Genomic DNA, 144,179 nt, shown 5'->3' on the forward strand with positions numbered 1-144,179 from the left:
CTGACAGTGAGAAGAAGTGTCATTTATAAGAAAGCTAAACATGACAAGTAATGTAATGTAAATAACTACGGTTGATGTAAAATGGAATTTTGAAAGAAAAATCCTGTGTTCTGACTGGAAGCAGGTATTGATTTATTCCTCTGCTTTCCAGGCTAGTGAATGGAGCGGTTTCCATTAACGGCTGGGACAAGAAAGGCAGAGGCAGCGTGTTCAGCTGGCACACGATTTTAACGGACGCCGAGTGATGGTTTTGGGCTGTAACCCACTAAAATCTGCAGTTTGACTCAAAGCAACACCTCTCGCCACTGGTCCTGTGGATTTGAAAAAAACGTGCAAGTAGCCAAAAATACATGCAAGAGTTTTGCAGTTCAAGTCCTTTAACTGTATTTATCTATTTCATGGTCAAACTTCCAGGGAGCGTAAAATACAAAGTGATACTCACATTTCATCGGCCCGTGAAAAGTAGAGGCTGAACTATCCCAAAACACGTTCAGGCTTTTGGTTACGAGTTCAGAGGACTCACGGCAGATATGCGTAAGGGATACGGGATAAAGCTAAGGACTGCTGGCTCCGGGGTACCTTGGCGTACGCTCAGCGCCCCATCTTTGCGCGCTGCGAGCCACACGGGCGTCTGTGACACCCGGGAACGCTGACGGAGACGCTGCTACTCACGATATTCACTCTGGTCCCCACCGCTGCTACCAGGCTTCCCAGCGGAGGTGCTGCCAAGACCCTCCCATCTTCGGGAGCTCTACAGTTTCCAGAACTGATATTTTAGGGCGAAAAACTGACTATTTCTCCGATCCCTTTAAGGAACAACCACAGAGAGAGAGAAAAAAAAAAGCCAACCGATTTCCACTGCTCTCTAAGCAGAAGTAATCTGTCTGATAAACTGCCATAGCCAAGTGTTAATCGTTTACATAAAACGCTTTGTTCAGAAAGAAAAAGAAGTGTGTAATCCAGTCCCTTATCCATCCCCCCAAGATGTAAAAAAGGCAATGGAGTAAACAGACAAGCACCCACACGTCACAATTTAGGCGTAATTTTAGAATTTGTTCCTTCTCCAAAACAGGCCGAACGTGACTCTTCCCAACGTCCCGAACACTGGGACACGCCAGATTCACGCTCCACATGACGGAGGCTCCAGATGTGGGCGCCGAGGTTGCTGAACCGCCTAAATCTGCGGTTCAGAAGCAAGACTGATACTGCGAGTCGGATTTAGGCTCAGCTCTGGCCAGGAATGTGCAAACTGGCAGGTGACACAGTAACGGTTTGACGGCAGCACATAGCAGAGCTGCCAGGATACGGCGTGGGCTCTGAAGGACGACTGCGACTCTCCCCATAGTGATCAATATAACTGAATGATCGTTCCTGCATATTTGGCCACTGCATAAAAAAGTATTCTAGAAACAACCAAATCAGTAACCAATAAGTTATAATATTTTTTATTCATGTTAGAATTTCTATCAGTGTTTGAACATTAATATTTAGAGAGTTTGTACAATTTCCATTCAAGGTTTAAAATGCGAACCACACTAGATCACAAATGGTAACTAAAACACAGTTCAGAATTATATGAATATTCACACTCTCTTTCTCTCTTAACACTGTTAAACACTTTCTTTTCTGCCAGGGGGTTTACAAGGAAAAGTGTGCACCGTAATCACATCTCAGCAGTGTTCCAAAACATAATGGTATCATCATTACATATAAACTCTTTAAAAATATACTTCTGTCAAAAGACTTGATGACTACTATGTACACTACAAAAATAAATTTTCATATAAATAAATTATATGGCATAATTTTATCTTTGTAACTGAAATGACACAAACCCACGCCTACCAAAATAGGCAGGCAATGAGACCCAGTTTGAATATTTTTTTCCTTTTAACTCCTTACGCTAAAAGCTACGACGAGTCCTTAATGTAAATGTTATATACTCTTTCCTATTTAACATTAGTAAGCACTCTATACAAATAAAAATCCATTAAAAAGTAAAAACATAGATGTAATAGTGTTTCCAATAGAAATAAAATCCCTGCATTTTGTTTGTTATAAACTGGCATGACAAATACTGTAAGAAAACATTCTTATCATACAAAAATATAAATATCACCCACGATTAAAAAAAAAAGTTAAAAAAGAAAAAAAAAGAAAGAAAACAACCCAAAGGAAATGTTGCCAGCCACTGGGTTCTCCCTTTGCCAATGTGACTACCGGAGAAGCAAGCCTACGTGGTGCACGAAGCAGCAGGCGGCTCAGACGCGCGCCCGGGCACGCAGCAAGGGAGGGGGCCGAGGTGGCCGGGAGGCCTGGCGGCGCCTCCTCGCCCGCCCCACCGGCCGCTGCCTCCGAGGAAGAGGAGGGAGCGAGCACGGTGCCGGCGGGAGCCCTGCCGACCCGAGGCGGGAGCGCGCACCTGGCAGCTGAAGGTCGCTGCCAACTGGGACCGTAAGGTTTTATCGCAGAGCTTTTCTGCTCTGAGGCGGCTACGCTGCTCGTGCTGGATCGGAGCCCCTCGTCTTTTTGCCGTTCAGAGTTGTCGCGTTAAGACAGTGACCTGGACCGAGAGGCAGTCGCGACTTTGACCCTCAGCGTGCATCGAAACAGTAGCTTATGCATCGCGGGAACACCGCCAGGCTCCCGCCTGCTCTGAGCACGTTCACATTGGAGATCTGTAAACAAGTGCCTCGTGTCAAAGTGTTTTCAAGTGAGCAAAGAAAAAAAGGCACGAGAATTTGTGCATTCGAGTCACCCTCATGCGCCGGGCTGGGAAGGTCTGCGGGCAGAGAGAGACTCCTGGCAGCCGCTGCAGAAATGCGCTTTACCATCAAAGCATCGGCTGCTGCTGTTCAGGCGTCGTTTTTAAAGAAAAACCCCACTAGCGCTGTGCTTAGAAACAGAGTATTAGCTGTTTTTGTTTGGCTCTGAATACGTATTTGAACATCCACATGCTCTGAAGAACAGCTTGCAGAAGGGCAGGAAAAAGATGGAGGGAGAGAGAGAGAAGGAGAACTTCCAAGTATTTTAAATTAAGGTTCTCCGCTCTTAGGATTTGGTTCCAACAGGAACGTAGAGATTGTATTTTTTCAGGCCCTTCACCTGCAGCAATCCATCTTTAGTTTAAAAACAACAATAATAAAAAAGCTAAATTAGTTTCGCAAAGGGATCCCAGTTTAGCTGTTTTAATTAAAAGTGCCAATGCAGCATGGGAAAAAACAAACAAACAGAGGGGAAAAAAAACACCCCAGGCCTTATGTGTCATTCATTACAGTCCTGGACCCAATAGAAAGTCATTTATATTTAATAAGTGAAAATAGAAGATTTTTATATATTTTTTCATCCTTCCATTTGACTTTTCTCACTCACTATTAACCTCCTTCCTGCCATGAAAATAAGGTGACAGAGGATACTGCTTTGAACGCTGCAAGGACACAGCTGAGCTGTGGCTCACCATCAATTACATTATTCAGCTTATAATGCCACTCATAGTTAACAGTATCGACATCAAAATAAGGCATATGCTTATTGAATTTCTATAACCACCAGCACCTCTCAATATCCAGCACCTTTTGAAGTGAAAAAAGAATGGTTATAGTGTTTGCACTTACCTGGCACCTTTTATGAAAAACATCAAAGCACTTCACAAACAATAATTAAGCCTCACAACTCTCCTGGGAGGTAGGTAAGTATAATTATACCCATTTTACAGATTGAGAAACTGAGGCACAGGGCAGTTAAGTGACTTGACCAAAGTCAAGGTATACCAAGTCATTAACAGAGTGGGAAACTGAACCACAACCCCAAACCCTGACTCCCTGTCTTCTCTTCTCTTTCGCCTTGGCCCTCTGATGGTAGCAGTCTATGGTACGTGTTGGTAGACACCAATGCGGTTTTCACTAGTGCCTACTAACAGGGAAAGCCAGACTTGCACCAGCATCAGGGGGTTTCTAAGCCCACTAAGGGTTACCGTACAGTAAAAGAGATAAACTACAGTACACCGGGAACATACACACACAAGCATGCACAATTCCAGATGCACACATGGATACACACAGCAAAACAAAACCTGCACACAGCTAAACCTATTTAAGCCTCCAAGATTAACGTGCTTTTCTTCATATCTGCTTATTTTAAAAATTTATCACGCATAGCGTGTTTGAAAGTTAACAGTAACATTTCATACTACCACAGGGTTGTGATACGCAAATTTAAAATATTTTAAACAGACATGTACCTTTACAAAAACAAAAATCCTATTACATAAGCAATATTTGCATAGAATTATACAAGTAAATTATACAATATTTAAGCAGCAGCAACTTATGCTGAAATTTAGAACTAGATTAAGCTTAGTTGTGGCACAGAGATCAATGTACAATAAGTACAGAGCACAAACAATATTGTCCCCACTCTAACTGGAGGCAAATGACTCCAGATTATACTACTTTACATTGTTCTTTTGTATTTTACATATGTGTACATCTTTTAAATATTTATAGAAATATTTAACAAAATAATACAATAGGTTACAGTAACAGTGAACTGTTGTCCTGATGCAGCATGTCCTTTTCCACAACTTCAAGCAATTCTCTTCAAGCAGTTCTGGAAATACAGTTTTCCATCTTTGGCCTCTTCTTTGCTTCAGTTATTACCCTTTACAAATAAAAAGAAAAAAACCACAAACATTCACTGCAGTTCAAGAAAAACAAATCAAGCTAATCCAAAACTTTTTTCATGATTCTTGTGGTTAGAGTTAGCAGTCAGGAAATGTGGGCTCTTTTTTCATCTCAGTCATGGACTTCCCAGTAGAGAAATACTGATGCCAATTAAAAAAGCGTAGATGCCTTGATTTCTGAATACCCAGCTTTAGATACTTGCCACAGATTCAATGAAAACCACGGACTCTTCAAGGAGAAAGAAGCTGCATCCGATACGGGGCACAGTTAAGATTCTCCTAGTAGCCTGCCATTCAGCTTGGAAATTCTGAGCCTGAGTACCTCCTTATTCTGAGGATATGACTACTAACCATATTCCTAGACTGTAAGGATAAACGCATTCACATCTATTTGCACTTTGGGATATTTGCAGAGAAGTTTTATAAATCAGAAGGTGATTTTTATCAGGAGTATTAAAAAAATCTCCATCAGAATTTTGTGCATGCGTACGTATGTGTGCGCACATATAGTACAAAGTATTTCTACAACCAAAATAAAATGACTTGGTTTAGTCAAAATAGTGTTGTCACTGAAAAGCAAAGCAGAGAAAGAAAACAGGGACCAAAAGCTCAAGTAAGGATTTAGCACTATTTTTAATACAGTTTTTTCTTCCCCAAAAGATGCAAAAAATAAGTTAAAATGGTGAGAAGCTGCTTTCCCATTACAAGCCCCCAAAAGCTTTAGGGTAAAAACTCAGTCTGTTCCTCTCCTTCAAAGCAATCCCCATAAAATTAATAGAAAATTTTAAAGTAAATAAGAGCTTTATTCCTCCCCAAACATCTTCTAAAGTATCCTGTCTGTTCTGAACAGCGCTACTACCTGCAACTTTCTGTTGCTAGCCCAAAGAGAAACCACGATTTAAGTTTCAAGTCACACAACTTCCTGGGTGAACCAGCAGCATATTATTTCACAGGAAGGTATCAGGTGTCCTGCTAGACCAGCTCTGACCCAGACAAATCTGTGGTGGCCACTGCAGCTGCTCCCAACAAAACAGAGGGCTCAGCCCAGGGATCCCCCCACTCTGGGAGCTCATGGGGCAGGTTGCTGGGGCAGCGCCTCACCCCCAAAGCATGGGGGTCACCCTGCAGCGCAGCCCCATGGTGGGGCCTTCCTGCCTCTCCACTCAGCCCGTCTCCCAGAGGGACTCAGTCTTCTCTATGGACTTCAAATTCTTTCACTGAATTTTATTCAAAGGAGGACAACTCTTGAAGGAGCTGGCAACTTCACCCTCTCCGAGGCAATATGTGACGTTTTAGAAGGTAGCCTGCTTCAGTGAGGGCACAGGATCTGCCGAAAGGAAATGCAGTTGCGCAGCTTGGAACAGGCTACGCAGTGTCCTTGCTGCATTCTCCTCATCCAGCAGACTGGGATTGAAATACAAACGTACCCATTTTGCAAGGCTTTTGGAAGTACTTCATGTTTGTACAGCAGTACAATAAGAAGATATTGTCAAATACTATCTTATCCAACCGAATTTCTAGGGCAAAAACGTCAGCAGATTCCAGATGATCAGGGACTGAGAAGAAAGCCTACCTGAAGGAAAGGCACTTCATCTCATCTTTCCTCTTTCTTTTGATCACACCCTTGCCTGAGACGGACAAAGCTACTGACTACAGGAGACAGACCTACCTTACTCTGAGCTGTTGCCAGGTATCCTTTCTTCACATTCAACATCTTGCAGTTCTATAACTTCTACTTTAGAGTTTCTTCTTTCACACCGCACATTAAAAGGCACGTGGGGGTCCTCAAAGGGCCCGTGGTCAGCTTCATGGTACCCCTCGTAGGACGGGAAGCTCCCTCCCCAAGAGCTGTGGCTGTGCACAGCAGGGTGGACAGCAACAGTCACTGAAGCTGAAGCAGTCACAGTAGTGATAGGCTGGCAGTACGCCGGTCCCGAGGCACCCACGGCACCGAACACGGGGCTTCTCACGTTGTGAGAACGAGCCTTGTGGCCCAAGCGATCCCGATTGCTGGGTCCTGAGTGCCCTTCAGTAGAAATTTCAAAAGCGTCCCGGCGAGGGCGGTAAGGAGGTGGTCGCAGCCCTTCCCTCGCTTCCCGTTTGGGTTGCCTGCCCTGATGCCAGGCCTGCTGGGTGCCGGCCTCTGGGTTTGACTGTAATCTGGGACTTGACTGGTGCCTTGTCTCTGGCTGAACCACCTGAAAGGGAGATGCACGGTTAATGCCTCTGACAAAGCATGGCAAACAATATTATGCTTTTTCATATTTTGTGCCAGGAGTAACATTTGTGATGGTACTGTCCTGGTTCCGAATCTATAAAGGTAGTGTTCTGGAGTCTTAAACCTGCTCATTTCTCCAGATGGTTTCTGTCTGAAGTTGTTACAAGCTAGAAAGCATAACTTCAGATAAACACAGGACTATAGCTGAAAATATATATGCTTCCTACATACTGCTCCATCTTTAAACAAATGAATAGCAAGCAGCTGATCTTAACTGATTCAACAAGCAGAAATGCAGGCATTTGGAAAAGGGTCTACTTCACACAGGGTACACACAAACTACCCCACTAACATCCTGTGTATAGACTGTAGGAATCTGTTTTCTGGATTTCTGTAAAAAGCGTGAAGCACAGCGGCCACATCAGTCAATAAACCGTGACCAACTTCAAATGTGGCTGTGCTTGTACCTATTTTTAGGCCTCTGCTGAACAAAAACAGATCCGCATTGCAGCTCAGCATGCAGCGTCATGGGGGGTAGGAGACAGAGCTTTTTCACTTTCCTTTGAAATCACAGTTACACCAACCCAGCAGCAAGATGCAACATGCCCAAAATTTGGTACAACCCTGAAACTACTTTTTTCTGGGCTCTGTCAATCTTTCTCCCCAACAGTGTGCTGCCAGAGAAGAGGTATGGGGAGGCGGTGACCCACGGGCGCTGCGTGGATGACGCTGAAACTTTTAACCTCTCCCCCATCTCTTTCCGCCAGGTCGCCCAGGACAGCCACCGAGCAGATGGAGATCTCTCTCTTGTGGCTGGTGCCAATATGATAAAAGAGCAATTACACGAGCCAAAGACCTCTGCTTTGGTACCAATATTTTATCCTCAGCTTGATTCTAAAGGAGAGGGTGATGAAAGCCTTCATGCCCCGTCTACGAGTAGTCTAAATTCTAGCTATTTGCATTACAGAGTAACAAAGCACAATCAGCCAGAAACATAAAAGAAATATTGCAGCTTTCCCACAGAAATAGATTTAAACAGAAATTCCCCCTCTTCTTGCCCTCTCTCCAGTCAATACGTGAGCAACTTACGGTGGATCTTGCAAAGACAGGATTCTCAGTGGCTTCCACTATCACTTGATGGACTGGTGCCCCAGGGCCTTGAGCGGCCTCATATTGATGGAGCTCTTCACTGATGCCTGACACGGTGGTTTGAGAGCTGTACTCTGAATCAGAGGAATCTGACCCGTTGTTTGTATGCCCGGGTGGCAGTGCAAACCTTACGATGCTGGAGGGCGGCTCAGGAGATGGCGTGGGTAACCTGTTTCGTCCACTGGCTGGAGAAACCTGATAATGGCAATTACAATTACAAGCGTTAGCATTCGGCAGCGTTCTGTAAATATTACCCTTATAATTACTAGTGCTTAATATAAGTATTCTTCTGCCAAATACACTTTTCTGAGCCATGAGAACTTTAGCACTCGTTTTCTGATCAAGATTTGTATCACACTGAAAAATGTGTGAAAGAAAAGGAGACATGATCTCCATCTGTGGAGGTGTATGGGATTATACATATTCCTCTACGTATCACTGTCTCAGCAAGTGCATGTATGTGGGTGCACACTTGCACTTGTGCTTAAAAATATACAAATAGTTCCTGGGTTTGCCTCCCCCTTCAGCATACATTAAGAGTCATTCCATAAATCATTTCAAATGGGCATGTCTAATTTGGTTCAGTGTCTATTTACAAAGATGGATATGCACATAACTGTAACATACATAATAATAAAATAGGCATATATATACTGTTTGAATAGGCAACAGCCATGTACACTGTTAGATACGTAAGAGATTATGCACTGTTGTCAAAACTGTTTTACTAATGCTAAAACCCCAAAATAATACATCTCAAATATTAGTAGCCCTGTAAATATACCCTGTGTTTTATTTTTATATACACACACATACAGAAACACGCAGCATACCATTACTGCATTACTGCCTTCTAATAAAGCAGAATAAAGACATCCCTACATAACACAATAATCCTAACAACTACAGGGCAGATAATGAACAATCAAATACAAATTTGACAGCTAGGAACCCTTTTTTGCCAGACTTGGGCTTTACACTGCCATGTCCTCAACCTCCAAGGGGAGCCTTCCACCCACCAAGAGCCTTGCTTGAGCCAAGAGGGTGCCACAGGGAGGGGTGCCGGGACTGGGGACCCCTGGGCAGTCCTGTGGCCCTGGTTATCCAGGTGTGGTCTGTGGACCACCACTGGTGCATGTTGGTCCACACAGGCCTCCCTGGTGGTCTGCTGAGTTAAATATTTTGAGGAAAGCAACAGAAGCAGTGGGGTAGGAGAGGAGAAGGTGTGTGTACAAAAGGAACCATCTTTTGCAAAATGCTGGGGAAAAGTCTGGTTTTACAGACTAGTTTGCATATCGTATTCTTCTTTTCAAAGCTTACCTAATCCTACATTTGTGTCTGGGTTGCCAATTGCAGCCTTTAAAACAATACTTACTAAAAACATACTTTAATTAATAAAAGAATATCAAATACATTAAAAATCACATTTAATAAAGATTTAAAATAGAAACAGAGTAATACACTTAAAAATGAAAAAAAATTACAGAGAATTAAAAAAAAAGTTTCTAGAAAAAGGGTTGGCGGGAGAGAATATTATTATTTCTTCTGTTCACCATTAGTTTTACTGACCTCAGGGTATGGTCCAAAGAGCGAAAGAAGAACAGGAAGCAGCACCAGTCCATTGAGAACTCCCAAAATGGTTAAGATTGCCAAAACAGCAAAGAAATACCTGGAGTAGGGTATAAGGGTGGGGAAGAAAGGAGAAGAGCAGCCACAAATATTGTTAGAAATAAGGGATTACCTACTACTGCTAAATATATGAGTATTAAAATAACACATATACTAAAGTCAATCTCAAGTATTACTAACATTGTACTAAATAATTGTATCACTTTCTATATATAGATATAGTTTTTTACCTTTTGGATTAGAGAAGCTACATTCCACAACCCAAACTGTTAGTTGATAAAGGAAAGAGAGAAAATTACGTTTGTTAATTTTCCAGAATCTGGCAGCATGTAATGTTATTTATGAATGTGTTACACAAACACAAAAATATGGAATGTGCAGTGAATGGCTGAACGGATTGAAAGCACAAACACAATGAAAAGGGGCCCCCATTAGTGAAAACCCAGCAGAAGCAAACAAATGAAGTGAAGGGTGTAGAATTTAAACAATTTAGCCTAGAAGGAAAGAAGCCCACTTCTCCCAGCAGCTAATCCACTGTGAAATGCTTCTGCATCTTACAGCCGAATCTCTAATTAAATCTCTAGTGTATCAGGTAAGGCTTTCCTTCGCTGTTCATTAATCACAACTTTCCGCCTCGAGTTCTGCGAGTTCCACTTTTACCAAATAGCTCCAATTGCAACCTTTTTACAACACAGGAACCAGCTTTCCGCAAAGAAAATGCTGCCCATTCTATAGCGAGCTTCAGCATTGTACCGAGTAAGAGCACTCCACAATGGCAGAGCTGCATTGCCGGCTAATCTTTTGTTGAACAATTTAGCATCTCTGAATACTCTTGTTTTGCGTCAGCCAATTCAAACATAAAGGCTCAAGTACTATGGAAGAAGAGGAAAGTGCACAAGTGGTTGTCCTTTCCCACCATCGAGGGCTAAGGTCTGGGATCCTTCATGAATACCAAGGTAAACCTGTCAGTAAAAGGAAAGCCTTGCTAGTTGGTATTCGGCACAGCTGGAGCTCAGACTAAACTTAAGGCTGCGTTGCAACTAATGATTTCGAGGAGCGGGCCTCGGCTAAGTTCCTGACGGAGAAGGGGCAGCAGAAGAACCGAGGGCAAGTTTGCGGCTAATGGCTCTGCTGATTACATTGTCTAGATGGCAGCAAACTTTACGGCCTCCGTGGTTCCCTATCTGATCAAGGATGTCAGCCTCCTGTAAAACTACAAATATCCTGCTAGTGTAAACATTTTCAGATTTCTGATCTGCATTAGCAAAAATCAGGGAACCAATCTACTCCACTAACATAAACCACCAGAACTTTATACTGGGACAGAGATCAACAACAGGCATTAAAACATTTGCATCTCATCCATCTAACACTAGGATAAACAGGAGGATTATAGCTCTGACCACTTGGTGTATACAGTGTCTGTTAATTTACTTAATCTTCCACATCGTTGGACTAATCTATCCCTTTCCGGAAGTTTGGGGTCTTCTTCACCCACTATAGCAATGCTTGGGCTCCAAAAGTTTATTTTATTTTATTTTTTAAACACAGCAAACTAAAGTCAGATTGCGCTAGAAAATGAGAAACTAATGGGCAAAGAAAGTAAAATGACAGAAGTTGAAAAGTTGAAAGGCTCATTTTATATACTAAGAGAACATCCAATCCAAATTTGGAGTGAAGGGTTGCTACAGACATCCATTTGCTATGACCCAAAAATGTCCTTGCCAAAATCCCGCCTGTTAAATAGGAAAGTATCACAGCAAATATACCTCTGTAAATTTGTGCTCAATCTACAGCTAATCTATTAGTAACCTACACATCAAAGTGTCCCATCCCTTACAAGATCGGGTCCTAAAAGAATAATTCCACCTTATTACTTCACCACCAATAAAATAAAATATACTGACCTGAAAAAGAAACACAAATTCTACTTCAGGGCATGCAAAGATATTGTAAAGTATAGTAATAATCCTCATTTAATGTACTTAGGCCTACCTGCAAAGCTCCTACTCCCTGCCTTCTGAAAATCTCTTACATACATAAACAAAAAATCCCGATGAGATTTAGCAGCCACTCTCTCAGTTCCTGCCTCTGACATGTTGCTGTTGTTGTCAAATGGATGTCAGGTAAGCCTGGTCATCTATCCAGCTTGTGTCTACCTAAGTAGTTAAGTTATTTCTCAGAGCATTTTTTTTTGGCCCAGTTTTACCTCCGTTCTCTTTCAGGGCTTTTATTTTTTATTTTTTTAATTGCGTTGCATTGCATTGCATTGCATTGCATTGCGTCGCATCGCAGTTTGCCACAAAGAACCTGTGTTACTTGTGAGATGAGCCGTTTTGCGGAGCTCCGCAGGTTGTTTGGAGTAGAATGGGATCCGTTTCACTGCGCTTCTCACATTCCTCTCAGAAGAAAAACTTGCTCTCCTCTCACACTTGACAAATTCACATTCTTAACTAAATCCGCAAGAAACAGTCTGCCTGTCTGTAGTTCTAAACAGAAGCGCCTTCAGGTCTTTGCTTTACAAAATTTTAATGCTAAGTTCTGTGTTCGAACTTATGGCTCCCTAACTCCCCAAAAGGGCTTTTTTCCTCCCCCATTTATAAACTGTTCATTAAAAAAGCCTCACGGAGATAGCAGAAGGCAGCCCAGAGAGTGTCACTTGCGGCATGTTGGTAGCTCCATGTGGTCTCTCCCTGCAAAAAGCTGTGCGTGTAAGTAAGAAAGACCTTAAGGTTAAAGGTCGATCCAGCCAGTACTGGACAATGCCAGCTGCTTCAAACTGACTTAATTCCAGCATTAGCAAACTTCACTAAAGAGGGCCACTTTTGTTTCCTTCCAGGCTGGGAGTCAGATTTTCCTGGAACAGATTTTAGCGCCAGCAACGGAAGCGCTGCGAAGCCGAGCATGTAACAAGGAGTTAACAAAACAGAGGGAAAGCAGGACCATGATGTAAGCATGCGTGACACACCATGCATAGTAATAAAACGACAGATACACTGAAATGACTAAATATTGAAAGCCTACTTATTTGTATTCTAAAAAGAAAGTCACGGCACACAAATGCTTTACCTGACAATAAAATCAAACTCCGATCCTGCAAGCATTAGCACTCCAAGCAGAGTGGACACGGCTCCATCCAACACTGGCGCAAACATATGTTCCAGTGCAAGGACAGCCCTACGGTTCTTGTCTCCTATGGCTGTTAAAAATGCCTGTAAAACAATGAAATCCATTTCCTTAGACAGATACACACAGCCTTTCAAACAGACTCTCTCATAGTATAAAGAGTTTTTCACCAGTTAATTACTCCAATTTACAGTGTATTAATGTATCCTTAAAGCTGGCTAGGCTTCAAGAACAGGTCTGATGACGCAGTCATATGACATAGCTGCCGCTGAAGCCGCACGACCGGAGTAGCCATTGATTAGAGTCAGAGCCATAGTAATAACTTTGGAAATGATGGCTGGTTGCATCAAGAGGCTCTTCATTTGTTTCCGAGCTTGCTTCTTTCTACCTACAAAGAATTAATTTCATTTACACTCAAAACGAAAACACTTTGGGTGTAAAAATTTTAGGGTTATTCTTGCCACTTTCATGGGGACGTAGCTTCCATCGCTGCCAAACTTTGCTGTAAAAATAGCCAATATTGATTCCGGTTCTCCTATGCACTGGGAACAGACCAAGGACTTGCAGCCCTTGCTCCCACAGGCAGCCGCACGCACAGCAGCATTTATTCGTGCATCAGGTCTTTCTGTTAACTTTACACACAAGCCTCCAAAAATACAGGGCATTTCTGCTCACAGGCTTGATGATCCAGACTATCAGGTATTGTACCCAGTGAGCACCCAACTGAGGAAAGCTGCCAGCGAATTCAACAGCACCAGTATAAAGCAACACTACCAGATTGTGTGCTGCTTTTTTTTTAATGTTTCTATTTCACTCAAGATGCATGTTTTTGCAGCTTTTGCTACATAAAAGCTAGCAGCCCTATGCATAAAATTGCCTTAGGAATGGTGCTTAACACTGTACTACCTGAGCAACACCACAGCTTGTGAAATGCCTGTTTCTCCCTGTTACTCCTTAGTGAACAACCTGTACCAACACTCAAAGCACTGATCCTTATGAATTTGTCTTCTCATTGTCCAACTTGCAGGTTAAAAAGACAAAAACCTGGCTGATGTTTTTCCAGTGATTTATAATGGCTTTCTCTTGGGTGAATTTTCTAGCACCTATTAAGAAATGAGCTCATGCAGCTATCTTGCTCTTGGTCCTGGAATTTAAGTCACTCTTCTCTGGCAGCTTATTTTCACTTATTTGACAAATTTTGGCTGAAATCAGCCAATGCATTAAAAAGTTATTTGGTGGGACAAGCAGACCAAAACTGGGTACATAGACAAGCAGAGTGAGATTCCCAAGCCTCATTTCCACAGGAAGCCAGAACATGTATTATTAATCTTTAGTAGTGGATTAACAGTGGTCCATGGAAAATTAACGTATCCAGGACACATTTTCCATTCCCATATTCACAAATGAATAAAGAATCCCCCCTTTAGAGTAAAGGCAGCTGTCAATGAGACAACTCATGTGAATGGGATCTGTGGGAATCTGATCCACAAACACATTAGCAAGTTATATACACTGCATAACTATCTGTGTGTATTCAAAGAATGCATAATACAATGAGCCCACTGTTAATTCAAAAATTTATTTGCAGGAATTAAAAAAAATGAGGTCACAACTTACAAGTGGCAGCAGAGAGCTGAGCCACGAGTGGATTGTGAATTTGTCTTAAACAAGTTCAATTAACTTCTGTATCAACAGCGTCAGCATTGCATATTTTGTTTCTGCAACACTGGTTTGATTATTTATATTCAGTAAGTTACAAGAACATACTGGTCAGCAGTGCGCCTATCATCTGAGGTCTACTAGGCATTTTTTTTTCCATTTTAAAGCCTACTTTTGAAAGATTTTGACTCCATGCCAACATGAAAAAAATTCAATTTTAAATTTGCTTGGCCATTGAACTTAAGCCATAAATTCAAAAAAAAAAAAAAAAATCTGTAAGTTAGACTGGTTTCTTCCCATTTAGAAAGGAAGCATCTTTTATTTCTTTATTCCAATTTTCTGTTTTAAATTTTAACTTCTAAGAAATTCTTGTGCAGCTGATCTCTGACACTACCCAAGCTATTGTGAGCCTTAGCAAAGAGGTTTACGTCCAAAACTCTAACTATGCGTAGCAATGGGGGGGAAGGGTCACCACTTGAGCCATCCAGCTGCTCTTCTTTAATCCTACCCTACTTTCCCTAATATTTGTCTTTATATTACTCTTTGTATCCTGCCACTTGATGAGCCCCAACTGTGCACCTCATCTGCAACATGCTCCCACTATTTGGCAATCTCCAGTGTGCTACGATCCCCTTTACTTCTCATCTCGTGTTCATTGTCACCAGATCCTCTCAGCAGTCTACAAGTTTTTCCTTTTGAGTATAAAAGGCCCACTAAACCCTCATCCAATTTCTCTCCATCTCTTGCCACCACTTTCCAGCCCCTTCCTTTCACTTCTTTTTGTATTGCTGTGGTACAAACATACTAGAGATTACAGTAGGCTGCAAGCATCCCTTTCCTGAGATGATGATGATGATATATTGATTAGACTCATGCTTTCCTACTTTTTAACACAGTAAAATTCAAATCCATGAAGGAAACGATATCATTAAAATAATGTTCTTCTGAAAAATGGGTTAGAATAATCTTATAGCAAAGTGATTTATGCTGAGTGTGTGGAGAGCTTTCCCTGTATGTAATGTCGAGCAAGTTTTGAGACCTATCACTGCTAAAAACAGATAAAAAGAAAATGTTTTAAAATATGGGTAGCTTTTCATTCATAGTATAAAAACATTTAATTTCTTAAATTCCCCAGTTTCTAAGAAAAGATTTAAGAACTCCAACTTACTGTCAAAATTGCTTAATTGGCACTTTGAGAAAATAGAAAACGGGCCTTTGTCTAAGCTCATCCTTAGGATATGCAAGATGAGCACAACCACTGTCAAATGTGAACACAGAAAAATAGCCCTTTACTCCACTATTTGCCATCAGATACAGTGGGATGAGTTTTGTATATCCTGAGCACCACCTTGCAAGAGAAGCATCATTGCTCCACACTTCTGTGCACCAAGTTGACAAAGCTGTGTGATTTGATGCATGCTAGATTTGGACACCCAAGTCTGACAATGCTGAAAACATTTACATAGGACATTCAAACATTCCCCCCCATCCGTTCTCTGTATAACACTGGAAGACTATTCCTCTAAAGATGACATATTTGAGCTCATTATTAATAGTTGATGGGTTCTGGAAAGAAGGTGGAGATTTTTAGTGTGAAGAATCCAAATCACTCAAATTTTAGTGGTCCAGAGAGATTAAATGACATCTGATTTCAAAAATCTCCCTCCAAAGGCTCCTTTATCAAAGGATACAGAATCTACATACAAGTGGGCACAAACAGCTACATAGCACTGAGAGGCAACAATAGCGAGGCTGCAGATAATGACGGGAAAGTCTGGACTAAAATAAAGGGCATTAAGAGCTCAGCTTTGTCTGGTTTTTTTGTATGGCTCACACAACTAGATACCACATGTTTACACGTGATCTTAATCATAGCCTTCAAGAATCATCATTAAATACTAAAATACTACAATGTGTTCCCTCTTCTTATCTCCTGGGAGACTGACTCCATGGTCAGGAACTATTTCATCAGGGCAACCGTGCTCTACCAGGACACTCCAAACAGCGCACACAACTTTGTGCAAGGTCACTGACTTAGGAGTCTAAGTAAGGATTTGTGATCGTAACATTAGTCATCATTTTACTTTAAAATACTTTGAAAATGCTTCCTAGTTTTACATACCAAAGCAACATGAACAGTGAATTCCACACCAATGCCAACAGAAGCAATCAGGATAACCACAGGCACTGCACTCAGCTTTATTCCAATTAGACCCATCATGCCAAACAGCTCCACAGTCATCAGAGCCAGCACCACCACCTAGATGATTTCAAACAGCTGTTAGTAACTTCTCATACTCTAGATAAATGAAGAGGAAAGATATTTCAAAACAACACGGGGCTATAAAACACATCCTTCAAAGCAGTCTCTCTCACATCCTCAAAGACAAGCCATTTTTCCTTATTTCATTGTGCTGAATGGCAATGACCCTCTAAAGAGCCTGTTTAAATCATTTTCCCAATAACCAGTTAACAGATTAAGCATCAATTTTCTGTCAGTTACAATTTATCAATGTGATCTAAAAAATAATTTATTCTTCCCGCTCCTGGATATCCACTGGGACATAAATTTCCTCTTTTTCACCCGTTTCTCTGACAATCCTTCTAGAAAAACTACCTTTCAAATACCGCATAGGAATTCTTTTTGTAGTACTCCAAATTAAGTGAGGATGACTCCAGAGCAGGTTTAAAACACAGAAGAAAGTGAATGCTATAATCAGCTGCTAAGTCTCAGGTTGCAGAGAGCCTTTTAGCTTTAAAGATACTTGGAGGGATTGACATGGCATATACACAAGCAAACAGTTTAATCTAAGGGAAAAGTTTTATTTTTCTTTCATTTACCTTGTAAAAAAAAAGTGAGGAAAAGGGAGGGAAAGAAATCTGTGGAATCAACTTAAAAGTTTCTAAAGCCAAGCAGGAAAAAAGAAAGACACACTTGTAAAAGTGATGGTGGACTCTGAAAATAAACCCCTTTTCCAAGGGAAAAAAGTATGCACTACAATAAATTATTTTATAAGCTAATGAATCAAGATTAATAACATAAATTGCTTGATTAAGTGCTATGAAAAATATTCTAGACTAAACATTTACCTTTTAACATACCTGTCGTATAAACGTACATTACAAAAACTAGTAACTGTTTCACGCTTTTCTACTTCTGGCATTTTATAAACCATATGATAGTTTATGGAATTTAAACATAGGAACATCATCATTCAATTTAACTTGAATGTTTACTGTGAGGCTTATGGTGTCTTGCAGAAAGTATGGAGGAGTATTCTCTTCAATTTATAATTTTATGGCTCTTTCTCCTCAATAGCCCAGTTACAGCCTTTTCACAGTGTGTAATGTGCAACCACTTCAGTCTTTCCAAGAAGTTCACATTCAGAAATCAGTGGGCAAATTTACGTTAGTCACAAGCAACTGACTTGAAAAATAACATTCTCTGATAAAAGAGGGAGGGCACGACTAAATAGAAATGGCTGCAATATTTAATAAAGCTCCTAATTCTCCTCTGTGTCCTTATTTCTTATGCTAATGTGCATCTGAGCAAGGGCAAAAGTTTACGTGCCTTTATAAGAAACCTTTAAAGCTACAAAAAGGTGGCCAAAGGATTAAGGTTATTAAGGTTTGTACCTTTAGCATGAACCCTACCCCCTCAAGTTGAATAAATATATAATGAATGATGCAATATACATACTCCACCAGAGGCCCAGACATAAACAAAACCTTCCCGACTACAGCAAGAGCTATGCTGAAAGGAATTTGACTTCAACAAAGACCCTTATAATAAACTTACAATGATCCCAGCCGTCCAGGGGTTCAGGAGGAAGAGGGCACACACCAGAAACGTGCAAGCCAAAACCACACTAATGGATAAGAGGAGCCAGTGACGAAGTCCAATATACTGCTCCCAAAACAGAAAAGGGTAACCATTCGGGTAGCTGGCAATCCCCAGGCTGGTGTAGTTATTACAGATAGCTCTCACTTTCTCGATAGCTTCCACAAAGTCAGAAGTTTCACGCAATCCATTGAGGTAGAAAGGAAATTGAGCATATTCTATGGGCTCAGCTGCTGGAACTAGGAAAAAGATAGCAATGTTTAAATGCGTGTTTGGCAAGAAGGAGATACACAGAGAGCACGGTTAACAAAACATTTTGTCCTCCATAGCAAAATGCTTAAAGGCACTGAATTTAAATTTTACATCTTTGAAACAACTAACATGCTAAAAGCTTTCAGTACAGGACACGACTCTATTTTATCATGCAGTGCTATGGGATGAACACATTCTGTATGAAGTCCCCAAAGAGTTTTATGTAATTTAACAACTAGAGATATTTCAATATGTAATAATCTTCATCTGAGCTGTGAGTGCTTTTACTGAATACCTCGTTGAAAGTCCATATCTGCAATATAAAAGAGAAATCTTCTTAAACGTTTTATCCAAATGGTCTTTGGTTTTATGCAGGTGTAGTTGCTTTGAAATCAAAGGTCACTTCCCTGAGATCAATCATGGTCCATTGATATAAAACTAGAGAAAAATGATTTTGAATTGGGCCTGTTGGTTAAGATTTCCACTAAATATTTTTAAAGTTTTTAAGTTAGTTTTAAAGCTAAATAGTTTTTAAAGCTAACATAAATGCATGTTCTGTTATTCAGGCAAAAAGAGGGGGAAAAACTGTATAAACATAATTGTTTACTAAGAAAATACATAACTTTTTATCCTTTAATAATCTGACAAATGTAAACTCTCCATGCTCCTTTTTGAGCGTAATGCTAAGTCTACTGTACCACAAGAAAGAAAAAATAGAAAAGAGAAAAAAGCTTCCACAACAAGCATTTTGTTACTGCCGTTGTGTGTTCCAGACCCTGCAGGGTCATTCAGTTGACTTGCTAAACATGATTTGCCCTATTATAATCTCAACTATAAATTTTCATTAAGACAAGACTTGGCTGACTGCCACAAAGCTCTAGGGTTCGGATACACTGCAGCACAACTAGCTTGCTACCCAATCACATTTCCAAGAGCACCAGTCCTCCCCCACATGCCCTCTCCCCTTCCCCACCGGTGTCCAACTAGAAATCCTCCCAGTAAATCCAAAGCCGAAGAACAGGCATTACTGCTCGGGATGCAAGGTGGTGAATGGCACAGAGTGGGAGGGACGGATGGAGAACACCCACTTACACAGACTGCTCCCCTACCAAAATAACTCTTGCACTGTATCAGAGGGGGTGGCTTATACATATGAGCTAACTTGATAAAAAATCCTTGCGTATTACGAACTGAGGATAAACATGATACAGTCTCAGTGATGAAACTCCAGAATGACGCAGGCAGGAATTTCATGCAATCTCCAGGTTTCTCTCTCATACAGATTAACAGGTCACATTAAAAAAAAGCAATCTCGAGTACAAGCTTTTAGAGTTTTGCTAGAAACTGTTATAAAACTCATTTTTCAACATGAGAAAAGCCTGCAATGGTGCCACATTACGCTGTATTCCACAACAGCATCCGTCTCCTGAGGCTACGGAGCAACACAATATATTGTTCTGTTTATGCCTCGGAGCCCTGCGCAGCATCAACCAACGGAGAGTTGTTACTGGGTTGTAACCCAGTAACTCTAGTTACAACTAGAAGGAAGGAGTGGGGGCACTTATATAAACTGTAAGACATTAGGATGAAATGTTACTTACTTCTCAGCCTTGTTTCTGGCATATAGTCTGCTTTGTCGTGGACCCATTCGGGGCGGTGAGGCCGGATGTTGGCTTGCGAGGCAGCGTAGGCCACAGGGTCATTGCTAACCCAGGCTGTCAGGTAGATGTAGAAAGCATTTGGGTTAATGATTCCATCTGCATCCACCAGACGCTGTTTAGTCAACTGAAAAATGGAAAAATCAGAAGCCTTTTAGAAGGAGTTTTGCTTTTAGGGCCATTGCTGCAAAGCTTACAACAAAAAGCTTGGAGATGTGACATACATACAGGAGGAAAAGAAAAAAGTGTGAACTTCCACTTGAAATGACTTATCAGAAAACTATTGTTTGACAATGAAGAAAAATCTAAACTGCAGTGACAGTGGAAAGTGCTTATTTATAAATAAATATTTATAATAACAACTAAATCAGCAGATGGTTGCAGAATAGACTGAGCAAATTAAATCTGAATTCTGAAAGACTGTCTGCAGCCAAGAGTGAAAAACAACCAAGTTGGAAAAACATATTATAAAAAGGGGAAAAAAACCTGGCAAGAGTCCCTATACACGTCTGTGTGCAGTTAACCTCTGTTGTTAACACTGAAGGAAATGCCACCCAGTAAATGGAGGAGAGCTATAAAAATAAAACAACATCTGTATAAATTTTGCTAACACTTGCCTCCTATGACCTATGTATTCAGAAAATGCCCAGCGCCAAGAAAGCGGACGAGTGCGCTGTGTTCCCTGGGTCACCGTGGGCAAACGCATCTGTGGGGTAAGCAGCAGTGGTGCACCTCGAGGGTTTGGCAGCCACATACTGCACAGCTAGAGCCCTGACAGAGACTCTGTGGATGAAAAGTGTTACCGGGTTTTTTTGTTTTGTTTATTTAAAATTCTGGCTTGGCTCCAGGTCCAGGTCTTTTTAATGAAATGAAAAACAACAGTGACAGCAGTCAAAAAAAAAAAAAAAAAAAAAAAAAAGCTGGATTCCAAGGATCTGGATTCAATTAATCCACAGGATATGCAACAACTGTATGTCTTCAAGCTGTCTTTGGAATTGCCTAGTGCAGCGCTCAGCCCCTGTGGCTGCACCACACTTTTCCCCCTCCCAGGCACAGGAAATTATATCAGTAGCTGTAGCCCAATCACATTTGTTCCAGAGGGTACCTGGTACATATTGCTGAACAAAACCTCACTAAAGGTTTTCTGCTTTGCCTCCCTTCCTTTGCCTAATTCATAGCTGAAGCTTCATTCAGACCTGACAGCATGCTGCATGCTGCCATACAGCAGTGTGTTTTACACACCATAGTAACTTTGAACAATGTACTTCGTAAATCTGTCACCTTTAATGCCAGCAAAATAAGAAAGACAATAACCAGATCTACCGAGAAGCTCATTAGAGAGACTATTTTCTGCCTAAAAGCACAGAGAGTCAATGATGATGCTGGGAGAGGAGAAGCTAGGTTACTGCAAAATTTTTCTTAGAGGTTTAAAATCTAATTCTACCATAAGGAGTAAAAACTGAGCATTTCACCTTCCAATAGGATAATAAAAAGCAGCAAATACAGTCATATTATGCGATAACCTCATGAAAGAAGCTCAGATGTATTTTATTTAGGCAGCTCAACCAACTGCCATGCTCAGTTCTACTACAGTATATCCATATTTAGTAATGGCAACATAAGAACACTACAAAGCATATAATCACTTCAGCCCCCTTCCATTCACTATCACTCATAAACACCTTCCTTAAAAACATGCTTTTGGAATAAATTGATAGGAACTACGAAAGAGTTGCAAATGCTAGATTCAAAGTCACAGCAGAAGGCTGAGTGAAGGTGAACTCAATAAGCAAATTTAATTCAAATCATCAGCGATGCCACTTAGGTTAACGAAGCTAACACTAGCTGCATGTCTGGCCTGGGACCAGGCTCCATCTACCTGTGGATGCAGAGGAGCATCTTTCACACCAATTTCAGAGGAAATAGAGTGTGTATAGGACAGAGGCAGCATTTAACACATGCCAGTCAGTAATGACCACAGACAGGCATCCCCAGAGCTGATTTTGAACACCTTGCAACGCAGGCCAGACTCTGCAGCTCACATATACCTCTAGTGAACCTCGCGGGGCCATGCTGTCAGTATAACTCAGGCATTTCAATTCATCGAGATGAAAAAAAGACACTGGCATGCTCTTCGCATCTCTCCCCACTCCTGATGGATTGTGCATTCCTGCAGAAACCAGGATGGACTCTGATACAATACCTGACTGATGTCAATGGGCTTTGCTCGGTTGCCAGTTTGCACCAAGAGTTTGTAAGCCAGAACAGCATCGTCAGATCCGTTTTTATAATTGTTATAAGTAATTTTCCCAGTTTCCCAGTCGCTGTCAAATGCGTCCTGAAGTCCTGAAGAGTTAAGAGAAGCATGAGGAAGATAAAACATGCAGTTAAGAAACTGATCTTTAAAACAATTTTCAGTAGGAAGAAACAATAATAATGATTCTTTTTAATATAAACTGTGACCTTCCACAGCTGAAGCAGGGAGAAAGCTACGCATCCTCCATTTGGTCTCCTCACCTCACAGTCAGCATGCTGGAAGATAAAATTACCAGTTGCACGTCCAGTACTTCCCCCAGAAAAAGGCAGGAGAAGCAAAAACGTACAAGGGAGGAGAGTCCAGGCTCTTCCCACGTTATGCTGACCAGTAAAGGAGAGCTAGCAAAAGACAAATGCACTGGAATAAAGAGCTTCCTCTCACAGCAAAGGAGACAGTGCAGATGAGATTAGGACTCGCGGGTCCCCTGTCCTTCTCAGAGCCTCTCCTGAGCTGGCATAGCCACATCACTGTCTCAGGACAAGGCTGGATGTGAGAGAGCAACCTAGCACTCTGCTTGTAGATGTATGCAAGGAAGAGTCAAAAATGTCTAAAAGAACGAAGTGTTTTTCCTCAAAAACTACAACTCTAGAATAATCTTGCTCAAAATCTATAGTCGTATTTGCATTTATTACTTCTTTCATATATGTCCTCCCCAAACCAAAGCTGAAGTCTTGCCCTGACATGGATGGTGCAAAACAGAAGGGGTTGAGTTCAGCCCTGATTTAACTCCATTGCCTACTGTGGAGTTAAAACCAGGTGAGAGATTTAGTCCATTACCCAGAAGAGAGACACTCTCCATACAACCCTCCCTCCCTGCCAAATCCTAGCCAGGCACATGAAGCTACAGAAGAGGACATGCGCCACCCATTAACCGTCCTGGGCGAGCGCAGAGCACTGAGGCAGCAGCGGCTATGATATAACCAGAAATTCCACTACAACCGGGGGAAGAAAAAAAACCCCCACACTCCAACTTCCAACTTCAAACAGCGACTCAGCTGCTCGTCGAGCGCAGTGTGAGTGAACACGATTTTGTCAATTTGTTCCATCTGTTCAACTTGTGCAGCTAATACAAGTCGTGGGATCTGCTGCCAGCACGTGTAAAGATCACAGCCAACACCTATTCACTCTCAACTGTTATTTTCCTCTTTGCCACCCTTTAAGGGGGAGGGAATACCTCACAGCGCAAATTTGGATCAGATTTAGCACAGGAAGCCGCAGGCCGGCACAAGGAGGCTCTCTGCGAACAGATGACAAACCGCATGTCCAGGGAAAGGAAGGAAAAGGCCGGGGGGTGCTGGTGCTGCTGCTGCTGCTGCTGCTGGTGGAGGTGCTGGTGGAAATCATCGACCCACCTCACAGCTGCACTGAGGAGCTGTAATGAAAACCATCGCCGCAGAGCTGATAGGTTAGCTACAGCTGTAAGGAGATAAGAGCACTGGAAGAGAAAACATGGCCTGACTGACACTGCCTCAGGGCCCGAGCGCTCATTCCCATGTCTAAACTCTTCCTCCCCCCTACCCCCGGCCGCTGGAAAACTGCCTCCCGCGTCATCCTGACAAAGCCGTACCCCCTCGGAAAGGCAGCAGGTTGGGAACAAAGCAGTGAAATAAGCCTGCCAAACCTGCCACGCGCAGCCCGCCAGCCCCTGCCCACAGAGGGGGCGATTAACGCTAGGTATCCCGACGACCTCGAAGGGACCCTGCAGCCCCCTTGTTTGCTGGGGCCCTCGGCGTGGGGAAAACCGCCGAGGAAGTGCAAAAACACAGATCCGTCTTTCCTGAAGACTGTTTTATTCTGTTTCAGCCTCTTCGAAAACAGCTACGCGAGAGCATTTGCGCTATCCGTAACAGTCACGTAAAAAGTCACTTTGGGAGTTAAGGGGAGGCCGCTGAAGAAGAACGTGGGAAAGCAGGAGAGACCACCAAAGAGCAGCTTAGCTTTTCAGCCGCAATAAAAGCGGCTTTCTTCAGCAAGGGGAGCACACAAGCTGCTATGTGAGACAATATTCAGGGGCAGAACGGCTTCATATCCAGCTCCTGTCTCAGGGCTGAACAGACACACAATACCAAATATATGCATTGCAAACACAAATTGGTAACGTTGCCTGCAAATTATGTTAAAAAAATGGCATGTACATTTTACATTACTATGGTGGGTAGTTACTCAGCTCCCCCCACCCCCAGTGTGTACTCCAGCCCTTACAAGTCTGATCATCCCCCAAATCCAGCTCCCTTTTTTATCTTTATTTCTCAGCTGGCTTAACCACTTTACACTTCAGGTCATTACATTACTGAGCTTGTACACTGCTGAACCTGGAAGACTGGCAAGAATACCAAGAAACCATCATCAGCTGAGCTTCAATTCCAGAGGATTTCAACATTTCAGTAATAAAAATTCCAACAACACTTTGAAATTAATAGCAGAGCTGCTGATTTCCAAGTGAACGGTATTTTTATTATAAATTGTTCACACCAATGACTAACGCATTTAATCTGTTGTAAAAATAACTGAGATTAATGAAATATTTCTGGGCAGAAAGATAAAAGCAATTTGTCCACCCCTTCCTGTGTAAAAGTTACAAAAATGAAGGCAATTTTTTAAAATGTTATGTATGGGACTTCTTTTCATATCAGCAGTGACTTCTGCTGGATAGTTCAGAAGAAAGTGAAATCCTCCAAAGGCATGTGGGATGCTGGAAGAGGGGTGAGGAAGGAATTCCTTCTGACCCATGTGAACAGCTGGCACCACGAAACCGGAGATAAGATTACCCTTTGCAAAACCCAGCCTAATTGCAAGTCATCAGGGAATTCGAGCTACCTCATTTACATTCAGTCACTTACTTACAACAATAATGTTAACATTTCCAGTTTAAATGAATGATTAGTGTTAACTCTCTTCTACTGCATTTTCAGATAACAGAAAATACATTAATAGGATTTGTTATGGAGAAGCAAAATACAAGGCAACCTCTGAGAACAGAGGTGTGCTAGCCTGAAAGCACTCCACTGCAGGCAAACCAGTGGAAACGTGTAGCTAGGACTGAGCATGCTGTCTGGGTAAAAAATGCTTTTGTTCACATGCTACCGCTTCCTTCCAATCCATCGCGTACTCTGCCGGACGAATGCGGAGGTGTCAGAAGGCCATCTTGAGCCATTAATCTCTAGTACTGAATTCCCAGTGAAGTGGTGGGAATTAGCCATGAAGTTCAAATGAAGTTACCCCTACCTTGATTATCCTGCTCTCTCCAGCATGCAAAAATGCACCAACATAACCATTCCTATGCTCACCCAGGATTTTCCCTGGATTCAGCCTAAAACTGTCTCATTTGTAAAATCTGTTTTCACCTTCCCTCCAATCTGCTCCCTCAGTATCAGTCCCAGTTAGCAATGGCCAGAAGTATTACTCTGTTTTCCACTGTCTGCACCTTCACATAATCCCATAATTATGATGAATGTGACAGCTTTTACCATAATAGTTTAGTTCCCCTTATTACATAAATTCCTCGTAATGTTTTAAAACGTAACTTCTTTCTATCGATAAAATATTCATCTCCTTTAGTGTTATAAATTCAGTAGAAAACTGCAAAGATGGTCTTGTGCCTTTACAAACCAGCTGTTTTGTATTAACTGTGTCACTTTGTGGGGAGGTGTCAAGACACAGACCTAAATGCTTAGTATTAATCATAATCATTAATTCTGAACCTGATGGGCAAAAATTACCGATTCTGTCACAGGACTGGAACGAGCACTCCAAACACCACCAGTCACCTTAACGTCTCAGTGTAACTCAGGCTAACAGAGAAACAGAAGGGGCAATGTAATCGTGGGCGGTAAGAAGAGAGCAGGAACACTCCAAAAACACGGGACAAGTGCAGTTGTAGGAGAGCTCCTGCATGTGCACATACATGCTACGCAGGGAAGGAGACGTGCAGGCCCCTGGCATTGGGTGGGGGTTGCATGGACAGTCCTTGGCACAAGGGGAGGATTATAGGCAGGATGGGAGGTGTCTGAAGCAGAAGCACCAGGGGAGGTACGTGGCGGGCCTGCAAGAGGGAAAAGGGGAATGCAAACACCGCTGGGAGGCTCTACGGCCTCAAAAACGCCAGGGGGTCTAAGGGGTCTAATCTCCAGCGTTTCAGTGGGAGAAACCAGCAGCAAAGCAGATCCAAGGCTGCCTCTTCCTGCCTTTATCACTGCAAACTGCACCGCTGAGGGTCAGCACTCATACGTGAAGACACTGAACTCACTCCTACAAAAAACAACCTCTCCTTGAGTCAGCAACTTGCAGATTCCTATCTACTTTACAGCTCTGCATCGGTGCGGGTGGACGGACGGACTGGACCAAACAGCCCACAGCCTGCTGCATTTCTTCCGATTGTATTGGTAAAAATATCCAAAAAAAGAAGAAAAATAAACAAGACACTGAAGTTAAAAGAGAATTTGGAAAAGCCCTGTAGGATGCATGAAGATGCTCGCTTAAAAATCTAGGAAGTGTAGTAAAGTTCCAGTCGAGCGAAACATCTAAGGTATGCTGCATTTTCTTCCTGCCAGTATTGCCTTCTCTTGCAGTTGAATATACTTATGTGAGCAAAATATTTTAAGTAAAACTTCCAGTAAGACGATTGCAATGAATGGATCCAAAATGTTATAAAACTATTTAAAAGAACGAATAACTGAAATCCTGCCTTGCCTGATTTATCAGTGCATTAAATAAACAGGAAACTGGATCATTTTGTTTATTATGCATGTCACTTGGTGGCCTCAGCTTTCCTAATATTGCCCAACATATTTTCAGAAGAAGAAAATCAGCCAAATACTGACAGTTATGTACATGTTTTCTAAGAATCATTGGCTGCATTAGCCATCTGTAAACAGCTAAGGTTAAAATTTACAGTCTCAGTAGGTCAGCACAATTTATTTTTCTGTTGGCAAAAGCTTCCCGGAGATTCTTCCAACAGAAAGACAGAGGTAGGACAGAAGCATTTCTGGGCACAAAGTGTTTCACAACAGAGAACTGCTAAATTTCCTGAGATGAAACACTTATTTATTTGAAATACAAAAAACTTATTTGCCTCAACTTGAATAATTGTAATAGCATGACTTTAATAAGCCCACTTTATCACCAGACTACCTAGAACTTCCCCTCCCCACACCCAGTTATAGTTCAGCACAGATAAAACAGTACCACAGAAAGTGTGAGGATACTTGATAGGAAATCTAGAATGTGTAGTAAGCTCCCAGTCCAATAAAAAGCCTAAGCCACACTGAATTTTCTTCATGCCAGCAGTCCCAGTTAAAGCCAACGGGATCACTCATGTGCTGAAAGTTAAGCCTGTGCCAAAATACATTGCTGGACTGGGGCTTCTCACTTATTGTTCTCAAAACACTCAGCAAACATCTATTTTCCCAAGACATTGGGCCATATTCGGCCATTAATTATAAAGCAGAACTCCCCATTAGCTGCATAGAAATTAATGACATGAGATAGCCTCTCATGAATATAGTCCTTTAAAGCTTCAAAACTGTCTTACTGGGGAGTAAACTTAGCCACAAAGAATCCAAGCAAACTGCTGGGCAAACTGCGAGTTGATGTCAGAGTTTGGATCAGCACCTATGCATTCTCCCTGCTGCTAGCAGGCTTTAACTGTGTGGCTGCATTGGAAGAGGAGAGCATTACTACAGAGAACAAGTGCTTGCTACTGGAGAATTAAAATAAGAAGAGGTCATGCAATTCTCTCTTACCTTGCAGCCAGTCTCGAAAGTAGTGCAGCCACATTTTGGGAAGCTGCTTATCCTCTTCCAACAAAACGTATGTCACGTTGCTGAAACTTTTGTGAAGTTCATAAAGTAAGTGCTGGACATTGGGATAGTCTGCTTTCTGTGTCACTATATACATGTTGTAGAAAGAGAAGTACTTGAACTGTGCAGCAATAAAATCATATTCCCGGGTTTCCCGTGGTACAATGTCTGTGAGATCCAGTCCATCTCTCACCCGGGTAGTTCCATAAAGGCTGAGCCCAAGCAAACTCAGAAAAAGAAAAATAACCACAATCTGCAACAGAAAATGGAAATGCATTTGGTTTTATGTTTCTAAAGAAACTAACAACTCATAATGGCACACTGTAGGACCAGGTTCAAAATTAGCAAGCAACATTATAATTTTAAGCTTTTTTTATTTCTACATACACACACGCACACATACGTAGGTGCGCGCACACACACACTACAGACCCAAAGTATTTTGGGTTATAGTAAAGGGGTGCTAGATTATGGATAGGAAATTTATATGGTAATATAGTTAGAAAGTAGCTTTAGTTTCACAGTTCATGAGCTTATGTTACTGAAAGTCACTGAATCCCCCACACTCGTAACTTACATTTGAAAAGTATGTCACTACAGCAAGATAAAACTTTTAAATTATGAAATTAATTGTAAAATTATGAAGAATTGTTATTCCAAAAGGGTTCTATTTATTCCTTATACTTAATACTATCGTCAGGATAACTCTTCTATTGGGCAAGGAAGAAATCTATTTCTGAAAAACAGGTAAATAGTTTTCTGGTTACCTTAGCTTTTGGTTTTAGCAGGAATGGAGCATAATGCTTTTCTGCAAAAGATGAGAGTGTCCATCTAGTACAGGGTGGCTCAAGGCAATGCATACTGGAGTCTGAGAATTGGGAAAGCAAATCCCTCGTCGAGCTTGTGCTTTCTGGGCTCTGGCAGCTGAGATTATCTTGTGTTACTGTCACTGGCTGCACAGATATTTCTGAGCGAGGCTCTGCTGTGGTGTAGTACACCTGCGTGTGAGGATCGTATTCTGTGCGCAACTGCACTGTAGACTGCATTGTAATCTGAGTTTCATGTGCAAAACTGTGACTGCTGTATGGGGGTGGAGGACTGTAGCAAGTATTATCGCTGTTTTCTGCATATGCTTGAGGCTCAATCTGAATCACTCTAGTGGCACACGGACTGTAAGAGGAGAGAAAAACATCCATTCACACTTAGATAGGTCCTTATTTTAATCAGGCTAGATAGAATAATCTGCTTCTATTCGAGCCTGCTTCTATTACTACTAGATGATTTATGTTAATTAAGCATAATGTTTTGATATGGATTTCCCTCTGCACTTTTAGGAAATATTTCTTAGACATGGTTCAAAGCGAAGGTCTCTGAGAACATACACATTTCTTGTGCCCAAGAAAGAAAGAACAGCATTTGTCTGAAGACACTGGCATCCACCTCACATCGCTCCATTAATTACACACACTAATCAGGCCAATAGCCAAATAATCACACACAGTCTGAATCCACAATAGATGCGCGAGTTTGCATCTACGTGACCATGCTGAGGATTAAACTATTTAGAAGATCAAAATGTAAACACATGACATGCTCAGTTCTTCTGTTTAGAACTATTAAAGTAACTGTTAAATAATATTTGGGCCTTCTGGATAGTATCTCAGGCTTGTGGGAGGCAGGTTGAAATCACTTGCCATACACTGACTGTATGTTTTAAAAATGAAATAAACATATGCAAGGACTAATTCCAAGGAAGGAGAGGCAACATGGAGACAAAATTACAGAAGTATTTCTTTGAAGCATTCCCTTTATTGTAGTCTATTCCAAAGTGTAATAGATACGCAATTTATTTCAAAAAGTTATCAGAAACAAGCCCCTTTCTGTAAATAAAAAACAACAAAGTGGCAACAGAAAACAGTATCAGAGATTTTTCACCAAGTTAACAAATGCTAAATGCAAAAAAGAGGAATTCAGAATATTGCCTACCTAAACAAAGAAAACTCTCATTTAACTGAATTCACTCATATGTACGTGGGCTCAAATTCTGATTCACATGTGGTGCAACTGAAGATGGGGGAATAAATGGAAGGTCCGACTGCTCAGTACTCCTGAGAATCAGGGCTCCAAAAATTCAAGCACATTAAGACCAGCCAGTAAAACTATGGCTCAATAAGAAACAGAAAGCAGGAGTCCTGGCTTGTGATCAATCCCCTGCTCTAACCAACCCCTCAAAAATAAATTTAGGAAAGCACTTTCTCTCTTTGACTTCGAAGTTAAAAAGATCAAACTCGGTCTGCTCCTAAGCAGGTACGAAAGGCTAAGAGGACACAAGGTGCTTTCTCTACATGCTGGTTATGACATGCAAGTGAGAGTGCATGTGTAGAAATGCAGCTTGTCCTCTTCATTACAGGCAAAAGCAAAAACTAAGGTAGAAAACATCCTTGATCTCTAAAGCAGTAGCTCCACTGATGACAGTAGCCTCTTCCTAGCATAACCCTGTCCTCAGAGCTGGCCTAATACAGAGCTGTATTAGGTAAGAGCGTGCATACTACAATTCTCAGCTTATACTGGGGCCGTAGCAGAAACTTCACCAAGTACTATCCTGCAGTGGTATTGAGCATCCTGAATTCCCCACAGTCCTATGAAAAACTGGGCTAAAGGGAGGTCATTTTTATAGTCTACATATTATTTTTATGTATTTAAGTTTCAATGCTTAAAAAGCATAAAAATGAACACATAGTGATTAATTATACTTAAGGCTTCTGGGTATCCCAAGTTATTTACAGTCTTCCATAAGAGACTGGAATCAGGACTTCCAAGCTTACCCAGTACCAGCACTGGATACCTTGCAGTATGCTGTAAAACTCTGAGAAAACTTACAGACATTACTAGAGCACGGATGTCACACATGCTTCCAGAAAGTTGTCTTCCAATGGTTAAAATGAATATGCATATGAATGAAGGGAAATGGGTGTGTAAGAGAGCCAAGTTTGAACTTTTCCCCTCAGTCAGGCACAACATAAGGTAGCCAGTGTATTTCAGTCTCTAGCAATAAAACCATGACACTAACATACTGACCCTGTTGCCATCTTGCTGCAATGAAGACCTCCCACGCCTGAGAAGAGGTGGTAGCACTACTGGTGACCACAAAAATGAGGTACCTCATATACTGCAATTCTATCACACATTCTTACCTTGTAAAACAGCAGAATATATCCAACCTCCTGTCTTCCCGACGATAAAGGTCCATACTCAGGATAGCAGGAAAAATCAGCAGAACCATAGCAAAGTTGAATACCACCACAACTGCTGCCTAGAAATCAACCAGAAGAAGATAAGTCATTACTAAGCTTCACTTAGGGCATCAGCTTTACCAAGCCTAAAACCTCCTTTTAATTCTCATCTACCAACCCATTTATCATGTTGAGTCATCAGACACTGTCAAACTGCTTCCTGAAGAAAGTGGGAGGTATATTTCTATATTCCAGTTTCATTATGGTAGGCCTATTGTAGTTGATTAATTTCTTCTAATATTAAACTTCATATTATTTTAATACCTCTATACCTATAGATGTGGTGGCACCAAGATTTTTTAAGTGGAAAAGACAGTCAATAAATTACATTTTTGTATGAGATCATGCCCTACTGGAGAGTCTCACAGTACAAAAAGATGGAAGCAAAAATCAAACTTGGAACTAGGAGTTAAGTTCTCATGTTTAAGGGATCTGATGTAAATTAAGCACCACAGTAACATTAAAGGACATCATTAAGTCAATAATGAAATAAATGTTTAATTCAATTTTAATGAAACTGCTCCGTTTACCAAAATAGCTATGCATTTGCTGTACTTAAAGGCCAGCTAAAAAGAATAACATTTTAGGACTATCTGTTGCACACTCCTGCTTGTGCTAACTTGACAAATGAGCCAGTCTAACAAAATGAGTCTTAAATTGGAACAAGAGTACTGAAGTTAATTTGTAAAGTGAATATTACTTAAAGAAAAACAACAGCCCTCCCTTTCAAATGATAACCCCTTCCGACACAAAGATTTCCAGAGAATCTCCATAAATGTATGCCATGGTGCAGTATCCATCATCATTGTTAACAGCATTTATTTGTAGTGCGGAGTAGGTAGGAGCGCTAACCATCACAAAGGGAAAATTTGGGCACAGGTGGGGTTGGAAGAGAGTAGTAGAGACAAAGGATAAAGTCAACCAGGATTTTTTTTTAACCAAAAATAAAGCAACTGAAAAAAAATGGTTGTGCCATTAACAGGTTAAAAAAAACCCCTGAAACCCTTACATTTTACCCATTATTTACCTACTACATATTATAATAGCCATAGGAATCTCTATCATAGCCCAGTTTCAGGCTGAGGAAAGTATATAAACTATATCCTCCACCTATATCTCAGGTAAGCACCACTTGGGTTAAGACAATCAAAAAAGGACTAAAATTGGGTTACATAAATTAAGTGTCTGATGTAAATACGTCTTCTTTTTTTTCCAAATATAACTTAATGGCTGCTTTTGACGTTGAACATCAGCCCTCAAAATTGGCAACTCAGAAGGCAAGCCATCCAAAATTAACGTTTTAAAAATACTTGATTTACATGACCCTAAACAGTGCAATTTTGATTTTTTGTCTCTTATCTGAAAATCAAAGTAGTAACCTACTGAATGATTTTAAGGATTTTGAACCTATTAACAATAATAAAAGACTAGTTATTGTTTTTATTTTTCTGAGAATGCCAAAATCAGTTACATAAATATTTTGTAGTTATTTCAATCATATTATCATACATATATTGTATGCAGAAGTGGTTCTCTTTTGTTGTCTCCAGCCTGCTTAAAGAAAGATTTTGGTCCTGATGATTAGTTGGAGACATAACCATTAAAACAGAGTTTATCTAGTGTTTAAAGCCTAATTAGCATTTAACCATCACTTTAATCTTTGAGAGAAAAGATCCAATGACCATTTCATGATTTATAAATATCCACACAGAAAGGTATGTAAGGTCAGAGCCAAGACTTCAAAATTAAGTGATTTCCTTTTGATCGTCTCTAGAATGGATTGAATCTGTCAGGAAAACAAATGGCTGCTGTTGCAAGCAAGGTGTTTGCAGGACCTAGTTCACACAACTGCTCTATTTATTGCTGCCAAATCAGTGAAAGCTGAATCACCCATAAAACATGAGTAATTAGCTGTGTCTAACCAAAAGCTCCTACCAAGGATCAGCTAAGGACTGTTGAGATTTGGAAAAAATCAGTTGAAGCCTGGTCCAAGAATTCATATTCTTCCCAGCATGCCTGAAAAACTAACTGAAGTCCTCTACTTCTGCTCACTTTCATAAACACCTCCTGCCTTATCGGTTCTCTTTGTAGAGGCCAACAACCTGGAATCCCAAATGCTGCTAAACCTGAGAACTAATACTTAAGTGCATGGCAGAGAAGCCATTAAAGTTAGTTGCATTCACATCTGATTTCTGAAGAAGAATTTATAAAGAAGAGTGTTAGGAACTATCCTAGCAACACCTAGTAAATGCACTTATTAACATAGCATCTCTTTTTAAAACATCTAGATCTTCCATCGTGCCATACTGGTGTTGATGTACTGACCCAACAAGTCAAACATTTCTTAAAAATCCTCACTATCCAAACTTGTGTTTTAACGGATTGCTACAGCTTAACATCACACTTCCTACATACTATACATTTTTCTCTCTCTCACTCCCCTCCCTTATCCCAGCATTTCAAGGACATGTCACTCCTCAGCTGTCATAGTTAAATAAATAAAATATTGCTCTTATATCCATTCCAATTTGTCGTCTCATCAAAAAAATCCCAATGAACAGACAATGTGCAGCATGCCTCCCTGAGATCTCAGTTCCTGCTTTACCTCCTGGCTCCAGGGGTAGCTGGCAGCCAGTGAGACAGGGGAAGGAGAAGTAGGCCGAGATTCAGATTAGCAAGGAGAGAAGGAAGCAAGTGAGTCTCTGAACTGACTCCTCAGCCACCACTTCCCCTCCCGATACTATGTGGAAGTCTGGCGGCTGTGAATGGGAACTTATGAAAGACTGTGATCTTTATCTTGGTAACATCCACAATCTGCAACGATCACATTGATTGGAAAAGCACAAACAGAAGCCTGTGGCAGCAGAGCTCCTAGCACACAGGCAATCTGGTAGCAGCAGCCGAGTGGAAAGCATGCTGAGGATTTTTGGGAACAGGCGGGGCGTCTGCTTTCACCCTTTCAGAAAGGAACGGTCAAATGGGAGAGGAAAGGGCCTCAGGCCTTCTCCTTGAAAAATCAACAAAGGTAAGATTAGTCCAAGAAGGGGAAAAAACACGGGGCCTGCTCTAGGGTGTGAAATGAAGGCGTTCACTGAAATGAGAACATCAGAGCAAAGTCGGAAAATGCCACGAAGCAGACAAAATTTTGGTCACTTTCTGAGAAGCATCCTTTAATAAAGCACAGCCTAAAAATGTTACTGCTGCTGCTGCTGCAACTGTTAAGCGAAACAGAAGAATGGCAGTCTGTGCTGGAGGCGGCGAGGGAGAGGCGAGCCAGGCTGGCAGGCTGGGGCCCTGCCGAAGGTATGCGCTGCTATTTGCCATTCCTGGCAGCCCACCCAGGGAGAATGGGTGTGCTGTATAGCCAGAGGTGATGAACAGGCGAGGAGGTCTGTCAGGGAAACTTCCACCCTGCTGCTGCCTATCTGCAGCTCCCTCCTGACAGCACACAGACTCAGATTTCCACCCCCTCCTTCTCCTTAGGCTCTAATTTTGCTTGTTAAATTCTCATGTCAGGAGCAGAGAAAGTGAAAAGGCTTGGGTAAGAGGAGGGGGACAAACTGCTTCAGTGCAGTAAGATAATGAACAAGCTTAAAAACTTACATTCTTTCTCTCCACAAACCCACCACCACCACCTGGTAATGCACTTTTATATTTAGGAAAAAGCTTGTCATCCGTACTGTGAGGAAAAAAATATTACTGCTAAGACTTATTGGGCAAAGTTCCACCCTTATTCATTAGTGAATCCATACCGCTCTTCTGCTGCTAGAGGAGGAAACTCCTGGTGTAAACAAGAAGAGTTAGGTGAATTTTTCTGAAGCTGTGTCTCTTCTCTTTCCAGAGAAGAATATATTCCATCGGGGGTCTGAATATTCTGTCTGCAGGACTTATACTCTGCCATGCCTTCTTCATTTATCCTCAAAACAAAGTGCTGTATTTAAGACATCCCTACAGCAAACTTCAAAAACCTTCAGGGGATTTCTTCAATATCCCCCTCTCCAGATTTTAAGAAATGCAACGCATCTGAAAACTCAGGACCTACTCTTTCAAAGTCCCGAGCACTCCCTTGCAGGTGATTCTTGTGACTGAGTACATGGGATGCATTCGGCATCTCAAAGCCTAAACCCCCCTCAAATAAGAGGCTGATAAGATCAACAAGTGATGAGGAAAAAACTGCTGACAGCTAAAAAGCTAAAACAGTCCTTATCCCCATAAAGGAATTAATTTTAAAAATCTCACTTTAAAAATCACTGATTTCCTTTTCTTTAACTCAGCAAGAGCTAACCCACTTTGTTGGGCTAACTCTATCAAACTCCTGAGACAGCAGCAAACTTGCACTGTTTAAATTCCATGAAGTAAATGAACAACTCAGGTATCAAAGAACTGCATTAGCTGACAGTTGGGAAAGAAGAAAGCACTGATACGCAAAACAGGTTTTAACTAAAAGTTGGGCTTCCACATGCAGGGCTAGTCAGGAAGCCATTTATTTTCCCTCAGCAGCTGCGTTATTTTAAAGATACTGGGCCTCAAAAGTTATGGAAACTTTGACAGTTATCTTGCGAGGTCTTAAGAAAAGTGAATGAAGAGCAAAATAAGGTCAAGAGCAATCCTTTTTTTTAGCCCATGTGTTAAAAATTCACTATCTAGATAAGAAGAAGTCAGCATCCGTGAAAAGTAAACTGCAGTATTTCATCGCTTTCTAAATTTTGCTAGGAAGCTCAAAGACAGCAAGGAGTTCTTGTTTAAACAAGCCTGAGTAAGGAGGAGAAGGAGGAAGAAGACTGTAAATAAAGAAATCCATATAGAAATACAGACCACCCACCAAAATCTGCCACGGTTAGCCGATTTTGAATGCTATGATTAAATGCTTCACCTGATTTTGATTATACCTGGTGAAGCTAGACAAAGCAAGTAATAGATGATCCTTTCTAGCAATAACGGCTGTCATTTTAGTGGTTCCTAACTTATATACACGTATTGCTCTAGTACCAACAAATCCTCAGAACAGGTCCCCAGTTGCCCTTTTTACATGTTTTTTCAGTTCTTATATACAGGGTTTACTATGTGCAAGCAAAAACAGGTTACAGATGCATGTGAGAAAAGACTGAGCAATTCAAAGGTTAATTTCTGGACACTAACGTTCCTACCCTACACAGATTCCATATTAATCACTGCCTTAAAAAAGACTTTGATCATGATGTTATTCTGAATAATATCAACATGTTTATACATGGCTATGCTGAAATCTCATCAGAAACTTTCTGTGTTTGTCATTTCGTTTTTTGAAAGCACCATGCATTTGACAACACAGGCTTCCTTTTCCGAACTTCTGTTGACCGAGTTCATAGCAAGTCATAAGAGATGGCAGCAGTTCAAAAAGTAAAGGCTTTAGGAAAAAGTAAATTTAATTTATAGTCAAATTACTATGACAGTTATAGCTGTTGTCTCCACAGATGTTCCAAATGCAACCTACCATGTTCTTATATGAAAAGTGAGAACGGAGACAGGCTGAGCAAAATCTGATCAGAGAAGAAAGAATTCATTTTGGTGGTTCACAGTTGAGCAGAGTGATTAGGACAGAGTGACCCATCTCTATCGGGTCCTTCTTAGGTGAGATGCATCTAGGCTGAAGCAGTGTCTACAAGGCACAGTCACTCCAAAACCAGACAAGAGAAAAATGGGACTTCTGATTCCTAGTGAAAATCTCCAGTATCCTTTTTGCTCCTTAAGGAACATGTTGGATGTTTGAATTTAGGCCACAGAATTAGACGACATAAATCACTTCTTCCAAAATTAGGAGGGTTAGACTAAAAATATTTCACACACTCAAACTGGTCTTTGGCTTAATATAAAACAATTCACTGTCATATTCCCCGTAAGAAGAGAAATCTGTGTTTTGGCAAGGCAGCAGAACTAAATACTGCTAAGCATCCAGGATGAAAGCTCTGGTTTTAGATGCCACAGATAACTCAACTGACAACTATGCAGCAAATCAATGTTGCCTTTATTTTCCTTCACTCTCTCTATTACTTACTACCAAATTGCCTTTTGAGAAGAAAATCGTAAACAAGTTATTAATGTTTATTGGTCATTTAGCTGCAATCATCAATGTTCTACCATTTTACAGCTTAATGCAGGCATGCTTAAATCTCTGAAAACAGCAATAATTGCCACAGGTATTAAGAAAAATTGCAGCCCTTGCTTCCTCTGGGTAGGTCAAGGGCTCAAGGAGAATGAAAAATGACTGGAGAGCCAGGCTATAACAGAAGAAAAATGACTACTGAAAAAGTGCAGTTTTCCTGCTCTGCACCAAGGTCAGACACTGCTATAAATTGTTTGCGAGTTAAAGCTGTGTCAGAGGAGAACATCCCAAAGCTTTCTTCCAAGAGCCCTTGCTTTTAAAAGAAGCTTTCTTCAGCATCCTTCAACATTGCATCTTCCTGAAGGTATATTATCACAGACAAATATGAGAAGACAGTAAGAGAGAGAGAGAGAGAGCGAGCGCGCGATACATTGTTCAGCACATAAAATTCACATTTTCTCTCAAAACGGTTAGAACATAAAATTCTCGATGAAGTTTTCTCCAACAGTTTGCTAAATTTACTTTCAGAATAAGGCAGTACAAACTGCTGCAGTAATAATTAACGTGGCAAGCGCATTCTCACTGCTGTCATTGCACTTTGGTTGTGGTTTGTAACAGCAGCAAATTGGACAAACCTCAATGAAAGCAATGAATTTCTACTCAGGAAATGCAATGGTATTATAAACTAGAATACAGTCTGTTGCTGTTGACTGTCTTAAGAATTCAAATCTTGCTGGTAACTTGTTTTTGCTTAGTTGCATACTTCTTGGTTTTTGCACTCAACCCACTGGGATGAGGCAGGACATTCACCCACCAAAAGGATGTGAGAGACTCAATGTGTGAGAAACAGGAGGAGCAGAATCAAGGGGAAAAAGCAGTTGTTATCATCCAGAACTACAGTAAACAGTGATCACATACCGGTTCAGTGAACTGCAAAAGGACTCAACACGGACTTTAACACTACCACTAATAGTTATCATTGGCCTCCCATGATGAGATCGTCTGTAAGAGCTAACAAAACAGCATATAAACTTACTTGGAGTGAAAATGCTCGTAAAGCAGGAATAGGGATTAAGGCAGCCATAAAGAAAGCAGTAACATTGCTGATAGATGTAAGGGCTACACTTGCTCCTGTTCGCTTCAAACATTCACCTGTTCTGTCCTGCAAAACAAATGGTGTATCTTAAAAGTCAAGTGAATAAGGTGATGTCCCCCAAATGAAGGGGTCATCCTAGATATAACATGGTAACAGTGTTATATTAATTAATAACTATTACAAGGAACTTGTGAATACAAGCATGTATTTGAAAGAATCTGACAATAAACAACCTACTAAGTACAGCATCCAGGAGAAAAGCAGATGACACATGAAGCGCTAACATTTTTGAAGGTACAAGGTATTACAGAAGGTATTATCAAAGCTGACTCTAGCTTCAAAAGTCAAAGCTACATGAATACTAACGTTAGATACTAAGTACATCTGTTAAGTAGGATGTATTTCATATCAGAGCAGTTACTTTGCGTTCTCATCATTTTTCAGACAAAGTAAGCATGCATTAACAGCATAGACACATAACGTATCTACATGTCTTGAAGTATGCAACAACAACGACAAAAGGCAAGGATTAAACACACAAAAAGAGAGAAACAAACACATACACACAGGACCACTTCCCAACCCAGTAGGCTATTTTGAAGCATATGGAGGTTATTGTAGAATGCGTTTGTAGTGCCTGCATGCTGAACGAGCTGAAAAGAGTACATCAAAGACACTGCTTGTACAAAACAAAATGGGCAAATACACATTGCTTTTAAATGATTTGTACTTTGGATATGAAACTTTGGACTGAGAACAAAAAGGTCAATAAAGGAAAAGATCATAAAAGTGAGGAGATTTCATATTTCATAACATGAAGATGCTGTGCTTTGGAATGTCATGGTCAATTATAAATAAGAGGAAAGAGAAACAGGGAAAAATATATAAAATATCACACTTTTAAGGTTATAACACACAAACAAAGGTAACAGTGAATGCAAGTAAAAATGTTTCTTCTCCAAGATGACCTCCTCCTCTTCCTTTTCACCTTAAGTTTTTTGTGTTCTTCTGTTAAAAATATTTTATCATTTTCATGTCAGACTTCTGTATTTCCGTTTGCTCCAAAATTTACATTGACCTTCTTTGAAGTCTTGGGCACACACGGAATTTGCATTATGTAAATAAGCTATTATATCACAGTTCTAAACTCAATTTCTGAAATAAAATAAATCTAGGACACTACTACATAGCAATGAATGTTCCAAAATATTCTAGGATCGCATATACTGCATTCATCATCACATTAAAAAAAACCAAACAAACAAAAAAACCCACACATCCCCAAAACACCCTACTAATCAATTCTAGGTACAATATATTTTCCTGCATGAAGCTTTTTCTTTTGTTTTCCCCCAACTCCCCATTTTGTCATTACCTCAAATGGAATTCTCTTATTCTGCCCTGTTTCACTAAATGCATGTGCTAGAAGGAAAACATCATCTACGCCAACTCCAAGAGCAAGAAAAGGCAAAACCTTGGGGGAAAAAACAAACAAAAGAACAAGAAAGTTAATACTTCCATGATCTACCATGCAGCTAGCCATTAGATGGCTAATTAAAATAACTTTCACACTACATTTGAACTCAAATCCAAGAGTAAAATGAAAATCAAAAGGATGCAATACAGCTCTTTCGTTTTGAAACACTGTTGAAGAACCTGGGGTAGACTACATATGGGCACAAAACCTCCCTAAAAATAATTCAAGGCTTGGGCAGGCAAAGAATACTACAGAATATTTCAAATTATGTTCAAAATACTTGCAGAATTCAAACATCCTGATATATTCAGATATAAGGACAAAACCTGCAGCAGCTTATGCACAAATGGACGCCTGTACTCACACTGCGACACAGAAACAAATATCCCAGAATCTACCTAATGAAACAAACTGCAGGATATCTGCCCTTTCTTTCTAATATCATAGGGTAGCACTATCTCTTGATTTCTAAACAGTACAGTCTATGAGATAGAAGGCAAAGTGAAAAATCTAAAAATCAATACACTTTCGCAGCTTTTGTTTTTCCTCAAAAATTGATTCAGATGTGTTCATTTACTAACAAAATACTTGTAATTTAGCAGCAGACTTGTGGCTCCTTGATACCTGAGTGGTGGCAGCATTAAAGGAAATTCCAATCAACGAGCACAGGCCCAATCCTGCAGCCACTGAGAGTGCAACCAACAAGACTCCTGCCAGCCCCACGGCACCCTGAGACTTGGCACAGTCCCACCGTAGCATTGTTAAACAGGCATAGGCAAGCTGAAAGCAGAGTAGGGAAGAAAAAAAAAAAACCAGAGACATAAGCAAAACATTAGAATGGATCTTTCTCTAACAGCTATATCCCCCCAAGAATGCACACAGCTTACAAGCATTTCTAAACATAGACACATTAGAGATGTTACACAGAAAAATAGGTGACAACTCTGAGGCCAGTGTTTACAAACTGCCAATTTTAAGTATTCTGAAAATGTTCTGGACCACTAACCGGTAACAATAAAGAAGCTGTTTAAGCTTGCTATACTGCCAGAGACAATTAAATAAACAAAACATATTTTATTACCATTAGCAAGTAGCCACTAGCTACTCTGATAACACTGACATCAGAAAATGACTTTAGGATGTCATCCAGGGTAGTTGTAGTAAAGGAAAGCACCTTCTGAGTAGAGTTTTGTGCAACACTTTGATGAACAACCTACGAAAAGAATAAATAGCGTGACTTAACAAACAAACAAAAAAGCACACTGTCTTCCACAGTATACATTTGAAATCAACTACTTATGCCTTAAGTGTTCCTGTTAAGACACACACCCTACACAAGGGATTTCACTGATGCTGCATGAAACAAGTATTTTTGGTAGTTATTCTCTGCAAGCTACTGATTATCCAAGCAGAATTTGCATCCTTCGGGAAAGGCCAAAGCACTTACAGCTCATTCAAAACATTTCATTTAAATCCTGAAACATAAGGAGGTTTCTCCCTTCCATAACTCTGCCGCTGATTTGCTGTTGTACGAGTTTTGTCTTTAATCCAAGGCCAGAGCGCTCGTCAGGGCGCTCCTCTTTCCCCCGCTGCCCGGCGGTTTCACAGAGGTCAGCAGCAGCGCGGCAGAGGTCAGGGCTCGGGACACAAAGGCCAGGCACTGTCACATGGCCTCCCCGCCGGGACTGCCGCTGCGAGAGGAGTCGATGGCGAGCTAATGTTTTCCAGACACCTTCAGAGTAATCACCCCAACCAAATGCTTTTCAATTCAGTCTAGCTCTTCAGTTCCTTTTAAGTCTCAGGAAAGCAAAAAAGTTCTAGCCAGCAAAGAGCAAAACCTTCCTGGCTTCTCATGTGTGAATAAGCCTGCACCTTCTTAATTAAACAGGGAAGAAATCAGCCTTTTTAAACAGCCTGCTGCAGCTGAAACCAAGAGACAACCACTCACAGCTCTAGTTTAAGCATCCTTCCTGAAGAAATACTGTAAAGTCACGACAGAAGGCACTGGATCTCAGTAAGACTTTATGGTATGATATCTAGGGTTTTTTTCAATTTTACCTCAACATACATCCTCTGCCAGGCTTCCAGAATTGCTGCTGCCTTATCCTCGTTCCAGTTGATGTGTGAAACGTATTCATACCCCTTGAAGTGCTCGTACATTTGCTTCGGAGTCATTAACTGAAACATGGTTTGCAAAGCCTGGGCACTGTTGTAGGGAGAGAAGGAGGAGGAGGAAGAGGCAGAAAATACACATTTTCAGGAAGTGATTTTCAATTGCATAAAGTCCCAAATGAAAGCCTAATAGAAGCTTGCATGAATTTCTGATTTTATAGGGCACATGCTCACATTAAAATTGAACAGAGTATTTATTCTACTATGTATCTGGAGCAGCTGTACTGGTACATACAGTATTGAGGCTAAATCTGATTTCACTGAAGTTAATGAGAGTTTTGCCATTATTTTCAACAGTTTCAGGAACAGAGAATGTAACCCTACAAATCAGTTATAAAGATGATAATTAATAGACATGTTACTATGAGGAGGACACAGGACTAATCATTTCTATGAGATGTTGTAAGTGCAGTAACTTGTTGGCAATTTGCCATTTGAAGACCTTGGTCTTTTTCATCCCTTGGAGAGAAATGCTAGACTAAACTTCTAATACTTGACAAGCAGCAAGGAATACTCGAAAGGTAATAATTATTCATCCTAAATTTCAATAGTAGGCAACTGTATCCAACAGTTTTAGAATCTCAGGGAACTATTTCGTTCTTCATCAATATATTCTTTGGGTACATGCCAGAAGACACTTCAGTGACTTTTTTCAGGATAAATCAAAATTTGTAGGAAAATAAGCTTCAAAATTTAGTGCCAATGAAAAAAAAAACTTCAGAGTTAATATCAAAATGTCTGGTAAAAAATATATTTATTAACTATGCAAACATGATACTACTATTAGTTTAATATAGATTTGGATTCTACTTATACATCTGTTTAATGAATTTGTGTGTCCTATGTTTTTCAGAACAATTCTGTTTCAAAGGGGTCCCCCCGTCAAAGTCCAGTGTTCCATGACTCCTTCAAGAAGTCTGAAACAAAGGGTTTTGTTTCAACAGTCAAAATGGTATTCAAGTTACAGTGACAAAGAACAGACTTTTCTCGGTATTGATCCTAAACAAACAGTTCAATGGAGATATTGGAATTCTGAGAAAAGTCAAGTGAGCGGGCACGTTACCCAAGTTATTTTTTCCCCTCCTTTCCTTTGATCATATCTCAAAACATGATCAAAGTTGTTCCATGCTTTAAACACTGTTCAATGCTTTATACATACATTCTGAACACAAAACTGCCACGGAAAAATTTTCTTTCTGAGCAATGTACACTATCATTCTTTGGTTAAAAGCAGGCAGCAGTAAATTTAAACGACTGCCTAATCACACTTCTAAATTCTGTCCTTATCAGGGATGTTCTCCTAGACCAGGGTTCATAACATGCATCATTCACAGATTCTGAAAGGCAATTGATTTTGCATGATCCCCCACACCTCCCCAAATACCCAAAGAAAAGCTTTAAAGTTTTCTTTAAGCATTTGCTTGCTTACCTCACAAGTTTACCAGAACTGTTCTTGATTGTACCACCTATAATCAACTCCTCCTGCCAATGCATGTATTTTCTTGACAGTCCGTAGCATCCACCACTCAAAACAAGGGCCACATCAAGAGGCTACAATAAAGTTATGAAGAAGCAATTCGTCAGCTGCCCAACCTCAAACAAATTCATATCCTAAATGAACACCTAGTGTACTGGAATAACTGATATTAAAGATAGCCTAGGAAGTCTATGAGAAGAAATGCGTTCAACAAATGGAATAGCCAAACCAGCCCAATACTCATTCACCAGAGAGCAGCTTTTCCAAAGCCTAGCGTGACTGAGAAAGGGGTGTATCAAGTTGGGGCTCACAGCTTCCAATTCTTCACAAAGGCTGGCAAAACTGGCCCTACATGAGGGAAGCCTTGCTGCATGGCGTCAGCGTACAAAAGCGGCCGTATTCCAGGAGTGGCTGCGTCCCCCTGAGGCATGTTGCCTGCTGAAATGGTGTGTCACCACATTGCCACACCTAGTCAGTAGCTGAGAACTGTAACCTCACTTCAAACATGTAGGATTAAGTATTGCATCACAGACTGAGGGAATACTAGTGACTCTGGGATAATGGTAGATAATAGCAGCAGAGTAATGAAATCGCTGAAAAATATGAAACATATATTGCTTGGAACGAAACTAACATCTTCTCTCCCCACATACACAGCCTCCCTTGGAAAGATCTACGCAAGGATAAGCAAACTTACTTTGGTGGAATTTTTGTTAGGAGCCGTGATTGGGCAATCGGGATCAGCAGGATTCAGGCAAGGTCGATCCATATAACCATGACCAACCTCTGCTTTATTCAGCATTTCTTCCCAGCTCTCCACTTGGTAGTTTATTTTCTTTAACTCTTCCAAGAATTCTAAGGGGTCAAAGTTGATCCACTGCAAAGGAGGTTTCCCTCTGTAAAGGGAATCAGGAGAAAGTGACAAAGAAAATGACAAAATAAGTACTGGAACAAACAATTTCTAATTCATATCCACACAAACGACTGACTTGTTTTCTGTTACATGCTAAACTCCTTCTGGTGAGGTTGTTTCATAAAATGAAATGTATGTTTTAATTATATTCACGTATGTATACTTTTCTTGCAGCCCCATTAATTTCAACACAAACACTCAGTAATTACAGACCAAGTTACTCTATGAAAGGGAATATTCACATGTTAAAAATACTTCCATTTACAAACAAAGTAAAACAAACCATCAAGCACCTAAATAACAAAAAAGCAGCCAACTGCTGCTTCAAAGAATTTGGGGGGAGGGGAGAGAGACAGAAGAGAGGGAGCTGAGGAAAGAAAGCCTTTCACATAGTATCAGATTACCTCTTGCTAGTCTAATAATCATCTTGCAAATGTAATCAATCAATATAGCTGATCTTTGTTTATCTATAACAATACCGTGCGCCTTCAAACGCTTTGGCAGCTCGACTATCAGCCATCAAGCTTTCCTGCTACCACGGCTGTCACCACTATCACATCTCCCACCCCCCACTTTTGAATTTGTGATGTTGACAGCCCAGAAAGGCTTTTGGCTGCCTTATTCTGTGGCTCAAACCACACTGTATCTGCTTAACCAGGCTTAAGTCATTATTCCGAATCTCCCAACCAGAAAACACAAACCCCCTTATTTCCCCATCTAAAACTGTACACTAAAGGTTAGGAGATGGCCATTGCAAATTGCTTTTACAGAGACATGCAAACCAGGACAGAAACAATAACTCAAATGCTAACTCTAGCATAATTAACGGAAAATCCCTGCACAGATTAACAATTAACTCTTTGAAGGATCCAGTGCATATAATATCACACTTGTAAATTGTGAGAAACCGCCTATAAAAGATACTATATTTGGTTTCTTTAATGATCTCATAAACAAAGGATTTTTTTTAATTCTTTAGGAACACTTGAGATTTTACCCAAGACAGCTACATTTTCTTAGAACTAAAATGACTTCCCAGCCAACCAATGCTTTGTAGTTTATGAAAATAAATTTTTGTTTTTATTTTCAAAAGGCAAAAAATTTTAAAAGCTTGATTTCAGAAATTATATTTTCTTTTGCATGCCAACAGAATGAGAAAAGTAACAACACAGGACTTCAACTGATGCCTACAAATCATCTTTTAGAAACAGAATATCTTTGTACAATTTTTAAAAAAAGATGCATATTTTCTGAAGTGACACATTTTTTTTTTTTGGTTAAACCAGAATCTGAATAAACAATGGGAACACAACTCAAAAACATGCATAGTTTTACAATTAAAACCAGTCACACTAGAAAGTTATAAAAACAGCACACTTACAACAAATAGGCAGTTCCTGACTGTAGCTTTGCTCCCTCCCAGAAGCAGTCCAAAGGAGTGATAATTAAACAAGGATAAAGATATTCTATAATCTGTCAAAATCAGAAAAGGGTGAAAAAACCCCACAAAGTTAGACTAGAACATAATCAAACAGTACAAGCTGAACCATGAGCACATAAAATGCTTATACCCAAATGCCTGTTACGCCTACCTGGTCCATGTAACCTGCTTCTGTGATGAGTTCTCCTGATTTGTAACATAAGTGTTCCAATTTCCATTGTCTGTAATAAATATAAAGAACAACAAATATTTTTTTCTTCACAAGTACTGAAAAGGTATTTTTAAAATGTAACATGCATGTAAAATGGCAATTCATATACACAAGCTGACCTCAAGTAGCGAATTACTGAGAAAGGCAAGTTTTATTCAGTGTAGGTATACCACATCTCACAAAGGCAAGGGCCTTTCTTTCACTAGTTATAGGCTAGAAATATTTGTTTCAGTTATGATAAACAGTCTCTGTAGAACTTATTAAAAATAATGGAGCTACTTTTGGATTATCAGGCTACTCAACACAGTTAAAAGGGACAGAAATCTGGCTATATACGAGACCACCTGTGACTTAAGATATCACTCAAGGACACGAGAGAGAGGTCAGCTTCAGGCTCAGAGGGCTACAATACTCCTAGCCCTAACTCATGAACGCAGGAGAAAAGAAACGGTTAGGATTTCTGCCTTCTTTGTTCAGCTGTATTATAGCTACCACTGCTGTGGCTTCTGGTGCCACAGACAAAGCTGGGGAGAAGACAGTTGGAGCCATGGCCCTAGTTCACCTAGGCATCAGCTGGATGTGCTGCAAGCCAGTGGACTTTACGCCTCCCAGACTGCATCCCTAGGCACATTTCCACCCTGCAAGGAGCAATCTTGGAGGAACCACTTCTTAGGCAGAGATCCCACTAGCCCAAAACTGAGTTAAGACACATCTTCAATACATGTATTGTTGGACAACTCTTAACTCCTGCTCTCTGGAAAACTCCCAACCCTTCAGCTTTGGCACACTGACACTCTGAAGGCCAACTCTGACATGACTGCCTATGCTATTAAATAGCCCAGTTTATCCTACCCACTACCATTCCTGACCCTTTTGCCTTTCTCTTTATACTCACACTACTGAAAGGACAGTAACTAGTGTTCACAGCCATTGCATGCCTCCGGCAGGTATGAGCAAGTGAATTCAACTACAATATGGAAGGTTTCTGACTGCTACGAAGCCCATCAAGAAGGTCCTATGTTTAACAGCACAGTTATAGCTCCTTTACCAAGAAAAAAGGTGGATACTGTAGCACTGATCACAGGGGTACATTTTTAGAATCTCATCCAACACCTCTTACACCATTTAAGGTCACTGCTATCTCACCACGCTTTCAAGCATCAGTAACCAGTGACATTCAAATCAAAACAGAGACTCAAAAGGAAAGGCTCTGAAGTGCTACCCATTTACAAACACCTGCAAAGAAGCACGGGTCCATTTCCCAGTCATTACAGAAGACCAAGTAAAGCTTTGCTTTTCCCCTTACCTGTTGTACATATAAACGTGTACTCTGCTGGCCTGAAGTGCGGAGTCAAGGTGCTGTCGGAGTGCTTCTGTTGTTAATACATTAGCACCGTCTTCCTGTGGAGTCTGAATCATGAGCTGGGGGTTAAACATGGCCTCTTCTCCAATCTTCTGCCGTGTGTAGTTTAACTCCCGACTCACTCGTCCACCAACTGATGAATAAATATTAACAGCTTTGTATTAGCCAATAACAAGTTATTCTGAATTTACATGATCAGCACCCTCCAGTCAGAAAAACTTTACCATGCACATGGAATAATCCACCTCAAACTGATTACAGTGCAACTCTAAAATATCAAATTTGTTTTAGTAACACTGTGAGGGGGGGAAAAAAAATCCTGTTCCTCATTAAAAAACACCATTGTCCCAACTGCACTAGAACACTGACGTGTAAATTGGAGCCCCTTACACACATGGTTTTTCCACGTTATAACCAATATTCCATATGTAAAAATGAAAAAAAAAATTGAGAAACCTTTTCCTTGCAGACCAGACCAAATATTCCTATGTTACAATTTCTTACACTTGTATAAACAGTCTGGTCCAATAGCACATTTCAAGATAAATGGCTTCAATTTACACTCTTCTCCTAAATAATTTGGCAAAGGCAGAAGGGGAATGTTTCTCTTCATTTTAAAAAAAGGGAGGAGGGAAAGAATAAGAGAGCACGTGTACTTCTCTGAACCTTAGGTAAAATGAAAAATATTAAGTTCATATAAAGAGGTGCAGTTTTGAGCATAGCAGAACGGACCATTTGCAGTCAAACAATTTGCCCCAGTGGTCTGGTATCTACATAACATGGTGTGATGCAGCTGGTAATTCATACTCAACATTTGTTTCTAAATATTATTCTCTGTATCAAAATATTTTTTTTTTTTTTTTTAAAGGCAGGAGACTGCAAAGCAGGCAGGCTCTAGAGGGAGCCATATGCAATTTGCCTTGCCAAAGAAAGTTACATAAGAATGGAAAATTATCTTGCAGCTTACAAAAAAGCATTCAGCTAGAGTTCATATACTCTCCACAACCTCCCCTCTAGTCTCTCTAGCAAATGCACGTGGGAGGAGGTTCAACTAATTCAGTCCATTAGCTGAATCAAGACCATATCCAGACGAGGAGGACGAGACCACCACCAACAAATTGTTTCCATCCCTCACAATTTATTACCTTTATTGCTCTGCTAAGTCCAAGCCTAGAGACCTGGTCTAATTTGTTATGTTTTCGTCAATTCTAGTCACCTTGGCACCGGCGATCTGAATTACTGCCAAAGTTTAGAAGTTCTGTGACAGTGTGAACGGAAGTTGGACATGCACATCTATCTCTTCTTAGGCCTCCCAACTGAAGACTGATCTGCAACTAGTGAGTTGGCAGTGTGGCAGACGATGTTCTCAAGTCTGTGAACAGGCCTGGGACATACTTTTTCAGTTAGCTGCACCCTCAGTTCACCTGTAATCCCACTGGGGATGACGGGACCACCAGGCAAGAAGCTGGGCCCCAGCATGGGTTAAGCTGTCAGAAACAGGTTCTCAACAATTAAGTCATATATTTATTCTGTCATGAAACATCTCTTAATATCTAGCTGAAGAATTCTTTGAAGAAACAGGTATTTCCACAACACACTCCAACCATTTTCTCAGCTCATCACATGTATTATTACCTCCTTCACATCCTGTAACAGTGACCAGGTGACAATGACAAAAAATAAAAAGCAAAGTACAAATTCCACACCTGGATTCCCCTTATTACAATGACGAGATATATAATCACTGAGACTGTGTATGCATCATAACAAAAAAGCTAATGTTGAGTTATATCAAGCATTAATCCCCCACCAGACACAACTCCATGATACATTTTGCTTCACCTTACAGGGGCGTGGCGGGGAGTATATGCATCCTAACCTATAGGTCCTGGAGCAAAACCTGCCTTTGCAGTCCTCTACACGACAAGTACCTCCGAACACAAAGTGCCTCCCTGCCTCTGGTTTCAATGCCACCCAAGACAACAAAGCCCCAATTTGATCAGGACCATGCAGTCCACAGAAACACCTCTTCCTGGCACTGTAGTATCCTCCTTTCCGTTCGCACTTTACTTCTGCATCTAACCAGGACTTAAATGGAGAGTGCAAACCTGGAGCGCGACGAAGGAGGCATTCCCATCTCTGCTGCAAGTGACCAACTGTTTACTATCAACAGAAACAATTGCGTCCTAATCAAGCTCTTGTCAAACTATATTAACATCACTGAACAAGGCAGATTTAGCTAATCAAAACTGCATCGCACAAGTCAGTCATCGGAGGAGATGCTGCTTTTTCCCCTTTTACATTCAAAACAGGAATACCAAAAACATCCACGGAAGTGGGCACATGTTCCAGATCTCAACAATAGAGCTGCTGCGCATTTCCCTTAAGGCATTACGCCACTTCATTATTTCTCTGATGGGTCTGCTATGTACAGTTCTTCTGCCAAAAACAGTAAAGATAACTCCATAGGCTAAACTTAGATACTTTATATAACATAACACTCACATACAAAAAATTATAAACTTAGATTGCAGAGGAAAGTTCTGACTGACTGCCAAGGACAGATTATGTGAAAACATATGGATGGACCAGAAGCAAGTGGATACATCAGTGGCCTTTCAATATATCACAAGCAATAAAAAGCAAGAAGGAAGACAAAAAAATTACAGAAAGCTTCTACCAATTGTATGTTTTCACTTCTTTTAACTCAAAGTTTACAAAAATCACTGGAGGCCGCCATCCGCAAGGGTCTTAAGCCTCCACAGTCGGCTGCATAAGCACTTTTATGAGACAGGCACTCTTGCTGTGCTTTTATTTATTTATTTATTTTAAGGTGTCCACAACTGGTGCCAAAAGCTAGGGAGAGACCACTAAATACATCACTGAAATAAACGTACCTGAAGCCTCACTCTGTACTGAAGATAAGCAATACCATGCTCAACACACGCACGCGCCACAGAATGTCGTTCCTTACACTTCTAAGAAAAACAGTATGTATATATTACATCCAACAGAAGATGTCCACACTGCAGGGCAACTGATGCAATGGAAACTATGACCAGCCAAAGAGATGGTCTTTTGTGGTTCTCCTTTCTGGACTTTGCTTTTGTATTTTTGAAGACAACAGTATTTCACACTTAAAACGCTACTGACTTTTAAACTGTATGTACAGCACAGAGTACCAGTACTTCCCATTGCCCTCCGCACTGAAGACAGACAGAGCTACTCCACAGCAACATCCTGGTGACAGAGTCCACACAACGCTCCCCCTTTCTGATCTGTCAAAAGCCACTTGATGGCATCCTAGCCCTTTATTACATGATTCCTTATGATTTCGTGCCTAGCTAGCCAAGTTGGTGGCACTCCTGCCCACAAGCCAGAACGCTTATTTAAATAGCAGATCAGTATATGGGCTCATGGCCAGTGGTAACAGAACGCAGCAGTCGGTACACTGCCCTTTTAGTGGTGTCATCAGATTCTGGGTGGCTGTCTATGGAAACAAGATACTATGTCCTCTGTAAAATTATGCTAACAAGAGTAAAAAAGAAAAAAAAAATCAAGCCAAAGTAATAACATCAGTGTCCTGGCACCATTCCTCACTTAATATATCAGTTTCTAATGCTCAAGAATGTGTGTGAAGGCTCGTGTTCAACATAAGACAGTTTTACTGCCAGCATCTTTGTTGCGGAGTATTAGTCCTTGTTAAAAGCCCCTGAGTGGCTTTTCCAGGGAAGAGGGAAGTCCTTTTTCTCCCCAGCGCAGGACAACCACAGTTCCCCTCTCAGGTCTTTGCCAGCACACAGGAGAGCCGACCTGAGCCGGTGGGTCTCCTGGGCCATTAAACACATCGCTGCGCCTCCTGGACTTCCCTCCTGGCTGAAATGGAAGCTGGCTAACGTACTAAATCTTCTGCCCTTCTCAAGGGCCTGCAGAGAGCATTTAATTGCCAACGCAGACACCTGGTTGCTAAGAACTATCTGAGGACCAGCACGTCTCCCTCCCCCACGTGCCATGAGCAGCTGTCAGGTGGTAACGAGTTCTAGTCATCCTTAACTCGAGGCAGACCTGAACCCGTGACCTAAAGGTGAAAGGCTATATATCCTGTTACCGCGCACTTGTGTCTCAGTCCCAGCGTCTCAGTCATCACACGATAAAATGCTTTGGTGCATCTTAAGTGAGAAGCAATCAGAAAACTAAAACTGCTCGCCACCGCTACGCTGGTGCGCCTTCCGCAATGACAAAAGTGTGACACTCGACTGGTTTTCATGGGCGCAATTTCTGACTCTCAGATTTCTGCTGATTTACTAACAATTTTGAAGTTATTGGGTCATTCTGTTCATATACGCATTTCTACCTCAAAAGTCACTCTTATCCATATAAACGTTCTCAAAATTAGCATGCAAATATTTGTATGCTATTACATTAACGTGCTTATAAAGAACTGAGGAACCTGCTACTAGAAACTGCAGTCCCTTCTGTACAGAATATTTTTAGCAATAAGTTTGACCTCTGCTACACTAGCAGATTTTGATCCCAAATCAGGCAGTGAATGACAGCCAAAAACCACTGCTTGTTAATTTGCTGTCCAGTTGTTCAAAAGGCATGAAGTATTTCTTTTTCCGGATATCTTACAATGTTCCATTTCAAATTACTGGAATTGCAGCATATAGCCTCAGGTTTTGTTATTTCTTCGGATATGAACACTACCTTTATTAACCATTCAATAGCTACCTTGTATGTGACTGCACTACAAATAGCTCACTACAGAACAAGCCCTCCCTAAAAAAAGAACATTCCTGAGAGCTTTTATTCCACTTGGAATAAAAATGTTTCTCTACTAAGCGGAGGACAGACCTTGAGGAATCAAAGCCAAGCTTCCAGAAGGACCTACTGGTTTTGGAGCTTCAGTTTTTGTATGACCAGTCTGAGGTGCCAGAACACAGCAAAGTTTTCAGGAGAACCTCCCTCCTAAAGACTATGTTTCCATTTGAGCACTTGAGGATGAATAAATAAATAAATAAAATCAACAAGCATTCTCCCCCCCCCCCTTTTTTTTTTTTGGAAAGACAGTACATTTTCTATTTTTACAGTATTGCAAATATGTATCATTAGAGCAGTCTGGTTCAACACTTTGATGCTGACAGCTCAAAGCACTGAAATCATACCTCTAATAGTCATGGACACCTCACACTTTGCGTTTTCTTTCCACCTTTCCAAAAGATACCTTTCTGATAAATCGGACAGGCAGATCAGCCCCTCGCAATGCTTCCATTACTGCTTGAGCAATACCCAGTAACGACATCTACAACCTGCGATAGGTGTTATCACTGGAATGGGACTAGAGAGGAATTATCCTCCATGACTTGGTAACCACATAAAAGCAAAGATGAGAAACATACCCCAATACGGCTGCCTGAGACTTGACCTTTTCTAACCAATCCAAAAAGCAGCAGTGTGCAGAGGAAGACAAACACAACCCGGACTTGCAAGGAGACCACGCAGCTTCTTGTATGCCACACCACCTGCAGCACCCCATGGGGCAGAGTGCTGGTGGGGAAGCCCCAGGCTCCTCGCCTCCTCTCCAACACCCTCTTCCTGCTGGGCCCGCAACCAGAAGAGGTTCCCCTTTCTCTGTTCCTCTCCACAGCCTCCCATACAGTGCATCTCCCTCTCAACTCTGACTGCTCTTAAAGGCTTTGCTTCTACTCGTCTTCCTCACTTAGTTTCTCTCTGTGCTGTTCCCAGGTCATTTCTACTGCATGTGTATATTGGTGTTTCTCAAAACAGAACGAAACCAACTTCAGTCCATTACAGTGGTATGTGGATAAGGCATCCAGCTGCAATGTCAGCTCCCCATCCTAAGTGTGCACTAGGACTAGAAAAATGTCACCTGTCACATAGCAGAAGGCAGTATCTAAGGACACCAATGGCAATTTCCATTGTTTCTCCCAAGGAGCGCACACTTCATGGCAACAAAACATAGCAGCCAAGTACTAATCATACAGGATTGAAGCCACATAAGAAGAAATTGAGATACAAGAGCTGGAAGTCCTCTGGCAGGGATGAAGATTACCCTGCCTCTTACCGGGCACGGGAAAATAATGGCCTTTTGATTTAAAGCTTCCCATCGCTGTCATGGGAGTTCTGGCTTTGGGTTCTCTTGGATGTCTGAGCTCGTGTGTGCTGCTCATCATGCTCTCTGTCAGCAACAGATACTGTTTTTCCACACACAGCCAACGGGTCCTGACTCTTCCTAACGGGAGGAGGTAGGACAGCACCTTCCTTACAATTATTTGAAACAATGGACTGACTCTCTAGGACAGACCGGCAGAGTACAGAGTAAAACTGTTAGCCTGGAAGACTTGCAAAACACTTTTTGATTGAAATGTAAGGTTATTCAGTATAAGAAATGGGACTGGCTGGCGTATCTATTTCTTAAAGCTTTTAAAATGCTGTTACTTGGAGAGTCATCAGAGCTGTTTTGGGGTTACATGGTCAGTCTCTGATTTTGTTAACCATTGATTGTAAGACTCTATCATGTATATTTTGACTTTCTAACAGTGCTAAGGATAGATCTCTGAAGTCCTTCGGGGTTATATTATAATAAAAATTTTGCTACCTGCATTGATTTTTCTGCTCATTTATTTCATTGTGCAAAATAAAGACTTAATAGGGTGCATCTTAAATGGAGCTATCAACAAAAAAAAGTCAGGAATGATGCACTATAGGAGTCAGAACATAATAGTATGCAATCAGTGTTTTAAAGAGATTACATGGTCATCCAAAGGGCTGTGCAACAGCTCAACAAAAAATGATAATTTTTATCATGCAATTAAACATAATTTATGCTAGCACTGGACTCAGGATAGTCAGAAATTTCATGCTGCATTTAGGTTCCCTTGCATGGCGTTTACTCCTCTAAATACACGCACCCACATTTGTTGCCATTACACGTGAGCTATACAACCACGGCTGCCCAGGTTAAGGGAGCCTGCACTCCGCCATGCCCTTCCCAGCACCCAAACGGACACCGTACGCCTCCCTCCCGCCACGATACGGTCCAACAAGACACAATAACCTGCCTACAATATCATCACATCCCAATGTGGGGATTTAACCACCTCCAATCTCTCTTTAGCCCTACTGGCTTCTTGAAAAACCTAGAAGCAATGTGACCACCTCGACCATTTCTGTCACGCTGACAATTAGATAACTTCAGGCTTTTTTTTTTTTTTAAATGCAAAAAACCCCAACCCAACAACAATGACCATTTCCTACAAATACAATAAAGCTACAGAAAACACCAAAGCACTTCAAAAGGCTTTTTATTTTCCAACCTATCACATAAGTTACACTCCTCACACACACTAGGGATGACTCCAGTGTTGCTGTTACAGATTTCATTAATGCTAACATGGTTATGGATAGCAAAAATAAAGTCACACGTCGGAGACCAGTTTTCATCCTGTCATAGTTCGACAAAGTTCAGGGCAGCGACAAGGACGCAAGCTGTCTGCAGACCCAGGAAGACAGCCCAACAACAGCTGCCTCGGCTCACGCCAGGAAACGTTCTTTGCACCTTTAAGAGCTAAAAATGTTTTTTTTTCTTTAAAAAAAATCAAATAAAAGCTGGTTTTAGGTGTACACCAGCGTTTTGCCTGTAGGCAAAAAAACTGTATTTCTGGTGAGGTAGAACAGACTGCTAAAAAAATGATGAATTTTTTGATGCACTTCTTCCTTGATGTCTCTCTGGCCTGAGAAATCAGAACCAAGTGCATAAAAAGAAAGCAGTACAAAGTGGGGAAAAAATACAAGCACCATTAAAATTGTACAAGAATATACAAAAAAATTCAAAACTTGTACATGTAATTCAAACTTTCCAATTAAATATAAAATTCAGTAGCTGCTTACTGAGCTGGGACACATGTCCTTGGTAACAGGATATGAGCTGTTCACCTCTGGGTCACTGGTTCTAATCCAGCCAGGAACAATAGTGACCACAAGTTGTTTACCATCTGACAGCTGTTTGGTAGCTTATGTGAAATGAGTTGGTGGTCTCAGTCCATTTCCTAGTGGGCAGGTGTCCATATTATAGAAAGCCACCGTCACAATTGCTATCCTTGTTGACCATTTCAACAAAGAGACTGAGGGATGAATAGATATGGAGAGTGAACGATCCTTTCTTCCAAAGAGGTGGTCCCTTCAGGTCAGAGCTGAGGCACAGTTTTTGGTGGAGGAGCCTAACTATAGAATTTTCTGGGTGAAGCATCAAAGAAATAAAGGACTTGAGACTCCGCTTCTTCCTAGAAATCAGGGAGAAGACCTATAGCAAGAGCACACTGTTGTAACACTCCAGCAGTTCATGGTCCTACGCCAATTTACACCAGCTGAGGAGCAAAGCCGAAATTTTTACTTTTCAATAATTTAAGAAAACATTCATGTATTCTTAATAACAGGCCAAACCCCTCAATCATACTCAAAATGACCGAGGCTTCCAGGAGTTCTGCTGAGAAGAGTATGTAAAGGGCTTCAAGGTCTAAACCTAATGATTTTAAAACAGCTGAATATAATTGTTTTAAGTTACTTTAACTTGACTAAGAGCTTCTGCGGGGTAATATGTTAAAAACAATTTGCTGTGTTGTTCCACAGCAGTCAGCTTTCCTCTAGACCTAACTTTTCATTTAACCTCTCAGTGCCCTTTCCTCAAATATGTAATTGTTTTCCTGTGTGGTTAAAAGCAGCATTTTTAAGTCTTTTCATCTGTGCTCCTGGGATAGCACAAGTTTAATCTGTACATGGAGTAGCACAAAATTTGAATATACTTTTTTTAAAGGAACAGAAAACAGTCAAGATGAAGTTCTTCATCCAGAACCTTTTAGGGGATGCCATTTCCTAAACCGTGCTTTTAGGAGACAGCAAAACTAACATATAGAAAAATGAAAGGAATGAACATGTTATGAAACAGGGTACAATTTCTTTCAAGTATTCCCTACCAGCTGCTTGCTGTACCATCTGTTGTTGCCTAAGCAGCTTCCTTCTGAATGGCTTTGCACTGAAGCAGAACTGCTCTCACTGTTGGACACAATCAGGTCAGGTCAGCACTCCCCCAGCACCGAACCTGCTGCCTGTCACAGCTCCCCCCATCTCGATATTTCTTACTGGCCACCAGCTCCCAAGACAGTGCTGCATCTGTCAGGAGGCCCATTTTTCATAGTTTGCTCACTATTCACACCAAGAAGTAAAGAGCACATTCAACTTTGCGCAGGATGCACTCAGAGATTCCTGTCAGATACACTGAGAGTGTGACCATATGGCCGAGTTTGTTCTAAAACACAAAGGACTGGGAAAGAAAGTTAAACAAATGAACAAACCGACCCCACAAAACAGTCTTTACTTTCTGCTTGCAGCTAGCTTGACCGTTCAGACAGTTTTGCTCTGCTACAAATCTCCCCGCGTTGCAGAAACAGTCTATTCTCCCTTTAAATGCAGAACTCTAAGCTGGAGGAAGAGGAGCAGATGTGCTGCCGGGGTAGCGGTGGAGAGCGCACGCAAGCTACCGTCGACTTTAACAACCCGAGTTCCCCGCCATCGCAGAGACTGCCCGAAGCCCCCGCGAGACCAGGCGAGGGCTGGCAGCGCGGCGCTCCGCCGGTGCCTTCGGCCCGCTGCATAACATTAACCCCGGCTCCCTCGCCGGCCTTCGGCGGAGCTGCCCGGGCCCCGCTCGCGGCCCTCTTCTCCCCATTGTGCGGCCCAGCTGCCTTTCATTGGCTTCCCGCTTGAGGCCGCATGGGGCAGAACACAATGGACGGCCCCGGCTTCACACGCGGGCTCCCCCAGCCCGCGAGGAGCATCACGCTGCACTGATTTATTTCCAGCACTGTTCCTTCTCGCTGCATCTGTGCAGGGAAACACACATCACTGGGAGCCACTTTCATGATTTTGTTGCGATCAGGATTAGCTGGATTAGAGGTTGATTCATAAGGACCCCCTGCGGCTGTGAGGAAGTTTCATCACAAGGTCAGTGTGGTGTGAACTATATTCTGTCAACACCACTACTCCTTATAGCCGACTACAAAAAAAAAATACAAAAGAAGAAAGTGGCAAATGTGAAATATATGAATGAACAGTTTACGGCAACAAAGAGATTTACAGATTTCCCCATCAGCTGTTGAAAAAGATGTGTACACTTCAACGCTGTGCTCCTTTAAAACAAGAAACCTGTATTAGTCATTTTTAATTTATAAAGAATTTAGTGGTTTAGGAGGTGGGAGGAACCTGGGGAATAAGTGTAGCAACCCACACACAAAACCACAGAGGAACTTTTGGCACTTATTCTAAAACCAGTCGTGCAGCTTGAAGATTGTTGCACTGTTGAGATTTTATTACATACAACACTGTCACCTTCAAGACTTTTTAATTCCTAGCCCCCTATGTGCAATAAGGAACAGAGACGCAGAAAAAGAAATTGTGGGTCGGAACGCCGCAAGGAGAAGCTGAACTCAAGTTTGTTTGTTTTTGCTCCGCAGAGCACAATTACCAAACTCTTACCTTTCCCCTCAAAGAGTCCCCTCCCCCAGCCATAACGGCACAGCTCGGAGACAGCAACACATTTGCAGGCTGCGTGATGCAAAACAAAATGTAGAGTGAAAGAGGGGGACTTTTGTTTTGTGTGCGTGTGTGTAGTTTGAGGGGGTTCTTCTCCCCTTTCCAACAGCAGCCCCTCTTGCACAGAACCGGGCTGTTCAATCAAAGCCTTATCTGTTATATTTCTGTCTGTCTTTCTCTTCTGTTTAGCGCATTCACCAACAAGAGAAAAGGGGGTAAAGCAATGGAGGCTTTGACCTGCAGCTGTAACACAATACTTTCGCACAGCCCTGTCGACCCCTGACATAAATTTTACACCGCAGCTGGCATTTACACACTTAACATTACCATATGTATAGCCTACTCTGTGCTAATTATGCTAATCACCTGTCTAACTCTCTGCTGCGAAAAATGGTTGTATTTAGCAGTCCACTGCCTACCAATACAGCTTACTGTGTGGCTGAAATGTACATTCAGACGGCCCTGAATGGCAAGATTTTTCCACGTTGCTGGCTTCATTCAGACCACAGAAAAATTTATTCAAGTCAACTGGTTTCGGTCCGCAACAAAAAAGTTACGAGAAAAAAGTGAGTGTGTTCCTGCCCTAACATTCTAAGTCTGCTTGCAAGCAAAATGATAAATCAATTGGTGTGGGAAACAAAAAGGGAGAAAGATTTCTTTTGCAAGCCATGTGAAACTGTAGCCTATTTAAAAAAAAAAGAAAAAAAGAAAAAAAAGAAAAAAAAAGGTCATCCTATTTCCCCAAATCTCTAGAAAGAGCAGTTAATAGATGTTTAGGCCTGATCGCAATTCTCTCAAGTTGCTAGCTTTTATCTACAGTCATAATAAACACGTTTCAGTTTTGTTTCTCCATCTTAATAACTGGCACTAGAATATCATATTTTCTATTATTTGCTTCTTAAAGAGCATCAGTTTCTAAACAGCACTGGCTTCTTTTATGAGTATAACTTCCCCTCAAAAAGTCTGCAGAATAAGACTGGTGTAAATGAAATCAGAATCAGGCTCAAGTGGACAATAAAGACAAACGCACAAGAAACAGCATCCAGGAAAACAGGTCCTTTTAGTAAACCATGTACTTTTCTGCCATTATAGAAAAGGTAACTTACAAAGAAGAATTTAAAGCTGCAATAGGTGGGGTTTATTATATTACCATAGTGCCAGTGGGAAGAGAGAGGTTAAAAGAGTTCCTGAAGCTTATTTATCTTATGGCTGTCTCACAGAGGAGGCTACACTGAGATCTGCATTTGGATTACATTCCTGCAGCTATTTAAACACAGTTTATCACGTACAAATAACTTTCTATAACCCCTTTCCCCTCTGCACACACCTAAGGAAGCTATAGCAACTCAGAGATTTGTCAGATAACCCAAACGTAAATCTGATTACTGCCTTACCCTCGGCAATTTCCTTTTAGGTCAGATTTGTGGAATCTCCTTTCAACTACTTGATATAAATGACACGTTCGTATACAAAACAGAAAGATGTGTAAATAAACCTGCTACATCCACTACTGCCTCTGACAAAGATAAGCACATTGGAAGGTAATTCATTCTCGACAAACACCAAAAGATGTTTAATTAAAGCAAGAACAGCTCTGCAATGTTTATATCCAGAAGGTGCAGTAACACACCCAGTTTTTCCATTACACAGTGTGAGGTCAAGGAGAGCCGAGAGCCCCATGCCTCTGCCGTCCTACTTCCCATCCTTTGTCCACTCCGCTTCCACGTGCGTGGGATCGCTGCTCACAGCAAGGTAGAGTGAAAAGTTTTGCCCGTCAGTAACGGCCTTTGCTTTTCTCTAGTATTTTATATATTACATCCTTGTTTGACTAAATTAAGCAGCCTCTGCCAAGCCACATCTTGCTCTCTAGCATCTCAGTTTCAGTTATTACTATCTGCCAGTCCAAAGCACTAATTTATCTCTGCTTTTTCAGCTCCAAAATACTGGCTGGGCAGCCAAAAATACAAATAACACTACAACTACTGTGCTTATTTCAGAGCGCGTGGATTTCCCCCCACCTTTCCCCCCCTCTTTTTTTTTCCTGTTCCCCCCCCCCCCTTTTTTTTCCTCTCTCTTTTTAAATAGGAGATGGACCACCCTGCTCTCATGGCACAGAACACTATTTACATTGCAATACTTGACTGTGTAATACATCTGGCATTTTTGGGCAGGATTCCTGAGCTAGGGGCCAGAAGCCCTTAAGCAATGATTTAAGGGGGGGGAAAAAAATCAAACAAGTTGACTTAACAGTGCTCATTTCTAGTTTGTTGCACTTAGCTTTCGGTTACTGACTGAAAAGCAGAAACGTATCAGACTGGTAAACAAGAGAAGGCTGTTTCTTTTAATTTATCTTACTGTTAATAAATTAAGACCATACTCCAGTTCAAGGGCTCAGTTCCAACTTCAAGTATATGGGTGTTCAACACTGCACATGTGTCTTAAAATATCAGCTTTTTCTTGCACATGAGCAATATACAGATGTTTCAAATATACAATGATGACTTGTATATTTGAAGCTGGAATGAAGTTCTGTACAATTCTCTAAAGGAGCAGCACCTTTGCAGAAGGAGTCAGGTTATGGTTTTCCTCATTCCCTTACCTCTTATATATTTTGCTCAAGGACTGAAATAACTAAATTTTCACAAAACCAAGCAGAAGTTAAAGCCAAGACATTCATTCTAAAAACCAAAATTAAAATCGTCCACACATCAAAATGTATATATGGTCAGCAGTTTCTATAAAGGGCTTTCTACCTCAGAAAACTACTACTTCTGCCAAATTCAAGATGTTTACAGCAACTGAGGTGATGCTGAATAAAAATAACAGAAAAATAATAGCAAGTAAATTGTATTTATGGATATTAAAACTTCCTGCTAAAGAAAAAACTAAGTTTACACAGCTAAAAAGAAAAATATATATTTTAAAATTCTGAATTCAGCATTATTCCTTGCAATTCTACTCCACCTATTTCTAGTAAAACCCTGCCACGCACAATGGGCCAACGTTATTCCAAATCGACATCACTGGATGAACATCAAGGATGAACACAGCTTATTCTATCTGGCATTCATCCTATTTAGCATATTTTAAGTGGAATAATAAAATAGCATAGATCACACAAAACAGGAGCAAAATATTTTCCCATTCTCCTTCTTGATCCATGGGCAGAGAAATAAAGCAGCTATTTTACTATGCATTTTCAGCGCAAAGACATCATACTTCATCTCACTGGGTTCTCTCTTGTGAGGCACCATCTCAGCAATGTGCTCCCCCAGTAAAGCATCAACAATACAAACTTACGTAGTTGTCTATCAGTAATAGCGAAAGCCATGCATCTTTCTGAACTCTGACAGGAGACCACACTGCTTACTGCACAAAGCCGTTAAGGAGTTTTACCGGTTTCTTCTGGTTTTCCCAGATAGTTACTCACAAACACACATGGGGAAAGACGCCCTGCACAGCATAAGCCTGGAGAGATTAGAGAACCAAAGAGAACTGAGGATGTATTAAAGACAAATATGGAAGATTAAGAAAAATATATACACCACTGCCATCACACAGGGTAGACATAAAAAAATAATGAGCTGCTCAGTAGGAATCCACACTTCAGCTCCTGCTGCACTCCCAAAAGAGCAGCCAGGACCACGTACATCCTCACCTTTGTCTATAGGGGGAAAAAAACACTATGCAAAGTTCAGTCTTCCAGGCTTTACTCTATATGCATAAGGAAAAAGCTTGACAAGGAACAGTACTGCAATGTCTATAACCAAAACAGTACTTTAACCAATCAGAATATTCTTACATAGCTAGCTGTGGGGCAGAAAACTTTACAAGCACCATTTTACCTGAGCACTCTCAGGCTGAAGAGCATAATTCACTGTTATGTTAACAGGAGTCGTGCATGAAAGTCCATGAGTGTCAAGATGAGAACATATTCCATTAGGCACCAGAAGGAAAGCAACTGCAGACACATTAAAACTAGGATCCTAGTGGACGCAGCTCTAACAGGTCATAGGGAGGTCAGCTTTGAAGGAGAAATCCAAATGAAATATAAACATGGCATTGTGGAAACCAGACAAATCTCCCATAGCTTTGTCCAGCCAGCACTAATCTAGGCATCAGCTGTGGTGCATAATCTAAACAAAGGGATCAGTCGGTTCTTACATCTGGAAGCTGTCATATTTTGGAGCCTCCTAACAGTTATGTGTAACTGAAACATCCACTTGCGTGTAATACTCTTTAAATTTGTTGAGTGGTCCAGAACCATTATGTGCCTACACTGTGTAATATTACTACTTTCTGGGGAGCCTCCACAAATACTATTTAATAACAAGGCTTGGACCATCTCTTCCCATGGGAAAAATCAATCATGAAAATAGATGGAGACAGGGTGAGGAGTCAGTTTTCCTTAATGCACTTTCTGTTGAAAGCAATTTTGAGTGGCCATTGCTTTTAGAGTTCACCCTCATCTGAGCCCGGTGTCTTCCGGGGAATAATGAGAAAGGAAGGCTTGTTCTATTAGAAAAGAAAAAATCCACTTAACAGGTAACAGGAGACAGTAACAGACCTCAGACCACTCACCAGCACCTTTACAGGGCACCACAACTCCAGCAGGAGCCATACATACTGCTGAACGGACCTCACCTACATTGCCTCTGTACCTGCTCAGCAGCAGCGGCATAGGAGGACCAACAGGAAATTAATGTGGCTTTCCACTGTACTATTTCACTCCTGGATTTCTACACAGAAATCTCCAAGCTCTCCAGCACTACAAAAATGCCCCCTCACTGTGTTCACGAGCAGCAAAATCCCCAGGGTGCAGGAATTCTCTCAAAGCTCAGAAGAAGAGGGGAACGGTGCAGCCGAGGCAGCTTCCTCTCTCAAATATATACGTGCCAACAGAAAAGAAAAACAGACCCTTCCAAGCAAGGATCTGTGGGGCCCATTCTGGCACAGACACTAGCCACAGCACGTTAAGCTTGGAGAAAAACACCAAATTACCTGAAGTTCCAGAAAATTAAACTTTTCTGAATTGAAAAGCAAACAGGAGTCACACTACTGTGCATTTAGAGCATAGGAGGGGTGCCAGTTCTGCAGAACAAGGCCTTCCTCTTGCCATTCCCAAAGCAGGTACAGGAGGGGGGCACCTGCCATGGATTGCCGGGCGTGCTTTTGTACAAATGCTGGGCAAAGGCCTGGCTACACCAAAGTCATTCCTAGTCCTGCCACTGTCATCCACGACTTCAGAATTTCACCTTTTACCTTCTCAATGACCAAAGAACAGTCATGTGCAATACCTTCATTGTGTTAAAACCCTTAAAGATGAAAAAGGAATCTTAAATACTTCTATTTTTCTTTTTAAGTATGAGCTTTTCAACAATGAGTATCAACCTTGACCCAAGCAGGCTGTATCTAAATAGAGATGGTGGCTTGTTCTCCATTCTCGTTTAACCCTTGGCTTCTCTGAAAAGACTTTTGCGAAAAATTAATTCTTCTAATAATTTTAGTAATGTGGACACCTGTCAAGATGGAAACTGACACAGACCCCCAATAACTCTGAATTTAATAGCTGGCCTTTGAAAGAAGGCTAGTATGTGTCCATATAATGAAAATCCGTTGCACCTCTTTTCTTAACATATTTTAATATACGGAATGAGAGGGAGTTCAACTCCACTGGAACATAACATTCATCGTCCTGATCCTTTATCCAGCTTAAGTATTAGAATTTGACGGTAATCTTCAAAATAGAAGCATGGACTGAAACACTCTTCCATTTTGATCAATTACCTTCAAAAAGACTCTAAACTTTGAAAATCTATTGCCTGGATTTCCACTCTTTGGCTGTCATATGGGAACACCACTGCTGCTTTCCCATTTGAGAGACAACACAGCAAGCCACAATTTATTCAAACAAAATAGCAGACTTGGAAGTTTTCCAGATAAAAAACTTTTCAATGAACCATTATATACATGTTGAGGGATACAACACAGTATTGGAGAGAATTCAGAGGTAAGTAAGCTCTTACGTCACCTGATCCCTACAAATCTAATGGATTTGGTGTCACCTACCACGTGCAATCCAACTACATCAACTTCAATATTTATTAAAAGCTGTGTTATAACCAGCAGCTAGCCATTTACCAAACAGACAAATAGAGTAAACGATCAAAAGAGCTTTTTGTGTTCCTTTGGAGCTAAATCCCACTTCACCCCTCTGCCGCACGGACAGGGCCAGTAATCACAAAACGTGATCAGAGACACAGGCTTTGCTAGATCCCCCAGACTGCCCCACAGCCTACTGACGTGCCACCTCCAACTCACCAGCAGAGTAACTTCTGTTCTTCCGCCATCTGCTCTGCGTCACTGTAGCGATGCAAAGGCAAGCACATCTAAAAACACTACTATTCCACTACTGTGAGCAAACTAGGGGGAAGGGTGCAGAGAGAACTGAATTATTACCAACTGGGTCAATTCCCACTAACTGTATTCAAACAAAACATGCTACTTTAGCCCGCTCACATAAATTCATCCCCTTGAAACAATAAATCCACAAAGATCTGTTCCACTACCTTTTTCTCCCTGTTGTTCCTCCAAAGAATACTAGCGTAAAGTTAACTGACAGCATTAGGCAGAACTTGCAAGTAACTTTCTCCTCCGCCTGCACTTGATCTTGCAGTTACGCAAACTCAGAATCCATGGAAATAACACTGGTTCCTGAAGCACCAGCACACTTTCTGCATCTTCATCTCATTCTTATGTTGCACAGGTAGATTAATATATTTTAAGACAGGCTATATATATATATACAACAGTAGGGGCACTGCATTTCTGCTCCTTTAGAGCAAAAGGAAACAATACTACAGGCAGCTCAAATCTTCCCTTAGAAGCTGTTTCTGTCTTACATGCTCAATGCTAATTCACTCACAATTAGAATACACTTATTTTGTTCCAAGCACCAAAACTGAACTTACGTTGTTACTGAGACATTTTCCTCTCCTCCAGTCTGTCCTATCCCTATCCGTATCACCCACCTTCTTGCTTCCAGCTGGCTTAAAGAAGGGGCTCTGCATATTAGACCTTGGTTAGCTCTGTGAAAGAGGCTGGCATCAGAAACAGTTATTTTCCTTAAAGCAGGAAAGATTCAACTGAGCTATAGCTGGTGCAAAAACTGCAGAAAGCCAAAAAGGAAGGAAGGAGCAATGTGATCTTTAACCTCTTAAATAAAGAAAAAGGAAGAACAAAGAAAGTCAGGGGAAAAAAAAACAAGACAATGGTGACATGAAATGAAGTATCAAGGAACAAGACTGGAGTATCTCTACCTTTATGATCTGCTCCAGTCAATGCGCTCAAGTAGTCACATTTCAGGTTCCACGTAACAGAATCCTCTCTGGAGCCATAAAATCATTTTCTTTTGCAGACTCTACAGAGTCTGCAAATTTACATGTGTGACTGCTGCTCAAATATCATGTTCTTTTAGTGCTGACCAGAGTGGCAGTGGAGAACACTACCAGTTACAGACACGACTTCTTTTCCATGCAGTGTACTTCATAGTTATGAATGGATGTTTCTGAAACCACGCGTGCGCCCAACAAAACTCAGTCACAGAGGAAATCAGTGCAAGGCCCTGTTTGCTCTCTCAGTGGTGTATGATGGGTAAAGATGCTAAACAGACTCTGTGACTCCAGCATGCATGGACACCCCCCAAAAGCAGATCCAGAGCCACACAGTTTTAGTTGAAAACAGAACTCCCATTAAAATGCCAGTCCAGAATTTGTTTGCCCAAGAAACTAAAATGAGCATCCCACACTAGCAAGGTATGCAGAGCTGACAGCCCCGATGACGGGCTGACAGGAGACACATGAGAGTCCTGGTCACCAAAGGCGCTAGAATCAGACTTTGAGAGAGGAGCACTTGGGAAGCAGATTAAGAGCATCAGCTGTGGGAAACACAGTAATAACTGAAGTACTCTGAACAGCAGCCAGAGCAGGACTGGGTTTAAAAAAAAGCTCCTCTACAACACTTAGTGCCAAGAAACGATTTCGGAGGAACGCCACTTTGGTATCAGTAGGCTCACAGTAGGCCAAGTGTGTTGGCACAAGTTGTGAAGGAAGAAGACTACTACAAGAAAATTGAAAGAATGAAGCTTTGGAGATCTGCTTTTCTTTTTCTTGCTTGGAAAGTTTGCCTACCAGGTGGGTTTCTGAACTTCTTATGTAAATACTTCAGCCATAATAGCTTCAGGCCCAGACTACTAATCATTTATCTTGGAATGTGGATGGTCTTAAAACTCATTCAAACTTCACTTGGCTATTTTTAATTAATTGTGTTATGGTTTTAGAGCGATCGTTTACTTCTAGCGAACTTCAGTGCTGTATTATGTTCTATGCTCCATGGTATTCAGAAATACACCATATAAAACCGGTCTCCTTATATAAATACTGACAATTTATTCAGCCGTAATCATTGTAAAAAGCTTTAGTAGCAAAGCAAAACTCATTTTATTGCAACTGTTACTTGAAAGACATTACAAGTTATTTACCATATTTGGCCAATATGGCTTAGTCCATTCAAACTCTTAAACAAAATATAAAGGTAAAATAAGAGATTTAACTAAATTATAATTAAATGGTGCAATTCAGTCACTGCTTAAAGAAAGTTTGATCTAAAGGGTTCCTTGGTATAACAGCTTTCACAGTGTATACTTTAAATAGTAAGCTTACGAGTTAGGTATATACATGCACAGAAAAACAAAAGTTTGGTCACTGCTTTCTAGTCATGCATAGGAGGAACAGCATTTTCCACACCACCTCTTTCTATGCCATCTCAAATTCTGACTATGCACCTCTTCTGCCTATACTTTAGCCAAGGAAGTATGCAACTGCTATATAGGTTTAACACCCCTGTTCACAACCAGAACATTTATATAGTTTCCACAGAGAAAATACCAATGAGCAAGCCCTTTTGTGCTGATGGTCATATAGTGCTTGTCTGAGAAGACCAGAAATTGATTTAAATTAAATTCAGAGTATTTTCTTTCATCTTAATTTGCTAACCCTGTTCTGCACACTAGAAACAAAGGGGTTTCAAAATGCAGAGTTTTAATATTGACATTATTTAACTTCTGTTACGAAAACTAAACTCAATGAATGTGAAATTAGGTCAACTCTGACAACCAACTGCATTATGAGTTAATCTTGGCCATGAGAACTCCAAGGCCTGTTTCATCTAGGCTTTATACTAGGAACTTCCCCTCTGCCTCCATGAAGCAATAGTGACATGAGAAAAGGTTGAAGCCATAACTGACCTAAACAGCTATTTGGCAAATCATATTTTTCCTTGAGAAATGTATTTTTACTGCTGGGCCACTCACACACGAGTTGCCAGCACATTAATCAGGCAGTTTCTTTGGATTAAACTGTCTGGAAAAGCAGGTGGCATAAGGTGGGAGCACCCTTCCTGGTAAGGTGGCATAAGACAAGACCACCCACCCAGTGATATCAGGGTAATAAACCTCAGGAAAGAGTGCCGGATGAGACTGCAATCAAATATGGTTTATCAAACAAACAAAAAAAGGCAGAGGCAAAATAGTAAGAGCAAAAATTGACAAAAAAATTGCTGCAAGGGAACCTCACAAAGAATTAAGAAAAAAAAGTGAAAGAAAAAAAGATAGTTACTAATACAAACAATTGTGAGTAAAGCATATGGCTAATGACAGGCAGTTTCTGACTGCCTATCTCTGGCTATGGATGGGCTCCCACAGTCCTTGCTCTTTCTCTGGTCTGTGGGAGCCCTTCTCCCTGTATTTAGGTCCCGGGAACGCACGTACCAAGAAAGCCCAGCTAGTAACACATCGTCTTCCAAAGCAGAAAAACCAACGCTCACTAAATGCCCCGTGAACCTCATCCTGACCCCAGTATGGCTGGCATCCGCCAGAATGAAATCCGGTCCTAGGTGCTACAGCCCATCCACAGGGCAAGACAGACCACATCCACCATACGTGCGCGCACACACACGTACTAGCAGGGCGCACTTAGGCAGCTCTCCGTTAACTTCCACAAACCCCACTGCAAGCTACGCCAGACTCGCGTCAACCAAGGCAGCCTGCCTTTACAGCGACACAGCCGAAGGGGGAAACCTGACGCTGCGCAAACGTCGCTGCCCCGCGGCCCCCTCCGAGCGGCGCCCGGCGCCAGGGGACCCCCCGGCGGCGCCCCGCGGCCCCCCGGGCACCGGCACCTCTCCGTCACCCGCCCGCCGCGGACACCAACGGCCGCCTCGGGGGGCGGTGCCCCCCAACGGCCGCGCCGGGCTCCGCTTCACCGCGCTCGCTCTCGTTCCCTTTTTTTGGTTTTTTTCTCCTCTCTCTTTTCTCCATCTTTTTTCCCCCTTTTTACACTGAGACAAACGTCTCCCCCCACAGCTGAACGCTGTCCAAAAAAACAGGACCACACACAGCCGCCCGCCCCGCTCCTCGCCGCCCGCCCCCTCCCCCCGCCGCGGCCGCGCGCACTCCCAAAATGGCGGAGGGGGGGGGCCCGCCGCGCCGCGCCGCCCGCCGCCTCCTCCCGCCGGAGAAACACCGCTACCGGCACCGCTGCCGCCGGCGGGCACAGCCCGCAGGGGGGCAGCGCGAGGCAGCCGGGACCGACAGGGCCGGGCAGCGCCGCCGCGGCCGCGCTTCCCCCGACCCCCCCCGCAGGCGGGGAGGTGGTAGCTGCCGGGCGCCCCGCCCCAACGTACACACGGCGGCCGTTGCGGCTCGCCGGCGGCGCCCGGGCCGGGAGAGGCGCCTGGGGGCCCACGAGCCCCGCGTACACCGCCCGCTGCTGCTGCTGCTGCCGCCGTCGGGGCCGGGGCCGGCCCGCGCTTACCTTCTACCCACAGCTCCTCCACGTTGGTCTCCAGGTTGGCTGCCCGTAATCCCACAGCGAAAGCCCCGAAAATGAGGAGTCCGACCACCAGGAACTTCCCGCAGTTCCGCTGAATGTAGCAGCCCAGGTTAAACAACAGTCTCTGAAACTTCGCCCGCAGCCACAGCGGCGCTCTCCTCCCCGTCGCTCTCCCCTGCAAGGCAAGCAGAGGTTAGCCGCCGCCGGGGAGCGCCGCCGCGCTCGCTCCTTGCGGGGCCGGGGCGGGGGGGGGGAAGAGCCTCCCCCCTCCAGAAAAAACCCAGATCAGCAGCACACACAGCCGGGGGTCACGCACAAACGCCTGGGGGCTGAGGGCCCCCGGCAGCAAGCCGCGGGGGTCTGGGCGCCCCGAGGAGGAGGAGGAGCCCCCTGCCCTGTCCCCGTCCGGCCTCTCGGAGGGCTAAAGCGGGGGGGAGGAAGGAGGGAAAGCCCCTCGGCGGCGGTGCGTTGCCCCGTCTGCCAGCGCCGATCGCGGTGCACGTGGTGCGCAGCGCTGCGGGCCGCCGCAACTCGCTCCCGTAGAGGCTGGAGACGCTGTACGAGCCGCGCTAGGGAGCATCGCAGCCATGTGTAAGTCACGGCAGTATTTGTGAACGGAAGAGGGCAGCCACATGGGGGTTTTTTCTCCCCCTGTTTTTGCTTTTGGCCTTTCCCCGCCTCACAAAGCCCAGAAATCCGCTCCCCGCAACGCGGCGGTGCCCGCGCAGCGGCCAGGCGCCCCCGCCGCGCCGAAGGTGGCCGCTTGTTCACGGCCTTCGCTTCTCCCCCGGCCGCTGCGGGCTCGCCCTGCGCGGGGCCACCCCGGCCCCTCTCCGCGAGGGGCGCCGCGCTTTCGGCACGGCGGCGGCGGGGAGCTCCACAAAAGCGCCGCTTCTGCCAAGAAAGCGGCCGCCCGCTGTCGCCCCTTCCCCGCGCGGAGAGCGGCGCCGCGGGGCTCTATGCGGGCGCGCAGGGGAGAGCGGCGGCGGCGGCCCCGCTCCGCCGCAGCAAAGAGGAGTCGCAGACGTCCCTCTCTTTTTTTTCCCAGCGTTTTATTGGTGGCCGCTTCGCTCCCATCTCCTCCTTCCACCCCCGCGAGAAAACACACCGCCCCCCGCCCCCGCCGGAGCGGCAATAACAGTAGTAACAGCGCGGGTCTGCGAGGGGAGGAAAGAGATAAATAAAAAAGAAGGGAAGGAGGAAGGGGGGGAGGAGGAGGGGGAGTGAGGGCACCTTTGCGATCTGCTCCAGGGCGAAAGCCGCGTCGCAGTAGCTCGGCCGCTGCAGATACTCCCGGTCGGGCGCCGCGGCGCGCCGCTCCCCGCCGCTCCGTCTCCGCCTCCCGCCGCTCCTCGCCGCCCGGCCGGGGTGGCCGCCGCCGCCGCCGCCCGCGCCGCCGCCGGCCTCCGGCTCCGCGGCGCTAGCGGGCGAGGCCATGTTGCCGCCGCCGGCGGGCCGGGGCCGCGGCCGCGGCGGGGCGCGGGGGGCGCCGGGGGCCGGCGGCGCGGCGGGCCGCGGGCTGGGGCCGGGACTGCCGCGGGGGCCGGGGCTGCGGCGGCGCGGCCGGCTCACGCGGGGCGCGGGGCGGCGGCGGCAGCGGCGGCCGCTCGGGCCGGGGGTCGCCCCGCGCCGCGCATTGCCACATCGCGCGCGGACCCCGCGGAGCCGCCGGCCGCTCCCCGCACCCAGCGCGGGCCCGGGCCGCGGGGGGGGGCGCGCGGGCCGCGGGCGAAACCGGCCCGCCGCCGCCGCCACCCCCCCGCCTGCCGCCGCCGCGCTCCGCTCGCCGCCCGCCCGAGTCGCCTGCTGCGGCCGCCGCTGCCCGCGGGGAGCGGCGGCGCCGGTGTGCGCGGCGGCGCTCAGCGGCGGCGGCGCGGCGGCGGCTGCTGCTGCTGCTGGTGGTGCTGCGCCGCGCGGCCGCGCCGCACCATCCTGCCTCAGCGCCGAGGTGCTGCCCGCGGGCCGCGGCGGCGGCGGCGCCCCGCGCTCTGCCCCGCGGCGGCGGCGGCGGCGGCGGCGGGCGGGCGGCTGCCTGTCGCTCTCCCCCGGCGTGTGCGCGGCAGCAGCGAGCTGCAGCCCCTCGGCTCCGGAGATGAGATGAAGAAGAAAAAAGGGACTCTCTCCATTTGGATAAAGAGGAGGAGGGGTGGAAGGGGGGGGAGTGAGAGAGGAGAGAGAGCGAGCGAGCGAGAGGGAGGAAAAAAAAAGAGCGGAGGGCCCGCCCCCGGGGCTGTCAGATGGCCCGGCTCTGCGCGCCGCCATTGGCTCGGCGCGGGCAGAAATTACTCAGCAAACATGACTATTATTAGCTGCTTAGCAACAGCTCACCAAAGTAGAGAGACCACCCAGGCAGGCAACCCTTGTGTGTGCATCTCCAGCTTCAGGGGGAGCCTTAAAGAGATCCAGCCTCCTTTGCATGCAATACTTCCATTAAGGAATGCCTCCCCCCTCCTCGCCGCCGCTTTCTTTTCAAGAAAGCTTTTTTCTCCCCCCCTTCTTCCGAGATGCTTTCGGACAAATGCACGCGCAGAACTTTCTCGCGATCGGCGTACGGAAATACATATTTTTTCCTGTTAGAAAAGAGAGGGAAACGGGGGGAAAGGAGCATTAAGCGATTTCTAAAGCCCTTAAAAGAAAATCCTTTTAGCGGCACCTTGGCCTCAAGCTGCAACAAATACTGGGAGGTCCAAGCTGAATTCCCAGGCTTGCAGAAATAATGACAGGGTGGTGGATACCGCGGTGGAAAGTGCCAGATTTCTCTCTCTCTCTCTCTCTCTTTCTTTTTTAACTAAAGAGGAGCCTTAGTTCCTTGCGAGAAAACCACTCCGTCCACTTAGAAAAACACAATGAAAACTTAACACTGGAGGGGTTTAAAGCCGCGCAGTAGCTAGCCTGTTTCAACTTAGGGCTCATTCTTTAGCTGAAACCCGAGGAAAGCCAGTTTTAATATGTTTTTAGTGCAGAAATTCACGAAACGCAGCCTGCCCGGCCGCGCCGAGCGCTCCACAGACCATACGTGAGCGCTGACTTTTTTGGCACCGCTCCCCCCGCCTCTGTTCATTGAGAACCAGCCATTAATCGCCGCCGTTGCAGCTGCGCGCACCGCCCCGCCGCGGCTCCCCGCGCACGGTGTGTGTTCATTAAAAAAAAGGGGGAAAAATTAAAAAAAGGCGGCGGCAGAGGCGGACCGCAGCGTGCGAGCGGGCCCGAGGCGGTCTCTGCCCGGTGCCGGCTCCCCTCCCGGTCCGGCGGCACCGGCGAGGTTTCCCCCAGGCCGGCGGCTGCGCGCCGCAGCGCGGGCGCGGAGGCTGCGCCGATGGAAACCGCGTAGCGGCAGCCGGGGGGGCTGCAGGGCAACCGTTTCTCCCCGCCGCGTCCCCGTGTCCCGTGCGGGCCAGGCCCCGCGCCCCTCGCGGGAAGGCTGCTGCGAGCCGCGGACCGCGGCGAAAGAAGCCGGGAGAGGCCGGAGGTTGGGGCCGGTTTCGCGGGAGGCCGAGAGGCACCTCTGACCCGAGTTTCGGCTCGGGAAAGCCACCTCGCGCCTCGTCGGGGACCGGCGCGCCGCCGCCCTGGCTCCCACTCGGCGTGACCCGGTGGGGCGTCAGGGCTGGGGACAGGGGAGCAGGGGCTCGGCCGCCCGTCAGCATCCCAAGCCAGGCGCGGCTGCGCCTTCGAGTGCGGGCGCCTTCGGGGGAGCCCGGCCGGCCTGCTGCCGTCGCGGGGCCCGTCAGCGCCCGCCTCGGGCTCCAAAACTCAGCCTGAAGACTCAGATTTAACGAGCGCTATCTTAATCTCCTCTCTCTCTCCCTGTGGTCTGGAGGGATTTTTTTTTTTTTTTTTTAGTATACACAAGAGATGAATTACTGCAGGGATCTAATTGGCCTTGTTTCTGTATTTTTTTTCCCTTAAGGAAGAAGTGTCAGTGTAAAAGTCTCCACTTGGGTGGTCAGAGCAGTGGCTGCCCCCAGTTTGCCTCATAGCTGATGCATGCGCGCTACATTCCCGGCGATACTGTTGTTCCTAATCAATCTGCCCTTATTTACATTTGTAAGCACTGCTGGCTGTGATATGCATGCCCTGTGCGCGCAACTGCTCGCCAGCGCGAAGGCGACTTTTCCTGGTTTCAGCGCGGCGCGGGGGTCCCGCAGACGTGCTCTCGCGGGCTGGCTCTGCGGGCCGGGGGCCGGGACGGCGCCGCGCCAGGCAGGGGCCTGCGGCCGGAGCTCCCGGGGCCCGGGCTGCCGTGCGGGAGCCCCGCGCTCCGCTCTGCACAAATAACCTCATTTTGCGCGGTTCTGCCTCCCGCTTAGGCCACCTTTGTGCTCAGAGGTGCTGCTTTATGGCCCATAATGCTGCAGAGCTTTACACTTCCCCCAGCCGGCAGATCAAATCCGATAGAGGCTAACGGTGGGCAGCGGATACTTGCGCCGAGCTGACGTTAACGCGCCTTTGCAGGCTGCGCATCGGCCCTGCCGCGGGGGCACGGGCGCACCTGCCCCCCGCCCGCCTCGCCCGGGGCTACGAGGGGCGCAGAGCCGCCTCTCCTCCGCGCCTGCCCCGCACCTGCGTCGCGCCGGGGGGACCCGCGCGGCGCGCCCGCTGCTCGCCCTCTCCCCCTCCTCGGCCCCGCGCGAGCCAGCTTGTCAAAATAACGCGGCTAATTACCGCTGAGCCCCTCTAATGGGAAGCCGCTCTGCACGCCGCGAGCGGCAAAGCAGGGCTCTGCGGCCCCGGCGCTTCCCTCCGCGGCGAAACGCGCCGCCCCAGCGCCGGCGGCCCGGGGGCGCCCGCCCGGCTCCGCGCCGCGGCCGCCTGCGCGCTCGCAGGGCTGGAGGGCGCCCCGGCTCCCGCAGCCGTGTCCTGCCCCGCGAGGGGCTCCAGCTCTGCAAACCGAGTCCCCTTCTGGCACAGCGCCCTGCCACTTGCAGTACTTTAATGCGCACAGAGGGGGGAAAGCTACGCCGAGCGGTTTTCGGCCGGTCCGGACAACACCGAGCCTGTGTAACGATATAGCTCAAGCCTTGCATTTGGCAGAAGGCAGGGCATTCATTTTCATGATCTCTGCCATCGGGTCTTGCCGAAAAAAAGCTGAGCGACACGATCTCTTTGACCCACTGCTGGAGCAACAAATTTATTAGAGATATAGGCGTGAGAAATGAAAAGGAAGTAAAACAATTCAGGCTCATTGTGTGTCTTTCTTTCATACTGCTAATCCGGTTTACACATCACGCCTACATGTCTCAATAGGGCTTTATACACTGTGGCAAAGGCAGAAGAAAATAAAAGGTGTGTGTGTGAGAGTGCGTGCGTGCGTGTGCATGTGTGTGTGAAATACGGATAAAAACAGAGGAGCTCAAGACATTTTAATTCAGAGCGAGCTGCCAGTCTTATATCTACCGGCTCTTGAAAGCAAATAGATTTTAAAGGATTCCTCCTCCTCCCCCCCCTCCTCAGCCCTAACATTTCTCAGCAGTACCAACTCCTGCTCAGATACAGTGTCAGATTATAATCCGGTCTCTAACAGCCCTGACCAGAAATGGGATACACCTACCGGCCCGGTGCTGAGGCGCCGTCAGAGACCCTCGAACCGGAACTGGTAACCGCTGCCCGCCTCGGCCCCGGCGCCGCTTTTTAACCCCCCCGCAACACCCGGCCCCGGCAAGGTGTCAGGTACCGGCCGCACCCTCGGCGTTGCCGCGGAGCCAGAGGCTGCGGCTGGTACCCGGCTTATCCCGACGGATCTGAACACAGGGGCTCCTGCTGCCCTTGGCGAGGGGCTGTCACCTCAGCCCGGGGCACAGCGCCCAGCCCGCCGCTGCACAAGGCGGCTGTCACCGCCGTGCTCCACAGCTACGTGTCCTCGCCAGCCCTGCGGACGCCCGCTCGGGGCCGCAGGCAGAGGGCTGCTCCGCGCCCCTCGCCGGGGAGCCCCGCTCGGCTTTCCCTGCGGGAGGGGAGGTGCGCACCGCCTCCTCCCCGCGCACAGCTGCCCCCGAGGGGCTCCCTGCCCGCTGCGCCGCACCTCGCGCAGGTGCCGGGATGCTGCGCCCGGGGCCCCTGCGCAGCCTCCGCAGGAGCCGCCTCCCCCCAGCGGCGCCTCCCCCCGAGCATCTCTCCCGGCGGCCCAAAGCGGCAGCAGCCCCGAGGCGCGGGGAGCCGGCCGGGGGGCGGCAGCGGCAGTGCCGGCCCCCGGGGAGCCCCCCGGCCCCGCACGGCGTGTGCCGGCCCCAGCCCCGGCCGCGGCGGGGAGGCCCCTCCGCCCCGGCCCCGCGCCGCCGCCCGCAGCGGCCCGAGCGGCGCCCGGGGAGCCCCCGCCGCCGCCCCAGCCCCGGCGCTGCCCGCCGGGCTCCGCCGCCCCCCGGCCCCGGCGCGGCTGTCACGGGCCCCCCGCGGCCCCGGGCTGCACCTACCATCTCTGCCCGCGGCGGAGCCGCTCGGGGGGAGCCGGGCCGCGGGGCCGGGTGCGACTTCGCTCAGTGCCAGCAATGGCTTTGATAGGACATCAGTCTCTTCTGGTCTCTTCTCCTCTTCTTTCCTTTTTTCTCTTTTCTTTTCTCCTTTTTTCCCTTTTCCTTTCCTTTTCCTTCCTTCCCTGCTTCCTTCCTTCCTCGCTTGCTTCCTTCCTTCCTCCTTTCCTTTCCTTTCCTTTCCTCCCTCCCTCCCTCTCTCTTCTCCTCCTCCTCCTTCTCTCTCCTTTTTTTTTGCCCCAGAGGAGCCGAAAGTGCACACAAGTGCCCCTCCCGGGTGGCGGGCGCTGCGCGCAGTGCTGGGCCGGCTCACAATTACATGCCTGTTTCTATTAAGCAGCTCCATCGCGCTCCACGTGGGTGGCCGCGCTCAATAGGCAGGACCTGCCGCGCCCACGTGACGGCCGCACGCTTCGCCCCCGCGCCCCGACGGCCGAGGGGAAGGGGCCGGGGCCGCGCCGCCCCCCGCCCCGCGCCCCGCGCCCCGCGCCCCGCGCCGCCCCCGCGCCGCCAGGCTCGCGCCCGCCCGGGTCCGTCCGGCCGGGGCCAGCGGGAAGCCGGCTCCCAGGTGGCGAGGCAAGGCAGCGGGCTGGGGTGAACGGCACCTGAGCGCCACCGCTCCCGGGACGGACCGCGGGCGTGTTCTGGTGTGGCCCGGGTATTTCTCTTTGCGGCCCACGGTGCTTCGCGGTCGGGTTCAGCGGTGCCACCTGAATTCACTGGATACGCCTTTAGCCACGCTCCATCCGTATCACTCCTATTAGAGAATGCCACCAGCAGAAAAGACTGCATATTGCAAGGTCATATGTTCACTACTAAGAATATAAAAAATACGTAAGCGACACTGTTAGGGAACATCTCACGATCAGATTGCATTAAACAGCCCAACTCCATATATAGTCTTATCTGCACTAAACCAGGCTAGGCATCAAAATAGTGAGAGCAAAAAGCATATTTTGCCTACAAAACTGATACTATTTCTACATGACAAGGGGGCCTGTGTCAATGATAAAGAGCTGGAGGAGCATGGGAAAAGATATTTCACAGGAATTTTTAAAGAGTGTATGAAAAACATACATCACTCTTTTATGGCCTCGCTGATCAATCACAGAGTGAGACTACTGAAGGAGCAGGCAGACTACAGGGGCAGAGGCTGCATAAATGTCACAGCTGTAATCCTCGAGTCTTCCTCCCACCCAGCACACTCTAGTTATATACCACATTCAATCTTGATTTAAAATTTCCAGAGAAATTCATCACAACTCCTGACAATAAGTTCCAGTGGTTTCCAGCTCTACATATCCGACAGGACAGTGTTCACGGTGCCTAGCCTAGCCACGCCACGTAGCCACAGTAATGTTACTTAAACTGGTAGGAGGTGGAACAGCAGAAAAGTCACCTAAAAATTGCCAACTCTCCTGCTAGGGAAGAAGATGAGGGTGAACGCAGTGCAATATGTGCGTGCACATGTTAGAAAGAGGCATGCAATATAGACTAGGAATTAGAAATGATAAAGGAAGTGGGATGCTAGCGCAAGTTAGGAAGTAGCAGAGAAAATAACACCAGAAATATGTTATAAAATTCCTCTCTTGTTCAACATCGAACAGTCCATCAGCGGTAAATCCCACAGTGTTCACTGCCTCTATTTTTTGCCAGCCTAATTTCAATAGTTACTCCTGTCCTGCCCAGCAAACCTGAGTGCTCTGCACTCCATGTCATTGACGTGCCTCCTGTGTTCAGAAAATGTAGCATCATTAGACATGAGCTACCCAGACACATGACACACAGGAAAGAAAAAGCTCGACTTGGATAGGGATTACCTAGAATATTTCAGAAGAGGAGGGCAGACCTAAGAGTGCTAGCTTCTGCATTCTTTAATGCAGCTATTTAGACAAAAATATTTTATCAGGTAAAATACAAATACGTATGGTTATGTGTATCTGGAAGAATAAACCAGGGAAGAATTACTGCATAACCATCCTGTTTTCTTCATTATTTCCCTAAGCACCTCCTACTGGACCCGGTTGGGGATGGCATGCTGGTCAGGCTGGAGTTTCACATGACACACAGTGTTTTTATTTAAGGTCTTATATAGCAAATAGTTTGCTCTTTTGACTGTTATTTCACTAAATTCTTATTTACTAGTAGTAGCTATTACTAAATAGTGAGTAGCTATCTACATCTGTCTATGTATGCATAGTGGGACTCTCGGCAAAAAACAGGAGGTCCGGCTACTGCACAACCTCTACTCTTAAAATGAGTAAAGATTATAACCAGTCGACAATAACCTTTGCAAGTGATGGGGAACACAACTCATAGCTGGGCAAACATGAACCATCACGCCGTCCCCACTGAGCGGAAACGACTGAGAGAGCCCTCACTGATGGATTTAATTGTTGGGAGGAGGCTACCCGAGCGTGAAAGCTCAGAGGCTTCTGGTGGAGAGTTTCCAAAGGCATCTCCCTCACGGCTTCCCCCCTTCCCCTTCCAGGTAACCCTACACCGGCCAGTGCTTCAGTATTTACTCTACTGATAATTACAAATAATAGCCTGGACTTTCATTCTGGTTGTACTTGGATCTCAGTGCTTCACAAGGGAAAGGAAGGAACCTTATTCCATGTTAAAAGTAAAAAAACTATGCCAAAACCGACTTTTCTAAGATTTTGTCATTTAAAATGAAGTATCTTTTCTGTAAACAGTGTCCCACTGCAGGATCTCATCCTGTTTTAGTCCCCTTTTCCTTCTGTGCTACTAAAGACCGTATTTCAGTTCAACTCTGCCCAGCTGTTCTTTTCTTCTGAGGCCACTTCTGTGGGTCTTAAGTGTGTCCTGGTTGTAATGACAGACAGTGCTGCCAAGAAAACGATTCCGAAAAAGTGGACAGTGCCACGATGTCGATGACTATGTGTCACACCTCCATCAGGGACACAACACTGTTAAGGAGACAGAAAACTCCCATGATTTTCAGCCCTGAGCGTGTCCATCTCTGGAGCAGAACAAGGAGAGGGGGAAGAGGAAGACAGTGACTCCTTTGCTTTCATTTGGTATGGAGAAGATATACAGCTGTGAATCTAGATCTGCTTGTCCTTTGTAACCTGCTATCATGAGTATCTCGCAGACAGCTGGCAATTCAGGAAATCCTGGGGAAAGATATGTTCACGTGGCAAAAAGATCTCCAAGGAAAGCTTCTAGAAGTCATAGAAACATTAGCAAATAGGGTCAGCTAGGTCACCTAGGCTGTTCTTCTGCCTGAAGACAGGATTGGTTCTTCTTACATTCCTGAAAGATGCTTGTCCAGTCTGACCTTAAAAACCCCCTTTCACAGTCTTCCCACTCAGCCTGTAGGGAGACTGGTTCAGAGTTTTTCCCAGTGTCAAACCTAAATTTCCTTTTCTATAGTTTAGGCTTGCTGCTTCTTGTCCTTCTCACAGTGAATACACAGTTTACTTCCTTCCTCTCTACTTTTTAAAAATACATTGAACTATATGTCTTTCCTCAGTCTTTAGTCTCTAGACTATTCATTCAAGCTTTCTCCAGGGGTGTATTTTCTAAACCTCTGATCACTGTTCTCATTCTTCCCAGGACACTCTGCAGCTGGTTCAAAAGGTGGGGAATCATGGCTTATGCATGGGACTTTTCTTTATAGACTCTAGCATGGGGTTTGCCATATTTGCAACAGCACGGCATTTTTTGCTCATGCTGAGCATAGGATCCACTATGATCCCCAGAGCCTTTCCTGCAGTACCCTTCATTGAAGTCTTCCTTTTAAGCATGTCTATATACCATTGGAAAACAGTTACATTCCACCTTTATTACACCACTCAATGCTATGAAGTCTCATGATTTTCTTATCCACTTTACTTTGGTATCATCTTGCAATACAGTAAGCTTTCTAACAAAAGTTTAGCCATCACTACGTCAATGAAAACACGAAGTGTTTTACCATAACTCTGTTGGGCCTTGTTAGAACAATTATGCTCGTTGATCTTTTAAGGGAACCCGAAACGCAATGGCTTAATTCAAAGATACTGCTAAAAAGTTTTTTTGATTAGGAGTACTCTGAAAATTAATAAGGGTGTGTGCTCAGCTGCTGTGATTCAGCACATCTTCCCTAAGTCAGCAAGAGTGCAGTGATTTACATCTGCTAATTCATTAAGTACAAGTTACTGAAATTGATGGCTCAGTTTCAGGATGTCATATCAAGGATACAAGACCCCATGTCATATCAAGGAGCCCTGCCATACTCTGATACCTAACACAAATTTAAAACTGAGGGAAGCCCTCTGCTGAAAACAAATAAGTGGTCTCCAGGCCGCACTTTTAGGCTGTCCCTGATGAGCCTCCTCAGGTAATAAACCAAATGCGTAAGGTCTGCAGTGTGTTCACGGTGGGCGGTGGGCTCTCAGGCAGAATGTCTTGGTTGTAGGTAAGCAACAAAAGGCAACAGAGAGGCAGATCTTCTGCACGGTCTCTCCCTTTGCACTAGCCTCAAAGCTGGAACTGGGAAGTTTCATACGTGGGTGCAAGTGTTCATGGCCTTTTGCCAGGGCTACACGTTAGCCTGAAGAGGTGGTGCAAACTGTCTCTGTGGGACTGAAGATTTGGTGTGGTGCAGACAAGCAACAGAAGCAGCACCACGGATCCAAGTGGTTGTTAGGGATTTGTTTGGACACAAGAAACAGAAACATACCTTATAGCTACTGAAACCTCAGTGGTAAATGAGAATTTGGGATATATGGCTGGGAGGACATGTTGAAGAGCAGTGAATAACTCTGGGGTGCTGGGATCCCATATAGTAAAGAGAAAACAGAGAGCAGTTTTGTAAGCAGAAATATTTCTTTTTTAATTGGAACAATTGGAAGAGTTGGGAATCCAGGCGAACTCGTGGGTACCCAAGCCTTGCTTCAGCTAAGAAATAGAAGCAGCAAACTTCAAAGCTACGTGTAAGTTATGAACAGTGCTTGTGAATTTAACTATGCTGAGTTTAATTAGAAATGAGCGAAAAGGTATTTAGGTCTCTAGAGTAGAGGGGACAAGTGTTAAGAGGTACTATTTCCTATGATAGTTGAGAAACAGGTAATTTATTGCCTGGGGAACACACACAAGTTTTTGGAGGGAGCTGGGGGAACATGGAAGAAGGAAAGCATGCCCTAAAACTGCTAATGAATCCAGTATTTCTAGTTTCTGCTCTGGCTATGAGTTTTAGTTCCCATGTTCATCTTTCAAAAGCAGTTTTTACTAACAGAAAGGTTTGTGCACCCCAAAGCTATCCTCTTCCCTCCAGCTGCACAAATTGGACTGACATAGCTCTACCTGCACACATTGTAAAAAATGGGCAGTTCAGCCGTAGAAAAGTCCAGCGGGTCTGAATGCCAAACTGTTCAGAAGAAAGTCTAACTTCCCTCTCCTCTTCAGGCACTTAGCTGATGGCAGGACAGAAATCTGCTTTGGTCTTTGCTGGTGCATTTAGGCCCTGAACCACGAGAACTGAAAGACTGCTCTTGGCATTTCATCCCAGCTAAATTAGCTGTACAGTTTTTCTTCCCATATGACTGACAGCTATTTGTCTCAGTAACGTTATGAAGTTGTGCTTTACTTTTTTTTTTTTTTTTTTTTTTTTGCTTTTTCACTTCGTCAAGTACTTTCATGTTCCAATGGAGGAAGAGCAGCCAGTTGGTCTTCTCTCTCTAATGAGCCTGCATAAAAATATTGTATTATAAATTGTAACCCAGAACACTCTTGCGGTAGAGTATTTCCTCTTAAATAACACTGGAAAAATTGTGCCTTTTATTTTGTAAAGTAGAAAGGGAATGCATAGAGCAACTTTCTCCCGCTTGCCCCAAGACTCGTGCATCACAGTGCACTTTCTACATTTATTTTGGCAGTTTCATTTTCCTTATTAATGATAGTATTTAATCCCCTAGCAAATGAGTTAATGAAGTCTTAGCACTCATTATACTACTACGGTAATAGGAAAGCACACTGTAATGCTCTGTGACTAAATCTTTGCTAACTGTGAACTTAAGAAAGTATCCATATTAGTAAAGTTTTATGGCATATGCTAGTGAGCGTCTGCAACAGGTCGTCTGGACAAATAGGCTAGGATTCACCAAACCAGCAACTCATGCTTACTCATTTTTCCATATCTCATCATTATTGCTACTACTTATTTGAGCTTTATTTGGAAAAACTTCTTTTCTTTTCTTACAGTTTATGCCATTTACATTACATTTACTACACTACCTTTTATTCTGCAAGTGTCCATTTACAGCTTGCATTGGTAGTAGTGATAGTGATTTTTTCTGTTCATTGCAGACTTATGATTTGTACCTTCTTTTTATCTGCTGTGTTCCTGATTGGAGAAGCACCTAATTTTCTCCACTTCCGAGGCAGTCAGGAGCCCCTCCCCATATAAATAGGCAAGTGAAAATCCAGTTAAAAACCTGAGACCTCACTTAATAAAGGTGAGTGTTTGTTTCCTGGTAAAATTCATCCTTTCAAAAATACCTGCAGTGGTATCTTTGTGTACAATAATTCAGTCATTTCTTGCAAATTGAGCATGGCAAGGCTACACGACGTTTGGATGGAAGACCTTAGAAAAATGCAGCCTTTTAGAACCATGATCTTAAATCCAGCTGCTTTGACTTCATTGAGAATTAACTGCTCTCGAATGAAGTAGTACTGTTGATTTATTGGACAGAACTCTTCTATCGCAGTGAGCACTCGCATTGTGAGCTAGTTAAAGAGTTCATTGCTACGTTCAATATCAGTAAAGCTACTCATTTTGACTTGTTCATGTGTTCTTTAATAAACAATTTCAGTTCAGAATTTGTGAACATTCAGAAATGTCTACTTTCTCTTCTTTATAAAGAGTGTTTTTTGCAGGCCAGGTGCCTGTGTGCTTCCTACAGAAGGTATCTGCCTACAGCCAATTTTTATCAAATACGGCAAATAAAGAAGAGCAGTAGCTCCTTTTCCAAATCTCCAGCTAGCAGCCTTTCTAACCTTTCGTATTTAGATTGACTATCCTATATAGAAGCTGTGGGCACAAAGTTAAATGTTAAGCCACTGTACAATGAATTGTGCTGAACTGTCCTTGTCTGAGAAAACTCTGTCCTTGTCTGCTGACCTATATAATATCATTAAAGCTTCTAGCCCATATTTTCTTGGCTTATTAGTTTTAAAAAATGCTTTAGAACATTAATTACTTTAGATGATTAAAGACAAATGAACTTCCCTTTTGGCATACTGCCACGGCATACAGCTTTAGATACAGGAAATAAATTCCATTCTCAGAATTGATATTTTTGACTGACTTGACATTACTCTGATTTGACACTACTATGGCCTACAGCGGGCACTACAGCGAGAATGTGAAGAAACTCCTCTTGCAGTGTGACGTCAAGAGGAAGATGTCCGCATAGGTTAAGGTTATCACTTTATCAGTATCACAGAGCCTTGCAGGTGAGGATAACTGTGATAGCAGAAACAGGAGATTCAAGCTCATCGGGTGTAATGAAGCCAGTACAGTCCTACAGGTGCTAAGAGCCTTTTGATTTACGATTACAATAGCTTGATATCAAAGTCTGTGCAGCTGCCATAGGTTAAAAACAAACAAAAATCCCAACTTTGTCGTTAGGAAAGCACACCGGAGAGCACACAGAAGAATGGTGTCTCATTACTGGTATATGTCAGGGAACCACATTTTCTTGCGTTTCGTTGACACACTGCTCTCCTAAAAGCAATCACCCTCAGCTATAATGGATTACTCCACCAGGAGGAAAACTATTCCTCCTCTCTAGCTGCCAATCAGGGCCGAAGAGTGTTCCAAGAATTCCACAAGATGACACTCTTAGCAAAATAAGAGTAGTTTGGGGAAATCCTTCGTGTTGGCTGCCTTGTGAGGGAACCGTGGTTCACAGGGGTTTCGCGTTGCTCTGGAACTAAGATTTCAGCACCTGTGTCATAACAGCACTGTTTTTTTCTTCTTTCATTAAGAAATAAGCTGTTGACCTATAAACCGAGCAAAACTGACATGGAGGTTATATATGTATCACTAGGGAGTAATTGTTAATGCTTGCTTGCATAATAAATGTCTTTTTGGAACTGGCTTTTCTTATATGAAAGGAGAAGTAGGAAATACACCAAATAAAAATGCATTCATTGCTAGAATTCCTAATACTTTGTTTTTAGCTACCATGGCAGGCAGAAACCCCCTTAGCCATTTAATTATCCTGATATTTGTATGAGACCAAAAGGCAACTGTTTTGAACTTAGGTTTTTCGATGTTAGTTGGATAAAAAGCGAAACCTGCAAATGTGTAATAGTCTGTGTATTTTTTCTTCCAAAATACATGAGACCAGTGGCTACCACAATATGCAGACCTAATAACAGGAAGACAAATTTAGTCATCGTTCCTTGTTACCCAAGCTGTAGAATCCGAGTTTTACCATCCCCTCTTCTTCAAAGTATAGATAGATTAAGAGGAGGACACAATCAACTTCTCTCATACAGTATGGTCAGTACTTTGGAAATATTAAATTCACTGAAACTTGCAGAACACGGTGCTTTTTTACCCACGGTGAAAACTGAAAATTAAAAATCAAGGGCTGTTTTTGTTGCTGTAGTTTGAGGGTTGAATGTTAAGGGTAACAAGGTCTTGGTTTGAACTGACAGGCATAGGCAGAAAATATTATAGGAACTTTTAGAACAGTCTTGTCACTGGAGCCAGCAGCTTGTGAATTTATCACAAGTAGCCTTTATAGCACCCAACCCTTCACAAACTGCTTTTTGCATTTCTTCTTCTTGTGCCTATTCCCCACACTTCTCTTCCAGTTTTCTTCTGAGAAAAGTGGGAAAAGAGCAAAAAGGAAAGGAAGAAAAAAAAGGAGTGACAAAAATTACAAAAATTGAAAGAACAAAACTGAGGAACTGGTCTGGAGAGTTTGAGTACACCGGAGGCTTCCCAAACCCTCCAAACCAGTCCCTCGGTTTTGCTCTTTCAGTTTTCATTGAGCTTCTGTTTGAAACCTGAGATGCTGAAACACTACTTTTCCTTGCACCAAGAAAGTTCTCAAAAGCAGGAGAGTTTTTGCTGAAAGTGAGTTTTTTTTAGTAGAATGCTGGCCACTTCTACTAAAACATCAGCTATAAATAAATTCTGTAAATTGAAGTGGTCAGATCATATACAGTTAAAGAGCTAAATTCTCTCACAAACTCAATTCCAATAAAGCCAATGACAGTGCATAGGATATAATAATAAGGCTAAGTTTAGTGTGGCGTATCAGTCTTCAGAGGACATTAGGTAGGTCTATAGTATGGGGGGAGGAATTTAAGACCCTGAGAGCTCTTGTGGTAATCTGATGGGCAAAGGGTGGTTAAGTGAAAAATGTTTAGTTTTCATGTGTTTCAGGAGACTGGCTTGAACAAACATCTTTATGTTTAGGTAGTAAATTGAAGTATAGGATAGGGACTATCTCTTAGGGGTTTGATAACACTTGAAAGTGAGTTCAGATGAAAGGGTCTGAATTTATGGCATTCCAGCTATTCCTGGCTTACTTCAGCTGTGAACAATCTCATTGGAGAGTGAAGGGACCTTGCTCCCGTTTAGTTTACTCATTTTCAGGATGAATTAGGATACCTTAGAACACGGCGTTCTTACTTAACAATAAGCTGGAAGCTATTTGGGGGACAGCTATCCTACTTTATGTGTAATCAGGCTTTTTTCTTGTATCTACTTCAAGAGGGTTATGATCCTGCCTAACACTTTTTTTGAGCCATCACAGTACAAATGACACATAACACCTTTAATAAAATCTATTGCTAACCTGAAGCTTGAAGAAGAGAGACTCTTCTGCACTGTACCTAACCTTGTGGCACCTCTTCTTCTTGCCACACCACAAATAAATAGTAATTATCACCTGATGCATGGGTGTTGATCTGAAACTTTGACAGGACTCTCCAGTTTGTACATTTGGGCTGAAAATCTTATGTTACAAGGGTCCTCACGAGATTTCTAATGCTTCTGAGCAGGCTAACAGTTATGCATAAAAACAGCTTTTCTTATGGCATTTCCCCGTCTCCACTTCCAGGCCCTGCAGGAATCAGAACATACAGACCCAGGAAAAAAAAAAAAAAAAAAAAGGAAAAAAGGAAAAAAGGAAAAAAGGAAAAAAAGAAAAACAATGGAATAAAGCAATTACACTCTTTCAAACTGCCAGCAAGGCCTGCTTTGAGCTTGTATTTGTTCTGAACTGATCCCTCCAGCTCTGCTTACAATTTTGGGTGTGACACAACTGAGGGAGAGGGGGAGAGACATCAATTGTTTTCTGCGGTGAAGAAGGCAGTAGATTCCAAGGGCAAAAAAACAAAACTAAAGTAGAGGATTCTTAGGGATCACATTAGGGATTAGGTCCTAACTTTAAGAGGCAAATAGCACTGATTAATGGGTATATTTGGCTAGCACTGGTTGAGTGGTTTTCAATGGCTGCCTCAGCTTAGTGCTTCATGAAACTAAGCTGCAGCTTTGTAATGTAAAGGCTGCTTTTTAACAGTCAGTAGGCATAAAGCACTAAGGATGCTTTAGAATGAATTTAGGACTCATGAAACATTACTGAAATTGTTTTAAGACTTTTCTTAAAACAAGTTTATCCTTGAAGAGGAAAAAATATTTTTTGTCTATGTTGTAGAAGTTAACATATGGGAATCTTTGCTCTTTGACTACAGTCAATCGTATGGAAAAGGTGGACATGATGTACAGTATAGCAGGTACTGGGTTTTTGCTGCTTAACAACAAAGACCAGTCTTCTTCGTAAAAGGCTATACTAAAAGTCCATTATGGAAAGGCCTTTCTTTGCATAGTAAGGCTTGAAATATCTTGTATTTATTTAAAAAACTTTGAAGAATGTTAGTAGTTCGCCCACTGTTGTGTAGAGCTCAGATTTTTATGTGCTTAGCATTAGTACCTAAATCCATAGTTACACAGTTAGACTAAAGCCTGTATTTTCAAAGAGCTGAACTCGCTGTAGTTCTCTGCCTGAGACCCTGCCTGCTCATTCAAGCTACTGTGGGCACTAGCCAGCACAGCTTTGGGTGGTTAGCACTTCCAAAACTCCGGCAAGGCCCTTCCAAGCTCAGATTTTTAAAGATAAAGAGAAACTTTTAAAAGAGGCAGTCATAGAGGAATCTGATTATTTTACTCTTTTTTTTAAGCCAAAGCTTTGCCTCTCTGATCACCTATTACAGCTTATAAAATAAATTGTTTGAATCAGAATTTATTCAGTTAGGCTGAGAGAACACAGGGCATATTTAATCTGACAGAAGTTCTTCTGAATCTGAAATAAAATAGAAACCTCTGAATGTTGAAAGTTGTAATTCGTTCAGTTTTGCCTTCATAATACTTGTTAAAATTTTCCTCCTAAATACTTAAAAAGGTGCTTAACTTAAGCAAATGATAATGGGCTTTTACAGAAGCATTTTTGGCTACATTTCACTACCAGAAAGCCATGGGCAGACCCTGGTACCCATACAAAGCTTCCAGTTTTTCTGGTGTTCGACCTGAGGCCTAAAAACAAAGGGATGGTTATCAGTTGCAGGGTTTCAAATAACAAATTTAAGGTGAAACCCTGGACTATCTTTTATCAATAGGAATTTAAAGTAGTTCAGAACAAGGTTGAAAGTCTACACTTAATTTTGGCATTTCCCGGTCTTAAAATGTGTAACAACATGTCCCTAAGATTCTTTTAATATTGTCTTTTCATGAAATTTCTTTGTATGTTCATACAATGGCATGAATATTTTATTATTCTGTATGACATCTGAACACTAAAATTGAATGAAAAATGTGTTTGCTGCAACAAGGCTGCAAGAAGTGGTCTGTATCCTACCAGCACTGTATTTTCCAAAGCAGTTTCTCTCATAAGGTAAAACAGACCTAGGCAGAAATGCTAAACTCTATACCCATATCCCTGTAATTGGTTTCATTTTCTAAAAAAGCACCAGTGGCAAAGTCACTTTACTAGAACACTGAGGGCTAGTTACAAGTGCAAGCAGTTACATTTAAAAAAAGAGACATTGGACAAGTGACGTTTGAAATCTAATAAATGTTTGTCTGACTAACAGTTGCAACTCTTGTAGTCCAATATTATGAGTCAGTTCAAGGCCATTATCTGACTGCTTTGCATTGCTCAAAGCAAAATAACCGGGGAGGTGTTCTTGTAACACAACTGTGCAGCATTTACACCATATTGCGGCTGAGAACTGATGACCGAGAGCCAAGCAGTCTTTTTTTTCTTTAGGGTTAGCTTCCAGTCAGAGCAGTTTCCTGATCTATTTCACCACACGGTCATATAGGCACCAGAGCTGGCACAACGCATGGCCTCGAGCAAGGGAGGAGCACTGGAAAGCCCTCCTGCGAGCAGCCCACACGGGGCACCTGCATGGCGATGAACAGCTGCAGGCGGGAATCTGAATGCATGAAAGGCTGATATGAAGTCAGAGTAAAGAGAAAGGTGGCCATCATCACCCATAATAAGCAATGTGGCCATTCCTGTTGGCCTTAAAATCCTGCTGCTGTTTTGCTGTGCAGACAGAGTTATCACTGGCATTGCTTCTTGAAAAGGCAAAAGAGCTGTGCAAACTCTGCTAAGTTTTAAACATCAAGGTTGCATAAGCAATCTGTAGCTTTTGACTAAGGACTTAGTCTTAAGTCAAATAATTGTAAAATTTGATAACCTCTAATATTACTTCACCTGTTTGAATTGAATGGCTCCTTTACTAAGATTTATGAATTATTCATTAGTATCAGCTACGGCGCTTCAGAGATCCCCCAAATGCTAATGCAAAGAACCTATTCTGTTCTGCTGCCTCACAGCAGCATGTCTGACATGAATCAAGAGAAGTAGGAAAAACATATAAAAACCAACACTGTTCCATTCTGATCCCAGGAGGTAGCAGAACGTGTAGGTCCATATAAATATATAACAAGGAACTCGTCTCCTGGATTTTCACACTTGGGTGGCATGATACTGCAACTAGTAACATGGCCACATGGAAACAACATCAACAGAAGAGGAGAATCATTCCATAGAAAAGGTCAAAAAGGTTCTTATCACATCCGATAAAGCAGAAAAGCAGTGCAAGCAGCATAACGTAGTAAATCAGCAAGAAACTTTTTAGATGTTTCTGAGTCCTCCATCAGAAAAAATAATTAGATACCTACTTTATTAACCTTTTAAAAAATGAAGTAAAACACAGTCTAGCCTGCCATCTGCAGAATGGATATAGGCTGTATAGAAGCTATGTTGCCTTCCCTGTGCTCTTGCTGAGTCTTAGTCTCTCTGCAGTTGAGAAGCAAAACTTCCTCAGGTCTCTTTTCTGAGGGTGTCAGCAAGGATGACAAAAGAAGCGGGTGGTATGTACTATTGACTGAATATGGAAACAGAAGAATAAGTACTTCCATTCAAACAGGCACTAATGAATCTTGGTTTCCCTGACCTATTTCAATCCCTTGTAATACCTTGTAAAACTTCTTATCTTTCAAATCTGGTTAAAATCAGTGAACAGATCCAATTTTTTTTTAAGGAGGAATGGACAAGCAAACAGACCACACAGCTCCACACTTCTCATTTCCTCTGAAAACCAAGCTAATGCAGTCATCTGCTTTAAAACAGATGACCAAGCAGTGCTTTGTAGGTAAAGCACTAGTTCTGAGCAACTCAGTGTCTGCCAAGAAAGACCAATTAGTAGAACCACTGTTTGCACAGGATTTTATTTATACTTGCAGTCTCTTGCCCTTACCCGCAGTAGCCTAGCTCCCTGAGAGGAATATGCCTGAGAACGGTTATAGATCCTTGTACAGCCAAAATATTGTCACTCACTAATATCACCTTTTCTAGCTGTTAGCAATCATGCATTGGTGGTGTAGAATATTGGAGGTATATGTAGTACATTAGTAACAGTCTGATCAAAAAAAGGTCGCGCATGCTGAAAAAGTCAAGATATTTTATTGTGTGATAGCCTGTCAATGAGAATTTCACAGGTGTTTGCAACTATGATGTTCTAGGGCCTTTAGATATTTGTTTTTGATCCACTGTTTTTGTAGTCTAGCTGCCTGAGCTCTCACACCACTCTTCCTACATACCATTATGAACCCTGGTAGCAAAGCAAAGACTGTAAATAGGGCTGGCATGTGTATCTTTTAGCAACCACATATCTAAGAATGATTTAATGGAGAGAACTAGATTTTATATAAGCACACAAACAGCTCTCAAATACAGATCCTGCCAGAGAATATTTATTTCTATTTCTGGATGGTACTCTGTTTAACAAGCTGCCTTATTGCAAAAGACTGTGTCTTCATGACAGCTACGGCTGTGTTGAAGGCAGCTCATCCAAACAGTGAAATAGCCTCATCTTGCCTGAGTTATAGTCTATTTCTTTGCTTTCATGACCAGCTCCATATAATGTGAGCTGAAAAAAGCCAGTTAGGAGATGGAAAGTATGGTGGGCAGACTGCTTTTTTGGAGCAAGAAGATTTGTTGTTGTGAAGTAAATATAGTAGAGTATGTTCAAAAAATTAACAAGATAGAAAGCTAAAACGGTGATATTTGGGCTTCCTACAAACTCACACATTCAGTACTGAAAAGCTCTGTTGAAACTGATTTTTTTTAAGCAGACTCTCAGTATGAAATCCCTCATGTATAACTCTTTGGCCAGACCACTCTAAAGCGGTTTAATCCACTCTTCTCCAACAATTGCCTTAACATTCCTTGTCATCATGTTCTTGAGTTTCAGACCTGGAGCCTTGGACCTCTAAAAATACTGGCCAAGCTTGCAAGTGAACACTGGGCTAAATGTTCAAGATCCGACACTTCACATCATCCTCTGTGGATGTTAAAATATCCAGGATTTGAATACTGAGCAGGAAAGTCTTTAATCGAGCTGATTTTCAAGTGAACAGAAAACATGTACAAATAATATAATTCATCCTCCCTGCTGTGTCTTGCCTTTTATAATTGATGCAGCCTGCCAGCTTCACTTCCTGAGGTTGTCCAAACCTCTGGTGACTCTTTTCTGTCTCTAGCTTTACATCTACCAGCTACTATTTTCTCCCTGTCCATACATTCATAGTGGGACTTTAAAAAGCAGAGGTTATCTGCTCCTAAAACTTCTCTAATGAGGGATCTGCAAGGCTTCTGAAGAAGAACAGCAGCTTGTCATCCACTCTCATTACTCTGGCATGTAAATACATGGAGGGTGACCAAGGAGACAGGGAGCTTGCTGCCCTCAGACTTCCTGGAGTGCTTGCTGGAGGCACATGCTCACTGATGCTCTCATGTCAGCTTGGAAAGCACAATATAAATACATGGAAGAATGACTATAAGGGAAGGATGTATTTTATGTACATTTAGTGAAAGTCATCAGGACTAATTGTTCAAAGGAATTGTGAAAACTGGCAGTAGAGCAGTTGTGATGATTTCTTTCTGAATTATCAGTACAAGTAGGGTTAATTGGCTAGACTTAATAAAGTGTTACACATGCCAACTAGGTGCAAAATAGTAGTATTGGAAGATCACCTGATGTGCATATGCACAGAGCATATGACCAACTACATGACACGAATGTGGATTTCAAGTGTTTGAGAACTGAAAGTGAACTGAAAGTCAGTACAGGATTTCTGTTTAAACATAGCCAAATCTTATTTATGCTGTACCTACCACAGCTTTAGTAACGTTTTGGTGCAACCAGACGCTGACAGTCCTTTTGCTCCCCTCTTCCCTGCAGCACCCTGCCTTCAGGAGATAGCGAGCTTTGCGCCCGGGTAGGAGCACAGGATGTTGTTACATATGACTACTCAAGCTGCACGACGGTTACAGAAATTAGGCAGAGACTTTATCAATCTCCTGTTTGCCTGCAGACTCCTATTTTACTGACCACAGAGCTTCACAGTAGGTGTACTACCTGTGCCAGGATTTACAGGTGTGCCTGAATGCCAGCCCTGGGTTAATTTGTTCTGTGTCGGCCCACATGGTGCATTGAAGGATTTCAGAAGTTAATAAGTCCGGAGGAAGCAGGCAGGCTCAAGGAATTAAGCTGTGAATGTAGCACTACTTGAATCATTCCATTTCAGCACTCTTTTATAACACTCATTTTCTTGTCAAGGAGTTTGAAAGAATTTAATCAACGTGTATTTCTGCTCCTATTTAAGAAGTCATGCAGCTGGGGAACTCATCACGTGATGCATGTTAAAATGCTAATGCACTAGTCACAAAGACAATATGCAAAAGAGAAGGGAAGAATTGCTTGTGAAAACATTTTTCTCCAAGATAGACTTAGTGAAGATGCTCATTTTCTAGGGTTATGAAAAATAAATTTATATGCAATTCATCTTCTGATATTAGCCTCTGATTTCCAGATGTATTACAGGCTTGGTAGCACACATTTCTGCCTTATCAGGCTGATTTGCTAATCTTGAAAGAAATTATTAAAGTGTTTGTTTCTTCAGTCACAACCGTTTTTCTAAATCAACTTTTAAAACTCTTCTGACCTCTCTAAATGTATCAGTCTGGGAAAAGCTCTTGGTTAAGAGGAATAAAAGAATTCATAATACCGAAACAAAATACTGGTCGCAGAGGAATCACAAGACAAATACCCATGGACTGATTTTCTTCATCTTGTCTACACTAAGGGCATGGTTTACACATGCCTGTTTTTCAGTGGTGTCATTTAAGTGGCTTCCACCTGTTCATTTTTTCTCCTACGCCACGCTCTTGATGGTGTCAGTATAAGTGCTTATGAAGCTGCAAGATGAAGCAATCAGGGAATACACCAGGTTAAAAATAATCCCTCTTCTTTTCTTTTTTTTTAAGGCCAACTTCAAACTTGGCTCACTCCGTGACCCAGTTCATCCTGCGGTCCCGCAAACAGTGGTACCAGCATAACTTGTGCCAGGTGGAAAAGCGCGGGGGGAGCTTCTCCGGTTGCCAAAGGAAATAGGCATGTAATCCATTACCTCCGTCTCTGTCATTTCGGCAGTGCAAAGTGACTGCCTAGCGCTGAGGAAGCCTCGTTCTCTTTAAACTCCCAGGGCAATGTAAGGGGCAGCAGCAGGGTTTCCATAAATGAAAATCCAGTTCAGAAAAGAACGGCTTCTGATTAAACATACCAGCAGGCACTGCTCATCTGCTGCAGTTTGCAATACGTGCCAGAGCCTTCACCTTTCCAAGTCTGAAGCTGTCTGGAGGAGGATTTCTTAAAGCAAAAGTTTGACGCAGAGTCCGATACCCAGAAGCAAATGCTTTCCCAAATGCTAAGTGCTATACATGGCAGTTGTTCACGGCAGTTACATTTTTATGCATTGCGGGAATAATATAGTAAGCATAATGTAAATATGCATCATTCTTTTGGCTCAGCGTCCGTTCATGACTACTCTCATTGCAGTTGTAGAGCCGCAAAGCAGTGCCTGGTTTTCTCTTACAGACACCTCTACAGCAATTTCCTTAGGAAGTAAGCTCACTCTCCCCCATGGAAGGGCTTCCAGAAAATGGGGGAATTCCTTTTAGTGCCAGCGACAGAACACTGGATTAAAGTGCATGCACTTTTTATTTATTTATTTTAACCACCAAAGTGTTCCTCTGTAACAACTTGTTGGCTAATGAGTTCTTTTTAAACGTGGCTCCTAAATAATGTACGCAGTATTGTTTTACTAATAGTCTCCAATTAATAGGCACTATAAAAATATAAACAGCAGGAATGGAAAAATCATTAAAAGGGTGGCTTTTGGCTTCTTTCATTTGGGCAAAATAAATGGGTTATATTGCTGCCATTATTGCCGATAGTAGACATAAAGCAGATTAAAACAACATATGTTTTCAGTACTAAATTCTGACTTGAGATGTGTGCACATGCAGGCTCAAAACAGAATAAATATATTGCTGTCAATTTGGGGGAATGACAGGTCCTTCAACAGTTCTCTCCATGCACATCAGAAAAACCAGGAGACTTCATGCCCGAGGGTTACACAGATGATGATAGGGAATGGCAGGAGAGGCGTAACTTAAGTTGTAAAAGCCCGAATAGTCACTCCATTCCTCCAAATAATTTGGCTCCATCTATGCCATCTACTAAAATAATCTTCTTCCTCAGAGTAAGAATAAATACTGCTGTGCCTCCTAAAGACCAATAGCTTTCATTTGTTTATATAGTGATGTATATCCCCAGTCACCAGGGGACCATGAATGCTTCACCCAGGCCAGTGCTGATACCTCAGCTACAAAGCCACTTCTACACGCACTGTACTGCTCAATAATTTGGACATATTTATCATACCAGTGCGGCCTGGAAACAGGTTATTAAGCATACTGATGTCTTTCAAGACAGCTTCAAAATGTCTGTGATGTGGAAACGCGATAAAAAAGCAAACCTTCCCAAGCTCACAGGACATGTCACCTCAAAGACCATAACGCTCATGGGAAGTGTCAAGTGAGTATCCTGAACACAGGCAAACTGACCCTCAGCCATGACCTGGTAACCAAGTGGAATTCAAGGGATTTGTCTCAGAGAGGCCACTTCAAAGGAGTGAGTTTAAGAGCATTTTATTCTGGGTCTTAAAACAGTAGTAGAGCTAGTAAATTGAGAGCCGCACAAATAATGCATCTCCCCCCTCCCCCCCCAAAAAAAGATATATGCTTTGAAATTACTTCTAAAATTATCACGGAAAGCTTAAAACACCTGAAAATGCTGCTTCCACATCCTAAGAGTAGCTAACGGTTGGCCAATCTGTTAGCAAGACCTGACCAAATTCAGTCCCAAAATAAAAAAGGTAACAACAGCTGATGTAATGGCCTTCAGTGTGAGAAGAATGCACATCTGAGGAAGAGGTCTCCTCCCACCATCTCATCCCATAGATAAAATGCTTGACAAGAAACGGTAGGGGACATACCATTTTTTCTACAGGCTCTCTGGCCTGCAGGTGATTCTAAGCTGACTCTAGAGCTTGAAAGCCTTCTCACATCACTCATTTCTGATCTTTTCTTGCCTGTAATCACTTTTGTGGCACATATTTCTCATTAGCATTGTTTCTTTGCCTAGTTTATGCTAATTTCCACTAATCAAATAAAGTAGAACCCATGGAAAGTTGCAGGTGGGTCAAAACAACAACAATGACAACAATGATGACAACAACAAACAACAACAGTTTTGTTCAACGAGAATCAGTATCTTTCTCAACACTAAGTTTACTGTCTCCCAAATACATGAGAAATGTATAATTTCATCTTTCATGCTGAAATGACAGTGCTTAGGGAAAGCCATGAACTTAGCTGAGGAAGGTATGCATATATATAACTGCTGCTTCTGTAAACACAGACTTTGGGGTTCTCCAGGTAAGACATCTTCTTAACTGGCAAGCCAGCTAATGGCAATGCCCCTTTTAGTCTGTGCATCTTTTTTAGTCTGGCTTTGTGTCTCCTACTTCGAAAGAGGAAAAATAAAAGGAGAAGATGAGCTTTGTACCTCTTCCTCTTTTTGCTCATGTAAAACGGAATAATGATATAAACTGCAAGCTTGCAGCCATACAAATCAGTGAGCTGTATAGATCATGACTTCATAGCAACGTGTTATGTAAGCATGTAACCTGCAATTAGAAAATGTACCTTGAAAGTAAAATGTTACTAGCAATGATTGCTTTTATCACTGAAAGGATGTTATTGGGCGAAGAAAAGCAATGTTATATGGACTGTTTGAGATCTTTCATCGGATCTTGAAACTTCAAGGCTAAAAATGCATACACTAACAGAATAGCTGAGGTTTATATTCCTAAAACTTACAAAGCTCATATAGCAAGTTTTATTCAATCACATTTTGGGGTCACAAATATTGTAATGTATGTTTTTCAGTCACAGTTTAGCTTTGACATTGTAAACTCTATAAAGTATAAATGCCATTTACATAAATAAATATATGTTTATATAAAAAATATAATGGTAGTAAGTAGTAAGTACTGCTGCCAAAAAAATTCATAATTAAACTAGAAAACTGATAACCATGTGAATTTATAATATGACCCACAACTACCTTTTGAAGCCTAAATCTTGCAAATGCCTATTTCTCTTTTTTTAATTATTTAATTTATAAATATTTATTAATTAAATTACTTTCGGTATCATATTGTATTTTCCAATTCTGATTTAAAGAAATATCTTCCTTTGTAAGGCTCTACAGTCATAAGTAGAATGAAAAAATATGGTACCATTTTAAAAGAATAAACTACAGTGAGGAACTTACTTGTAGAACAGCAGCATTTCAGTGTTAAACTGCCAACACATTCACTGCCTAATGCCTATATATAATTAAACCAGCCTGTGAGCATAACAGAGAATGCAATGTCTATGTTTTTGAAGATGGTCCAGTGTGCATTCCACACGGACCATGTGTGTGGTCCTTTCATGGTCAGAAAACAATATTCTTCTCATGTCCCATGTTTTCTGCGGTAATCTGCAAACTGGTTGTGTAGTCCATCCAAATGCTGAACAGTCATTTGCTTGCAGATTCACAATGAAACCCTACAGTGTCCAGCATTGCATGTAATAATTACAGTATAATACCAAGTGTAGAGTATTTGATTGTGAAAGCTCTGCAGATGAGCTTGTCATATCCATCCTTTAACATTAGTGGTTTTACTTTGGTTTAGGGGAAAAAGTGGATTCAGTAATGCTTTACAATTTTATTTTGGGGCTCTAAATCCCATATTTATGCTGAGTTAAAACAGCTTGCTCATTAACTCTTTCAGTCTATTTGTGAAAACTTTGATTAAGAGAAGCAGAGGAGAGCAAATAGGGGTTTCTGTGCCATCAAAGAAGGAATAGGAAGGTTTAAGGACACTGTTAAGCCAGTCAAAATTTCCCAGGAGAACAAGAAAATCTGAAAACAGACTGAGCATATGAAAAGACTGAGGAAATTCTTAAAAGACTGACAACTGCACAAATAATACCAATTTTGTTATGAGCTGACTTCGCCAATTGTTTCTTGAGATGTTAAAGCTGGGGTCTTTGATGTCTGTGTATCATAAGACTTTACAATACCTTAAGATGATCCTTACAGTTTCAGTGAAAAACATCCTGATTGGGAGTCTCAAATTCTCTCAATTTTTTTCACAAGGAAGTTAATTTTGTTTAAGAAATGTACAAACAAATTAAAAACATAAATCAATTTTTAGTAAATATGGGACACAAACTGACACCTGTCATACTATTAGTATGTGCTGCTCATACTATTAGTAGGCCTGCATCCCTATTATATGCTAGCCTCTTGATCAATACTCCTCTTTCAGCTTGGGCTCCCTTATAATGTGGGAAAAGAATGGAAGGGCGGAAGGGCATTTGAAGACGCAACTCTGGTCTTTCTGAGCAGTCAAGACATAACTCGGGAGAGTAGCTCATCCCTGATTCATACAAGCTGTTCCCTTCAATGAAACAGGAAGAAGCCAGTACAATAGAGGTTTTTCACAGTGAAGAAACAGTGAGCATCTCAAGGCAATAAACGGCTGTGATTATGAAAGATATTGTGAAACAGCTTGTGGTTCTAAGATTAATTTTAGCTTAAGCCTCTACTTCAGAGCAATTACCAGTCATTGACTCTCACTCACTCCTTCTCTCAGTCACAAAATGGGGGACAAGTACAAACATCCCTTTTAAAAACAGATATCCTAGTGCCAGCCTAAGGCATGACCCCACTGAATCTTAGGGGCCCACTCAGAAAAGGCTCTTGAGACTCCTTGGACTAATGCTAGAGACTAGATATACGAGAGAATAACACATTTTTCATATTTTACAATCAGTTCCCCAGTCCAATCTGAGAAGGACACAGGACACAGCTCTTTTCACTAGTTTTGCGGCGGATGGACGTGTCAGCCCAGGTTTTCAGTCACCTGAAAAAAATATCTACTGTGTATGCACAGAAATTTTGTAATACACAATGTCAAACTGCATACGCATTCTGTACCGTATCTGCAATGAATCTGGTTGGTCATGCATCCAATCCTGAGTTGAATAGTGCATGTGTGAAATACTGGTTCAGCAATGCCCAGGATTTGGCATCTCAGACCTAGCCAGCTTCTCATGACAGAGGCCCTAAATACCATGATACCCAACACCTCCAGAACCCTTAAGACAGCACCGAGACTGTTTAAAAAGGCTGCTGTCTGTATATTTTTGATTTGGTCTTTGGGTCTCCTAGCTGCAGCTCTAGCGTGGGTGAATGTAGTACCAATACGTTTGTCCATTCTCCCAAGAAGTGAAAGACAAGTGGTTGTATCTCAGCCAAAAGGTAAACTTTCTTAGAATTATGCTTAAATATATTTGTGACCATCCCAAATCACCCTTACAGTAGAATGCACTTGTGCACTTTTATAGGTATGGACAATTGTTAATTTGATTTCTTCCCCATTCTTAAAGAATAATAAAAAACATTACTGTGAAGGTGTTGCCTAAAATTGTCACAGAGATTTTTTGATATAACAAGCTTCCCTCTGTCAATGCTGCTAATTGTAGTCTTAGCCTTGGCACTTATCCGTTCATCTGTCCTATTAGACAGAAGTATTTTTTTCTGTACATGGCAGATTTTGTATCTAATGCCTCAGTAATGCTTCCCAACCGTTGTGATATCCGAAATAAACTACCTTTAAATGTTGCAGCAGCCTGAAAAGAATGCAGCATAACAACAACTGTGGCTATTTTGTCTTGCTACTGTTCCACCTCTGTTCCTCCCCCAACTCTTTTGGATAGAGAAACAACAGAATGAACTCCAACCACTCTCCACAGGCAGTATTTTGTTGCCAGAAGGAAAGAGCCAAAGGAGTAATATTCACGCTACATAAAATATACTTGTGGCTATATAAAAGAAGAAAAAAGCGGTATGAAGTTGAAAGCCTCAAGATGGCCAACTGTGAGAAAAGAAATGAAACAACATCAGTGTTGTAGAAAGGCCGTATAGCAGAAAGGCCATTTGGTGTAAATGACTGGACTCTGAATAGGGATCCCAAGTTTCAGAGAAGCAGGCAGGCGAGGTGGTATGTGATGATAATGGTAGCACAGAATGAGTGCTCAGAGAAAGCCTGCAAACTGCAGGAGAAATAACTATTTTCTGTCTGCTTCCATTCTTGCCAAGAGATAAGGGAGCAAGAGATGATGTTTCACAGGAATATTTTCATGGACTGTTCAAGGGAAGAAACCTATAGGAGTCAATACTCCAACACTTCTTTATTGATCCCCAATACCTCTCACCTGCCTTTGAAGAAGAGAGGGTAACACAAAGGCTATAATCTACTGAATAATGCTGCAAAGCATGCTCCATAGTGCTTTCCTGAAGCTGCGGTCCTGCAGTACCTACCATATCATTGGGCCATATCCTTGTGGCAGGGCAGGTGTGATCCATTAGTGCACCTTAGACTTGCTCCTCCAAGAAAGAGAAACTATGAGAGTGAATTAGGGCTCATCCTCCAAATATAAGAAACACTGTATAAACAAAGAGCCAAGCCCTCCTTCTTCAGTAAGGCACAGTACAGATGATGCCATTTAGAGCTGTGCAGCTGATTTTTTCAAATCCTGAAATACAAAGTATGTGTTGCAACTGCAAAATCAAAGCAGGCCTACATTGTCTACGTGGAATTCTCTACGCTACAATTTTTTGGGTTCAGATGTTCATTGTGCATATATATAATTAAGCAATGATTTTGTAATTGATTTTGTATAGCTAGTGGGGCATCCCTCAGCATGATGTTGTGACTGTATGTTAAAAGGCCTCTGCGGAAAGGCCCACCTTTTAAATCAGTGCTTGTATAATGCCCTGCACAATGGGAAACCAAACTCTCTTTGAATTCTTAGATGCCATCAAAATCTGTCTATAAGTGTGTATATATTACACACATACTACTTATGCATTATAGAAGAGCTGAATGACAACTAAGTAAAATCCAGATTTCCTGCCCCTATTTACTTAGAGAAGGATTTTTGAAGAGTGCTGCATCTGTTTCTGAAATTCTGTCCTAAAGGGCTAATTTACTAGACAATAAATATATGAGAGTTAATTTTCTGGAAGAAAAGAACAGTGATTGTATGATGTTGCCTATCCACCTATAGCTATGCGCTGGGACAGAGCAAGCTCACAGCTCTGTGATGCCGGCTCTGTCATCCCTACCTAAGTCCTGCAGAAAACCCTTCAGTCAAGATTTGGTTCAGATTTGTAAATCTATCATTATCAATTTCAGACTGGGACTGTACTACTTTCTTTGTAAGTCCTTCGGATGGCACCCGGGTGCATCCCTGATGCCAGCGCAACTTACACGGAGCCACGGGAGAAGGGAGAGCTAGTGCAGCACTGAGCCCCTAAACGTACTCTGCTGGCTGACTGTGGATTTCTTTGGATCCTGGCATTTGAGAACTGGATCTCTGTGCTGATCCCGAGAGACTGATCCCAAGGGACTGCAGAAGGGTGAGTCTCAAGACGAATGGTTTTTTTCCTTGTTCATAAAGATCGTAGGTTCTTTTATCTCGGAAGCAGTGATTTGAATGACAAGCCCTTAGGGCTACATTGACAATAACAAACCCATAGCAAAATCCCTTTAACTATACAAACTCTTAAGAATAAAATAATCATTTTATTCCTCTTGCCTTTTGCTAGGTATAAGTTTGCAGTAAGATCTTGTTTATATTTACAATATAAAAATTAAAAAAATGTATATTTTGAACAGCAAAGCTTTTAAGACAACTAAAACTTTTTTTCCTTGCACCAGCTTCTTAAATTCTATTATGGTTTAATTTCTGGCATTATATCTGAAGAAGCCTATGATAGGTATCAGAATAGGTATTTAACAAAGACTGTCTTCACCAGCTAATTCTCCCTTACCAAAATAGAACACATTATGTCAGGGGCCACCCTGGTTTTATTGAAGTTGAAACCACTACAGGGACTGAAAGTGACTCTGAAGCTGTGAGCATAAACCTTCTTTGTTGTGTATGTGTGTGTTAGCATGTCATCTTTGGGATAATCATCCAAATGTGGTGCCCATGGAGATGTGGCTGATTCAATCCTTGTGCTCCCGGGTGGTCAGCCTGTAATTTAAAGATCCACTGGCCTCATGAAGATAGCCACAAATGGAACAGTAACCATAATTACAAGAGGCTGTTCCACTAATCCATGGTTCACAAATGTTAGTTAAAAGATAAATAAGCCTTACGCAAGCATTTCCTGGAGGTATATGAGTCTTGTGTTTTCATTTGTTCTGACTTCTCTCTTCTTTAGACAGGGGAGACAAGAAAATAAAAAAGATTTCATAATCTAATTTTGTTTCAATTGTTAGAAATCACAGGAAGTCTTTGAAGTTGAATCATCTTTAAAAAAAAAATACTGCTTTTTATTTATAATACCAAGAAATAGAGGAATTCTTTTCCAGGCTGCGCTTCTCTTAAAAATGGTGTTGTTTGTTCTATTGTTTGTCTTATTTCTAATCTCTAGTGTTTATAGTAGGGAGCAAGAGGCTTTTAGAATTTAGCAGCAATCAGAAAAATGAATCTGAAGGGCTGATGTGCTTTTGTAAAAAAAATCAAGTTAAGGAAATATTTGCTGTATTTTCAGTATACTTACTACATTTAGTCTTGGCATGTTTTCTGCAGAGAACATTATTGTTTCACTTATTCTAAATTAAACTAGCTTGCCAAGATACATTTGCATCCGTTTTATTTTAGGTGACAAACTGCTCTGAAATGCTGGTGCAACTAGAACAGGTTTGATTAGATAGCGATGAAGAAATATAAGAATCTTACCACTACATCCGTAGGCTAGTCCATCTAAACAGAATAAATATCACTGTCCATTGCTGCAGAAAATATTGTAGCAAAACTCTACTGTAACCTACTTACTGGTAAAAGTTTCTACATAGCTCCCAACTGGATAGTGGTTGTTTTCAGAATTTTAGAATTAAGCTTTATTCCTTTAATTTTTTACACTGTTTAATGTAACTTTGGATGTTCTCATTATCCATATAAATGTCTAATCCTGTCTTGAGTCCTGCTAAGCTCTTGGCCTCACACACAATTGGTATTCTGCCATATCCAAACATTGCTCATACCACCAAGGAGCTGTGCAGTTGCGCAGGAGGGATAGAGAAGCAAAGATTTTGCCCCTAAAAAGCATCTGAAAGCAAATAAAGAGGTGTAATTTATTGAAACTAGTCAGTTGTTTAAGTTTTCTCTCTTAAACTTATAAACATTTTAAAATGTTGAGATAAACTGTATATGATGAAGATAAGTCTAGTCAATATAGTCTGTTTATTCTTAACCTAGAGAGAGCCTTTGTTTCAGAGAAGACTATAGGAAGAGGTCATGTCTTATTAGATGAGATGATATAGGCAGAAAAAGGAGGCAAAGCTTTCAGATTCAGCAATCCTCCATGAAGTTTGAGAAGAAGTAGGAAAGTCTAATCTAAATACACATTAAATGTAATTGCTCTTCGTTAACTTTGATTACGTTGCTTGATTGGAGCACCTGAGAGAGAAAGGCTGTTAATAACACTGACCAAGAGACGCTTGTACCAGAGAGAGACAGAATACAGGAAAACAGCAAGACATGGTGGAATGGAGGGAAAAAATATCATTAATGCTTATGTAATGGGGAAGGAGTAGCAGGAAGATTGTAATGCGACACAAAATCAGTAACTGTATTGACTACGTGCTAGTTTCCAGTAAGAATATATGGTTTTTAGGCCTTCCTTGAGAGAGAGGAGTGGAACTATGGTTTTGAATAATGTTTCCCTATTGGCATCTGGTTATATCCATTCACTCATATTCATTTGGGCCAAGCAATGTTTGCTTCATCCTTTCTCCTTCCATGAAATGATTAAGGTACTGCAAGAAATATATCATATTTTGGTATGAATTTGTACAGAATCCATGTAGAGCACAGTATGTCTGCATGTTTCATTTGGGTGGTCGGTTCAGAGATATGATACATTTCTCTGGACAAGAATGCTTGTCACGTGAAGATCATCTGTAAGGTGGCGTAAGAGATATCATGCACATTATCCTCAGAACAAATGCAGTGGTATTTGAGATCTTGGCTGTATGCTATAGATTCCAGGGGAATGTGGTGATTTTTGGAAGTAAATGTATTGTCCTTTGGATTTTGTGAGTCCTTGTCTGTTCCCTTTCCCTAATTTCTGTTTTTCTTGAGGTTTCTTTATTGGAAAGACTGGTTAAAAGTAGCTTTATCTTGGTGGTGAAAAGATTCTTTGACATGACATTGGCAAAAAAATCTAAAATACAACAAATGGCAACAATCCAATCCAATCCCTCTTCTGTCCACCACTGAGACATTTATAAATGGGATCTGATATTCATGGCAGAATATTTCTTCTCCAGACAAATCATATACATAATATCAGACTGCTCAGGCTAGATATTACAGTATGAAAATAAAACAGCTTATGTTCTGTGGGATCAGCAATAGGGATTTCCATTCATTTTCTGATAGCATCAAAGTTAAAAAAGTGGAATTATTCTTAGAAGGACTTAGGAGACTTGCAAAGGACTTAGAAGGCACCAGGAGAAACATTCTAATGATAAGGTTAACAACACTAGAACAGATTAAATAAGCAGTCCGTGGGGTCTCTCGCACTGGACAAGCGTAACTCATCCCACCTAGACCTCAGATAAGAGGACAAACTAGGTGATCTTTTGTGGTCTCCTATGGCTGTATGAGTCTGTATAACACTGATGTAAAAGGTGAGAATTTTTCATGATGTTTGAACTACATGAATGAAAAAAGGATTTTAATTTAACTATTAGTAGGATAGTATTTCTGCTGCTGACCTTTCGGTACATTCTGAAGCAGAAGCTCCACAGCTGCAGCAATACTGATTTAACTGTAAGAAGAACAGAATTCAGCTCATTGTTGAAATACCATAAAGTCAGATGATAACAACTAGGTCTGGTTGCACTTGGAAATCAAGCTGACAGAGGTCTTGCTCTCACAATTTGCATCTGTCTATAAATAGTACTCATATCAATAGTTAAATTATTTCTGATATTAACAAAAATTAACTGAATTAATAGAAAATGGAAAAAAGTTCTGTTTTTAAAATTGTTTTTGAAAACAATTTTAAAACAAAACTCAAAAAAGAGATAATAGACATGTAAATGTGTGCAACTCATTTACTGGCTAATCTTTATTCCAGATGTTTAGAAATCTTGCTCAGGCAATGCGTATTTGGTCATGGGGGATTTTCTGAAGAGCAAGTTAGTTACAAGCAGGTATTTGAACATGCTAAGTGCTTTTAGGGGTGAATCTGGGGCTTCATTAAATGACTAGCTACTTATTTAGGATTTTAATATTTGCAGTGATACAGACAGGTCTGGTGTACAGAGGACACATTATGTCATCTTTGGACTGTTCAGTACACACATACCTGTCTGTGGATTCCTACCTGAGCACACAGGAGACATACAAGGCTCGAGTGATTCTGCTCTTCAGAAAGAGAGGCTAACACATTCCTCTTAGTCTTTTCAAAGGAAAGGTGAGCAGTTCGTCATTTCAGTTTGGGTTCTCAAAAGTTTTGGCCACCAGAAGAATTAGCCACATAATAAATTTCAATGAATGTCCCTGGTAAGCATCCGTACTTCTTTGTTACATTGCTATTTGGGTACCATTTTTTCACATGGGAAAGCAGGAGTTCTTGGGGAATGGGAACAAAGGATGATGACTGGACCTGAAAACAGGGCAGGAGAATCTGTCACCACATTTTTTCACTCAGGGGTCACATATTAGTAGAATCCAAATGATCTTTCTTTGATGAAGTGAGTAATAGCAGCAGGAAGGCTAACTACCTCCTTCAAGTGTCCCTCATCTGAGGGCAAAACATTCTCTGTTAAATGAGTAGAAAAATATCCTGAAATTTAAGAAAATTAAGAAATTCCTGACAGCAAACTGAGTCAATCAAAATACCAAGGATACAATTTTCCTTAAACCTTTTTCTAACAGTAATAATTCATAAATTTCCCAACTGTAAAGCCCTCTGAGTTTCTGATACAGAGCAATACCTCATTTCCTCCTTTTTCATGTGGTCCTGGATGTCTTACCTGTCATTTTTTACATTTCCTCAGCTGGGCTGTTTTGTTCTTAACGGCACTCTAGCAGCAGACAGTTTCTCATAGCCTGGCTCTCTCTAGACACAAAAAGGAAAAGTAACTCCTGTTACTTACAAATAAGAGCCTTTTTATTTTGGTAGAGGAGACCTCAAATAAGTTAACCTGAGATTTTCTCCTCTTGTGGGAGATCACTAGCTTCTCTTATTAATTCATGCCTTTATTAATTCATGCACATCAGCACAGGTGGGATGCGCAGAGGTACTGCAGTAGAAAACGGTGGGGAAGATAAAATTTCCATACAGCTGTCACCTGGGCAGAGTCCTTGCTGTTTGCAGCCAACTTCATAATCAGAGTTGCCAGTTAAACCAACTTGGAGTGTATTAACTACCCTAATTATCACCAAGTCTCCTGCCTATTCATTGCCCTCCAAAATACTGGGAGGACACCACAGGTTTAATTCTTCCTTTTCTGCTAGTCTGCTAAAGGATAGTCAGGCACAATGTAAGTTTTTTGTACCCAGTTCTGGTAATGTATTTTTGATTGCAGCATCAATGTGTTTCCAGTCCTGGGCCTCTCAGAAACAGAAACCGTGTTGAATTGTGCCAAATTCTGTGGTGGTTATGTGATGTGGACAAAGATCAATTGGTGCTATGAGCCTTTTTTTATTATTCTCATCCAAACAACATGAAGACAAGCAAAAGCTTAAGTATTTAGTTACTCTTATTTTTCTTGCCTGCTCATACTTCCCCTACACAGCCCAACTCCATTTATTATCATTTCGAACTGACTTATGAAGCTGGGAGAATCTGCACATAATGCCAAAATAAACTACAGTCATTAATGCTGTGGTTAGAAGGTCAGATGGATTCAGCAAAACACTTGGGTGGAAAATCTATAAGACAGATTTAGTTATGGCCCAGTTTTTTAAGTCTGTGTGAGGGAAAAAATGAAAAATAATAATAATAATAGTGGAATATCTAGAGTGGTTTTCTGCTATGCTCATTTGAGGCCAATATTTTCATGTTCCATAGACACCCTGTTTTTCATTTTGAAAGGAATCTAATTCTGCATTATCCTAAAGTTAGACTTTTGTGAGGAAAAACTCAAGAATCTCTTCTCGTTCTGCTATCTTGTTCCATACTTAATTCTGTTGTTTTCCTTGTCCTTACTTATGCGAGAAACCCCAGGGCCTCCATGAGACTAGACATGCTTTCAATTAAAAGCCCTCTAATTTCTGAAATATCCTATTAGCTGCACATACTTTTCAATAGTTTGACAAGTTTGCTGTATTTTAGATGACTGTAGGCCAGGGCAATTTACATTTTACTGCTCTCCTTTGAGAGGCATACTTTTTACAGAACATAGCAAAAGTGGGAGAATACTGAGTTCTGTATAATGAATAATGGAAAGTATGGTATAGGCCTTTGCAATTGCCAATCCCGTGATATGCTAGTTACAGCTTATTATTTCAATCTATAATTATAATATACCTACAATAAAATACATATTATAACAGAGAGATTATAGAGATTAAAGACATAATAGTTATTTGGCCTTTTTTGAAAGGATGATAATAGCTGCTTTTTGTAACTATAAACAGAATACCATTATTGTCATACTGTATTTCTTTTATGAAATGTATAATACATGTGTCATGGCATTAAACACAAGTTGATAATATATCAGTATTCTCATGATGTCTAAAAGTGACAGCAAATGCTAAACAATGGTAAAAAAATAGCTTGTGTCATGTTTTCAGCGAGCATAGTGCTAGTTGATGCAGATTTATGTATTCAGTAAGTATCTGCATTAGCCTGGAAGAAGGAAATGAACATAAATGAAGAAGCATTTAAAAGAACAACTAACAACTGTATTTGTTAGACTTCCTATTACTAAGGACTACAGTATTTTCTACTGAGGACATAGCCATTAGCCTTATCAATTTCTAAATTTTCATTGAAACTGGACAAGAGGCTTCATATTTTGTTGGAGAAAATAGTCATGCATCAAAAAGGGGATGAACAAAGCCAGAAAGGTTGTGGGGGTACGGACGCTGCTTCTTTAAACCTCTACCTGGAAAGCCTGCAGGAGAAGGCTGGACAAAGTTCCTGGCAGGAGCTCTATGAGCGAGACAGAGCAGTCAGAGGGATGCAACTATTTCCTTCCAATAACTGTTCTTTCTCTCTGCTAGCAGAGAGTAATTGTGGTTAATAGTAATGTTTTGTAGCAGCCTCATGAAGTCTTTTTTTATTTATTCCTCGTTCTCCCTGAACTCCAAAATGTCATAGGAAGGAACAGTATCCTCCAGTTACAGTTTTTGAAACCCCAGCTGTCAAGCCTGGTCTATTCCGACAGTGGCACAGCCATAATTTCTCGAGGTGTCTTGATCCTTCTGGGTAATGCACAAGAAGAGCCAACCAATCTCCAGCTATATATGAGGTCTGCTCATGCTTCTGTGCCCACACAAAGCTTTCCTCATCCAACAACAAATGACACTGTTCCTTTACTGTCCCCACTTGGCCTATTCACTTTTCTTGTATTCATGCCCATTTTGTGGTAAATTAAGGCTTCAGAAGAGGATTTGCTGTTCCAATCCATTTCCAAATCAAACTGTATTTGTAAAGCAGTTGGAGAATAATTTAATCAAGAAAGGGAGAGCAGGGGACCTAGAAAAGAAAACATTCGTACAAGCAAACTCAGATTCTTCACACAGTCAGAAGAGGAACTTCCAGGCATTTTTGATATGTCTGGCTTCTTCCTATCAAAACAAGTTTTTAGAGACTGGAAAGTTGTAAATGAGTTAACATATAGCCTTTGACATGCAGTATGGTAGAGTTCACTTAACAGTTATAAAAGACTGTGTACCTGATTGACTAATTTTGGCTATGGAACACCATAATACAATGATAAGTATAAGCTGTAAAGTATATCGCATGACCTAGAATGTAAAACTGTATGGATCAAAAGATGCAGCCTTGTAGTCCTGCTTCACCATCAACTAGCCCATTTTGAAAAGATGTTGCTCTGAGGAGATGAGGGGAGCAGAGAAAATAGGCAATGTGTTCCAAGGAAGATATCTATACAAGCTTATTTTTCTTATATTATTGCTGGATCTAAGCGAAATATTTATAATATATAATGCTTTTAAAAGACTCAAGGAGTTCACATAAGGAACAGTCAATATTTTAGCATAATCTGTATTCACTCAAAACTATAATACCTTTGTTACTATTGCTAGTCTGCAGTAAGGTTCAGCTTGTGGGGTCTTTTTGAAAAAATCATTAACCATGCAATCACAAATCATACATCTGCTTCTAGAATTACTTAGCTCCTCTGTACTATAAATGCAAATAAGAAAAATATTGTGCACTTTTTGGAAGTAATCTTTCCTTTCCTTCTTGGGAGTGTAACTTGAATACACACTGCTCAAGAAAGAAATCATATGGGTAAATCAAAAAAGAATTCAAGCAGACCTCCATGTATATTAATATATTTATACTTGAAAGTATTATATACTGGTCTTATTCAAAAGTATAATCAGAGTGACAGTAATGACAGCACTATGTCACTAAACAGACATCATCTTAGGGCAGCTTGTTGCTCCAACTGGCATTTAAAAGAGTAGGTCTATCAAGAAGGAAGTATGATTTAAGAAGGTATAATCTCCAAAGGTTCCCTGCCTGTGACATACACTTAAGGACATAAACAAAGATACAGTAGAAATATAAATGCAAATGTAGCCATTTCCACTCAGAGGTGCAACACAACATCTTTTCCACCTTTTAAGGGTGCTTCTAAAGTGTTTTGTTGACATGGGCAGCCAAATGGATGTTAGACTTACTACCACTAAGCTCAATAAAAGTCTGCTTGCAGTTTCTGCTCTTGTCTCCTCCTGGTCTTTTGCCATTGCCTCACCAGCTACGGGACCCTTCTGGAGAGTGCACACACATTTTTTCATATCTGACCTGGTTCCTTAGCCAATCTGACTTTCTCAGTGTTGTCTATTTTGACTTTCCGCAAGGCAAAAGTCATGCAATGTGTAGCCACTTTAGCACACGGGCAATTTTTAGCTTTGCTTTTATCTTCCTGAAAGGCTTTTCAATCCACTGTAACAATGTTTGTACCATTCCTCTGTGCCTAGATTGGTCTTACTGTGAATAAAGGTTTACCTGATGAGTGTAGTGATTTCCTTAGCCGGCTTAATTACGCTGCAAATGTACTTACTAAATTAGGAGAAATGTGGTTTGGAATGGCTTGTAGAAAAGTGGGAAAAGAGAAAGTCCAGTAAGAAGAGCCATATTAACTATAATATCAGCCATAGCAATTTATTTTTTCTGAAATCTCATTTCAGCCTTTTATGTTATCTTTTTAAACTTCAGAGTGATTCTTTCTTCTTTTATAACATAGTCCTAGTATTTATCTAGGTAATGGGATTTATGATTTTGTTTACATCAGTTACCATGGCGACCCACCATAAAAGATCAGTTGCCTGGCAACTTGGCATTGTGGAGCTGCAATGGAGGACGGAATTTTTTGTCTCTCTGAAGGGAGGGCTTAAGGAATAATGAAAACTTCTGCTCATACTTCTCATGAATGCTTTATTTTCAAGGTCAACCAAATGTTTTTTCAGTTAAGACTAATGCACTTTTCTTCAAAAGATGCACCGTAAAATGTTTCTCAAAGATTATCCTGTCTCAGAGCGAAGGACAACCAGCTTAAGAAGTTTTTATTCTCTCCGTGCTGTTGCAAAATAAGGTTTAGAGTAACTGTGGGACAGCCATAATGAAGCAGGTTTCTTATTTACTGGCTCTGTCTGCATTCATTAACAAATGAGCTACTGTACATTCAAAACTGTCTCCGATCCCAGAAACTACAATCATTTTTCTTCAGTGAATTTACAGTTGGGTTTCTGATCACTTTAGATGTATCTGATTTCATTACAGAATCTATTTTGTCAACATTTAAACTATGGTATAAAACAAAACTGAGAAATTGGGATCTTGTTACTCTTACAGAAGTCAATTAAAAAAAGAAAACCACTATAAACAGTTTGCAAGACTTACTTGTAGTTTAAAATGTTTCATATCTACTTGAACGTATATGGAATTAGTATGTCACACTTTATATGTGTATGTTCTATATTCTATTTTACTATTAGATCAATTTTGGGTGAGGTAATTAGTAGGCACAAAATTAACCTTGTGCAGATATACTCTGAAATTCAGGTTTTGGGGCTCTTTCGAAATGATTATCTGGCCAGAATCCTTTATGAGATACTTCTTTCTTGAACTCATTTCTGCTTATTTTGAGATAGTAATGTTTTCTTTGTATTACTGTTTCAGAACTGTTGAATCAGTATATTGATTATAGACTAGCTTAATCATGGTAACTGCGTATTCTGTTTAAGTGAACTGATGATCAGAGTAGGATAACTAAGTGACTACATAATAGGAAACCTTGCTTTGGAAAGGATAATGCACAAATGTTATTTTACAGTGAATTTAAAATGTGTTAGCTCTTCTGGAATAACTTAATGCCTATTCAAGCCCTGAATTCAGGAAACTAAGTGAATTGGATTGGATTGGAAATGTCCTGAAAGACTAGCTGTGCAACAAAATGAATGTTTTTGAGGTTTGAATTCTGACAGAAGCACTATGGATACATCTACAGTGTCTATACGACAGTGTGTGTTACAGAGTGCTAGCTGGTTTTTAGGTCAGATGGTGAAAGCTGACCCCTGTTCACATTTTGAAACATCTGACCCTCTGGGTTGGGCAGATTTGGTCCATACAGTACGCTTGTAGGAGCACACAGAGACAACGCAGACTCTTCTACCATGAACCCTTTGTAACAATTCTGATTCTTGGCTAAGTAATCATAATGCTCCCTCTCACATAAAATTTATGAAAGAGAGGTTCTGCTCTAGCCAGCAGTTTAGAAGAGGAGAAATGACGTACATAACTCTGAAAACTGCTCTGAGCAGTATGCATTTTGTATCGTTTGACAGTCCTTTAAACTTTTCATTCATGGAAGTCTCTATGCAGAGAATCAAATGTCTATTATTAAAGTCTAAAGGAGGAGGAGGGAAAGGAAAGGACATCCTGATTTGTATCCAGTTGCTTTTAACCAGCACAGAAGTGTCCAAAAATATTGCCAAGGACAGAAAACAGATGTGGAGTTTAGAATAACTGATGGGATACTGCTAATACTCTAGTTTCATGTAAAGCTGATATTGAATACCTCAGCATCTCTTACACTTCATGAAAGTCTTATGCTGTTAAATATCTACATCATCCTGAACATTATTCTTGAAAATTGGTACTTATATTGGTGGCTCCTCACTATAACAGGTGTATGGTTAAATTTTGTAACTTTGAGGGAATGGAAGGACTCCTCCTGGTGCAAACACCATGCAGGTCTTCTGCCAAAGCAAATAACAGAAATGTTTGCTATATGATGCAGATAGACATCCATCCCATGAGGTCTGTAAGCACCTGGGTTCCTATGAGAACACCTTCCAAGGACAAACTTGCGTTTTTGTGTTTTTTTAAGCTTGTGTTCAGCAGCTTTCTCTTATAGAAGGAGTAAATGAACCTTATTCTGCAGCTATTATGTTGTAATGAACAAAGGCTTCATGAATCTAAGCATAAGAAAAACAGGCAGCTGTCTAGTGCAGCAGCTTGCAAGAAGCAGTAAACCAGCCATTTAGCCTCTTTCCAAGTCCTAGAAAGGCAATTTGATACTGTGGCGGCTGCAAGAGAGGTACAGATCTGTAGAGCAGCAGCTCCATAGGAGCCACTTTCTAAGAAACCATTCTGCGAACCTCATCCTTTCCATCCCACAGCAGCAGCAGCAGCTGCTCAGCTCTCCAAAGTCTTCCCGCAGCTCTGCTTCTCCCCTTGCCAGGCTTTGGCAGGAGGAGCTTCAGCTTAACTTTCATTTTGCTTTCAAAATTACATTTTGCCTGCACGACTACATTTCTAGCCAAGATGCACTTGCAGCATCTTTAGTTAGATGTATAGTTAGTAGCTGTGGAGCAATTCCAGATTGCAGAAAATGAATTCTCCCAGAGGTATAAGAGCCTATTAGGGGGCTTTGTATTTGCCAGTAATTAGACTATTTCTGTTGTTTAATGTGGTGAAATAGTGACCAGACTTTGGCTAGAGGTTTGTGATATTTCTTCAGAATTCAGTCTTCTCTGCGGTTGTTGGAAAGGCACTCATTAAGTGCTAGATTTGGGCTGATCTTCATTCACAGTATTGCCGCTCTCTAAGTGTTCAAGAACCATAATATTTATTTTTTAGGACTGAAGAAAAAGAAAGATAGAGCATCTTTTTCTTTGTCTTCTTACTTTTAACAGGGTCATTTGCAGATATTTATGCAACTAAATTTTTGAAAGTAAAGCGTTGTGATTCCAGTGGCTACGATATTAACTGAAGAGAACCCAGATCAAGTATTGTGAAATTCACTTGCCAACATTGCATTTATTATCTATACACATAGCTATATATGTATACACACATATAGGTGTATGAATATATATGTATATATACACACACACAGGTATATATATGTGTATATATATATATGTAAATATATATAAACACTTCTGGTCAAAAAAAGAGAGCATCCATCTGGGTAGTCTAGCTAAATGTCTTCCTTGTACCAAAACACCGCAAATGCAGACTTTTCATAAAGCCATTGTGAAATTCTATTTCTACTGAAGTTGATGGCTGCTTTTTGTAGATTTTGTCTACTTTTTCAAGGAATAAGAATATTGAGAGGGGAAAACTTGCTTCTTAGCAAAGAATGCTTTCAGAATTATAGAGAATGAAATTCTGCCACTTATTAAAGCCATTTTTAACAAAAGAAAATAAAAACAAATGTTGAAATGATTCCATTCTTTTTAAAGGCAAAACAAATACGTGTCGGCTTTGCCAAGCCCCTATTGTGATAGGTTTTATTGCTGTTTCACAAGAGCTAAAGTAGTAAAATTACATATTTCAACCCCTGTAATCTCTGCCGACATTTATATTATTCTCATTAAGTTTGAAGCCTGATCCATTATTGATATTTCTGGCAGGCTTTTTCTTCCCTTCATTTGTGCAAGACTTGGTGGTGTCCATCAACCTTTCATTGACAGCGTAACTGCTATCACAGCAAGTCAGTAAAGCCCAGATACGGTCAGCTTCACAGCATCCTTTCGCTTTCATCACCTTTCTCTGTACTATGCAAAAAGCTAGTGCGCTTAGTAATTTTAAACAACCCATTTTATTCAAAAGCAGCTCATTAGTCGGTGATGACTAATGAAGGCACTTAGAGTTTCATTGTCTCAACTGGCAGATCTATTTTAGGAAGCAGCTCTCTAAAAAGTAAATGCTGCCAGACATTTTGGCAACATAAGGTGATGCTACTCTCACCTGGGTGTAGAACTTGACGTCAGCTTTTCTGAGTTTAGAGTACTGGAGTCCTATTTACAAAAAGATCTAATTTCTATGTTTACAGCATTCTTTCATATCATTACATTTTTTTTGATCATAACATTTCCTTAAAGGAACTGAAAGGTGGTTGTGTGTATTCTTTTTAATTTGGTTAGCTTTTAATTTCACAGATCTGCTTCTAATAAGCATTTAGGAAATACATATTTGCTTTTCTGAAGAGACCTTTCCTTCTTACATTTTACTCCAATTAGCACTGTGGCATCAACACAGTTAGATTCTTTTTTTCGTTCAAGTATTAGCATGAACAAGCATTTGCTAAGCCAGCCATCTTACACCGAATTCCAGTCAGCACAGGGACCCACGCTTTGTGCTTTGCGTGCAGAACTTTTGTTACTAGTGATTACTTCAGAAAGAGCCTTTTAAGGGAGAAGAGAGAAGCTGAAAAATAATTTTAAGATGGTCTGAAGACAGAATCTACTAATATGATCCTAGCTTGAAATGTATAATGATATAGATCCAGCATAAACCTTGGTCACTAATTACCCATGAAAAAAGATACCCTCTCAGAGAATGAAACGCTGTCTGGCATTTCTCATTGTTACTTAAATAACTCTCATTTCTCCTTTCCCTTAAATATCCCTCTTTCATACACACACACACACACACACACAGAGATATAATGCCCTCTTTATAATCCATTTCTTTAAATATTGAAGGATAGACTTAAGAGAGAACTTTTTTCTAGAGGAAGGAGAGTTACAGCATCTCCTTTGGTATTTATCATGCTTCAGAAACTGAATGACCCAAGGGAGGGTTTGGTGTACTGTAAATCAGCTATTTATAGGTAAATGTGCCAAAGAGGACAAACTGCATGGGCCCTTCTCCCTGTATATCTTCAACCAACCCCTTTTTCCAGTACCCACAGACGTCTTTCTTTTTTAATTATACTCTCTGGTACTCCTTCATAAATGTCTGTTCTCTTTTTTTGAGTGAGGCTGAAAAAGGATTCGTTTTGTTTTCTCTTTTTTAGTCATGAGATAAAATGTCCTGTTAACTGCGTGCCGTAATTAACATACTGTGCTATTTACACCTATTCTAAAAACTTCTTGAATTTATGCCTATAAATTTATGCAACAAATGCCACGTGAAAGCTTTTTGCTGTTGGCAGTTTCTTACCTTTCCATTACCTGTTCCCAATTGATATGAGCTATGTACTGTGGTAGACCAGCACTCTCAGTTTTAATGGGTAAGAAGGGATCAGTATACAGTATTTCTGTTCTTCAGAAAAACATAGTATTTTTAATTTTCACTTCAGTTGCCATTTTGAAAGCCATTGCTTAATGACTCCTCAGTAAAACAGTTTTTATTCATGTTTTTATTTTTGAAGACCTACTACTCAACTCAAAAGACAGTTTTCTTCTAAATAGATATATCTGTCTTTCTGCTGTCAGCAACCCTCATACAGGATTTCCTCCTTCGAGCAAAGGATCTGACAAGAATAGTAGAGGTGAAAAGACCCTAGGCCAGCTGGAATTCCTATTTTCTTAACATGAATCACACTGCAGGAAGATGTAGTTTCACCTGTATCAGTTTCGAATCCACAGGCTTCAACAGGAACCTGTTCAGACTAAGGACACAGCAGATCTGGAAATTTATAGAATCAATGGTTTGATTTGCAAGAGACTACAGCAGGTCTTATTTTCACACTAGACTCTGAATTTCATTATACCTAGCTCTTCCCGGTCCCCATGACTGGAGATCCTAGCATCGTTATCGATTGATGTTTTGGTAACCGGACAGCAGAATTTAATCTCACTATCAGTTTTCAATGTTGTAGCCTTACACAAATTTCTAGAATGAGAAGTTAAGTAAATATATTCAGAGTAAAGTAAATATATCTTGAGAAAAAAATGGTTACTTAGTCTCAGGAGAAGAATAACGGTGGATCTCTGGGAACTGGGGTCAACATGGTCCTGCTTCCTTCTGTGAGATATTTCTGGTGCCTAAATGGAGACAGCTACAAGAGGTCATCCAGATTCTGCAAGCATTTTGAGAGAGTAGGCAACCAGGAGGAAGGGTGATTTGGGTATAAGTCAGTGGACTGAAATGAAAGGGACAAAACAAAGGTAAGGAAAGAAAGAGAGGAAACTTCCTAACAGTACGATCTGCTTGGCTATAAAATGGTGCCTCTAGGAGACAAATGGGAGACTTGCCAGCCAAAACCAGGTGTCACAGCTTATTAATAAAGGTACTGTATGGATTAATGCTGCATATGCATAGCGAGCATATGCACCTACAGCCTTTTCCCTCTTTATGGCTATTATTCTGTGATTATGGTTATTTTCACTGGTACCTACAGAGGGAGGTACGTGGGGGGTCTTTGCACCCTGCACAGAGTCAAAGCTTTCAGGCTGAAGCCAAGAAGTATGTATTTCAGAAAAAAGACGCAACCTCCCCTTCCTTGTTGAAGGCAGTTAACTTGCCAACCCACATCCAGTCAAAGCCAGAACATTTAGGGGATCTGATACCAGCAAACAAACCCCAGACAAAACTCTTCTTCTTCTCACTAGTTTTCATTTCCAGGAAGCTGAAGCTGCTACTGAAAAAATATTACAATATAGCATTAGAAAGTTAAGGAGGCTCACAAAAAAAGAAAAAAAAAGAAAAAAAAAGAAAAAGCAGGAATAAACTCTCATTCCCCCTCTTGGATGACAAATTAAATTATGGCTGCGGTCCTGATGGCCTGGAGATGGATCTTCTTTTGTCTCTTCTGTTCTCTAGGGAGACTAGAACTTTTCTGAGTGTCAGGATCTAAATATCAGTGTGTCACTACTGTACTCCACTTTTCCCAGAAAGATGACTGGGGTATGTTTCCAATGCATATTAAAAAGGCACCGACCCATCAAGTACGTCAAAATTTATTGCAGAGTAAAATCTAACCCATCTCTTATTCTTTGTCTCCTCCCATGACTCATCCTTTAAGAGAGCTATCTTTGATGGGGAGACTGTTAAGTCTGATCAGCATGGGTATGCTACCAACAAAAGACTGCTGCTTCACTTCCTTTCCTTGTACTTAACTAGCCAACAAACATGTATTCAAAGAAAATCAATAGGAGTTGTTTTTATAAGAAATCTGAGTATACTTTCCTCATCTACTTTTTGTGAAGAAATCCATATTGTCAATGAGATTTTCTCCCTACCCCCTTTGTCTTGGAAGGAAGTATGTTATGAAAAGTTAACAACTTGTAAACAGATTGTAACACAGCTAAATGCGTTGTTAGCCCTGGAAACTACTCTTCTAGCCTTTCTAACATAAAACTACAAACATCTTTTAAAATAATGGGAAAACTTTTTTTTCCTCGATTTCTTCTATTTTTTTTCCAAACCACACTGCAGTTATTTTGGTAATCACTGCAATTTTTAATAAATGATGATTTTTGAAAACCGTTTTTCAAATGATGGCTGAGAAAAGGTCTCCAAATGTTGTGCACGATGTGACTTTGACCTGTACCTTTTCCCTGCAAGGCTTTCTTCCAGAGGCATGTTCCTTACCCCACTAAGCTTGTTGGACCTTCTCATCTGGTTTCCAGCAGTTGGAATTCGTTGTGTCGTTGTCTCTCGGCCAGCATGCATAAACAGTTCAGGACCGCCCACCCACATTTGCTGTGAACACAGGTTTTAGACATTCACTAGAACTCAGCTGGATTTTTTTAGCAGTTTTTTCTTAACATTTGCTTAAAATGAATGTGATCTGCTTAATCATAATCAAATGTCTCACTATCTATTCATCTGTGCAGAGCATATAATTACAAACACAATGATGCGTGCTGTGCACATACGCACTATGGGGCCAGATTTTCAAGTGTTCAGTGCCGACAGTTGGGGTCAGATGTTGTAAAGAGCTTAGCTCCCATTTAGGCAAGTAAATTGGGAGATCTTCAAAAGTACTCAGAACTAAATAGGATAAATCGGAGGCGAGTTTTTTAAAAAAATATGGCTCCAACTTCAGATACTAATCTCTCCTGAGACTCTAGGCCTATGTACCACTGCATATTAGTATACATGCAACACAGTATAGGCAAAAGCTACTGTACATATTACTTTGGAGCTTTCCTAAATTCAAGCCTATGTTTTCACATAGCCACCTTTTTAAAATCCCTCTTGGTAACCTATTCCCCCACCCTGTTCTAGCTAAAACAGAACTTTAAAAATATTGCTGCTCTTAACAAACTTTTAAAAACATAACTTTATTCTGTACTCTCTGTAGCTGTAGATATCAACAGAGCCACTATAAATGACATTCATTTACTATTTCTGGCATGCATCACAGGCACATGTGGAAAATGCTTCTAGAAACTCTGCAAATAATTTTTGTGAGGGGAACAAACTGGATTCTATTTTTTTCTTTCCAAATTTGTAAAGCAGAAAGCATAAAATTACTATATCACAACAACACATGATATAAAATACTTGTGATTTGCAGCTGTAATACAAAGGCTACCTATTGCCTTCCATTAAGGTTAAAAATACACAGTAATTTCCACTGTAATTTGGCACATTCTTACTTCCAATAAAATTATGATTTGGAAACTGTCCATGCTTTTCCTGAAGATTGCTTTTTCTCTACTTGTCAAAAAGTTTAAACTCTCTACTAAACATATTTAAATCGGACCACTGAAATGCAAAATGTTAATAAACAGTGCCATGCTTTGCTTTATTTGAAACAAAATGAGACAAAAGCAAACCAAAACAAGCAGGACTGGTTTATTCTAGCAAGAATCATTTGACAAGGTAAACTAAGTATGTATCGGGGACTTTTTGTGGGATACCAGGTAGCAGTTATGGCAGGATGAATTTTGCATGCGTCTAGAGTTTAGTGTATGTCCAGTTTTAAGAAATGGTTGAGGCAGCTTTCAAGTTTTCTTCCTGAAGGCTGCAAGATGGAGTCACTTGTGCCCGAGGAAGATGGGACAGAGCTGACAGGAGAACCAATTAGATGAAACATCGACAGAAAGTGCACATGAAATTGTGGTGATAACAACTGATAAAGATTAGGGGCAGTCAGCACAAATATCTGCAGAATTTCTCTTTTTCTTTCAAAGGTTGTTCAATGGCATCCTCTAGACAGCTGATTCTTTGTAAGCAGATCTTATACAATTTTCCAGTGAAACCTAATGACATTTAATCTGCATAGAAATATGGGAATGCATTGATTTGGAAGGCAGTTCAGTAAACCAAAAGAGAATAAAACAGTATGAAATATTCAGAATTTTGAAGAGAATATTTTTTTAATTCAAATTGAAAAGTCACTTTGAAAAAGATTTTATAATTTAAACTAGAACACAGAAGAAAAATATCAAAACTGAAAGGGAATATTTTGATTCCCTCTTAAATGAACACGATGAGACCAAAATTATTTACTGAAATTCTCTTTTACAGGAAATTTCTAAATATGCACATTCATTTGAGTTAAAATGAAAACAAATTTTGAAATAACCTAATTTCCAGTTCCCACACAGCTCTTCTTTGAAGTCTTCAGCTGTGAAATCAATTAATGATGTGGATAAATACCAGATGGCTTTTGCCAAATGGATGTTTGAGGAACTGAAACTATCCTTTCTCTTTCCCTTTCTATTTTAGCTTTATTTGTGTAAAAGTCAATCAAATTCAAGTAAAGCAATCATAAGGATGCACATGAATGAAAGAAATGGATTTAAAGATTGAAGAGGAAACCCTACATTTCCTCCTAGGACATAGTGTCTAATCTTCACCAGAGACTGGTCATTGATAAAGGAAGAGACATAGAGGGGCTTTAAATTATCAGATGCTGAGTGACCAAATGCATTCCTATTGCAACTCTGAGCAACTGTAGGCCTCACAGAGCCCCAACAAGCTCCATTTTTGATCTTGCGTTCAGCGAGAGCAAGGCTGGGTTCACGGTCTCGCTCCTCAGCCTTCCCAGCTACAGCCTCCTTCTCTCAACAAATGCATCCTGAAACCAACTACCTGCTTACTCAGAAACGTTCAGTGGGTTCAAATGATCAAAAGACTGTAAATTTCTATCAGAATTCTCCTGTTTCTGACACGATGCAATTAAGGATCAGCTGGGATAAATTGCTTACAGCACTACTGATTCCTTGGTAGAAAGATTTCAGACAATTTGATAGTCTGACATATGATAGTACTACGTAAGAATGGCAGCTTATTCCCCAGTCTCTGGGGGAAGTCATAGCTAAATATAGCTGAGTTGGGGGTTCAACATGCTCTTACATGAGGTATCTCTGTAAGTTAGTTTCTGTATCACTATAGCCATGTGAACTATATGATTTCAAATAAGGTTGATCATAGGCTTCATTTGATTTGTTTTGATTTGAAAGATTCACTGACAAGTAATACCTTTTTGCTTGCCTTTGTGAAGTCTTCATTAGCTTCCCAGGGACTGGGTTATTTTGGCTTAAGGATATTATAAACATCTATTTAATAATATAACACTAGAAATGTAAAGTGTATATTCAAAATTTTCTTCTGCTTAGTGCATCCAGCAAGATGTTTAGTTCATTTTCATGTCTAAAATTTCTCTCTGCCTTGGAAAGCTCATAACTTTCAATGGCTACGAATTGTGTTTTATTCAGATAACCTTCGAGATACCTCTTTCTAGATATCCAATTTGTGATCATCTAGCTTCCAGTGGTTAAGATTACACAAACGGTTTATCTCGTTATGAAGGCTGCAATTACTCAGAATCAAAAGGGGAGCAAGGATTCTGTTTCTCATTGCTTTCCAGAACAGCAATCCAAACATAACACCTAAATATGATTTTAGCTTTCAATTTCTGAGTTCTGTTGACTATTCACATGTTTAAAGTTAAGGGATTTGTAACACTTATGTTCAAGTTATTTGCTGCATGCTCAAATTAGAAACAGTTTTGGGGATGTTTTTAGGAATGTATTTCTCCCTTCAAAATGGTTACTGTGAAATCCACAAGGAATGGAGTATATAAAAACAAAAAGAAAAATCTGGATAAAAAGGCAGCTTCAAGCAGAAATACTTTTCAAAAATAAAACATCAGTGTTGACGAAAGTAATTTGGAATGAAGAAAGTTTTGCTGTATAATTTTTTTCTTCTGCCTTAGCATAGTTTTGATGAGGATTATTGTTGCTTGATTTGCATATTCACAGAATCACAGAATCACTCAGGTTGGAAGGGACGTCTGGAGGACACCTAGTCCAAGCTGCTCAAAGCATATTCTGTAGGGCTTTGTCCATTTTTTCCCCTCGTTTATTCTTGCGCTGCTAATGCAGGTACAGAAGCTCTTCTTGTTGTCGTTGTCACTCCTTGCCAGTTTGGTGTCTAGCTGAGCTTTGGCTCATCAGGAGCAGTAACACCATCCTTGTGTGCCCCAGGCAATGTTCCTATATTCCTCGTTTGTAGCCAGTCCTTAGTTCCACCTCCTCTATATGTCCTTTTTGCACTGGAGGCTGTTTAGCCAAGAGAGTCTCCTGATATGTCTGCTCATTTTCCTGAGCTTTCTTGTGCTTGGAGGGAGTTGTTCTTGAAGACATGCCAGTTCTCTCGAGTGTCTTTGGTCTTCAGAGCTGCCCCCAGCAAGATCCCAATGATCAGCCCCCTAAGTAAGCTGAAGTTTGCTCTACCGAAACATAGGATTGCTACTCCGCTACTTGCATTCCTTTCGCATTCAGGCCCTTGAGCTCCATCCTTTCACTATCACATCATCAACCAGTTCTTGTCAATGAGTGCCAGACCCACGAAAGCATCCGCCCTGGCTGACCCATCTAGCATCTGGGCACAGATTTACACAGACTGTAGGCAAATGAGGAGAAAATCCCACTTTCCTGCCACTCTGCTGAGATCTCAAGCTGCCTCTGCCTCTCTAAGCCCACAGACCAAGCAGAACCCGGTGAGGGCCTGGAGAACTTCTGCCATCCAGAGCCCTTTATAAAATCCCCATTTTGTGGTGTAACATGGAATGACAGCAGAAACTCTTACGGACTTTGGCACTGCACTTGCCTCTTCATGTGGAACTTAAAAAAACCCATGGAACACAGCACTGAATGTATATATAGTTCTGAACGCTAAGAATAAGGAGTAAATGTTTCCAAAATACCCATACGGTTCTATAGAATTGAAATGGCTGGGTGAGTGCAACAACATTGTTTTGGTTTTATATTATCTCCCTTTCATTTTTATGTCTTCATTGCTATTAGCAGTCCTGCAACTGAGTTATACCGGCCCAAAAGATTGAATTTAAGAGTCCCATTTATTACTATGCATGGAGACGAACATTTAAATTAAGAATTGTAAGTATTCTTGTCAGAAGTATTATTGTACATTCATGTAATCTGGGACTAGCAACAATGTGACATGAATTAGCTGAAACTAACCAGAAGAGTAGAAATCACAGCTCTTAGTATGTGTCTCATTACCAAATAGCCAAGAAACTCAGTTGTTCATAATTAGTCCATATTCTGTAAAATAGTTTAAAGCCTTGAAATAAAAGAAATGGATTTGAGAAAATAGTCTGAATACAACTATAACTATTTGGTACAGCTACTAAAGACACTTAATGAATAAAGTGTTAGTTGTGGCTATTTACATATCATGCAACTGGGAGCAATGGTTCTAGGATCACTCAGGAGACTTGCTCTGCTGAATATTATTTATGTTTATATTAAGTTTAAAAAGCTGGTTGTGATAATTCAGGTTAAACACATCCATTTATCATACTTTCTATTTGCTGAGTTACTATAATGTCTCACATTAATTACAAGTCACAGTTGTATCACAAGTTAGACTAGTAGAACTACCTTTTTTATTAAGCAGTCTATGCCATTTACAAGGCAGAAAAACATTACATTGGCCAGAGGCATGCCTCATGCTGGGCTTTTGTATTCACAACATTTCTGCATAAACACATAAAATCTCCCTGTTTTTTCTTATTTCCTAGTTGAATATTCATTATGCAAGTATCTGCACCAGCTGAGGACACTATAACCCCAAATTGTTCATCACTGCCTATTGGCCAGAGGTTATGACCTCCTCAACTCTGCCAACAGCAGGGATGGTGTGAAGTTCCCTAGTCAGCTTCAGACATAATTGGCCAAGTTTTCATGAATTGATGTTAACTTGCCTGATTTTGCCCAAAGTAGATTAAGGATGGTTCGCACAATCTGTCAGCAAAATTGCAGGTCTGGTAAACTCTGGCAGAGAGATGGCAGAAAAAAACAGGAGAGAGGATACCACCTTTAACTTTCACAACTAGGTCTGGCAGAGGCTATCTGTGGGCTTAATCTGAAATTACTTCTTAAAATATACTTTATTATGTTTAAAATAGATTGTCTTGAAAATATTAAATGGCATTTATTAGCCTGCAAAGAGAGTAGAAATACAAAATAGAGGCATGCATTTGAACATGAAGATAATTATGATTTTGGTCCTGCTTCTTTCTGCTTAGAAAAAAAAGACTGAAAAATGAATATCAGTAGAAATTAAAATCAGAGCATCAGAAATAGGCAGAACTGCAGTATTCAGAGACTTGAGATTCACAGGAAAAAATATGCTCGTACTGTTGATGGACAATAAACAATTGGCCTTCTTTGTTTTTGGGTCACTTTTCCCAGGAAACTTTCAATTTTTTTCCCATGCTGTCATCTGTGCTTCGGAATTTTTCATTGAAATGTATAGATCTATTTTTGCTAAGATGTCCGTGAACTACCGACATCTCACCCTACCAATGTTAGCAGCCAGCTGTGACCAGTGAGTGCTGAAACCAAACTAACTTTGTGCAAAACTCGTGTACCTTCACCATGTTCTTCTCTCCCTCTGCTCTTGATAATGCAATACTCAGTTAATTACCATCATTTTCAAAACCTCTGTGTTACTTTAGAGCATAATGGAGGCCTGTTTCTCAGATCTGAAGTACTGCCACAAGAGAAACTAACCTATTTTTCTTAATAAAATACGTACCAGATTGCTGAGGGCTCATTTGTGAATTCTGAATGAAGGAGAACTTCATGAGTTCAACAAAGAGATGAAATCATAGGAAGGATGTTACTGGTATTGCCAAACTAATATTTACCTGTTCTATGAACTATATAATAATTAAAGCATTTTTAATATATATATAATTTATACTATGCTAGGAAAGAGAACATCCATCCTAAGCAGCAAGGTCTCTTGATAAATTCTGAAAGATATATTAAAGGACATTACCAGATAACACTGCAAGGTTTATTAAGATTGTAAAAGATTCAAGAATCTCCATAAAGATTATCACCTCCACAGTCTCCTCCAACCATTCCAAGCATCCAGCCATTCTTGCCTCTCTTTTCACAGACAAATTTTGGCAAGATGTAGTAGACACAAAATAAAATTGGCAGGATTGTCTGAAATAAACTAGTAATGGACACATTCATACTTCTTTTGATGGAAATTTTTCCTCTGATTCCAATGGAAGTGAAATCTTATTCCTAACAAGATTAATCTGATAAGCAAAAGGACTATTTAAAAAGATTGCTGACATGATTAAATATTTAAAATCAATACAGCATGACTTGCTGTATTCATCCTCCAGCAAGAATCCTGCTGAATAGACCCATTTCATTGTGAATTCAGTTGAGGTTTCTGCCCTCTTGAAGTAGTGACTTTAAGATCCAGCCTAGTATTCCCATTATTTACTGCTCACTTTACAGACTGCAGTGGAGCTCTGTGACTGCAGTGAAGGCGGAATCTAGTTTTAAATTACACTGCAGCATTATTTGAATTACATCTCCTTTTAAGTTTGTTGTTTCTTTTTTGAGTCACGTTATATGTGTCTCACTCATTGGATTTGCTGTCTCTTCTGAAGAAAGGCTGCCTCTTACTTGTAGTACAAGAAGGTCATGCATTTCAAGCAGAGTCTACAGTTGTGAACAGAAATTATGGCTTGGTGACATTTACTCTTTAGTTTTGACTGAAGTCCTTGAATGGTGTGTTAGCATGGAATACCAAGTTTTTTCATGGTCATGCATAACCACATATTTTTAGTCTGAGATAATTTCCTCTAATCTCTAAAATAAAAGGTTAATGAAGAGCTATTGATTAAGTCTCAAACTAAAGATGAACTTTCAGGCTCTTTTCTTTAAAAGCAAGCGATTTCTCTTGTTCTTCTGGGAACAGAAGAAAAGCTCTGGCTCCTTAAATGTCATAAATGTAATCAAACTGTCATCCTACTGCTTGTGGTAACAAACACAGAAAAAGCAATAGAGCCAGCTTTGCACTACAGATTAGTGGGGTCCATTTAGTTTGAAAGGCCATTTGTACAAATCCCAACTGAAGTGTAAGGCATCTGGGAAATGTGTTTACAATGACTCTAGAATCCCTTTTTTCTCACTGACTTCTTGCAAAAAAATCCCTAAATGAATCATAGGCTGCACACTGATTTGAAACTGAATAAATATTCTTTTTTGAAAAAAGGAGAATTATTTGCTCGCTCAGTTTGAAGGTCAACATGGAAAGATCGGTGTTTTATTAATTATTAGGTAACATACGTTTGGAAGTAATCTCAGAATTGTACAAGTTTTGTTGTACTCGGGGCCTTGTATGTCCTCTGAATGGAAGAAAAAAATCACAGCTTTAGATTAGAGCTTGGTAGTTCATTGCTGTGACTAACTGCTCTGAGAGAATATTAGATTAGCAATGTCCAGCGGAGACTCCTGCCTGGTCAAGGACAAACATCTTATATTGTTCTCTGAGAACTGAAACCTGTTGCAGCTGATTTCACCTGATTTCACATTACCAACCTCAAACCCTGACAAACTTTGCCGGGACTGAAGCGATGGAGGCCTGCTGCTGGGCCTTTTCCTGGCTATCTCCACAGGGCTGCTGCTGGCAATAGCCTTCAAATGCTATGTCAGGCCATATCTTTTGCAGATAAGTGACATCCAGCAGTGAGCTAAGCCTTGGCTTTCTGTCCTTGCTGATGTCTGTCACCACCTGACTGATCATGTTCCAAGGCAGATGAAATCAATGGGAGCATTACTGTTGATGTAAATGGCATTTAATTCTCAGAGCCTAGTGTAAGATAGCCACACTGTTTACAAGTCATAGTAACAGGAATCTCCAGGCTGTGTTTGGTGGATCTTGAAGGTATATAAGCACACAAAGATCCGGTTTAGTTCAAAATGTTCTTCCTGCCCTGCTGAAGGATGCACAAGAGGCATTCTATAGTAGGAGAAGTTTTGGACTATTATTTGTGTAGAAATAAAAGTTAAGAAAACTACTTCAGTCTCCTTTAAGGTGATGAGAATGCAACTAGGCCAAATCTCATAAGCCTGCCAGGTAGCCTTGGACAAATCACAGCACTTTCTTTGCCTACTTATAAAATATAAAACCAAGGATGTTCTCCTACTAAAACATGTAATGGTGTGTATTGTAGGGAGCTTCAGACCTGAGTGACTGGCCCCCCAGGGGCCAGTACAATATCGATAATAAAGTATTATAAGTGTCAATAACATAAATTGCATTTGCAGTGGCAGCCACTTCGGAGCTCTGCAAATCATTAGACCAAATTCAACCATGGTGTAAGTGAGCACAGTGCCTCTTGATTTTAATGGAAAGTGAATGTTTACATTAGGGCTGAATTTGACTTTTTCTTTTCAAGACCAAGTCAAACATGGATTGAGATATTTAAAACTGTTGCATTTTAGCTTTCTCAGCTAAGCTATAGTGTGAGGTTAGAAAGCAAATGTAATTATATAAATAACATAGTAAACATGGTTATACTTGTTTTGGGTTCTTTGCTGGCCTTAGAATGGTTCAGTACTTATGTCTCTATAAACTATCCTCAAAGCAGTACTTGAAGTAGGATGCTTGGTAAAGTATAGATATATTTGTTTTGGAATATTAACACACCCACGAGTCTCTCAAAGATTTCATGTTTTGTGGTCTTTGTTTTGGCGCAGCATCTCTGATGCAAACACAGAAGCAATGAGACACAGACGTAAGTATATGATTGCATTCAGAGACCACGCTTTTCTTAAAATTACATAAGCATTCAGCCCACAGTACTGGCAAAAAGACTTCCGCTGACACCACTGCCCTGTGTGACTCTCAAGGCAGTACCCCCAAGATCCTAAATACAGTCTAGCTTCCCAGCTTTTTGTCATGGAAAAGGTAAGATAAGCAAGCCAAGGGTAACCTCAAGTTGCATGAGACATACAGGGACATTCCCCTCACTGGTAAGCGAAGGTAACGCTAGGGCATCTCCCAGCAAGTTGGCTGAATGGTGTCTCCCAGCTGCATTGAACACTATTGCAACACCTGCAGTTCAAATCCAGAGATTAAATAGGCCAGATTCTAGGTAGTTTTAGCACTGAAAAAAGAAAAATCTTTTCCAAACCCAGTCCCCTGACCTTACCAACTGTCTCGTAACTCAATGAAGGGTGAGAAGGATGGGGCTGAAAGCAGTTGCCAAAGCTGGCAAACTGCTTTGTGGCTTCCACCTTGGCAGCAAAGCTGAATGCAATTCCTCTTAGCCACTACTAAACAGGAATTAATATCTGGCCCTGGCTTCATCTCCTTGGTCCAGCAGCAGCTGTGGTGGGTAGGAGAGAATCCAGACCTCAAGGCTTTGAGGTGGCATACGACCTTACTTCCCCACAGTCTACAGAACAAGCAAAGGTATGAGGAATTTTGCCCCACTTCTTCGGCAAACTTTTCTCCTATTCCACAAGGATGTCTGCTGCCTTTCCAAAGCAACTCTCTGCTTACAAGAAGGTAGTCTTTGGAACAAAGTGGACATAATGTAATTTAGTATCATAACTGATCTATCTCTCTCTCTACTGACTCTTTTCCCTTCAGAGCTCTTCTAGTCAGGATTTACATCTTTTTTACATTTCTGTACATTGTACATCTCTGGGCAGTGAGACTGTATTTGCTACTAAACAATTACCATGCAGCGATAGGAAATTACAAGCCTAGGAAAGGAATTAAAAACTCTTAGTTTTCTTACGGTGGTAAATTCTTCACACCTTCATGTCTTGGCAAGAGGGTCCTTAACTCCTGAACCAGATGCTGTGAGACAAACTGAGTCCTGATATAACTAATTAGTAATTACTCCACTGGAATTATGCCAGGACCAATTTCTCCCTTTATATTTGAAGATTTATTACAGCAAAAATATTATAAAATGGCAAGAAGCTTTTGTATGCTGCATGCATACGATAAAACCTTGACTCCTCTGAAGCAAGGGGTATATTCACCATTGCCTTTGACTGCAGAGCGATCAGAATTTCTCCTGTACTATTCAAGTGAAAATAAAATGGTTAAACAAAAGGAAGCAATAAGAAGGAGCAGAACACTAGAAGGAGACAAATATCTCATGAAATCTTCAGAGGTTGTTGACTGATCTTTTTTTTTTTTTTTTTGGTAATCTGAAATAATATGGGACTTGTTTGCCTAACTGGAACATATTTTTATTTCTTCTTCTACATTCTATTATAATATGAAAGACAATAAAGCTTAATGAAGGTGATGATAACTAGAGATTTTTGCATATTATTAATTGGGAAGAAAACCAACTTAAAAAAGACCTACAGTCCAAACTAGAGTACTTAGTAATGAAGAGACACTTGAATTGGTGTCACAGCTTTTCACATCACAAGTTCTCTCAAAAACATATAGAGAGAGGTAACAGGGTTCCTCTCTCCATCCTGAGCCAGAAGCTGCAGCTCTCTGTGGGGGGCACGTACGTAACCGTTGGAAAATGGCTCTACTGTTTTCTTTTGAATAGTTTTTCACCAGGTGCAAATGCCAGATGCACGACCTTCTGCACTATAGAAAGCTCTGGATCACTTCTGTTGTGCAGGGACTTTTAAACATTAATATCATACCCAAAGTAGATTTCAGTATTTTAACTTCCACTAGGAAATAAGTTCTGCGAGTACTCTGGTGAAAAAGGAAGAAGAGACACAAGGGAAACTGCAGAAGGTCTGCAAGATTGTGTTTCACTATGAATTTGGAAGGCAATTTGTTAATAGTGATTGCTGGACTGAGAGATGTGATTTCATGGTCTGAGCACAGAGCTAGAAACCATAAATTTCTAATTTGGCTCTGACACATCATTTTCTTGTGATCCCAGCCAAGTTACTTCATCTTTCTTCACCTGTAAAATGGGGACACTAGTATGCATATATGCAGGGCTTATGCTTCATTATGTTCATGTGGCCATTACGTTCATTAGCTCGAGTTTCTAAAGTAGTTCTAAAGAAAAAGAGCTGAAGATATCCTTAAAAATGTACATAGATGCTTCAGTTCAGGTGAGATCTTGATATGCTGATGGTTTAACTACATTTGTTTAAATTTCATTAAAAAACTTAATGATCTTATTAAATCTCATTAAAAAGAATATTTGAAAATCTTATTTAAAAGTCTGCCTGAATCTTCTCCAACACAATGATGTATTTTCTTTCCTCCAAATGTATCACAGACCCTGTTCTTTTTTTCCCTCATGGCATTTATTCTTATTCAACCATCTACACATTTCTCGAGACCCTCCTTTTTTTTTGGACGAATTTTTCCTCCTTCCTCTCTGTTTATATTTTTGCAAAAGATTGTCAAATGTGTCTTTTTTCACTTGGTTCAGGATGGAGCTGACTTCAATTTCACACTGTCCAGAACACGTTGAGCTCAGACAGGCCCCAAATCCATCTGACAGCCCTGATTATGGATTCTATAGTCTCGTAAGCAATTACCCTGACAAACGCTGTCAAATCTGTCAAAATCATATATAAGATTAAGAGCTGTCACAACTGTCAGAGAAGCCTGTGGAATATTGGAAGGATTTTGGAACCAATAGGGTGCAATGACTTCAATCAAAAATGACTTTTAAAAATTAAATTTGGGTTGAGGATGGATTTTGACTTAAATATATTTTTATGAAGTAGTTTACTACTTTAAATTTTAAGGAATAGTGTAGTAATCTGTTGCTGTACTTCCATTGAAATTAGTGGGAATTTCAGCAGAGAGGTAGCTGCAACATCAGTCATTTAGATTTGCAAATATTTACAGCACAAAAGGTACAAAAAGCTTGAAGTTATAGCAACATCCCAATATTCATGACTAAGGATAAAGAATGGGATTTTTACATTTTAAACATGTTCCAGGTTAGATATCTTTACGCTGCCTTGCTTAACTTGGAAAACATCTTGAGAACGACCTTTTCAGAGTGAAAACAGTATAGATACAAAAATACTTATGCAAAACAAGATTCGGATCATGTACTTACTGCTTCCTGATTAACAGGAATATCCACAATTATTTCTAATCTGGTAATATTCTTTAAATGCTCAATATTATAAATTCTCCTTATTCTCCCCATATACTTTAAATAAATGATTAGATATGTAATCATGATTTTCTCATAAACTATAAGGTAAGCACTTGGGAAGTTGTATAATAATTTCCATATATTGGGCTACATTTGCTTTCTACTAGAGCCAATGGCAAAGCTTCTAATCCCAACAGGAGAAGGACTCAGTCCATATTTTTGCTAAATAGGAAACGCAGCACTCCCATTCATTTATTTAATTTGTATGAGTTTTTTGTTTGTGCTATTGAGGTCTTGTTCTGCTGTAGGAAAAATACCAGGTTCTATTTCGATACAAAGTTGCATCTAAGCAGAGTTATGTTTAAAAGGTGTCAGAGTCAGAAATCATTTCCTAAATACGGACTAGAAGCAGGTCTGTTAAGTCTTCTAGAGAACGAATTAACAAGTGGGAATGATTAAGGCAGAAATGACTTGGTGTTCTAATTGAAGAAGTCATGCAGCATGATGTCATCCACTGTTATTAGTATTTAATTGCTTTCAGAGAGAGCTCAGTGTGCCCCTCTTCTCTCTCCCACACGAAAACACTCAAAGCATTTAAAAATGCATCAAGTTATAGAAGAACGTTGCTGCTTGCACACACTTGGTCTGTTTTAAGTTCATGTAATTAAATTAGCTAAATAAAAACCACAGAACTGTTTATAGGCTCGGCTTTGGATTCTTTTGTTTTAAGCATCCAGGTCTGGTTCCAGTCTCATTGGCTGGCCTGAGGACCGTTCTCACAGCATGCCTAACAAAGAGTAGTCATCACATCATGTGACTGCACCTGGTTTGCTGAACTTACTATTTGAATTTCTCTGGGCAAAGTGTCAGTGGAGAAGGCTCACGATCTCCTATAAATAGAGAGGCAGAGGAAGGCACTGTGCTGTTAATTATCCATGCATATCAGGCATTTAAAATCTTTTTGTCATCAAAGTGCTGAGGCAGTTTAAATTGACTTTTACATTAAAACCATGCAAAAGCTTACTGTCTTTCTATTAATTGAAGGTCATTTAGTCTGCAGCAGATTATCTGAACAGAAGTTCATATAGACCACAAAGAAAAAAAGACTTAAATAAATGACAGTTGAAAAGAGGGCAGACTAGTCTCTGCTTCTCCTTGCTCATGCAGGTAACCCCAGCGATGGCAACAGAACTACTGAAGTATTATCATCCTGAGAGTTGTACTCAGCTTCTTTCATATACTCGGATTGTTCCTTTCATATGTATAGCATACACAGCTTCTAATATTTTCACTAATTGATTAATGCTATTATTCAAGAAAGAAATTTAAAATAGTTGAGATTTAATGCAAATTTGATGGGCCTCTCCTGACTTCTTCATCACTATGTCTTTGTCTAGATATTTGCAAAGTGATGATCCTGGGAGATGTTATGCACTCTCAGCACCTCTTGCTGCTTATGTTGAAAAGACCATCCAGCTGATCTGTTGTCTACTGGACTAGTTACAAGGTTAAAAAACAGGTATCTTAAGCTCTGCGTAAGTGATGAAACTCTGTATCGCTTGTGTCTCACCTTTTTCTATCTAAGCATCAGTTTCAGAAAGGAAGAATAATTCTCATTCGGACTTTCCAAGAGAGAAGATCTGCCTGAGAGTTTCGCTCTCTTATACCCAAAAGGTGAAATACGAGGAAGTGAAATAAGTTCTTTTGCTCCAGACTTGGAGGTTGCTCTCTCACTTTAGGGCAGCCAGATACAGGAGTTTTTCTGTCTTATAATTTTCCCTCTTCATGTTTCCTAATAGGTCACAAATGAAAAGAAGAGAGATGAACATCAAAAGGGAAAGAAAACAAACTTGTTTCTTGCTCTGGTCACACAGATCCAAGCGATGGTTCCAAAATTAAATATCCCTGTCCCATGGCAGGAGCTAATTCCTACTAAATGTAGCAATTACTATTGTATTGTCTTTGCTTGGTTCTGTCAAATAAAAAGAGAACATAATATACCCCAAAATGATGATCACCAACAAAGCTGTTAAAGTTTCCAGTTCTGAATCTCAAAGCAGTTTCATATGTAGTTGCCTTAGAAAGACTGTGATGGATGTGCTGCTTCAAATACATGTTCTGCGATTCTTCTCAGTTTTATGCTCTCTTAAATAGCATCCTTGATACTCTCAGATAGTAAGCCAGTTGCCTTCCTTCGGGTTGATCAAGATTCCCATCTTTCTTCATGGGGCTTGTCCTTAGGTATGTTTATGCTACATGTCCATAAAGCCATAAAGTAGGAGGTATGGCTGAAGAAGTCCCCAGAATAAGATGCACACTAGTACAAATTCTGAAGTCCATGTAAAGGAAGGAAAATCTTTTTCTTAAAGGAACTTGATACAGGTCCAAAAGGTCTGTCATGGCCCTTGGTGCAACATCTCTCTCCAGGTATTCTCTTGGTGCATCATCTTTCTACAGGTTTGACTGCCTGTGCTCAAGCCCATTCTGATACAGTACAACTGTGTAACCTGGGATCAGACTGCTGCTAAAAGTGCTGTGAAAGAGCAGTGAGAAGCACCACTGGGGCTTCCCACTTTGCTTGGAAGCTACATATAAGCTCTGTCCCTCATCTTTGGTCATTGGCCAAGCTACATTGCAGCTATGCCTGTACCTGGTCTGTACATAGCTGAGCCGGACCTTGACCCATGGACTTCATGGTCTGACTTCAGAGCTGTCTTGTCACAGTGAACTTGCTGGGTGATCGCTGGACTTGTGGCTGACCCTAGTTATTGTCATCAGACTGCTCTGCAATTCTTGTTCAAGTACTGTGGGGCTGAGCCCCAGATCTGTGAGGCCACTGCTCCACCTGCCTTGCTGCTGCTCTCAGCTCTGGGCTCGCCTTCCCTTTTGGAGCAGCTCAGCTCTGGGCTCGCCTTCCCCTTTGGAGCAGCCCAGTTCTGCTGCTCCCTGACAAGCTATTTGCCTTTGTTAGGCATGTCTTTGGGGCTTGGGGGGTCTAATTTGTTAAAAATAATAAAAGGAAGAAAATAAACGTTGATAAGCTCAACAGGAAACTTAAGCCAAAGAAGTGAGAGAAACTGTTTATCTGTACTGTAATGATGCCTCTTGCTGCTGTAAAGGGCAATGGTATTAGCTGTACTGATATTATCTGCATCTATCTTTTTCATCCAGCCAATACATTAACTCTTGAAAGTGCAACTTTTCTGAAGAATAAAATTTATTGAGTAAAATTTTTGTGTACCGAAATATCCTGTCTCTCTCTTTTAGCCTCTTTGCTTGCCTTCCTTCTGCCTTAGAACTACTCTATTCGCTCTCCAAACGCAGCTCTAGCCATGTGGCACTTAATGCACCCTTCCGGGGGTTTCACTCAACAGCCTTGTGCTGAGAAGGTTTTTTATGCTAGATTTCCAAGCAATTTGTTGTGTGTAAAGCTTTATCTTCAAGAGATGATATCTACAGTATTTATGGGGAAAACATCACAGATTAGAAGAACATTTTCATTCTGATATTATTTTTGACTCCCTTTTTTTTTCTAGAGAAATTCTAGTGTTGTGGGGTTTTTTTCTAGATGATGTCACACCTTCAAGATCCTTATTAAAAATGTTTGAAGGCAATCAGTTAAATCTTTTATTTTAGTGAGAAGGACTAGAAACACTTTCAAGAGTTCTATTTTTGTACGGGGCTGTTTCAAATAGTTTAAGAGTTTTCCATATTGCTTTTTATTATTAAATAAAATAATGGTGCAAATATTGTTTTAATTAAGCATTGCTTTCAAAAGTGAACCCTATCACTGTTTTATGTTTGTCACACGATGGAGACATGAAGACATTCTGTAGTTTTAACAGCAGGACTATAAAAGATCAGGGCTTTGCTGGCTGTCCTGTTTCCTATCATCATGAAAATGGACACTTCAAGAGCTGACTGTGGATGTGGTGTATTACTGTTATGGACAGGTTTTCTAGCATAATACACTGTACATAATGAGAGACCAGAAGAGCTGAGCAAGAATGTGAAAAAGGGAGTAGAAAAAAAAAACAACAGAAAGAATTTGGCTTTTCTTTTATATGGTAAAGTACGACTTTATACATTTTGCCACACCCTTGTTAAAAACTGAGTGAACTATGTGGGAAAGATATATAATTGACAACATGAATTTGGTAGCAGAGACTGGACATTATAAACTAAGAAAGGAAGGCTGAAATCAGTGAATTATTAAGTAACATTAAACCAACCACTGTTCTCCCCCTCTTTAAATTTATGAACGCAGCAGCAGAACTTTTAGCATAGTTAGTACAGAAAAAACATCTGACAGTCACTTAAAGTCTCCACAAGTATAGTATATCAACATATAGCCAACGTCCATGGAAATATAGCAGTGTGAATGGACTTGTCACAGCCTTTGGAACCTACATATAGGTGAGGTAGAATGTGCGTTCTTCAGCACAGAAATTATATTCAGAAGTTATATTAAAAAAACTTTTCTCCATCAGTAGGAGGCACTGGACAGCAAGCAGTACTATGGGAAAAGATGGCATATTCCTTGAAGATTGGCCAAAAGGCATACCGAGATAAGCGCGATGAGTCAAGAGACAGTAAAAGTTGCTGCCAGTAAAACTGATGCTCTCTACTGGTTCCTTCCCAACCTCTAAACCACCATTTCTGGAATTGTTCTTTCAGTTTTTCCAAGGCTGTGATTTTGGGGGCAAGTGCTTACCTAAGATAATCTCATCCCCCAAAAAGAGGCAAGTGAAGGAACAGCTTGGAAAAGTGATTTATATTGCATAAACATAACAGTTTTATTTCTCCATGCTATAGATAATGAAAGAAAAATTTGGAAACCTCCAACAATGGGCAAATAAGAAATGAGTTATATATAATCAAATGCTATCAATTTCCTCAGAATTTTCCCCCTGAATATAAGTGATCTTCATGAGTAAAAATGTACAACAGTGAGCTCTAAAGATATATGACAAACACTATTTGTTTTACCGGTAAGCATTTATGTTACATCATCAACAATGTTCTAAAATATCGCTACTGAAAACAAGATTTTCTTCAAACCTACTCAGCTCAGCTAATCGTTCAACTTAAAACATATAGCTTTCTTAACTGAGTTTTTTTCAGGTCCCTCAGACTTGACTGAGAGAAACCTACTGCATGTCTTGAGTGTTTAGCAAACCCAGCTCTGCAAGATGAGTTACAGTAACAGAGTAAGGTCTTTAAATAAAAGATTCTGTGCTGGGATCTAAAGTGCAAATGTAAAGCAACAATTAAAAAAGCAAATCTGAAGTATTTTATTTTGGTAATCCTAAGAAAACAAATATCCTGTTGCAAAAATGTCCAAGTGATGGAAATCACTAATGTTAGAATCTGTAGTTTGTGGGCCTTGGAAAGCACACCGTACGTTCCTTTAATGTCATGAAGTGCACCTGTTCTCTGCACGCATAAAGATCTCACCAACAAGTTACCCAATACAAAAGTAAAGAACCTGCAAATGAAACAAATCTTTCCACTAATTGCCTGGAAAAAAAAAAAGAGGGAAATAACTCTTTGTATTTTTAAACACTGTGATGATCGAAGCTCATAAACACCTATTAGTAGATGGAGAGATAAAGCAGTTACTACAACACACCCTACTTAGAGTTGAAAGCATCGATCAATGGCAGCAGAATTCAACAGTCCAGTTGCTGTCAGCCACAAATTAATATCACTTTACTACTTTGTACACCAGCACACAAATCCTACTTATTAAGTATTGCACTGGATTTTTAACTTCTTTATGGCTATGCTTAAGCTTTCTGAGACACGAGTTCCCTTACATCTAAAATCTCTTAAGATACTCAGAGTTTTATTGGTAAAGATGGGCAAATCTGTTGCAGGTTCTTGGTACATGTGTGACAGGACTCACGGTACTCTCAAGTCCCAAGGAGAACTCCTCTCCTAAATCAAAAGGTAGTAGTGCCATATGCTTGACACTCTTTTCCTCTTGGTGCTCCTTTCTTCATACACAGTGAAGTAACATTGCAGTAATCAGCATCAGTAAGCCAAGGACCTTGTATTTTTTGAGCTGGCTTCCCACCTGTACTAGTTGCTATCTTACATTAAAGTTCTCATTGACTACAGAGCCCTTCTTAGAAAATAAACTGAAGAATGCTAGTAAATTCAGTTTTCCTTCAGCATTTGTATCAATTTGGCTGGCTTTTCCTGTAATGTAAAATTCTGAAAATTTAAGGGAAAAGGCCATTGTTATGTTGTATGAAGTAATGGATATCTTATGTAACCTTAAGTAGCAAGTGAACACTTTGTGCCTTACACCCGCTCTCACAAATGACTGGTGCCCATTGTGCCGCCTCTCTTGCTTGGCTTCCTGCCTTCAGCAAAGAGTACCCTAGCTCCCAGGTGCAGAGAAACTACGCAGTTTGATATGGCATAACAACATGCCTCCTGTGTTAAATAAAAAAGAAGAGGTTTCAGTTCCTGCTCCAATACTTATTTAATTATTCTCTCCAAAAATGGAGTGGCTTCAGTTGAAAGGATGGAAAAGTCCGTTCTCTGTACAGCATGGTGACTATTGCAGGTCTTCTGCTTAGATGTCTTTCTGTCTGTCTGGGGCATCGTCTAAGGAAATCCAGACATCCAGAACTAGGACAGTGAGTTCCACAAGCTGGGAAGGTACCTAAAAATTAGGTGCTGCAGTAGTCACTGTGTTATAAACTTGAGAGTCTCTGGCACTGCTAGAAATCTCAGTGTGGGAGGGGGCTTACTCTTTCCACAGGCTGGAAAACCTTGTGTGTTTTGTCGCATGCACAGCTCTGCTGAGTTTTGACTGCATCAGCCAAGACATCCTCTGAAACTCCCATTTGATTATGATTCCCCCGCACTATCCCTCACTGGTAGCTGTGGCTGAAAGCAAAGTTTAGCCCACAGCAAACCACATAACAACATCCCATTGAGTCTAAGAAATTTTCTAAGAGTGCTGAATAGGGCCCATTTGTGGGTTCTGCTTTGTTTTTTCATGTGAACATTCTGAAGGGGAAAAAAGTGTTGTTGGTGTTCTCAGTAGAGGTTTTTGCTGAGAAAGTTATTATTTTTTCTTTTTCGAGGGTTTGGATACGCATGAGTAGTATTTTTCATAGTCCTCCAAAATCTAGTAAAAGCAAAAAAAAGAAAAAGGGAAGAGGAAACATAACACCTAACCAGATCTTTATAGAAGCCAAATCTATTTCTGCAAGGAAAAAGAGAAGAGTTATGAGAATTGTCTTCCTCGTGTTTTGATGCTGGATAGTGACCTGTAAAAACATAATCTTCTCTCTGTGGCAGTTCTTTCTTCCAGCTTAAAGGACTAGCAGTTGTACAGGCTTCTGCTGACACTACTTTCTACATATGGTAAAGTCATGTTCACCAGCTCTTAACTACTTCTAGCTGCTGGTGACCAATAAGCACTTCCCTCTTTAGGAAGCTGTTCAGGCCAGCAGGTGTTATATGGTGCTAATGTGGAAAAGAAAATCTCCCTTCTTCTTGCTGACATATTTTTGGGAAGTAGGTTGATTTGTGCTTGTGGGTGACGTCTGACTTTTGGCCAGAATGTGACAGTTGATAATTGCAAATTTCACTGAACCGTCTCACTCATCCAGCAAAAAATGAGATACATTTCCAACATGTTGTGCCAAAAACAGATACCATCCACTTGAACTATATAATGCATTAATATGGCTTAATATAAGGCATATGAAGAGGGATATAGGAAAAAGCATCTCTGCACATTTTTATATTCCTTGATCTGCCATTGTGTTTATACAGAACTTTAATCTTGCCTCTAAAATTTAATGATCTAAGTTATCATTACAAGCATCTTGTATGTATGTGAGGTGCATGTATATCTCTGTATAGCCAGGCAGCTTTCAAGTGTCCACTAACATTACCTTCTAATTCCAACCTGAACTACTTTACAATAGCTACAGATTACAATAAACTGGCTCCTCAAACTTCTGGTACTGCATAGACATAAATTTGCTCCTGGGCTTGGATATCACATTCAGAATTTCTGTTTTGTTAGCAAACCAAAACTATTGAAATTCAGCTAAACATTAATTCATTTGAATATCTTTTCTAGGAAATGAACATACTAAAATAATCCATCCTGACTATCAGGTACAGATGCTTCTCTGGATAGGAATTATAAAAAGTACAGTCCAAAAGTCTGTGACATATCTGAGCTTAGTAATTAATCAGTTGTGTGAAACTTCAGTTCCTACCTCCCTTCCCTCCTTTTGTAGAGGTGTTTTTTCCCTTTCAGTTTCAAAATAAAAATCCTTCAACTTTGTCATAGTTACCTACATGAGAGATCTTGTGATCTGAAAACAATCAGATAAAACCCTCTAATTCCTGTCATACATATACTGGGAGATCTGTATTGCTCCATGGGATGCTTGAAAAAGCTACCACTTAAGACCAGTGAATTTGATGACTTCTATTCAATTGCAAGCTCCTATTTTTGCACAAGTTTATCTGAAAGCGGTAACTAGGATGCTACCAGACTGGTTACACTGGTTAGATTTCACACCAGAGTAGGAACAAAAGCAGCTTTCTTTGACTTTTTCTGATGCTGGAGTGAAAAAGCAGCTCTGTGCTCAAACTGCTATGCTTCCTTGGCCTTTGATGCTGTCATTTATACAGTGCTTATGGGACAAATGGGGAAACAGATAAGTCACCTGATAGGTTATTTCATTCCTATGCAACAGATGTCCATTATCTGGGAGGATACTTGTTCTTCATCACCAAATATCTAGGCTGGAGACTAGAAGCAGTTTAACCTGTGAAAACCAGGGTAGGGTATTCTGCTGAGCTGAAACTGTCTGAAATACCCAGGAGGCAAAGCCTTTTCAGGTCAGGCCATACATACTGTCCTAATAGTGAGTCATTACAGCATCAAGTATTAAAAGTATCTCAAGAATCAGATGAGGTGGATATTGCCAACTGGAACCAGACTGCATCCAGTATTGAAGCTACCTCATAAAAACTCCTTCTACTATGTTGTAGACTACTGTACACACAGTGATACCTCTGCTTCATGGAGTCTTGCTAAGTTTAATGTCATCTCCTCTTTCTTTCAGCTTCTTTGTGGCATTACAAGTGGAAGTCATCAGAATCGCCAGAAGTACAAGGCTCGTGTACCACCACCATGGACATGACACTTGAGTGTCTTATTGTCTCAAGTTGATTGTGACCTACCACATAGCTTGCCTGCAAGTAAAACATGCAGTGCAGTTCTTGTTACCCTGGACATCTCCAGTAACTGCCATACTGTATTTCTAGATGTTTCTGGGCCATTCTAAGTAATTGCCTTGCCCTGCACTTTGTAAGTGTGCAGAGACACAGTAATTCCAGCTAAAATCCATGACTTCTCCACACAGCTTTTTTCCTTTCCTTTAAGCCAGGCAAAGTAAAACAGTAGCCATATGAACTGCTGGGAGATTTCCCAATAGCAAGGTTCCAGCTACAGTGCCTTGCAAGAATAATGCATACTCAAGCAAGAATCACTGCATTTAAGATCAAATATAGTGATATGCAATTTTTATTCAGAGTTATTTCAATATAGGTGACATTAATTTCCTCTCCTCAAAACACATAAAAATCCTCAAGAGTGATCTTAGATGTGGGTGTTTCTGTTCAGTGAGAGCTGTATCACGTTTTTGGTATGAACCCTCAGTTTTCAGTTCAGTTGACATTTAGCTTCTGCATTAGACATAAAAAGAACATCTCAGATAATTGCTATGTTAGATTAATGTACATTTGGAATGACAATGGATGGTAACTTCTACCTTGCAACTTCTGCTTTAAATTTTCTCCTCTTCTTTAGATTTCATAAGTGGCTTATGAACTTGAATGATTTGTTATTAAAATGCTCTGTCTGGCTAAATACAACTTCTTCATATTGAGAATTAAAAAAAAATGATGGTCTTACTCAGAAGTTTCAAAAGAGTAAGAAACGCTGACACATGAGGGGTAATGAAGATTTACAACTGATTTTTTAGGGAATGCGTATATGTACAAAGTTTTCCTCATGTAAACACAAGTGGTAAAATCAACTTTCTGTATGTTTCAGTTTCTGGATTGTTTTTTTAGAAAAACTGATCATAATAACCATATTCAGACTCCAAACATCACCAATTTCTTTGCTCTTGTCACATACCTAAATTTAAATGAAAATTTTTAGCATGCCATTTACATTTCCTTGTTTTGGCCCATTTATTTAAATACATGGCTCTCCGATCTTTTTCCGGAGATGATCTCTGCATAATAGGTAGACTCTGTCACCTGGACTCCCCGAGGCCTGAGTAGAAAAGCAGTCTCTTAGGCCTTTGAAAACACTCCAAAACCCTTTCAACACACAAACAGTTTGGTGATTTCCCCAGCTGATAGCATGCTGGTCCTTGTGTTCAAAGCTAGACAATCTTTCCTTGCTGGTAAAAAAGCAATTTGTTGTCTGAATTCAAAATGCCTAGACAAACAGACTTTGCCTCCTCTACAAATACATATTTTGGACCTACTGAGCCTACAAGACAGTCTTTAATGCTTTTTTTCCCCCACCAAGTACTAACTAATTTAATTTTCTCAAGATAGCTGAGTATGACATAGCCTGCTCATGAGTAAAACATAAAATAGAGTTGTATTTTACTGGGCATGTCCGGTATCTGTCATGCTTTATTTCTAGATGTTTATGGGCCTTTCTAGGTAATTGCCTTACATAGTAATTCTAGCTAAAATCCATGACTTCCCCACACTGCCTTTTTCCTTTCCTTTGAAAAAGGAAACCAAAATTTTGCAGTGTGAAGACCGTAAGCCTGAGCTGTTCACTGATTCTTCTGGACACATAAAGCCATTTTTATTTCATTTTGTATGGGTGAAAATGCTGTTGCACATCAGAAGGGTCTCTTACTTTGAAATGGCTAGTCTGTGGCCTTTTAGCAATTAAATAAAAATAATCCAAGAAGGAAAGAAATAGTTTCTAGCAACCACAATGTAGGCTGTGAACTTGACTGCCAGTTGAACCTAGTTCTCAACAGTATTCACACTGCAGTAATAACAGACAGTGACTAAAAATGGTTCCAAAGAAGGAGGCTGCCAGCCTACTTTAAAAAGCTGAAAATAATAGAATCACAATCCTTAATCTCTTTTGTTTTGGGTCACAAAACTAAAAGCCAATACAGAAGTTTTACAAAACTAGCTTGTGAACTGTCCATATATTACAAAACTTAGTGTGAAACTAACTTGACATTTAAAAGCCTAACTCAGCCTTAGTTAAGCAGTTTCAGCTCCACTGACTTCAGCTGAAAAAAGGCAAATATGAAAACGTGTAGTATGACTGGTGTATTAAAGCATTCCTTGCTAATTCTTTCTCAGTTATTTTTATGATAAACTTAGCTTACAAATTAAAATACATTTATCCTAACTTTCAACATTGCAAACAACTTGACAACTTTGCAGCAGAATATTTTGCCACTTACATCATCATTAGTAATAAAACATTCTGTAGTTAGACCTTAGGTGACATTTTAATATTGAAGCATATGGCAAAAGGGTGTCCAGCTTGCTGATTAACACTTGAGAGCCAGTACCAGTTTCATCAGTGGTTAAAATCTTGAGAAATTCAGAAAATTCATCTATGTTTATCACCTACTTTATGTGTAATTTTGTTTTGCAAAGAGGATTCAAGATTCAAGATGCAAGTGGTTTTATTTTCCTTCTGAAAGGAAAATTTGTTAAGGGAAAGTCTACATGGTGGTTTTAGGAGCAGAAGAATCTTAATTTAATCCAGGTAATATTTATTTCTTGTTTTACATATCTTGCAATTGTATATCCAGAAAGGCAGGATATGTGTTTCTCATTTGTTGAAATTTATCATAAAATTAAATGGTTTTAACTTCAGCAAAATAGTTTAGAGTGTCAGTGCAGACTTATGTACTCACTACTCTAAGAAATGACTGTACAAGGTCACAAAAAGTCCTTACAAGATGATAAACAGCAGTCAGGAGTCTTCTTCGGTATTATAGTGGCAACCATTTATAACCATTTTGCTTACCAATAACTTTAGTCACAGGAACCTTCTCACCAAGGTAAATTACCTATGTGTAGCTCTAGGATTTTCCCAAAATTTTAGGGACAGATGCAAATTAATATAAAGTATTAATTTATTTGCTGAATTGCAACTGAGACTTGCAACTGAAGGAAAAATCTGGTTCATAGTAACGGTGAAGAGAAGGATTTTATGTGTGATCTGTGTACAGTCAGTACTGAGAGCACTCTAATCCAAACAGAAAACAAAATTAATTTTCTCCTGTGAAGTAAACATGGTTAAAATATTTTTCTGATGATATCTTCTTTCAAGACCATTTAAAAGCACTTCTAACAGAAGATAAAAACAAGTGTTTTCTATATGCCTATTAAGTATGACAGTTGAGATTTTTTGGTTCTGTTAAGTAACATTTATCACTTTTAAAGATGTCAAACAAATCATTCTGTTAAACACATGGTTGTGAGTTTACTACAGCAAACTATCTATTGATTCAGCTATCTTTGTCTAGATCAGAGAGGCTGTGGCACAATACAATACTAATTATATATTACAATTACATTACCATGGGTTCATTATAGAATAAATGCATACAAATTTCAACTTTCTGTTAAGCTGCATCAAAAATACTAAGTGGGCAAATATATACAAAATTATACTTTGGAAAATGTAAGCAGTCTTTGCCTTCATTTTTTTTTTTTACTCTAACACATAACCTTTTGCAATGTCAGATCTTTTACCATATATATATTTTAAGGGGTATTCCCTCTGTATTTTGTGCTTCTTTACTCAACTCAACCATTTACATTAGGAGGTATGTGAAGAATAAAATACCTGGGAATTAAATAAGCATTTTTAGATAGCATCATCTGTCAATATTACTTAAAGGGTAATAGATTCCTTTGTGTATCATAACCTAAAGGAAAATCGTATCATTTGCATATAGGGAAGTATTAAAGAGTGTGAGTTTATACTACATTGCACCTTCTCAATTTTAATGATGCTATGAGAATAGAAACTTTATTTTCATAATACCTTACACTCATTCTTCAAGAGTTCAAATGACTATTCAAGGTAATGGAAGAGTCACACTGATCTCAATGTTAGTTATGGCATTAGTAACAGGGATCACAGAATCACAGAATCACAGAATGGTTGAGGTTGGAAGGGACCTCTGGAGATCATCTAGTCCAACACCCCTGCTCCTTAGAGCCCCCTAGAGCATATTGCCCAGAACCGTGTCCAGATGGCTTTTGAATATCACCAAGGATGGAGACTCCACAACCTCTCTGGGTAACCTGTTCCAGTGCTCAGTCATCCTCACAGGAAAGTTTTTCCTGTCTTTCAGTTTGTGCCTGTTGCCTCTCGTCCTGTCACTGGGCACCACTGAAAGGAGTCTGGCCCCATCCTCTTTACACCCTCCCTTCAGATATTTATACCCATTGATAAGATCCCCCCTCAGCCTTCTCTTCTCCAGGCTGAACAGTCCCAGCTCTCTCAGCCTCTCCTCATACGAGAGATGCTCTAGTCCCTTCATCATCTTAGTAGCCCTCCACTGGATTTGCTCCAGTAGCTCTGTGTCTCTCTTGTATTAGGGAGCCCAGACCTGGACACAGTACTCCAAGTGTGGCCTTGCCAGGGATGAGTAGAGGGGAAGGATTGCCTCCCTCGACCTGCTGGCAACGCTCTGCCTAACGCAGCCCAGGATGTCATTGGCCTTCTCTGCCACAAGGGCACATTGTCCCTTTTTTATGTTTAATTTAGCAATTAAACATAAGTTCAGAGATTAAAACATGTTCTACAGAAAGGTTCTTTTCCCTATGAATTATTTGAACAACAGTGGTGGAGGATGCAAATAATATATAATAGCTAAATATATTAGCTTAATTTTCAAAGCTCTTTGAATCACATAATTACAACAAAAATCCTAATATTCATCATTGGCCTTACTTTTACTCATCTAAAGGTTATTTCAAAGGATAAGGAACTTGGCTTGAAGATGTCAGTGAACAGTAGAGCACACAAAAACCCTTGATTTAATTCCCTTAGAATTCTGTCACCTTTGGCCATTATAAAGGGCCAGATTCATCATCTTTTTTTCCCCAGTAAGCATATACAAAAATGCATTCTTCTACAGTGAAGACTTTATAATGGCATGATATAATTCCCCAAGGCAAAGTTTTCATAGTAAAATTACAGTCTAGGAGAATTAATGACAAGCAGCAAAATGCTCCAGGGATGCAGTATAATTATTCTCATGATAACCCACACCCTCTGTTTGCTTTATTCCCTCTGTCTCTCATCTAAATTGTATTTTTACAAAGAACTGTTCAGTCTATCATTAAAACATGAAGGTTTACAGAAGGACTTTGAAAAGGCTTAAACTTAAT

General features: G+C 41.3%; 1 protein-coding gene across 4 annotated transcripts; it reads right to left on the minus strand.

Annotated features, from left to right (window-relative positions):
* Positions 1–1,429: 1,429 nt before the first annotated feature.
* Positions 1,430–75,919, minus strand: LOC135323514 (protein patched homolog 1). Of its 4 annotated transcripts, none has more exons than XM_064500636.1 (24): positions 75,761–75,919; positions 69,333–69,525; positions 47,797–47,986; positions 46,431–46,500; positions 46,220–46,311; positions 44,623–44,821; positions 43,878–43,999; positions 42,335–42,482; positions 41,358–41,489; positions 40,901–41,056; positions 40,175–40,273; positions 38,740–38,865; positions 31,523–31,641; positions 29,096–29,498; positions 28,272–28,581; positions 22,417–22,559; positions 20,157–20,340; positions 18,262–18,542; positions 16,585–16,722; positions 12,747–12,889; positions 9,618–9,717; positions 7,989–8,243; positions 6,351–6,879; positions 1,430–4,659 (listed from the first exon to the last, which is right to left on the minus strand). In XM_064500636.1, exons 1-23 carry the CDS (start codon positions 75,761–75,763, stop codon positions 6,352–6,354), a joined length of 4,134 nt encoding a protein of 1,377 aa, XP_064356706.1. In that variant the 5' UTR covers positions 75,764–75,919; the 3' UTR covers positions 1,430–4,659; position 6,351. The 4 variants fall into 4 exon arrangements, with proteins under 4 accessions (XP_064356706.1, XP_064356702.1, XP_064356703.1 ...); XM_064500632.1 differs by lacking the exon at positions 75,761–75,919 and adding an exon at positions 70,584–70,802; XM_064500633.1 differs by lacking the exons at positions 1,430–4,659; positions 6,351–6,879; positions 7,989–8,243; positions 9,618–9,717; positions 75,761–75,919 and adding exons at positions 9,908–9,943; positions 70,584–70,802.
* Between the last annotated feature and the right edge of the window lie 68,260 nt (positions 75,920–144,179).

Source organism: Dromaius novaehollandiae, chromosome W (genome assembly GCF_036370855.1).
Source record: "Dromaius novaehollandiae isolate bDroNov1 chromosome W, bDroNov1.hap1, whole genome shotgun sequence".
NCBI classification, from domain to species: domain Eukaryota; kingdom Metazoa; phylum Chordata; class Aves; order Casuariiformes; family Dromaiidae; genus Dromaius; species Dromaius novaehollandiae.

Excerpts from the sequence above, each read along its gene's own strand:
- LOC135323514 (XM_064500632.1), bottom strand. The coding sequence starts at position 70,787 with ATGGCCTCGCCCGCTAGCGCCGCGGAGCCGGAGGCCGGCGGCGGCGCG. Across the intron at positions 46,312-46,430 it reads AAGCAGGTTACATGGACCAG|ATTATAGAATATCTTTATCC; the intron begins GTAGGCGTAACA and ends TGATTTTGACAG. Across the intron at positions 22,560-28,271 it reads CTTTCGAGACTGGCTGCAAG|GACTTCAGGACGCATTTGAC; the intron begins GTAAGAGAGAAT and ends TTAACTCTTCAG.